General features: G+C 42.2%; 2 protein-coding genes and 1 pseudogene across 4 annotated transcripts; 2 read left to right on the plus strand and 1 right to left on the minus strand.

Moving 5' to 3' along the window:
* Positions 1-27,319: 27,319 nt before the first annotated feature.
* LOC147438671 (ZIP metal ion transporter family) lies at positions 27,320-96,047 on the plus strand. 3 transcript variants are annotated; one of them, XM_086484685.1, is made up of 13 exons: positions 27,320-27,476; positions 27,558-27,616; positions 48,819-48,911; positions 48,986-49,075; positions 49,145-49,235; positions 80,874-80,929; positions 81,003-81,059; positions 81,730-81,770; positions 81,846-81,913; positions 82,020-82,076; positions 82,159-82,276; positions 95,089-95,188; positions 95,509-96,047. In XM_086484685.1, exons 1-13 carry the CDS (start codon positions 27,413-27,415, stop codon positions 95,581-95,583), a joined length of 969 nt encoding a protein of 322 aa, XP_086340811.1. In that variant the 5' UTR covers positions 27,320-27,412; the 3' UTR covers positions 95,584-96,047. The 3 variants fall into 3 exon arrangements, with proteins under 3 accessions (XP_086340811.1, XP_086340812.1, XP_086340813.1); XM_086484687.1 differs by having other exon boundaries at positions 27,381-27,476; positions 48,829-48,911; XM_086484686.1 differs by lacking the exon at positions 95,089-95,188.
* A 673-nt stretch (positions 96,048-96,720) lies between these two features.
* Positions 96,721-97,666, minus strand: LOC147438672 (uncharacterized; annotated as a pseudogene).
* A 353-nt stretch (positions 97,667-98,019) lies between these two features.
* LOC147438673 (LRR receptor-like serine/threonine-protein kinase RPK2) lies at positions 98,020-98,544 on the plus strand. Its single transcript, XM_086483918.1, has one exon. It carries the CDS (start codon positions 98,020-98,022, stop codon positions 98,542-98,544), a length of 525 nt encoding a protein of 174 aa, XP_086340044.1.
* Positions 98,545-144,179: the final 45,635 nt, after the last annotated feature.

Here is a 144,179-nt window from a genome sequence, read left to right on the forward strand (position 1 = left end):
GCAAGGTCTTGGTTTTTTTTTTGGAACAAGGATCTGTTTACTTCTCAAGGTTTTCAAACACACAACACTTGTTTACCCATGTTTTGGTGGTTGCCCTTGTCTGCTTGTAATTTTTGCTATTGTTCACTCAAATGTGGCATCCTTCTCAATTGCATATATCCTCGTCCATGTCTACCTACAAAAACTTGATTCTACATTAAAGCCATCCACATCCACTAAATTTATGGTTATAATGATTATCATTGTCTACTAAAATATAATTTTCATTGTCTACTTAAACATGCCACTGTTAAGTATAGCGGTGTTTTGTCGATCTATGGTTACAGTCAATCTGAGTCATGGTTTTCTCCTCCAACAACCTTTTTGGCATCTTCCCCAGATTTCTTAAACAATAGACTTTCAGGTAGCCTCATGATGGGTATCGTCCAATGCAAGACACTTAAAAATCTTAGCATTTCCTTTTGATTCCTTCTCATTATCTACCTCGAACTTCACAATTGCCATAGTTGTCTACCTACACATGATTTGAGAGTTTATATTAAATTCATCCCCATCCACTAAGTTTAATGTTACAAAGATTTCCATTGTCCACTAAAATTTTATTCTAATCGTCTACTTAAATCTACCATTGTTTATCATAGCAACATTGATTTTGTCATCTATGCAAAAAGCATGTCCACAAGTGGGGGTTGCAAGTAGAGGTTGCAGTGCTTGTTTGTTGTCTTGTTTACACAAAGTTTCTAAGGTCAAAAGGTCAGATGGTATTAGTGCCTTTATGTCCCTTGTTGGTTCAAATCACAAGGGCCGTCTCCACCATGGAAAATTTCTCATTACATTGTCATTATTTTCCAATTTTGTCAATGGTAATATACGTGTTCCTTTCATGAAGATGTTTGTCATGTACTTTGTCAGTGTTTTGTGTAGTTGTCAAGGTTCCATGCACATAGGGCTTTATATGCTCACCATAGGTTGTCTCTACATCATTTTTCATATTTGCATCTGGCCATCGAGATGCATGTTTAGACACTCAAGATCGCACATCGTGGAGCTTGCCATAATGATCCACGCCTAAGCCAACTTGCCATTGGGAAAACTCACTATAATACCAGCATGAGAAAAAGGCACATTAAGGGAAAGGTCACCTTTGCAATCAATGTTAACCAAAGCTTGCCATGATAATTCGCATTCCGAGGTAGCTCATCATTGGGAAAATTGTCACCATAATGCTAGCGGCAAATTGAGGGAAGGGACACCTTTGCGATGAAGAAAGGCTTGTCCCCTACCCCTCCCTCCCACAAGGCTAGCACCAGCAAAAGGAAAGGCTCCTTCGTTCTACTTTCACGAGCAGGCGGCCCTAATGTTGTATTTAGGGCCTAATTCTTGGCTGTCTAGATTTGCAATTGCCACCCCTTTTGATCCTCCCAGAGCAGCTTTGGTAGCTTCAAGTAGACATCAAGAGAGAACATAAACCCTTCAATAAATATAAAACAGAGCAAGTGAGATCAAGATGCATAAAATGCTAACATAAGTATGACCAAATCCAATGCACCAGCGTAACACAACCCTAATTTGTCCAGTGACAATGTTGGTGCACTTTTGATGTTTGAGAATCCAAATACACACAAGTGAAAAAGAATGCCATGAAAAAAGGTGGAACTCATGCCAGTTCACCATGGGGAATCATTACAAGGAGCATATGGCCAAATCCAATGCACCAATATAACACAACCAAAAACTGTCTACTCACAATTATATGGTGCACTTTTGTCGTTTGAGAACCTAGATACAAACAAGAAAAGAAGATTGCCATGCAAAAAATGGAGTTAGTGTGAAGATGCCACAAGAGAAATCATTGCCAAAGAGCTCTTGTGAATGCATCATTTCTATATAATATAACACGTGGAGAAGCTACAAGCACTACATTATGCATATAGTATACTATTGTCCATATTTACAAAGTGCTTATGGTACGCCCAACAAATATATATACACCCAAAATGATAGAGTATGCACATTCATGTCAACATGGGGCTCATGTCAAGATAAACAATGATGCCAATACATTGCCTCATGATGCCCTCTACCTATCACACGTCCTCCAAAGAGCAAAAAAACTACAAGAAATTCATGTACACAAAACCAGGTGCTTTTGTGAGGCAAGGACCATTTTAAGTGTGCCATCCACCAAAAAAAATGTGAAGTTTCTCTCCATTGCCTCAAGTTAGTTGTAAGTGCAATAAAAAATCCTCCCCTCTTTAATGTTGTTAGTGAAGTGGATAACATGCCGATGAAGAAATGGCAACTTCAAACTAGTTGGCACTTCCTTTGTGATAGGGGAACAATGCATGGCATGTGTGGCATGAGTGGCTCGCAATTGGATCCAGCAGAAGATTCTTATTGTAGGAATGAGGACCAAATATCCAGTTTCTCCTCTAGAAGTAGATTTGGATCCTTCCACGTTGATGCTTGTGCCTACACTTGTAGTAGAAACTCTAGTCGGAGGGACGGGACCAATTCACGATTGTTGGCCCACTGTCCGTCATCAACACCAACTACTTAAGGCAACCCATGACCAAGATATGTCAAGGTAACATGAGCTTGGATCTGTCTAAGTGAGCCCTTTGTTGGCAATTCAATCTCATTGGGGACAATCGAACTAGAGATGTTATTTCTTGAGATGAGCAGTTGACTTAGAATGACAGGTTTCAACTTCATGTCACATTTGTGCATGTCCTTCTGAAGGTTTTGTATAAGACCTCTCAAGTCATACATGCAACCACCAATGAGTTCATCAATGCTCAATTTTTCTCCCTCAATCATCATGGTTGTGGTGCCTTTGAAGATGGCGACCCTTATTCCTTGGCTCCATCTAGGCATTGTATATCTACTACCTGGCTAAGAGCATCCAAACTATCAAGGGTTGGGAGAACGGTTCACATGCGAGGGAAGTGCCTTTCAACTATAAGTCAAATCCAATAAAGGTGCTTGCACTCTGATCCCCAAGCTAGACAATCATATCAGTTGTATGGCATGCTCACATGATACTACTACAATGGAGATGACATGCGTAGGATTTTGAAGCGAAAAGTTCTCTCATCTATCACTTCAATCATGGAGGAGCCACTCTCAAATATTTTGAGGATCACTTCATCTGCTTCCAATCTAGATGTGTGTTTTTTACTCGAACAAAATTGGCTATAAAGGCCAAAATATACTGAAATAAGAGCCAGAAGGCATTAAAACCCCCAAGAGTTAGATCCAGTTGGGATGCAAATGCAATAAATGTCAGTGTTGTGTGCTAGCTCTTACAAATTTCCTGCCTTTTCTCAAAGAACTTGAGCAATGTTTTGTCGATGGTTGTTGCATGAAGCGAATTTCCGTCAAGCACATGCAAGAGAACCGAAATTGACATGTTTATCTTTGCATCAAGTAGAGTATACTTGATATACTGCCATAGTTTCTCAACTAGGTTTTTAGTATCAACATTCCCATGTGGAAATGAATGTCCGAACCTCGGCCACCTTCTCCAACACATACATGTTGGACCACACCATCCATTTGAGACATAACGCTATATATTCTCGTCTGCAAAGTATGTATGCAACAACTCCGTGTATCCCCTATCAAACATCTCCTCAAGTGGTGCATGCAACAGGTTTGACAAGCAAGTATACACATCATCCCATTTGTCTTCAGAGACCTGCACACACAAGTTGATACCAACGTAAATGCCTGCTTGTATTTGCATGATATGCCAAAAAACGGGTGTGAATATTGACCAGCTGATGGATCACAAACCTGTGGCAAGAGGTTCTCCACCCATGCCTTTGGAACCAACAAAGCAACACATACCATGCTACTTGTTGCCACTCCGTTCTTCATCTCAAATCCAACTATGAGAGTCTTCATGGACCACCTTGAGAATTTCTTCCAACTCCTGTTGATTCTTGTCAATGACAATGGCAAAAACACCTAGCCTTGCAAACACCGTCTTGACAACTCCAAGGTCCATTTTTCTTGGCTAGTGCCCACATCACTTGTGCACAACAGCAGGTATAATGTCGTATTGGTTGGGCAAGACAATGGCATAGAGAGGCTACCCAAAGTTGTTTGTCTAGAATGTGCTGTCTACGGCCCATGCCTTATGTCGTGAGCATCGAAGAGCCATTTTCAGCATCCACTCATCTTGAATGATGAAGATAAAGGGCTGCCTACTTTCATCAAATCCTTGTGAGTTGTACGGTTGCACAAAAATGACATGATACGCAAGCAAACACGTTCTACAAGCATTGCATCCCAATCATGGTCTACAAAACCTCTTGAAATTACACCAAAATTATAGCTTCGCTAGTGGTCATCCCTAACCAAAACCCGTACAAATTAGACACACACTATACATGTTGATACAAAACTCTGTGGCCTTTGATGTACCTTGTACATGCATTTGATGTAGCAACATTTGCACCTCTGTTGGAATCATAAAAAAATAGTAGATTGTGCGATCTAACTTAGATGCATTCTCTATATGAAAAGTCTCCATTGACCATGAGAGTTTTGCAACATGTCGGCATGTTCCAATGTCGAACAAGTCATCCATGGAACATGCAACAATGGGCGGATGCAATGGAAAGTGCTTTAGGTCAGCACCTGAACCAAGCTTCTGCCCCTCATGTGTGCCATGGACCAATGTAATCACCTTGTCTCCATCATGAAAGTGTTGCACAACCACCTTGAATGGACACCCACATCTCTTAGACTTTTTTGTTGGCCTTTTGTTTTTAAGGCTATTCCTCCTTGCATTCCCACCTTGGTGACACATGTATTCCTATACCAACGTGCCCACTCTATGAGCCTTTGTTGACCAAACTAGCACCAGCCTTGTTTGATACTTGATCATAATGGCCATAAGCTCTTGCAAGTTTAAGGAAGTACTTAAAATAAAACTTAATCAAGCTTTGACCAAACTTGGTGACACATGTATTCCTATACCAACGTGCCCACTCTATGAGCCTTTGTTGACCAAACTAGCACCAGCCTTGTTTGATACTTGATCATAATGGCCATAAGCTCTTGCAAGTTTAAGGAAGTACTTAAAATAAAACTTAATCAAGCTTTGACCAAAGGCCAAAATGATGGGATAGATAGCTTAGACATGCCTATATAAAAATACTTTTTCTTTTTATCTTGAAGGGTATATGTAGATTTTACTAGATCTGGTTTTAGTTACTCTCCCCCCAAAATTACTTTTCCAATATTCAAATGTTTACAATTTTCCTCTCTGTCTTCTCTCTCTTCTTCTTTCTCCCCCTCCCAAAGTGTCCTAAGCTCTCTTTCTCTCCCCTCAACTGTTGAAAAGTGCACATCTATAATCTTTCTCTCTCTCTCTCTCTCTCTCTCTCTCTCTCTCTCTCTCTCTCTCTCTCTCTCTCTCTCTCTCTCTCTCTCTCTCTCTCTCTCTCTCTCTCTCTCTCTCTCTCCCCCCACAGAAACGCTAGGGTTTCCTCCCTCGTTTCTCCCTCTGTCGCCACAGCAACACCACGCCAGGTACAGGGTGGCACCTGGCTAGGCAGTTAGCCCTAGCCCCGTCCTCCCCATGCCAAACCTGCCACCGCATAACCTGCAAAGCCTCGAGCTCCAGCCACTTTACCTCCACTATCCAGCTCGTTTGCGAGTTTGGGTGTGTCATGTAGCTCACTCTCTGCACCATCATCCGCTTCATCACCACCTCATCTTCTTGGCTTGCAGCAATACTAGGCACTGTGTTGTGAACCTCCCAGCTCGAGCATTGTGCGACTTGCAAAGCCTCTCTGCCTTTGCGAAGCCTCGAGCATTGTGCAACTTTCTAACCTACAAAGCCTCTTTGCCTGTGAAGCCTGTATAGAGGCATTGCCTCATCCACCAGCAAGCAATTGACACTCTTTGGAAGCTAGGGGTGGTCCATAAGCCTGGTACCAAACAAATTGGCACTATATTTGCATGGATGTTGATTGGATGATTATTTTCACAAAAAAAATATTTTTCTAAGTTGGTATGGTTAAGTGTGTTGCTAATATAGTGCTTCTTTATTGTGGAATGCCACGAAACAACATCACACATGTCATCACATTCGATATGCATTCTAGAAGCTATTCAAATGCCAATTTCTATCTACATATTATAAACCTAAAGTATGCAAGGAATGGCATCTTGCTAGATATGCAAGAATATGTCATCTAGCAAGAATATGTCGATCCTTTTAGACTTATCTAATTTAATTGCAACAAATCAAACATGTTGGCAAGAAGAAACTTAAAAGGAAGTTGATGTTTCGCTTAGCTCCACAGCTAGGGGTGGATGTGGATTTGTTTAATCCTCTTACTCTTGTGAAAGAAGTTTATTTGGCAGCTAAGATTACAAGAAGAATGGTGAACATCGACCTCCCAATGGTTTTCAAGCTAGTGATCAAGGAAGGAAGCCACATAATTCTTCCAATTTTGAGAGGTCTAAAGGTTTCAAGAAGCCATTTATCCAAAAAAAAATAAAAATACATGCCTACTCAACCAAGCAACCATAATAACTCCCATCAACCAATCCTCAACAAATAACTCCCCATATCAGCCACAACCCCAAACCCAATGGACATGATTTCAAGAATGCTAAATGATATAAATGTCATCGCTTTGGTCATTTTGCAGATAAGTGTCCAAAGTCAAAGGATAAGTGTCCAAAGTCAAAGGAGGACAACAACAACGACAACGATTAGTGTAGTAACAATTTTTAATTTTTTATATAGAGTGGCAACCTAGCACTTTGTTGTGGCTTCTTATCGATGCATTATATCAACAACAATGTTTAAACCTTTATAAACACTTCAAAACATTGCCTCATTGTATTAAGTATGTATGGAAGTCTACTAAACATTGAATTCATCAAACAACACAATATGCACCCCTCATGACCAAGAGGGGTGCTTGAATTTAAGAGAAGCTTTGTGTGGGCTTGAATAAAAGGTTGCAAAATTGAAGGGTTGCCTAAGGCAAAATATTTGCAAGCTTGTTGAGCTATGCAACAATGATCTCTCTCTAGGCCACATCCTAAGGTGTCTCTTTAGGAGTTATCTCCATAGTAGGTGAGAAGCATCACATATTTTTAGCTCTCTCTTGCATTGAGGTGAGAGCCTTTCACATGTCCTCATCTTACTAGTTGAGCATGTTCACCTCTCCAACTACTCACGTCTTCTGCATTATCTTGCCTCCATACTGGTCATATTTACCTTGTCTTAGTTCTCTCTTGCCTCGAGTCTTCATTTCTTGGTTTGAATGAAAAATTCTTGAGACCCATGACATATGTTGCATTGCTTTCTCATCACTGTTGCAGATGGTGATGCCTCTTAAGACTTAGGGTCATGGTTGTGGGAAGGACCAGTGGGAGAGGGGAAGGGCATGGGTAGCATGGAGGAGGCCATGCTTGAAGGAAATAGGTGTAGCTCACGTACTAGGGCTTAATTTAGAAAACCCATGTCATTGGTTTTTTGAATTAACTTTTGAAGACACATAATTATTTGTTCAAATGATGAGCGTGGTATATGTGGTTGCACATGTTTATATGTGGTCTAGGGTAGTTCCATACATAGTGTTCGTTGTTTGATGTGTTGTGTAAAATGTAGTTGGCAGTGTTAAGGGATGGGATTAATGTGTGATTTGCATTGTATTCATGGAGTTTTGCTATACTAAGTATCCACTTTGCTTTGCTGTGCAAATCTATTGATTCCTCTCAACACATGCTCATTAACTTGAAATTTTCCTCTTCCATTTTGTTCGGCAAATACAAGTTTCTTGGGTTCTTAACACAATATAGAGTAGTATGTGTGAATCCAAACACGAGATAGAGTAGTATGTGTGAGTCCATGTGCTTTGTTGTTGTGAGGGCTAAATGCAAGTGTGTGTAGTATAAGTCCTTATGATCTATAAATTGTTTGCATAGCTATAGGTTGAATTGAAAATTGGCTTCCTGGGATAGAGTCGAGAGGGTTTTTTCTTATTTAAAACTCGCTTGAGATCATTGAAATTGGTGTCCATTGTGCCAAGGTTGCTTTGTTGCACAAATTATCGTGTTCGTTGCATTTTTGTTGACCTAATCTATGGTTTGGGAGCTCTATTCACATGATAGGAATTTGAGGTGTGTATGTGTGGTCTTTATGGATATAATCGGCTCCATTCATCAAGCCATCAATGATATCCAAGTTTTCAAAACATAACTCAACTATGATGCTTGGCTTTAGTCATAGGGTTGTGTGAAGCCCTACACTGGTTTTGGCATTGTGTGGGATTATAATTGTTCTATTCTAATATTTGTGTCGTTTGTTGATAGCTTGGAATTTTTTTGCCATCAACTTATATTGTATGTGTTGTTGTATTAAGATAATACTTATACACAAAGGCACATATTGGTCAAAAGAGAACTTGCTTTAGACATTAGGAAGGTGGTTTGCACAAAAACAATTATGTATTCAACTTAATTTTATGCAATATGATCTAAATGAAGTAACATTCTAGGTATCCTATACATCAAGACTACACCAATTTACGAGGATGAAATAAGGAATTATCTCCAAGGTTGGACTATAGTAAAGCTAAACCTCTTTAAGCAAAGATATAATTCTCACATGCATCCATACAGACAAGACATGTGATTTTGTTAGACTTGGCTACGTGTAGCAAGTGTCAAAGAACCTATCAGTTTTGTTATCCATGTCATACTTAAAAAAAATTTAGACAAGCTATCATCCTATGTGTGCAAAATTATTTAAAGTAAACAAGTGATCCCGTTCTTAAGCTTATAAAACCATCCTTTTCTTTGAAGCTTGTTGTAAAGTTTGGAAAACATTGACAGTAAAATTGATGTTCTCCAAAGGAGCTAGGAACCTCTTTATGTAACTTTCTATTTCTAAAAAGTAAAGCAGAGCATTTTAAGCTCTTAAGGGTTCACAACTAGCCAAATTCACTTGTTAGAATTAAGAAACAATAGCCAAATGGGAGAAATATTTAAGTTTAACAAAATAAACTTCCCTAAGTTATTTGATTTGTATCATACTATAAATACCTATCATGCCAAAGCACTGAGGCTAGGAGAAGTCAAGAGCCAGCACTAAAGTTATCGTAGAAGCGGCAATAGTAAGCATTAACTACATTGGAGTGGATAATCATTAGAAGTAAAGAGAAGCTATCAAGACCAAACCAAATACATTATTTAGAACCTTCATCGATCGATAAGACTAGACATAGAGTAACTTAATAGAGTTAAGTTTTTTTCAGTCCACAAGAAAGGCCCAACCCAATCCAAGTGTTTCAAATACTATAAAAAAACAGTACCCAAAACAACTCCATAACAAAAAAATACCCAGGGTAGCCTCCTATTAGTGATGCTCCAAGCCTGCTGGATAAGTCAAGATCAAGTTAAAGAGTCCATAAGAGTCATGATAAGAGGGCTATTCTTATGCCATCAATAGTTCTAAGAATAGCATCAAGTGCTTTTCCAAGCCTCTCAACACCAGATGCAATTTTCTTCAGCAAAAAAATCCAAGTAAGCCAACAGCCTATTGGTGAAACCAAAGCAACCACAGCCTTAAAGTTAAGCTTAGCAATCAATAATGTTCAATTGATAGCTCAATGATCAAGTATAGCCATATAAGGTGTCTTTTTTTCCAAAGACCACCTACTCTAAGAGAGTGAGAATTTCAAAGATTGTGACCAAGAAAGCAACAATTTCTAAGGGAAAGATTTTATACATCAGGACATAAGCCAACCATTCCATTGGGTTAGAAGTAGCCAAATTAATGGAACGAAGTTAAATTTTAATGGTATTAGGAAATCTTTAAAAAACAACATAGATTCGGTCATTGCCACGGTAATCTAGTCAAGCTTCAAGAGTCACAAGGGTTGAAAGAGGTCCCAAAAACCTTATCAACTAGAAAACGGTCAAGTGTCATCCATGTATAGGCGGAAAGAACAACTCCCTTATCCAATATGTAGTTCCATAAGGGTACGATAAAAAAGTAACCACCACAAATAGGTTTTTCCCTCCAACAAAATAGCTATTGTTGTTAGTTGTACAATAAGGCGATCACACCTAAGGAGATCCCTAAAAAATCAACACATCTTCAATTGAGCATAAGTCATCAAGTATAGGTCAATAGCATTTTAGTAGAACATTGCATCCTTTTCAGAGCCAGAATTCAAAATAATATCATTGTGTCATAAGATCAAACCCGAGCAAAAGCCAGAATAGGCATACATCTAAGGCTCAAGACGTCTCTCAAGTTGGACACCCATGTCATAGACCAGTTGTAAAACAAGCCATTGATGATAGTCATACTATCTCTCAATCACACCTAAGGAGACACACAGTATGAGGTAAAGGCAACCCCATCTTCCTTTGAGCATATGTCATCAAGCATGGGCCAATAATCTAGTAGACTAGTACATCTCATCCAAAGCCAAAATTAGATACAAAATCATTGTGTCATAAGATTTAAATCCGGCAAGAAATAGAACATGCCTACATTTAAGCCTCAAGATACCTCTCAAGCTGGACAACCATGTCAAAGGCCAGTAATATAGATGTAATCTCATAAAGCCAAAGTGTGGTAAGCAAAGCAAAATCATTAAACGAGTGGCATCCATGTAGTGAACATTCCAAGGTGGAAAGCACAATTAACCAAGAAGAATAGAAACTTGGTGAGAAGGACATGAGATGAAGATGCATCCTCAATGATCTCCATGTGTTTCAAGATAGATGAACGCCTTAATACTCAGTGACCCACCAAATATCCCTCTCAAAGAGCCCTCTTACACTCACTCTCTCTAGCTTTTGCAAAAACAAAAAAAATCCAAAGACTAAGTGAGGAATAGAAATCCCTCAGTTTAAGTATATCTTAGACTATCAAGCCAAGATCAAATCCAGGATCACGTTTAGTTGCTATGGCATCTAGCTTAAAGCAATTTTTAGGGTGGTACAGGTAGAATACAAAGCATTAAATGCATTGTCAATACATGGTGCAAGGGAGAAGAAGGTACCTACAGAAGTGAGATGCAAGGTGAAGAAATTATGGCAAGGATGGTATGTCACATGAAGATCAAAGAGTGCATTCAGCCACGGTTCATTACCATGACATAGCCATGATGAGGGGTCATCAAGTTCATACGTGAAGGTTATTGAATCGTGCTACAAAAGAAAAATACAGAAACTATGGAGAGAGGGAGGGTGTAACCTTCTAAGTTGAAATGAGGCGAACTTGGACAGAAAACTCTCACCCTCAAGCAGGTAGTCCCATCAAAAGGACATGTGGAAACGATGTCTTACTTTGTCCTATCCAACACCCAAATCGGTCTCATAAGGCATCTGAGCCATACACACTCAATCGTAGCTGTGAAGACTGCCCTCCTGTACTCAGCCTCACACTCGAGTTGGACACAGTAGGTTGCTTCTTGCTCAACCATGATATGCATGAATTGTCAAGCGTGAAACAAAAACCACTTGCGGACACTCGCGTGTCATAACAACCAACCCAATTTGAGTATGAAAAAGCATGCAAATTTGGCGAGAATGATCCCCCCTTGGGATAAAACAATCCAAGATGTAAAGTGTCACTCAAGGAGTGGCAGAAGATCCTCCTAATAGCTTGCCAATGCTTAGACCTTGGGCTATGCATAAATTTGCTAACCTATGAGAGTGCAATTTGAATATCTAGCCTCATATGGCATACATTAATAAGGCGTCTACTAATAAAGATTAGCATCATCCAAGATCTCCAGCATCATGAAGACTCAATTTCCAACCTGTCGGCATTGGAGTTTCAATAGGTTTGCAGTCCTCAAGTACAATCTTACATAATAATGTCTCTATGTATGTTGCTTGACACAAAGCAATACCCCCATCACATTGCTTAAACACTATGCCCAAGTAATGATGCAAAAGCCCTAAGTCTTTCATCTTGAAATTAGCATTCAAATAAGCCTAAATTGAGCAATATGTGTCTCATTCGGGCCAGTTGCAATAGGTTCGTAGTCCTCAAGTCCAAAATTACATAGTAATGTCTCTATATCTTGCAATAGGTTTACAAACCTCAAGTCTAAACTTACATAGTAATGTCTCTATGTATCCTACTTGACACATAGCAGTACCGCCATCACACTGCTTAAAGTGTATGCCTCAAGTGACGATGCAAAAGCCCCAAGTCTTTCATCTTGAAAGTAGCATTCAAATCCGCTTTAAATTCATCAATATGTGTCTCATTCGGGTCAGTAATCAACAAATTATCTACATATATGAGAAATACATCACCCTCACACTTGAGATACAAAGTGATTTCAATTGGATTGTTACAAAAGCCTTGTTTAACCAAATGAGTGTTAACTTTTTCATATCAAGGACGAGGAGACTGCTTCAACCCATACAAAGCTTTCTTACATTTGCGCACTTTATCTTCTTGTCTTTTCTTGACAAAATCACAAGGTTGTGCTACATATACTTCCTCAAATATATCATCATTCAAGGAAGCAATAAAAATGTCTAATTTATGTACATTCCATCCAAAATGAGCTACCAATGCACATAGAAAACAAATAGTAGTCATACGACAAGTGGGAGCAAAAGTCTCTTCATACTCAATACCTTTCTATTGTACATGACCTCTTGCAATAAGTCAAGCCTTGTAGAGATCAATCTCACCATCCCACTTACCTTTCAACTTGTAAACCCACTTCATACCAATGGCCTTTTTGCCAGGAGGCAAATCACATAAAGTTTATGCGTCATTTTCTGTAAGTTTATCATATTTTTATTGCATGGCAACCATCCAATTTTCTAAATTATGTGCTTCATCAAAAGAAAGAGGTTCCTCCTCATCACATAAACTAGAAACAACCAAAGCATAGCAACATCACACATACGATGCATGGTGAGACTCTGAACAAGTATGCCTAGACATAGGTGCGTCCAATTTACTATCATGCAAAGTATGCACCAACCATTTTGGCATACCTCTAGCCTCCTCATTCTCAATTGTTTCGACATCAAGTGCATGATGTACATCTGCATCAGAAATAGGCTGATTCATAACATTTTTAGAAACCCCCATAGGATATATATTTGCCTCATTGGAATTTATGGTCAAGTTTCCACCATTAAAATGAGGCAACAAAGTTTAATAAATGTCATGTGAGCTTACATTATTGTCTCTCGTACGTGATAACAAAGAATAGAATCTTCCACAAACACAACATCTCGTGAAACTAAGATACGTTTTGTTTGTGGATGGTATAACCTCTAACCTTTTTTTTCAGTACCGTAACCAACAAAGGTGCATTTAATAGCCTTATCATCCAAAATTTTCCTTGCGTTTGTGGCACCAAGTATAAGCTAAACAACCAAAAACGTGCATGTGATCAATAGATGGCTTCTTATCATGTCATACTTCATAAGGAGTGATAGATTGCAAGGCTTTGGTAGGACACCTGTTAAGTACAAAAGTAGCACACATGATAGCCTCAATCCAAAACGAATGTGTTAAAGCTTGATGCTTGTGCCATTTTCGTAAGTGAACTGTTTTTTCTTTCATCAACACCATTTTGATGAGGCATATACAGAACTGTTTTAACCCACGATTAACCAAAAATGCATTAAACTCATGAGAAATATACCCCCCCCCCCCCCCCCCCCCCCCCCCCTTGATTTGAATGGAGGGTGCCCATAGTACCTTTATAGATATTTTCAACCATAGCTAGAAATTGCGTGAAGCACATGAGCACTTTGGACTTAGCTTTAAGTGGATACACTTATGCATGCCTGGAGTAATCATCAATGATAGTCACAAAGTATAGGTAATTGCCGAAGGATGGAATTTGCATAGGCCCACAAACATCACTATGCACAAGTTACAACTTACATGTAGCCTTTATTGAGCCATCCTTTGGAAACTTTGAATGCTGCATCTTACCCAAGATACAGACGTCAAAAACATGCTTAGAAGGTGCTTCAAGAGGCAGCAAAGAAGCAACCATATCAGATTTTTGCAAGCCCAGCAAAATGAAAAAAAATCATATGCCCAAAACGTGCATGCCAAAGTTTTGCATTTTGAAACAACCTTTCAATCCACACCGGCATTTGCAAAATTGTGCCATAGTGAGAGTGTATAGCCCACGGCACAAAATGCCAGATGCAACTATTTCATTGCCAAAACTAAGATCATGAATTGTACCTCTGTCATCCACAAATTTGACAACAAGACCAAGTCTTGCAAGTGCATATACAAACAAAGGTTATTTTTTATCTCTGGTACATAGAGTGCATCAGCAGGTGCGAAAGACCTGCCATTCGCAGCAATTAGCACAATCTTTCAACTCCCTTGATCGGATAAAAGGCATTCTTGGCACAAGTGATTGTATTCTCATGAGGGAATGCCTCAAGAGAGGTAAAAAAGTCATGATGTGAAGTAATGTGCTTTGTAACACCACTATCAATGTACCACACATGTGAATCTGTAGCAACTAACATACATGTATCATGGACATAAGGATCATAAGTACACATCAGTAAATCCCCACTCTGCATCTACATCACAATCTATATTCCTCAAAGATTCTACAATAGCTACACTTGTAGTGGAACTAGCCTCTTTCTTCTTAGCCTCTTTTGACTCATAGGGAGACAACTTGAAGTTGTCTCCCTATGAGTCTATCCACAAGTATGTGGACAAGTTCTGGGATTTACATCTCAAAGCCACTGTCTACAGAAAAATAGACTTTGTAGAACAAAAAACAACATTTTTGTGTTGGGCTTTCTGAAGGTATGGCTAAGTATGTCAAGTCTCAATGTCCTAGGACCATCTCTATGGTTATACACTATATAGGGGAACAAGATTTAGGATATAGATATGTGCTTTCATACATATCTCAGCAGGGGGACCAAAAGGAGAGATGGTTGCATCTCAATAGGGGTCCAAAAGGAGATGGTATACCAAACTGCAATGCGCAATAAGTGCTTCTAGACTTATCTCAGCAGGGGACCAAGAGGAGAGATGGTTACATCTCAATAGGGGTCTAAAAGGAGATAGTCTATCAAGAGCAACATGCATCTAATGGAGCTTAAAAAACCTTAGGGTTTTCATTAAAGCCTCCAAAGGTTAGTGTTAAAAGTCCTTAGACCTAGAACCATTAGGTACTTAGACCTTAGGCAAGCTAGGGTTGAGCTCGAGGTGCTTCATGTGACTAAGGTGCTTGTCATGCTTAATGACTAAGGTGCTTGAGGTGCTTGTCATACTTAGTGACTAAGGTGCTTGTCGTGCTTAATGACTAAGGTGCTTGAGGTGCTTGTCGTGCTTGACAACCAACGTGCTTGAGGAATTTAAGTCAAAGATGAGCCCTAAAGGTAGGGGCATGAGAGACAACACCCTACGCACACTCACCAAGAGACACCCAAGCCATAAGGGGCATAAAGGACACATGTCAGGTCCCTAGTAATATTGCCCTCATAATGTGCCTGAATTCTATTGGATGACCTATAGGGAGGTCCAATGAGAATTTAGATTCAATTGAATAATTAAGATCTTTCTCTCAAAGGGGGAAAGGAGGACACTTGTCCAAATGCTACAATTAAATAATTAAGATCTTTCTCTCAAAATGGAAAGGAGGACACTTGTCCCAATGCTACACCCCTTGCTTGTTATGACTAGACTCATTCATTGGCTAGCCAAAGGCTTGAGCCAATAGGCTTGTAGCAAGAGTAAAGTAGCAAAATTAAACCCTCTCTCTCTCTCTCTCTCTCTCTCTCTCTCTCTCTCTCTCTCATATACTCCATAAGCCACACACACACTCCCCCATTGTGTGTTGTGCACACAAGTCATCTCCTTCTCAAAGCTTGAGAAGTGGAGCGCCTACACCAACAATCCTTGGCTATGGAATGCAAATCTAACCAAGAGTTATGCTCAAAGCAATGCTTATCAATCTCTCCATCTTCATTATCACTATACTAAGCTATGCTCTAAGAGTGATTATATATGAAGACTACTTCTTTCTCTCTTCATCTTCCTCACTCACTGCGAGCTCTCTCCACCTTTGAAGGTGTTTGAGGTCTTGGGATTGAGATCAGGGACAAGTTAATGTTTTTGCAAGTTAGTTACGGGCATAATATTGGTGCATGAAGCTTACTGTCTTCATGGTATCAACAAGGTCTCAAGGAACACAAAGCATGTATTATACCAAGCCTCTCTTCAAGGGAGAATCTATAATACAAAAGCCTTTTGGAGGGGGGACGGGCTCCAAGTAAATCCGGTCCTCAATTGTTGTCAATTTCTCTAATTCTCTCTCTCTTTTGCAAGTATTGTTCATGCCAAGCTAGCTAGGTATAATGTTTATTTTTCTACCTTCAATCAAGTACTCTCCTTATGTTCATTAAGAACCCTCTTAAGGAAATTGCACGCTATTGTTACTATAATTTCGCTACAATCTATATTATTAGCCATATTCCGTTCCCCTCCTCGATTGGAACGGAGGGTGCCCATAGTACATTTAAAGACATTTTAGTGACTCACCGAAGCGAAGAGACCTTGAAAGAAGCTTTTTCAAGTGTCAGTAGCGGAATGTTCTGTCAATCGAGGAAAGTTGTTGGTGACAACACCTGGAGGTACCAAAAGTGACTTGAAGCACATAAAGACTTTGAAATGTTTTGGAAATTTTTGTGCATGAGCTGCTAGGGCCTAGGAGATTCTTGACATTTTTCCTCTCTCACTTCATGATTGTAATTCCTTTGAGCATTTAAATGTGCACCCATATCCACCCCTCATATTCCAATTATCTTGTATCCTAGCCTGCAATGGGTCCACTCTTCCCCCCTTACCGTAGGACCACATTTTGGTAACTCTTACTTTTGGCCTTTGTCGATAATGGAGGACACACACATGTATATTTGATTTGCCTCATAGGGACTTTGGCCAGTGATAGACGCAAAGAAATCTCTCTCTCTCTCTCTCTCTCTCTCTCTCTCTCTATGTCTCTCTCTCCTGCCTCCTCATCGCATCATTGTGCGATGTGCTATTGCTTCACATTGGGCGGATTGTTGTTATTTGTATAAGTGGGATTGTGCGTTGTGGGTGTTATCTAGGCATAAAGTGGTAGTCGTTGAGGGAATAGTGCGGTATGCAGTATTAATTATTCAAAGCGAAGGCTTTAAGGATGCTTGGAGATGGTAGAACTTTAAATCTTGCTCCTAAAAAGGCTTCTAGGTAGCAAGTGATGTGGTCCTTACAACAAGGTTGTGTATTAGCACCTATTAAGAACCTAGATACAAGGATGACCACTTGCAATGCACCATGCACATGTCAATGTTGTCATAAAAAGCCATCATTCTAGGGTGGGTTTGTATATAGAGATGCATAGGAAGCCATCATATGTGGGAAACCATAGTCTTAAGTTGATGTCATGTACATGGGGTGGAAATTTGGATGGTAGAGCAATAACTAAGTTTCAAGATGTAGGTAGATAAGGGATGCAATTCACAGGACCTTAGGTAGAGAAGGGATGAGAGACACTCGCCTTTTTCAATCTTGGGAGGAATGAAGTAAAAAATTGCCAAGACATAAACCCTAATTTTCCATCGTGTATATAATACACGTGTTTAAAAGAGATTTTCCTTGATTCTATTATCATAGGAATTGGAAATTCTTCTTTTTTGTTGATTATTAGTTGCCAATGCCTCATCCAAAGTTTCCACTAAAGCTTGTCGTCTCTTGCATTGCAATTTTTCTAGTTCAACATGACATTTGTTGCTTGAATTCTTATAGGGAACAACTTCCACCTATCAAACTCTTTTGCTCACCTAGGCAGGCCTTATGATTTTGTCACTCGTTTTAAATGTTTACTTTTACTTTTGTCGTATATAAGATTTTGAATTTATTTTTTCAACCTTTAAAAAAAAATGTTATTGCTGGTTGAGTAAAAATGCTCTCATAGCTAAGTCTCATTATGGTTTAGTGAAATTAGTGAGATTTAGTTAATTTCACGATAAAAGGGTCATCCATCACTTCAACGATTTTAGCAAGATGAAGGACACAAAGCTGAGTCTCACTATAGTTTAGTGAAATTAGTGAGATTTAGTTAATTTCACAACAAAAGGGCCACCCATCACTTCAACAATTTTAGCAAGATGAAGATCACAACTTTTGTGATTATCTAGAAGCAACTAATACTCATTGTTTACTTTGTATTGAGAGGCTTTCAATCTCACTATAACGAATCAAATTTTTTTTGAGGAACATGCATACTCACCTTTCTTATTAAAATCGATCGATTTTACCTTTCACTTCAGTTTGCACACTTAAGTGGGACTACCAATTGTAAGGACATGGATCCTATAGGCAAGGCCATCGGCAAGGCCGGACAGTGTGTACGCTAGGGGGAGGCTATAAGATAGCACGGTTGGGTGGAGACTAGCACACGCATTAACACCGCCCTTTCACTGGTATCCGAGGTATTTTTGGGAGGAGGCTAAAAGCGGCTTGCACATGCGTGCGATGCCCTGCTTCTCTCCCACGTTCCGCAGACAGCGACGTCTCCGCTGTGTAGTAAAAAGAAGACAGGCACAGTTTTTTGTGCGAGCAGCTCCGCTGTGCAGCAAAAAGAAGACAGACACAGTTTTCTGTGCGAGCAACGCGTGGATAGACAGCAACAGCCGACCGCGACCATCCCATCTACGCTCTCCACTGCGCACGACCAAGGCGGGCAACCAAGGCAAACTCGACGGCACCGAGGCTTCTAAGGCTTCCGTTGGTTGTGCGCGTAAGAAGGCCCGCTTAACCCTTGCATGAAGGAGGGTTGAACCCACCACATGAGGGTAAGAGGCCATCACTTTACCATCAAGCTATTGGCCCTTGTTGTGTATAACAAGTTGTTGTGTATAACAAGGAAAGATAGTCTACTTGTGTTGAAAGGAAAACTAGAAGGAAAGGGAAAGCTTCAAACTTCAAGGAAGTAGCTTTACTCTTCCTTTTCACTTCTTGGAGAAAGGCAAGTTTTCCTCCAAAAATTCTTTTTTCCTCAAGGAAGTAGCTTCAAAGTGAAGAAAAGCCTTCACAAAAATGACGAGTTTTTGTGAAGAATCATCAAAGGTGTTCTTACAAGGAATGACAAGTGAAGCGCTCAAATTCCCGCAAGGCCAGGTTCGCATGCAACGCAAATCGCGGAGCATACAAAACACAAAGACTTCAATTTCTCAAGATACAAGTTGTCGTTTCTTTTTCTCTCTTTGCATTAGTGTGTGTTTACCATGGCCACTGAGGATATCTCACCTACACACACGTTTGATTTTGAGCACGTAGATCAAAATCAGGGTACCACGGGTTCTATTGACACTAATATGCATGATGATGATGATCTAGGAGATCATGGGCTTGTGGATATGGCTTCTTTCAAGACTTTGGAACATCGCCAAAGCGTACTTGAATAAAATCTCTCTGCACTCAATGCAAATGTTACCAACCTTACAGAGTTACTTGTGAAATTTATGAATTCACAGACAACTCAAGGAGCCACAAGTGGCACGGTTCAAGGAAACCAAGCTCGCACGACTCAAGGAGTCCAAGAGACAAGTGCTGCAGAAGATGCAGAAGGTACCAATGCATTACTTAAGAATATCACCATTCCTGAGTTTCACGGGGAAGAGCGTGATCACAACAAGGATGCAGTCAATACGTTCTTACACAAATGGAGTGATATTCATAGATTCAGACACACCCCAGATATAAAGACGGCTGTGGAAACAAGTCTATCTCTTAAAGGCAAGGCCTATAAGTGGTGGATGACATTTTCGATAGATGTTCGTCCTCCGTCTTGGGCTGCGTTTCAAGCTTCTTTCTCCAAAGAGTTTTTGGACTCCAGTGAAGAAGATAAGAATTGGTTAGCATGGGATGCATGCCACATGTCTGGCCTCTCTCTCACACAGTACCTTTCAAAGTATCAGGAAATCATATTAAAACTAGAAGGTCTAGATGAATTCCAAAAGATACGGGGTTTTAATAGGGGTCTTGACAAAGACTATCGTCTTCATGTCAAGACCCAAAATCCAAAAACTTTGGAAGAAGCCATTAGTCATGCAGAAAGATACAATGATGACCAAGAGAGGAAAGAAAATGTTCCCTACTCTAAGAATACTTTTGCTAAGAGCAATGTGGCTAAGAGCCAATGGCGAGGTAGATCTCCCACACGTTCCAAGAGGAATAAGAGACAATCTACCTCTCTGCACCCACAAGAGGCTAAGAAGCCTAAGCAATCACGAGATACTCCGCGTGGGTCTCTCAGCATTGTTGATTTTGAGCGTGCAAAGAAACACAATTTGTGTTTTAGATGTCTTTCAGACCAACATAACAAGAAAGATTGTCCTCTTTTGCAAGGCAAAGAAAAGGCCATGCACACGGTGCAACGCCTCACATTAGATTCATCTCCTAAATATTGTACTGTAGAGGTTCTTCATATGGAAGAAAAGCACAATTGTTGTGTGTCTGCTTCAATGTGGCAGACCACCTTTGGCCCCCATGATTTGATTCACATGCATGGCACTATTAACGGACAACGTGTTCGTATTTTAGTGGATGATGGTGCAACTCATAACTTCTTGAACTATAAGCTAGTCAAGAAATTGAAGCTTACACGGACTCCCTGCTCTCACAAGTATGTGGTGAAGCAGATGTCTGGGAATGATAAAGAAGTATGGGACACGGTAGTGCAAGGGGTTGAGCTTATTGTTCAAGATCATACGATGACCCTTGACTTCCAAGTTATGAACATGGACCGTTCTGATGTAGTTTTAGGACGGGAGTGGCTACATGGTTTAGAAAACACATTGCACACTAGTTATCAACACAACTCCTTATCCTTTATGGCCAATGGTAAACATGTGCTTTTGCTTGGTGAGAAAAATATACCATCTGTACCTCTTATATGTACAACCGAGCTTTCTATTTTGCAGAAAGCAAATTTAATAGATGAAGTCTTTTTGTGTTACTGCTTGTCTCCAAGTCTTGTGAATTCTCAAGAGCAAAGTGCGGTGAATTCTAGTAATGGTATGCAAAGTGCAATGAATTCTACTGATAAACAAAGTGTTAACAAATCTAATGAGCAAAGTACTCTCAATTTTAATTCTATAGAGCAACGTGCAACTGTTGTAAAACAAACATTACAGGAATTACAAGATTCTCCATCCTAGCATAACTCTAGTTTACTTTCTCCTTTTGCACGGCAAAAGCCGACTCACTTACTCACGGAGTATAGTGATGTGTTCTCAAGTGATTTACCACCGGGTTTACCCCCTACACGTGATGTGCAGCATGGCATAGATGTCTTGCCAGGCACTAAACCGGTGAGTAAACCACCTTATCGTATGAGTGCTAAAGAAGCCAAGGAGGTTGGTGGCTGACTACCTCGCTCGTGGTTTCATTAGACCTAGCACTTCGCCTTGGGCATCACCAATTCTATTGGTAAAAAAGAAAGATGGTACTATGCGCATGTGCGTAGATTATCGCGGATTAAATGCGATAACCATCAAGAACAAGTATCCTCTACCTCGAGTGAATGAGTTGTTTGATCAACTCCACGGGGCAAGATACTATACAAAGATAGATCTTGTTCAGGATACCACCAGGTACGCATCCTACTGCAAGATATCTCCAAAACTGCCTTTAGAACACGGTTCGGGCATTTTGAATTTTTGGTTATGCCTTTTGGTCTAACCAATGCTCCAGCTACATTTATGACACTCATGGATAGTGTCTTATGTCCCTATCTTAGAAAATTTGTTGTGGTTTTCCTTGATGATATTCTCATTTACAGTAAGACTGAAGATGAACACATAGACACTTACGGTTAGTGTTTGAACAGCTACAAGCTCACGCGCTGTATGCTAAGCAAAGCAAGTGTGATTTCTTCAAAACAGAGATACATTACCTCGGTCATGTGATCTCTTATTCTGGCATCAAGATGGACACTGGCAAGGTCGCTGCCATTCTTCGATGGCCGCATCCCAACACGGTTGAGGAGCTTCAAATATTTTTAGGCATGGATCGATTTTATCGACAGTATATCCGTGACTATGCCAAAATCATTGTTCTTATGACGGATCAACTTAAAGCAAAAGGTAAGACCTTTTCTTGGGAAGAAGCCCAAAAACACAGTTTCGAACAGCTCAAGGTAGCTATAGCCACTGCTCCCATCCTAGCAATCGTTGACCCACTTAATCCGTTTGTGGTAGAGACTGATGCTAGTGATAAAGCCATTGGTGTGGTACTTCTCCAGGAGGGAAGACCTATAGCCTTTGAAAGTAAGAAATTAGATAGAGCTCAACAGAATTATTCTGTCTATGAGAGAGAGCTCTATGCCATAATTCACGCTTTACGAAAGTGGCGACACTATTTATATGGTGCCGAGTTTGAAGTAGTTTTTGACCATGAGAGTATCAAATGGTTTACTACTCAAACAGACTTGAAGGGCCGTAAAGCTAGATGGCCAAAAATCCTTCAAGATTATGATTGTAAGCTACGATATCAAAAGGGGCGACATAATGTGGTAGCGGATGCACTAAGTCGGATGCCTCATATTAATTCACTTGCTTTCACGGAACTAAAGAGTGGATTTTTGGAGTCATTACGTGGCAAGTGTGCAAAAGATCAATCATATTCTAAAGTGTGGAGTGCAGTTTTAAAAAGGGATCCCTCACACTCACATGTCTTTGAACAGCCAGATCAACATGTCTCTGCACGCGCAGATAGAAACTCCAACACACAGAGCTCCACCCCTACTTAGGAAGAGCTTAAGCGATGGAAGCATTTTTCCATTGATGATGGCTACTTACTCCACAAAGGTAGAGTATGTGTGCCAAAGGACTCAGACACTAGGCGCCAAATCTTATTTGAGTGTCATGATAGTCCAAGTGATGGTCATCCAGGTATCCGTAAGACGTATGCCTTAGTTCAACGGCAATTTTATTGGCTGGGCTTACATCATGATGTTCAAGAGTACGTACTAAATTTCCAACATTGCCAAGTTAATAAGGCAGAGCGCCTCAAGGTAGGTGGCCTTTTACATCCTTTAGAGATTCCACAAGGTAAGTGGGAGAGTATCTCTATGGATTTTGTAGTAGGACTACCTACTACAAATCGTGGCCATGATGCCATTTGGGTAATTGTAGACCGTCTCACAAAGATGGGTCGATTCATTCCCACTAAGACTACGGTTAAGACACCGAAATTAGCATGGCTATTTGTAAAGCATATATATAAACTCTACGGTCTTCCAGCTAGTATCATTAGTGACAGAGATCGAAAGTTTGATAATCACTTCTGGAGAGCTGTGTTCCAAAAGTTGGAAACTAAACTTAATCTAAGTACGGCTGATCATCCAGAAACGGATGGTCAAACAGAAAGAGTTAATCAAGTGCTAGAGGATATGCTACGAGCATACGTTAGCAAGAAGCAAACCAATTGGGAAGAGTACTTACCTATATTGAAATTTACTTATAATAGTTCAAAGCATGTGACTATAGGGTTTAGTCCATTTATGCTTTTGTATGGATTTCAACCTAGATCACCCGTTACGGTGGGGTTGGCTAAGGAGAAGATACAACAAGCGAAGGATATTCTACAAGCCCATTTTGACATGCTTCGAGTTGCTCGACAGAATATCAAGCAAGCTCAAGATCGATATAAGAAGTACACAGATGAGCATCGATGTCTTGCTACTTTCGAAGAAGGAGACAAGGTTTTCCTCAAAGTTCCAGAGCATTCAGAAAGTGTGAAGACGGGAAAAGTTGCTAAACTTTAACCACGCTATTGTGGACAGTTTACCATTCTCAAATGTATAGGTCAAGTGGCCTATAAGTTAGCTCTTCCAGAGCACTTACGAGTTCATCCTATTTTTCATGTTAGCCGTTTACGAAAACAACTAGGACAGACTGATAATGTCATTGACATAGGTGTGTTGGTTGACCTTATCGCACCGCTAAGCATTCCTCATGAGCCCGAAAAGATTTTGGATTCTCATGAGCTTCGCACCAGACATCATGTCAGACGACAGGTGTTGGTAAAATGGCTAGATAGACCTGAAGAAGGTTCTACATGGGAGAATATCTCCGCACTTAAGAAACGTTTTCCTACATTTGTTTTCGAGGACGAAAACAATTCTCCAAGGGGGGGTAATGTAAGGACATGGGTCCTATGGGCAAGGCCACCGGCACGGCCGCACAATGTGTACGCTAGGGGGAGGCTATAAGATAGCACGGTTGGGTGGAGACTAGCAGACGCATTACCACCGCCCTTTCACCAACTTTCCTTTCCTACACCTTAATACTACTTATCAAATAAATCCTTAGGGGGAACACAAGTGTAAAACCCATCTTTTTTTTGTTTTAAAATAGCAAAACTCACAATTGTGAGTGAATTATATTGAACAACCCAAAAAATTACAAGGTCTTGTCATGCTCTTGTTGAGCCATGACATCATCCAGGAACTATAATTACATCGGCTATCAGGGCAGCCAGTGTAAAACCCATCTTAAAACTCTCATGCATAACATTTGCAAAGACAAACATGTAACAAGTTAATGTACAACCCATGCCATATTCACAATATATTGTTATTAGTAAAATAAGCAAATTTGTCATTGTTGAGTGTATATCTTTTCTGATGTTTTTCTTAAAAAGTGATTGTTACTTTTGATCATTTCATGCTCCGCTCTACCTTGCTTTCTAATCATTTCAAAATTTTGGCCCTTATTTAAACTTTTGATTGATCATTTAGCTTTGCACGATTCTTTTCCTAATTAGTCACACACACAACCGGCAAGCTTTGTGATTTTATTATTTGTTTCCCTAAAAGCTACTTATTGATTCTCTCTTTGGGTTGCTCATCGATGAGGTGGAAGACATTCTAGTTGAATGTATGCAATAAGAAGGCATTGAAGAGGTTATGATTGGGAACATCATGCTTTTGATGGATGCATTGCTTTTGGCTCATACTTTAGAAGATGCACAGAATCTTATGATTTTCTTGCATAGTGGGTTGATTGTGAATGGCTCCAAAACAAATATTATGCTTGTAAAAATTCTCAACAAGGAAATGCCATGCATTGTGTACAATAAAGAGCCCCTTGAAGTGATAGAGAGCTTCAAGTACCCTGGCATTCCGATCATAAATGGAATGCTTGCACTATACAATGCTTCTGGAAGCCGGGAAGAGAGCCTATTATGCATTTGAGAACACGTGCAATGCGCGAGACAATACATGTTGGGCTCTCAAGAAATACCTCTTGACACCTTAGTGACACAAAGAATCAATTTAGTGATACAAACTAGAATAGCCCGATCGCATTTCCAAGGAGTCTACACTTGCAAAGAAAATAAACCACATAAGAAAATGATATTACATAGATCACATGCCATTCAAGACTACCAAGTACTATTAACTCCATCCTTTGTACGGTATGAGGTTTAAAGAGACAATCAGATGCAACCTACATGAGAAATATGGAGATATCAAAATATTGAAAAATTGTTGGAATCTTTACTACCTCTTCAAGAGCATGCTACCACTATGAGTCCAAACGTTTTATATTGTTGCATGAGAAATATGGAGATATCAAAATATTGACAAATTGCTCAAATCTTCATTACCTCTCCAAGAACATGCTACCACTATGAGCCAACGTTTTATATTCAATTATGCAAACACGATTCTTCTTGCACAATATTATGCACATAAAGGTATAGTGCTCAATTTGCCAAAAATTAAAAATAAACTTCAAGCATGAAAATGATATCTTAAGTATTGGAACCTCTACTTCTTCCATCTTCACACCCAGAGAGAGACATGCAATAGATAGAAGTTATAATCATCAAAGACTTCCGCACCTGCAAATTAAATCTAATTAAAGCTTGCCCAATCTAACTTGTCAAGATTAAGTATGTCATCTATCCAGATCATCCAAATAACCTACCGAAAATTGGCAACATGATAGGAAGAGATTGAGATAGTTGATAGTGGCTATGATTGTGCCAAAATTGTAAAAAGCACGAAGATTTATCTTTGCAAACAATGCTAAATTAAACTCAATCTTTTGTTTCTTTTCTTCTAGCTTCATGTTATTCAATACTTATAATACCAATGCTGGATGCCTCACATCATATAATTCCACAAACTTATGGTGCCGCCTCTGCGGAGACTCTTGCACTTCTTTGGCACTTCTTGATGATATGGAAACCCATGGCCAATGTTAGATCAACAACAAAAGAAAAAACGTGTATTGATGAAAACATGGATATTGTGAGGTTGACAAAGACTACTGAAAAACAAATGCTAATCAAATCTATCAAAGACTACTTTCACCACATTTGCATGCATGCTAGCGTCCAAGTTAACCACCACAAGCGTCTGTTGATTCAAAGAACAAAGGGCACCTTGATTCAAGAAATCCTCTTGAGTTCGATGGCCAGTCCCAATGGTATTGTATAATGTGTCCACACTGGCTTTCCTGCTACCAACCCTTTCCCTGACATACCTATCTCCATGTCGAGTGAGGTAGGTGAATAAGTTGTGGACATCTGGCTACCATTTGGCAACTCATTGCAAGAGAAGCTTGAACATTTGCCATAGTTTCCTAGCTAGAAGATTGATCTTGTGGTGGGGATTGATTGGGAGGAGACACATTGAGCTATAGAGAACGTTGATCCTGGGATAGCTGATGTCGGACTTACTATGGAAAGCGTGGAATGCACAATTGCGTTCTAAAAAAATAATTTGATTAATGAAAAATTAACTAACGCAAATATAGATAACAACAAGTGCTGATGTAGCTATTCCAAAAGAGGAGAACCAAACATTCTCTATGCATATATGAGGAGTTGGGAGAGGAGTAGCGGAGAGCGAGAGGTGAGTAGAATTTGATGGGGAAGAGGGAGTGATCTAGCAAGTTGAGGATGAGGGAGACATGGCTTAAGGAGCCCGAGCCCAAGCTACCCATGTTCAGCCAACTGAGTTGGCCTTAGGCTTGTGGAGCTCTACGTTGCAACCCATGATCATCATGATGAGTAGCGACTATTGTTGTTAGAGAGGTAGACATGTAATGGCATAATTTTACAACATAGAAAAATGATGCGTCTAGAGGAAAGGACCCCCCATCACTCACTATCTTTCTAATGAATACCCATTAGCTTTTACAACCAATCATTATATTTTTCAATTCAAAAATAAATTTTCCTTTCCTTTATTTATAGCAAAGGAAAGGAAAAAGAGAAGCCATCTCTAAGGCCTCTCTATTTTTACAACCAATCACTAGGCGAGAGAACTGTTGTAGTTTTAGTCAAGACTTCTTCATCCTTACGGGCTGGAGACGAGCTACCATGAAGTCCCAGGTTTCTGTTGCTCTGATGCTCTCCATGATCGGAGGTCTGAGCACTTCTGTAGGTGAGCATGACCTCCGGTCGATGCTTTTTTTTGGTCGCCCAGCTCACTTATTGATTGATCCATGGCTGTTGATTTCTGTAGGTGCCCTTCTCGTTGTTCTGCGGCCCACGCCCAACCTTAACAGGCTGGGTCTGTTACAGGTCATTCACTAGCCTTCTCACGAGAGAGAGAGAGAGAGAGAGAGAGAGAGAGAGAGAGATATTTGATTTTGGCCCAAATGGCCCATAGCTTTTGATTTTGAAGCTTTTGGGGCTTTGCTTTTGGCATCACTTGTAACTCTTTATAAGTGTGGCTTGGGCTCCCACTTCTCAGCTGCGTTCTGAGAGTGAGACTCAACCACTCCCTTGTACTTTGTGCAACATATTTAATACAAAAAGAAATACCGAAAGGGGCGCCAGTCGTTGGGGCCAAAACCTCTTGGCACGGAACTTCACCGGGCCAGTGTCGAATCTAATTGTGAATTGTTTTGAAGTGAATTCCTGTTGTGTCGCGGTAAATTCTTGACTTGGAGTGTCCAAGTCTGTTACAGTGGTATCAGAGCCCGGCCGATTTCTCTTATATCGGGAAATCCGATCCTTTTTCTAGCGATACTTATGGATTTAGACAGAGAACAGTCGACTTTCTCTGCATCCAAAGATGTGGGAAGAGATCACGAAGAAGATTCACGGGAGGAGTACGGCCCGCCTCGGCCTACTCAGGCGGAGCTTGAACAGATGGAACATCGGAGATTGGTCGATGATGCGATAAAGCTGATCATGAATTTTGCGAAGGACCCTAAACTTGCAAAATTTTTTACTCAGACCTCCTTCGATGAGACGCACTCACAGTAGCGGCAAACCACAGAGCCACCCCTCAGACCGGCACTCAAGAAACCTACTCCAAGGATGTTTACAGAGCAAGAATTAAAAGAGGTGGTTGATGCACGGATTAGCCAGCTTTTTGACGTGCATAACAAAGCCAAAAAGCACGACAAAAAGCAGAAGAAAGGCACTGACTTCCCGGGTTATTTGGGTCGTCAATCTACATTTGCCTCGGCAAGAAAGCAGAAGAAGCGTGTGCGATTTGAAGGAGTTTTTCTTCTTCTTCTTCTTCTTTTGACAGTTCTTCTAGCTCTTCCGACTCGAGCGAAGAAGACATAAAAAAAAAAAAAAGCGAAGCAAAAAGCAGCACTTCGAAAAGAGCAAGAAAAAGGCAAAGAAGGCTAAATCTTGCCCAGTTTCGGACAATTTTATAGAGGACTCGTCTTCGGATAGTTCGGACTCCGACGACAGCAGATTTTATGCAAGGAAGAAGAATTTTTATAAAGACCAGTATGACTTTCTGGAAGATAAATGCAAGAAAGTCCGAGAGTTTAAAGAAGGTGGACAGTCAATTAAATTTGACTCGTTTTCTGGATTTTGAGATACTTCGAAGGCTTTGGCCTTCATACAGCAGTTTGACGTAGCTTTCTCTGGATGACATTACTCAGAGCACTCCAAGATGTGGAGGGCTACCTCTTACTTTACGGGAACTGCTTGAACTTGGTGGTCCACTCTTCTATTGAACAAGAAAGCGCCACTTAAATGGCTGAAATTTAAAAGGCTTTTTATTTCTTCATGGCCGACTTGGGAGTACGAGCGCGACATACGAACTGCTTGGAACCACCTTCAGATGACCAAGAAGGATACATTGGACGCATATTGCGAGAGATTTTGGAGCTCTTTTCTTCATTTAATAAGATCTCGTGCAAAGAACAGATTGGGCGGTTTACCTTGGGACTTCCTACAGAGATCCGAGATCACTGCTTAGAGCAAAAGTCAGATTCCATTCAGGAACCGATGAGTCATGCGAAACAGGGTTTTGCCATTCATTCAGGCAATTTGACTTACCCCACAGACGAGATCATGACACAGAAGACCGAACGGACTTCTAACAATGAAAGTAGAAAGAAAAAGAGTAACCCAGAAAAGAAAGAAAAGGATGCAGACCCTAGCTTACTCTTCGAGAGAGGGTCATCTATATCAAAGAGGGGAAGTGCTTTGGATGTGGGGAAAGTGGACACATCTCCCCGAAGTGCCCTAAAAAGGCACCAAATGAACAGGATGAAGAAAGGTTAGAGAGTTCTAAAGCAGCTGAGGAACGTGGCAGAAAAGGCAGATGAAAGCAGAACTGGTACCACATTGTGTGGGGCTCGAACCGAATCAAATGAATGAAAGTACAAAACTTTGCCGCTTTAAGGGCAAAGTAAAAGATCAGGAAGCCCTCTTTTTCTTTGATGAAGGAGCCAAGGCCAACTTCTTTTCACTTGAATTGGCGGTTCGATTTGGAATTACGCCCGACAGGCTGAGGCCACAGACAGAGGTAGTTCTAGCGTCACCCGGACGGGATGTTGCCATTACATCGATCATTGGCAAACTTTGTTTGCAATGTCAAGGTGTTTAGGGCACGAGGACTTCTACGTAATTCTCTTGGGAGGTTGTGACGTCCTGCTCGAAATTCCTTGGTACCACAAGAACAACGCCGTGGTTGACTATCGGGCCGAGAAAGCGACTTTTGACAAATAAAGGGCACAGACATTGTACTTGATGAAATTCAGTTTCTTTATTTTCTGGAGAGAACTGAATGATGATTAAAGGTCGAATATGCTGAATGAAGAACGCCACGATTTTTCTCCACACTCATGTCGATTGCTTTTGAGAAGGCCTGCCAAGCGAGTTGCCACCAGCTCGTCCTGAGAATCATATCATTGATCTGATACTTGGAAATACACCATCGAACCGGCCATCTTACCGTGTGAGCCGAGCCTAGAGATACACTTTTTGGGACACATTGTCTCAATAGAGCAGGAGTGCAGATGGACCCGGCCAAGATAGAGACTCTCCGTGATTGGCCCGATTTGAAGAATGTCCATGAAGTTAGAAGCTTCTTGGACTTGTGTTCGTACTACAGGCGGTTCATCAGAAAGTTTGCAGAGGTTGCTTATCTCTTTGCCTATGTTGACACAGAAAGGAGTCCCTTTCTCGTGGGGACCCACAGAGGTGACTGCCTTTCAAAAATTGAAACAGAATTTGACTACATGATGAGTTTTGACTTTGCCGGATTTGCAGAAGTCGTTTGAAGTATATTGTAATACTTGTGGTCGTAGTCCCAAACCTTGGCACCCCTTTCGGTATTTCTTTATATTGCATCAACCAAGTACAAGCCGGTACCCCAGACTCTGCACCTTCTCCAATAAGCATGCCAGAGAATGAGCCCTTAGCACATATTTAAAGGCCCTTGGCCTATGAAAAGCAGTTTACATGAAAAGCCTCAAACTCAAAAGCTTCTGGTCCAAAAGCAATGCCAAAAAGTTGCCAGCGTAATTACGGAAATCCGTTCAACCTGCCACATCATTAGCCAGCACAAAACGCGGAAATCCGTACAGCCTGCCACGTCATCATGCCAACACAATTTTCGGAAATCTGCTGCAAGTCTCTTTTTGTGTGTGTGTGAGAGTCCTGTTTTATTTTAATCCTTTCTGTCACTTGGGGCCCCATCGGACGAGGTCCCCATAAGTTGGTAGGACTTCTTCTTCTGTTACTTGTTCTCTTAGGGTTTAGGCCCCTTGGCCGGCATATGCAAGTTGACTCCATTCTTCAGAGCTTTGACACGTCAGCAGTTTGTTACATCTCCCCTTCTTGAAAGAGATTAATCGTCTGAGATTACAGCATATCTGCAAAACAACTCAAGTTAGCTCAAAAATTTCCGAGGGACATTCCGAGGGATATCAGTTTGCTCTTTTTGTTAAGGAGTTAGCTTCTCCTTTCGGCTCTTTTGATCAAGGAGTTAGCTTCTCCTTTTGTCCAAATCAGAACTCTTGATATTCTGGCGTAGTAAAATTAGCCATCACACCCAGACCGTACTGATCTTCCATGAGTGTCTTGATGCACTAAAATTACATACCCAGTAGTTGGCACATCACAATGCAACACAAATGCTCACATATGCATGTTACAAGACATAGAAACATAAAGCCGCTGATGAACACTCCTCCCGCATAACCTAACAAGGTCCGGGCCGGGAGATATTCAACGACTCCCTCATCACTCCGCCCGCATAACCTAAAAATATCCAGGCCGGGAGAAATAGAGGCCTTTTACAACCAAACGCCCCCCAGACCGCAACCTGCGTCGTTTGGAGGTGCTGAGAGTAACCACTGCTCAAACTTCTTAATACTCTTCCCGCATAACCATCCTGGTCCGGGCCGAGAGTCACAACAACAATTATTTTACAAGCTTACAACCAAACGTTCCCCAGGCATCGGCCTGCGTTGTTCGAACGAGGTTTTCAGACATACAACGAAATGCTCCCAGGCATCGGCTTGCATCGTTCCGAGGTTCAAACAATACCAAAACAATATTTCTCACTTCTGCATGCGGGAGTAAAATCACCAATCATTGAAACCAGTATCAAACAAGAGTCAAACAATTCAAATCGGCACCAAGACAGGTTCAAAACAGATACCATCCATTTCAAACAAATTCCAAACAGGATCACCAAACAAGTTCTCAAACAGAACTCAAACTTAAAAAGCAATCTCGATATCAGCCGAGCTCGAAAAGTCGACTGACTTTCCATCCTGAAACCTCTAAGGTAATCTGCTCGTGAAGAGACATCTACTGAGAGATGTCGAGAAATTTCAAGTTATTATCTGCTAGGGTTTCCATGGCAAGCATTTCAGGATACCCCACTCTACCAGAAGTTGCACTCCGAAGGAAGATGTCAGAAACCATATAACTTCGGGCAAAATTTTTCTTGAAAGCTTGCCAAGTCCTTGGAATGGGCGGCTTGGTAGCTGTAGACATCAACATCTGCATGGCACTGCTTTTGAGAAAAACAGTGACTTGAAACAAATCTTGGATCCTTCTCTTGCAAGTGATCTTAATGGCTTATGCCCTGTAAGACATGAGCGGTGAAGACGGGAGCGCGCCTGATGCGCGATGAAGTAAGGGTGGAAGTGGCTGTAAGATGCAGCGGAAGTGAATGTTGAACTTTGCTCAAGATGAGTGCTCCGAACTGTGCTCAAGGGTTCCTTTTACTTACAGAAGGGAGAGCCTTCCATTCCTTTAGTGAGAGAGTGTAATGGACACAACCAAAGTGAATAGACATTGTGAATGAAGGTGCTGAGATTGAGAGATAGAGAGAGAAGAATACGACACCAGAATGTTGGCAAACCCACCTCCGAAGGCCCTACTCTCTATGGCGAGAGCGGTCTACTCATGATTGCACAAATCTCTACAATGCTTGGACTTGTCGACGATGTCGACGATGATGAGGAGGACGACGAGACGGGCTGAAATCTGCAAATCTTTATCTGCTAAATTCTGACTCTATGTCGGCGACGATGTCGATGACGACGGTATGACGATGATGACGAAGCTAAGGCTGAAAACTGAATGCTGTGAACCTACAACTGTCGCCCCAAGATGGGGCTGATCTACGGTCGACGCTAAGGCGGTAAATGCATGCAAAAACGTTGGTCTGACTCGTTCTAAAATGCTGCCTTTCAAAAACGCTGGCCTGCTGGTAGCAAAACGCAGGTTTTGCTGGACACAAACGGTCTACGAATAGACTCTGAACTGACTGAACCCTGCTGTGGTGTAGCTTGTCCACGGACACATAGGGTTGGGATGTGTCACGTGACAACTGAATTGGTTTATGGCCTTTGTCTGTCTTGCAGGCATAATGTTGGAGGGGAGCGACTCACACACCCATGAAGTGCATGCAAACACTACCTAGATCAACATAATGTCAATCGAGGACACAGATGACACGATAGGCACACGGAGGAAATCTCTTTAGCTTGTCAGGCTGAGACCATCCTACACATACAACCTCTGGAAGGCCAACTAAACCACAATCAAGAACCTCACTGCTCTCAACTACACCACCTTGCCACATACACACATACGGAAGGTAACTCACCTAATCATGCCAGATTCATACGAAACTTAAGGAACACCATCCCCTCACTAGGATACACCTGTCCCTAAGCTTCTACACTCAAAACCCTCACTCTAATCCTATCTGCGGAAAACGCGTAGGATGACAGAGCAGAATTTTGAAAGTGCCCGAAACTGAAATCTATGAATACCAATGCGTAGCTTATGTCGCCACAATTCTATAGACTACTAGCACGTAGAAAACAGACATCGTTTGATACACTTACGGCCACAAATAGCTCGTAGATGCATCGACGTGTGCGCTTCGTCTCGCGTGGAATGCTTGGCGTTGTCGCGTAGCTCTCCTCGAGCCTACATCAATGGGGCAGTCGGATCTCCAATGTGTTGAGCGAGCCGGGCGTAGCGAGAGGATGAAGCTCACGCTCACTCTCTTTCTCTCTCACACACAGTAGACGGCAGCGCTCAAGTTTAGATTATGATTGAAAAGTCTCCTTACAAAATGACCTAGGTACCTTATATACTAAGGCTACCTTAGGTTTAACCAAAAATGGGGTTGAAAGGGTCAAATGGCTTTGTATTTACAATCTGGAAGTGCCATTGCACCCCGGCTTCTGAAACTAGAATAACTACTCATTACAAATGACGTTTATAGCCATAATCCGCAACATTTCATAACTCGCAAAAGATAAGACTTTGGTACGAAACTTGAGTTATGTTGTGTTGTTGACCCAGCGGTCAACATTCCCCCCTTCCGCGTTCATGTCGTCCCCGACATGACCTGATTGTCGATGGCGATGTGGTCTTTGCTGTCGTTTTGTTGTTGGAAAGAAAGTATAGACTATAGCCTTTGTAGTAGCTTGTCTTGTTCATCCAATCCGATGTACATAGTCTTCACATGATTCAGGAAAATCATAATTGATGACGAACTTTATGTCTTTCACATCCACGCTCCGAGCTGCAGCATCTGTTTCTGTCATTATAGGTCTACTGCCATATCTAAATTCAAAAAGAACCCAATGTCATTTAGCTTGACTCTTATCATCATGGATAGAGAAAGCTCCATCCATCACTTGCTCTAGCAAATCTGTCAATTCGGAGTATTTGTGATTCTCAGAAACAACTTCTACAATCTGTAGAATTGAGTGACTGGCTTGCTGATCTTGTGAGCCAATGATAACTTTGTAAGGATTTTGTAGAAATTGTATGGCTAAACCCTTAACTTCTTTAGGCCAAGTTGCACTCCAATGCAAAGTCTGTCTGTCAGGCCGAATCCAAGACTTAATTATTCTAATTTGATGTTCAAAACCCTGCAGAGCATTCGATGCGCATTATCAAGGACAAGCTTTTGAGATCCTCGGATTACCCTTATGTCTGCTCTTTGTCATTGAGGACTTCTTTGTTCTTGAGTTATGTTATGTTGTTGACCCAACAGTCAACACTTTGCTGTTGTTTTGGCTTCATCTGTTGCACTGCTTGTATCTTTGTCGAACCACAACAAGAACTATGATCCATTAGAGTGGACATCCATCATCATAACCATTCATCTTTTGAGATCCTCTGATTACTTTTACGTCTGCTCTTCTTCATTGGGGACTTCTTTGTTCCTGTGCAATCATGTTGTTAGTGTTGTCTGCAGCTTTGTCATTGTAGTCCATTCTTCGACTCGCCATTGAGAAGAAGTATGCTATGATATGAAATTGGTGCTTTAATTCATTTGTCAATTGATTTGAGTAGCATTTTCTTATTGTTGATGTAGAAGGAATATGTACAAGAGGATGGTGATAGGTGTCTTTAGATTAGGGTCTAAAACCTGGATGACCAAAGGGAAAAAACCCGGTGGGAAAAAAATGCCTTTGATATACGCTCTTATTGGAGTTGAGCAGTTGAATGTGAAGTACATGTTCATGAAAGGTGAGTGCTTGGGTGAAACACGGAAAGAGTGCCTGATGCAAGTGCCAATTATGGGACACTCTATATGCGTATGAGAAATTTGTCAACAAAAGCATGCAATGTGAAAGAAGGAGATGATGGGTGTTTCGAGGAATAAATATAGCACATGTGACATCAAAAGATGTCTCAATAGCTTCCACCTTTCCAAGAAGGGTTGCCGACGTAGAAGTTTCTCCACTCGTATCTCATTGTGCTCTGTACGTGAGTGTCTTTTGGACCTTCTCCTTCACTTCACCAGACTTAAGTACTTAGACTTCGACTCTTTTGCTCACCTATATCAGCATGAGCGACACAACGTAAATATGCTTAACTCTTCCAGCTTGAGCAGTACCTAGAATAGCTAAGACGCTTAGACCACATAGAATATTACTTTAAGCTTTGGGACTAACACTTCACTCATTTTGTGGCTTAGCTACTCGACTCTGACCTGTATGACTTGTCGGTTGCATGTTGACACTGCTTTGTGACAAGTTCTTCGGCTGTTGTAGTGGCTGCTGAGACATACTTCATGAAGTTTCATCGTTTTCCTGTACCTTCTTCTCTTTGTAGTGCTCAGGCCTCTCGTCAGTCTTTTCTTCATGTGGATTATGGATTTTTTTATTTTTTCTTAATAATAAACAAAGAAAATCTTAAAACAACTCAACAAAAGAAAAATCATTCAAATAGAAATCTAAATGCTATGTACACTATACACATGTCTCTAGGGGCTCATATATGGATTTTGTCCCCATACTCCTCTGTAACACTACTATGAGGGTATATACTCTAAATTTCGTCAAAAAATTATCACAATAAAACGCAAAAATTCAATGCATCTCACAAAACATTGCCCTCTAATAGTCAAATGTTAGGTCCGCATTCAGAATGCCTCCCCCCTTCCTATTTGGAGTCCTCCTTTACGACAGGGTATCGCAAAGGGTATGTGTTGTGCTTGGGCAATTAAAAGTTGTGCATATGCAGGGCTTGTAATGTAGCCTTGTTATGCATACGCAGTCAATGCATGGAAAATATTTATGTTGTGCAAGATGTGGGTATAAGCAATTTGCTTATTGGCATTTGTTGGCGAGGCTTCCTATTCTAAGCAATGTAATGGTCTTTGAAGCTCCTGTATCGTTGCTTGATTGAAGCGACTTGCTCTCTTCTAACTGTACTGTAAGCGTAGGAAGAATTGTAAGAATTCAAGCGGTGATGCACTGACAGCAGTTTTGTTGTTCTTCTGTGGGACCCATTTCTTTGCGATTATTGGCTGTTTTGTTGCTTACGCTCGTTTGGGAACCCATACTTGCCCGTGCTCCATTTGTGTTTGAAGCGATTTCTTTGGGATCCACCTTTTGGTTGTGTGAGTCAACAGTGGTCTTTGCTTCAGCCCTTGTACGCTTGGTTGGGGACGGGATTCAGGCTTTGAAAGTTGATACTGTGGTTGTTTTGGAATCCAAATGAATTCCTGACTTTTTCGTGCTTGAATCATCTTTTGTGGAGCCCAAACCTGAGTTGTGAAAGCTTGCGACTTTGTGATATTCTTACCCGTTCGTGCACGCTTTCCTTGTTTTTGTTTTGGTGTTGGATCTTGTGATTTGTCATTAGAGATCTTTGTCTTCTTGATCCATATCTGTTTTTGGCCGATCTGGCTTTTTGGTATCTAGATTTGTCGAGCTTTTTGGCTTTGACTTGTTGTCCTATTCTTTTGACCTGTCATGGTTGTTGCTGAAGGGGTTGGTGATAGTGATGGCCTGAGTTGATGATAAGGAATGTCGTAAGATTCATCACTATCGCTACTATTCTCAACAAGGTTGACTTCTTGTACTTTCCCTTGATTTTTTGGCTGGTAGTGGAAAGTTACTGTCTGTTTGCTCGTGGGTGGTAGTTTCTTGAGGACTTTTCTAGCCCATTGATTAGAGCATTGTTAGCTCGTTGCTCTGGTCGTATTCTTCCTAGCTGAGTCTTTGCATCCTTATTAGGAGCCATGTATGAGGATGCTTGTGGTGGCTGTGTCTTCACCGAGGACTTTGGAATCCACTTTTGATGCACTTTATTCGTGTAGCGATGACATTGATTCCCGGGTCGTTGATCTTCTTGAAGCTCAAAGTGTTCTACAGAGTCATAGAACTCGTCATCTTCTTCATCTTTTGATTCTCCACATTTCTTTGTTTGCTCCTTATTTCGAGAGCTAGTTGATGTCTGGATCTCTTCGTTTTCCTGGATTACACTCACTGCAAAATAAGGAACGACATCATAGCCATTTTCATCACAAAACTTTGTTGTGGAAGCATCCTCCACGGCGCACACGTCCAGAGTAACCAAGATGTGTTCCCATCCAAAAGGCTCTAACTCTTCTTCAGGAAATGGTTCTGGGATATAGTCGCTATCCTCTATAACCCGCTCTAGGATACATTCCTCGCGTTTCAAGCTACCACATTGTGAAGCTCCACACATCCACAGTTCTTTAGGCTTACCTAACCAAGCTGTAAGTTCTGATCCTGCTACTGTGGCGGAATCAAACTCCTCTACCGGTGTTCTCGTCACATCCCTATATCTATGGTCCCTCAAGTTTATCTTTGTTATGGTTTCCATATGTCTTAGGTATATATGGTCATAACCCCAATCTTGGACCATTTTCAATTGTCGCATAAATGATCTTCCCAGAATGATGTCATAGTTGTTCTTCTTGCCAAAGTCAACAACAACAAAAGTGTGTTCATATTCAATGCCACAAGAAGTAACAAGTACTTTTTCTAGCAGTCCTAGGGGCTTTTCCTTGTGTCCGTCTGCAAGCTGCAGGGTCATTCGTGTGGATATCAAGGCAGATTTTTCCCATTTTTTCCAAACCTCTTTGGTTGCAATGGCCACATCAGCTCCACTGTCAAGGATTGCCATGGTTTTTACACCATTGAATTCCATAGGAAGGGTGGTGTTTCCATCTTCTCCCTCGTAATACTCGCCTACCTTGTTTAATGGCACTGGCCTAGTATTTAGTTGAGGCATTTCAAGCTCTTTGATGCCTTCCTCGATTTGAGTCATTGGGGTTTTTACACCAAATTTCTCTAGACATTTACCCACATTAGCCCACATGTTTGGTCTTATTCCGAGCAACTCGGCTAACATTATTGTACAGGTGACTGGGGTAGATAGAATATCTACTAGCCCCTTTGAATCAATGGCCTTGTTGGGAGACAGTCTCTGTGATGGGACTGCAACCACATCTGACTTGGTCTCGTACTCTCCCATGTAGGACGGTAGTGTTCTTAGCGAATGGGGTTGACTATCCATAGATTGTACAGATCCTTTGTCGCCCCAACACGATCGCACGTCTAAATTCATTTGAGATCCAGTCTCAAATTCCTCTATTGGTGGTAGAAACACTCCTCGTTCATCACTAGTCTTGTCTACTCGTCTTCTTAGGTCATCGGCTTCATTGGCCTCTCTGACTTGTTTCCACAATTCGTCAAGACCATCTATCTCTTTACAATCCTCAGGTATAGCTTGGTGAAATCCCTCGGAAGAGTTATCCGTGGTATTTAGTACTATCCTTGGTTCTAAGGCTGGGTCTTTGAGGTTTGGTCTGTGCTCATGACTAGAATCTGGCTCTTTTAGTTTCTGGTTTGGTGGGATTACTTGTGTAGGCATGACACGGATCACATCCTCAGGTTTTGCAACTGGTGGTTCTAGTAAAGCTTGGGCTATTTGAATCATTTTCTGGCACATTTCAAACCTTTGCTTTTCTAGTTCCGCATAGGGATATGTCATCCACCTGTGTTCTTGGGTTTGGTTGTTTTTGAGCCTCACATCATAGGCTTTCAAGAGGAAATCTAATGTCTCATTAACCTTCTCTACCAACACAGATCCTCCTGAACTAGCACTTCGCGGTTTCTCATCCGTGGATGGTTCTTCTAGAGGTTTAACCATCTGTGTAAGAGAAGGTGCCTCCTTTTCCTCATGTTGTTTTATCTTCTCCTCAGCTTCGGTAAGCTTCTCAGCTAGGGATTTTTGCTCTCGTTCCTTGCGTGCTTTCATCCTAGTCTTTCTAGCTTTCCAACTATTTCGTTTGCTCTTGGTTTTCTGATTAGGTGCGTCTGTCTTTGGTCCATCATCTGTCTTTGGACTCGTGTCACTTTCTGTGTTCTTTGTCTTTGGATTCTCATCAGCTTTGTTTTGAGCTTGTGCTCTCGTAACCACTTGAACTGGTACAACATTTTCATTTTCTGAGCTACTAGGTAGCTGAACAATCCCTGATACATTTGTCGTGATCTTCCTGATATTGTTCGGGTTTTTCAGGCAATCGGGGATCAAGTGAGTGATGCCACACTCAAGACAATAGGCATTTACTTCAGTGATCTCCGTATGAGGACATTGTTTGACCAAGTGGTTGTCACGACTTTTGTGACAATCTGTCTGTGGTTGAGGAGATTCTTTTAGCATTTCCTCTTGGCTATAAGCAAGCTTTGACCTAGATAAGCCGTATTTGCAATGAATCGCAATGTCCTTTCGTCCATTTCATACCTTCTTTCTTTCGACTGAAACCCAGGAGGTGGAGGTTGTACCGGCCTCACCAGTCCATGTGTTTCTCTCACATTTTGTTGCTCCGAAGGGTAGTACTCACTTGGTTGCTATACCACATTGTAGCTGGTACTGGCGTTGGTTTATTTGATGCTTCCATCATTGGCATGTATCTCATGTCTACCGGCATTCTAGCACCTGGCAGTGGAGGTTGTTGTCCTAAGACAAGCTGTGGCCTTAAAACTCCTACTGGTCCTGACTCATTCTCCGTAATGTATCTAGGTGGAATAGGTGCTTCTGGAACAAGTTGTACATACCTCTCCCTAGCATTTTCCATGCTATAATAGCACTCTTCCCCCGTATGGTTCGTCCATTTTCTCTCAATTTCACACCACTTCGGCTCTCCCGAATCAGACCTTACAAGAGGAATCAACCTCTTGACCAAGTCGTCGATAAGCTTTTCTTGATCAATAGGTGCCGTTGGCTTGGCAATGTACTCACTTATCTGTGAAACACTGTGCTAAGAGGATGTGTCATCTCCTTGACTCTTTACCTCCTTTTCTTTGTATGCCTCACAGTTATCCACTAGATAAAGAGCTTCTTTGATCAACTCGTTTAGCGTCATGCTCCTTATCATATGCAGATCCTTCTGAAGGCCCGTATGTCTCATTCCCTGGATAAAGATCAGCATCAGTTGTGCTTGCGTAGGTAATTCCGCTCTCGGACAGAGCTTAACATATCTCTTGAGCCGTAATGATGCTTTGCGTACTGATTCATCCTCTTTCTGTTTGAATCTATGGATTTGCGAGACCGTGTTGTGAGCAATGCCTTTTGGCGAGAATTCTTCAATAAAGTCCTCAAACAGCTCATCTAGGGTCTCAAAATCCCATTTTTCCACCGAGTCGAACCATGTAGCTGCATCATCTTCTAGAGTCAATCCGAATCCCGCAAACTGTGTCGCAAAATCTGAAACTTCCTCTGCTCTAATCACTCTTCTAAAAGCCGTTACGTGATCTCTCGGATCTTTATCTCCGGAGTATTTTCTGTTTACCCATTTCTGGACTTGGGATGGTCTAACTCGTCGATTGTCTACAAGTCTAACCAGAGACTCTCCCAATCCTTCTCTCGTTATCGCTCTTGAAGGGAATCCTGGTGGCTCTCTTCTTGGAATTCCTATAGGAATTCTCGTGTTTGGTGGAGGCATTTGTGGTCCTTCATTGACCAAAAATCCACCTCTTTCTAGTACAGTCTGTGGATTTGTGCTTTCTACAACTCTGTATTCTCGTCCATACTTGTCGATAACTATAGATCTCCATTGACAGTCGACTCCGAAGGAGTAGACATATAAGAGCTTGTAATCCGTTATCTCTTCTAGGTATGGATCTGAGCACCTATAAAGATTGACCTCATTGTCGTCAATGTATCTATATAGTCCTTGACTCTCATGACCAATCATCCAAACTCTCTCAACATGATGGATCTTTATCAATTGCAAGTTTGGAAGATCCATTGTGGGAGGATATTCCTCTATCGTCGGGATCTCCAAGCTTGTGTAAGCTGCGTTTGAATCTAGGGTAGACATGATTTCTGGGCTTAAGAGCTTTTGCTTGGTTCAAGTAGACTTAGTCCACTGTGTTCAAGTTCTTTGGTTAGGGGAAAGTCGAAACTATGTCCAAAACGGCAACCGTTTCGTCACAATTCTCGCAAATTGTCGCTTTCAGACACCCCTAACTTGCGGTTGAATTTTGAGGCCTCAAACGATGTTTTTTTTCAAAGTTGACCTAAACGGTTGCCGTAGGCATACATTTAGTTCAAGTTTTGCTCTAAGATCTGTAGAGCCGCTCTCACGCTACGTTTTGATATAAAAACTTTTCCGATCCGATACTGCTTGTGAAAGTTATGGCCAAAACAGTGAAATGCAGTTTAGAAAGATCAAAATGAGTCCAAATTCAATTTTAAAAGAAGATTTGGGATCTCTGTGACACTGTGACCACTTTTGTATGGTCAAAATTTCAGTTGGACCCTAAAACTGGCCTAGAGACATCCTACGCGTAGGATGTCTATATGCTCAGAATTTAACAAAATTTGGTCCAGAGACTCCCCTTAAGTCCAGCAACACAATGGTATGCTCATAATTTCATTTGAACCTAAAATTGGCCTTGAGACATTCTACGCATAGGATGTCTTTTTGCTCAGAATGACTTGAAATTTTCACCCCAGCTTCTCCTTGATGTGCTGATCATAGTGGTGTGCTCATAGGTTGATTTGGAGTCCTAAATCAAGCTCGAGACATCCTACGCGTAGGATGTCTAACTGCTCAGATTTTGTCCAAACTTGCACTGTAGCTTTCCCTTGATGTGCTAAACTCACAACTATTTTTACTTTTTGATTTTGACACCTATAGGTTGCTCAAATGATCAAGAATCTGTTCCAAAAGCTTGATGTCTGTTTTGATGAATTCCCAAGTCAAATCAACTCCAAATTGGACCAAATTTGCTTAGGAGGCTTACCTAAGGCTATACAACACCCTGTTATGTCCACAGTTTGAATTTGGTCTCTATATCATGCCTTAGACATTAACTGCTCAGAATTGCCCCAAATTTGAACCACAGACTCTCCTTAAGGTGCTGATCACTGTGCTATGCTCAGAATTTTGTTTAGAGTCTAAAATCACACAGAAGACATCCTACGCGTAGGATGTATTTTTGGCCTGTTTGACCCCAGACTTGTCCCACAGCTTCCCGTTGATGTCAGTAACCCAGTGGTATGCTCAGATTTGAGTTTGGATCTCAAAAGACCCCAAAACTAGCTATTCTTGCCTTTTTCAGTCAAAAATGGTAAAGTCTATTCAATCTTCCTTTCACTGACCCAAATGAGATGAAATTTATCACATGCACTCAAAACATTATGTATAACATGCACATGAAGTCACCCTATGGTTTGGTCTCAAAAATTATGCTTTGGGCACAATTTGGGTAGGATGTCTGGCAATTCTTGTCTTTTGGCTTTGATCTGTCAAAATTTGGTCAAATTTCCACTTTCCAGGTGAAAATAGGGTAAAACCTACCTTCTAAACACACTGGTAACCTCAAATTTTCAAAAACAATACCCAGATCACCTTGTAGACATCCTACGCGTAGGATGTCTATTGATGAAAATTTTGGCAGAATTCATCCACAGGCATCCCCAAGTCTTGAGCACTACTTTTCAAGCATTCCTACCAGTTTTTATGCAAAATTGTGCTCAGAATCTTAAGTTTCTTGTTTTCGCGTTTTTGACACTCCGTCTTTGGTCTTTTGGGTGTCAAGAGTTGGTCAAAACTCTAGTTTCAATGTAAACTTAGGGTAAACCCCCCCTTCTGAACACACTGGTGCAGTCAGAATTTTCAAATTTTGTCTCCAGAACCCCCTTGAGACATCCTACGCGTAGGATGTCTATGTTTACAGAATTGCAGGTTTTCTTCACAGAACCCTTGCAAATGCTCTTTTATATGCACAGCATTGGTCAGTCATACAAAAATATCCACAAAAGCTTGTTTAATGCATTTTTACCCTCAAAAGCACACTTTTCCATGATTTCAAATGCAATCAAACACTTTAGCAAATAATTCAGTGCTGAATAGCTCTAGATCAGAATCGGATCACTTACCTAAAGCTACTCCTACAAATCATATGGGGTTTTGCATCTGAGTAGAAAAACGGTTCACTGCCACACACGGACTAGTAAACGCTTTTATCACCTCACAAATCACTTGACCACCAACAACTACTCTAATCCACAGATCCTAACTAAACCTATCTAGTCGCAGACCCTCGGCAAGACACACGCTTCCTGGCTATCCACTTGATCGCGGAATATCCTCTTCCGGATCCACTTAACAAAAACGCTTTCTTTAGCCGAAACTAAATCAAGCAACCATCACATGAGTGTTAGTAGGAAACCTACTTAGGTCCTTGTGTCCCCGGCAACGGCGCCAATGTTGGAGGGGAGCGACTCACACACCCATGAAGTGCATGCAAACACTACCTAGATCAACATAATGTCAATCGAGGACACAGATGACACGATAGGCACACGGAGGAAATCTCTTTAGCTTGTCAGGCTGAGACCATCCTACACATACAACACTCTGGAAGGCCAACTAAAACACAATCAAGAACCTCACTGCTCTCAACTACACCACCTTGCCACATACACACATACGGAAGGTAACTCACCTAATCATGCCAGATTCATACGAAACTTAAGGAACACCATCCCCTCACTAGGATACACCTGTCCTTGAGCTTCTACACTCAAAACCCTCACTCTAAACCCATTTGCGGAAAACGCGTAGGATGACAGAGCATAATTTTGAAAGTGCCCGAAACTGAAATTTATGAATACCAATGCGTAGCTTATGTCGCCACGATTCTATAGACTACTAGCACGCAGAAAACAGACATCGTTTGATACACTTACGGCCACAAATAGCTTGTAGATGCGTCGGCGTGTGCGCTTCGTCTCGTGTGGAATGCTTGGCGTTGTCGCGTAGCTCTCCTCGAGCCTACATCAATGGGACAGTCGGATCTCCAATGTGTTGAGCGAGCCGGGCGTAGCGAGAGGATGAAGCTCACGCTCACTCTCTTTCTCTCTCACACACAGTAGACGGCAGCGCTCAAGTTTAGATTATGATTAAAAAGTCTCCTTACAAAATGACCTAGGTACCTTATATACTAAGGCTACCTTAGGTTTAACCAAAAATGGGGTTGAAAGGGTCAAATGGCTTTGTATTTACAATCTGGAAGTGCCATTGCACCCCGGCTTCTGAAACTAGAATAACTACTCATTACAAATGACGTTTATAGCCATAATCCGCAGCATTTCATAACTCGCAAAAGATAAGACTTTGGTACGAAACTTGAGTTATGTTGTGTTGTTGACCCAGCGGTCAACACATAATCGAGGGCGATTACAATTCTTTCAAGAGGGGGGTATGTCACAAAATGATGACGTGGCTGCTCTGCTGACGTGGCTGACTGAACTGGTGGAGATGTTGACGTGGCAGTTTTTTCACAATTTGTGCTGACTGTACGGACATTGCTAGCATGGCAGAATGTACGGAATTCCGTGTTTCACGCTAGATGTTGATATGGCATGGCAGTATAGAATTTCGCAAAAAGCGCTGTTGCTTTTTGGGGCCAACTTTTGAGACTCACTGCTTTTGAGTTTAAATGCTTTTTGGGGCTCACGAAGACGACTTCGTGATGCAGAGCTTCATGCTTCCATCTATGAGAAGGAACTCATGGCAGTCATCCATGCTCTCTCAGTTTGGAAACACTACCTTCTGGGAGCAGATTTTACGATTAAGACAAATCATTAAAGTCTTCGATACTTTCTCTCTCAACGAAAGTTGTCTGAGAAACAGATGCAGTGGGCTAACTTTCTTTCAATGTTTCACTTCCAAATTTTGCGCACTTCTGGAAGTAAGAATGTGGTTGCAGATGCTCTTTTTCGACGGCCCCAAGTCATAGCCATGATAAGTATACATCAACAAGAATTGGAATCTCTATCTGAGTTGTATCATGACGACCCCAATTTCGGTGAAAGCTGGCAACAGCTACAAAGTGGTACTGAAGGTTTTCCCTATTCTATTAAAGATGGTTATCTTTATTTCCATCAGGCTCTTTGTGTGGCACGTCAACTTAGAACAGAGGTAATGGATGAAGCACATGCTTCTCCCTACACAGGGCACAAAGGCATAATGTCCACGACGCAGGCATTAGAAATATATTTTTATTGGCCAACACTACGAGCTGACATAGATAAATATGTCAGAGAATGTGTGCCATGCCAAAAAGCTAAGTATAATCACTATAAGACTCCTGGCTTGCTTCAACCCTTAATGATGCATAAGCAAGCTCATTTCATTCCCGTAAGAAAGACCATTAAAGCTGACCACATGGCCAAAATCTTTTTGGCCCACATTTTTAAGCATCATGGCATGCCCAAAACATGTATAAGTGATCGCGATCCACAAATGACCATTAGATTCTGGCGAGCACTTTTTACGAACTTAGGAATTAAGCTGAATTTTTCTTCGGTTTATCATCCTCAGACAGATGGACAAAGCGAAATTGCTAACTCCACAGTTCTAGACATTTTAAAGTGATATGTCTCAGATAACCAACGAGAATGGGAGAAATATCTACCTCTCGCAGAATTTGCCTATAATAACACTGTACAAGCTCCTTTCGAGACACGAACCTTCTACGACCTTTCGTTGGCGAGCCTCCTGTAAAACCAGTTACAAAAAATCCCCCTGAGGTAGATGAAACTGAAGAAATACTTCTTCCAGAATACATCATCAGGAGCGCCAACTAAAGTTTAGAAGAACTCATCATAAGTACTTAGAAAAGTTTAAGAATTACTTCCCTCTAGATGCTCAGTGGATGACAAAATCAGAATTGCAAGATTTCTTAGACATCCTGAATAAGTATCATGAAGCCTTACGATTGAGGACAACTGTTTAGAAGCCAGAGGGATGTAATATTTTTAGCTACGGCTACAGATAAATGAAAATGATTTTTGTGCACACAAAATGAATTTATCAACTTATGAATTTATTGGTACCAGTTAACTATTTTAATAGAACGGGTAAAATTTTCCAATGTAATCTGGGAATTTATCTGTGTCCGGGTAGCTCGATAAGTAGAGCAGAAGCCGGACGCAGTGCAGGATTGTTCAGAACAAGCACATGAATAAGATGATGTCCCCAGTTCTCTAAAAAAAGCTAAAATAAAATAGTTTTTGTGGAGGCCGCCCACGAAGTGGCCGGTCGGACCTAGTGGAAATACGACCCGACGGGAGTCAGTAGACTTAGACAAGAGAGACGTGAATTCGCCTGACTTTTTACCACTCCAGATTGGCCAGAAAAGTGACATTCAATGCCCATTTTTAATGCGAAGGTTAAAAAACCGTATAAACCTAGTGGCCGGTCAGTTTGAACGTGGCTACGTTTAATTAACTTAAAAAAAAACCCATCTTAGCGTGAAAAAACTCCAACACCGGCATTTTCTATTTTTGGAACTCTCTCTCTCTCTCTCTCTCTCTCTCTCTCTCTCTCTCTCTCATGAAGCGCTAGATGGCTAGAGCAATCACCCGCAAGGCATAAAAGCAGTAGCGCTATCATTGGGAGAGGCTCTGTAGCAGTTTACACTCACACCCGGAGCCTCCTCTTTCCACTCTCAGTTCAGCCCGCTCTCTCTCTCTCTCTCTCTCTCTCTCTCTCTCTCTCTCTCGATTTCCTTACTCTGGAGTTCGTGTAGGCCGTGCAGAGGTTGTGAAGTCTACAGTGGAGGCAGTGCAGTCGTAGGAACTTGTGTGCAGCCCTGTGGGGAAAAGTTGCACTTAGACAAGCACAACACCGGTTGCCCATGAATATTTCAGCACTCTTGACGTGTTCAAGAAGTAAAATTCAGCCAAGGGAAACTCGTGTGGGTATCCCCATACGCGGGCAGATACCAGAAGCAGCAGCTTCCACGCAGAAAATTCTTAGTACAAAGCAGACTTAGCCGTTCACGGCTATAGGTATACAAAATTCCATCCAATAGGCTCATGAATTTTGTGCATTTCTATGCAACAGAATAATTTTTTTGAATGCGAGCAGCATATGTTATTTCAAATTAATGTGCTTCTAATTATTCGGAAATCTATACTAAGGATAAAGGGGGAGGGAATTCCGGTTCCCCCTCCCTGCCACGCGTCAGAACGTCCTTCAAGCGGCGGGTGTGGCCTGCAGCTCTAGGAGCACAGTGACGCGCACAGAGAGAGAGAGAGAGAGAGAGAGAGAGAGAGGCGGGCGAAGCCCGCCGGCTGTACTAGTAATAAAAAAAACTCCTTCAAGAGGGGGGGGGGGGACCAGCCCATCTTCTGGTCCCTAGTGTTGTGTCCGTCTTCTGCGTCATATTTTCTTTTTGTGTGGAATCTCATAAGAAAAGTAGATTAAACTCTAAAGTTATAAGTTCACACTTTCGTTTCTGTGACACCGTGTCTGGTGTTTACTTGTTTTGAGTGCTAAAAGTTTGTTCAGTTTGTTCTTTTCCTTTGGCACGTGGTGCCCACCCGTTACATTTCTTCTCTTTAAATTTGTGTGTAGACTTGTGTATGATAGTGTTGAAGCTTCTTCTCGTGCATGTGTGTCGATGAAGAAGTGCAGAAGAGGCTAGGGTTTTCTGCATGACAAATTTGAGCTACGATTGTCTCTTTGTAGGCAAGGCTACAAGAAAAGGTGAGAGAGATTGGATTATTGGGTTGTTCTTGGAGATGTTTGGGAGTTGCATTTTGTTGGATGAGAAAATGGTGTTTTTGTATCTATTGGTTGGCGTGTGCTCATAACTCCATGCCCAAGATCTACAATTCGTCTCGTAAGGTGTTTTGGGTTGGCGGGTGCTTGTAATTCCCAAAAGGTGAGGCTTGAATTGCGAGAAAGGAGACCATCTTGTGTGTTTGCTGAGGTTTTGAGTTTAGGGAGTGTGTTTTGCAAACGGCACGGAGGCTTAGATATGGAGGTACCCCACATTTCGCTTCCCTTGTCAATGGCAAGCTAAAATGTTGTAGATATGGAAACTCCAATGTCTTTTGCATTCTCAGCCATCTTCCTCGTCCTAGAGAGCCTTCTGAAACAAATTCTTACTCCTCCTTGATACTCCCTTACTTGGCTTTGGGACCCTGCAAAGATGGTGCACGCAGAAATCTTACTTCTTATTGTCTCTTTTTTGCTTGAGCACCTCTATGTTGACCTACTACAGAGAGTTGAGGTCTGCCTTGCACATGGCTATTTCCACCCAACATCCAACCCTCCCTTTGGTTAGAAATATATGTCTTGCATTATGTTTCTGACAAATTGAAGTTTCTCTTTATGCATATTGGATGCTAGTAAGCCGCAATTATGATAAGAATATGGTGACTGGTTCAGCTGATAATTTTCCTGATTTAGGGTTTTGCAGGTGGCCTTATGCTTTGCATCTCTTTTATGGATCTTGCTCATAATGCGATAAATGCGATTGGCTTCTCAAAAGCGAACCTTTGGGTAAGGTCAATAATCCAATCTTTATCTGAGCTTATTAACATGAATCCAACAAGAAAATGGGTGGCTCTGTGTAGTTTTTTGGTGGAGTGTTGACCTTTGCTATAATAGTGACTTTCATTCCAGAGCCAAATGTTGGACCTATTGTAACTTCAAAGAAAGCCATGGTAATCAAGTTCCAAAGCGTTTTAAACTTTGAGGGTTTTGTAAACCTATAATGATTTTATCTTCTTTAGGAGAAGAAAGATGACGATTTCTCTTCCAACAAGGATTCCATGAAAAGGAGAAAGAAACAAGTTCTTTTCAGTGGCATTATTACAGCTATTGGTGAGTCCCTCTCTGTGTTTTGCTATTGTTTTTACTACTTTAGCTATCCATATGTTAAGATTGTTGTCTTGTCTTCAAATTCTCACTTGAAGCTTCATGGACATGAGAGGCTGTAAGGGAGCCGTGTGCATCCCAGGCGGTTGCTGCCATGTTTACCACACTTGGATGAGGTGTGCATGCAAGTAAGTCTGCCCCACTGGCAGCAAGAGGTTGCCACATGAGGCTAGTGACAGCATTTGGTAAGTTGATCTAATTTACTCTTGGCTCAAAAGCATGGACCTTGCTTTAGAGCCAAGACAAGGGGATATTGATGGATAGCTCATACTTGGTCTCTATGCCTGCCCGGAACTCTACCCATTCCTACCTGCATGCCAACACGCCATTGCGTGCTCAACACCATCTTTCCTGCTCTCTCTTGCCGGCAGCTGCCATCCTCGCAGCCCATGCTGGGGTTAGAAGGGAGCACAGCGAGGGGTCATCTCATGGCTGAACCTTGGATTGGGTATGTGTGTACGAGCCTAGAGGCCCTTGATAATTGTGGGCTGGCCACCAGAGTAGGTGGGTACCCTTTCTTAGTTGGGGGTAACTGTTAACTACTAGGGTCAAACTATACTTATTTTACAATAGGCTGGATAATTACTGTTGTGGATCTTGCTGGGTCATGGGCTGGCTTGGGTTGCATATGTATTGCCGCCGCCCCCACCCCCCCCACTGGCAGCAAGAGGTTGCCACATGAGGCTAGTTGACAGCATTTGGTAAGTTGATCTAATTTACTCTTGGCTCAAAAGCATGGACCTTGCTTTAGAGCCAAGACAAGGGGATATTGATGGATAGCTCATACGTGGTCTCTATGCCTGCCTGGAACTCTACCCATTCCTACCTGCATGCCAACAACCCAATGCGTGCTCAACACCATCTTTCCTGCTCTCTCTTGCCGGCAGCTGCCATCCTCGCAGCCCATGCTGGAGTTAGAAGGGAGCACAGCGAAGGGTCATCTCATGGCTGAACCTTGGATTGGGTATGTGTGTACGAGCCTAGAGGCCTTTGATAATTGTGGGCTGGCCACCAGAGTAGGTGGGTACCCTTTCTTAGTTGGGGGTAACTGTTAACTACTAGGGTCAAACTATACTTATTTTACAATAGGCTGGATAATTACTGTTGTGGATCTTGCTGGGTCATGGGCTGGCTTGTGTTGCATATGTATTGCCCCCCCCCCCCCCCCCCCCCCCCCCCGTTTATTAAAAATGATGTTCCTCAAAGACACAGAAGGAAAACGAGCTCGAACAAGCCCTGCTATATGATCCAAAAATTTGCGAGAGACAGTACAAGTCCATACTAGGTGAGGAACCGTATCAACCAGTGCACCGCAAACGTAACAAAGAGCAGATGTCACATGGCCAGAATGAGGAACGGGGGCCTAGGACCGGGGAACGGCTATTCTTGGAATGGGATGGTCCGGAACGAAAGGGGATGAATGACCAAATGCTTGACTAGCGGGGTCGCATGGGACGTTGTTCCGAATGGCGTTCAGAATGGACGACTGTCCGAAACGGGACATGGAACGGCCAACATATATATATGTTTTTTGAAAAAACGGACAGATTTTTTGGGAATATCCTAGCACCTTTCTAGGGCCATTTTCATGATAGCTTTGGGGCTCCTTTAAGGCTACTTTTTGAGGTCCCCATAGCTTACAGAAGAGGGCCTCAAGCTTGGCCTCCTCAACCTTCAGGCTTCAAGCTCCCTCTCTACTCTCATAATTCATTGCCTTGAGGCTTGGTTGTTAGCTCTATGGGACATATGTGTAGCTCAAAAAAATTGGAAAAAATTATTTTTATTTTCGCCGTTCTGGACACCAACCCCGTTTCCAAAATTTTGCCGTCCTGACCCTGACCCCGTTCTACGTTTTTGTTGTAACAGACTTGGACACTCCAAGTCAAGAATCTACCGCGACAACAGCAAATAACCACTTCAAAACAGTTCACAGTTCACAATTTTATTCGACACTGGCCCGGCGGAGTTCCGTGCCTAGAGATATTGGCCCCAAAGACTGGCGCCCCTTTCGGTATTTCTTTTTGTATTAATCTGAGCTCAAAGTACAAGAGTGTGGGCAAGTGCTCACACTCAGACTCTGCGTCCAGATGCTTTGAGTTGTGAGAGGCCAGCCCTTTTATTTAAAGGTTACATGGGATGCCAAAAGCAGAGCACCAAAAGCTGAAAATCAAAAGCTTTCTAAAAAAATAAAGCAGAAGATTTTTTTCTCTCTCTCTCTCTCTCTCTCTCTCTCTCTCTCTCTCTCTCTCGCTTAATAAAATAAAGCAAAGAGGCTTTTTCCTCTCTCCCATCCTTTGCGTAAATTAAAGCAAAGGTCTCTCTTTATCTCTTGCCTAGCCAAAGGCTGCCGTAAAAGCTTAACGCAAAAGCACTACCAAAAAGCATCGCCCAAAAATCTGCCAGCGTTGCCACGTCAGCTCCGCAATATGCGCCGCGATTCGCGGGCTGCCACGTCAGCAATGCCAATCAGCCTCTGCGCGGAATTTCCGGGACTGTGTGTGTACTGCTGTGCATAGCCAAGCCATGCCACGTCACTGATTTGTGACATACCCCCCTCTTGAAAGCATTGTAATCGCCCTCGATTATGCCTGCAAAATAGACAAAGGCCATAAACTGTCTTAGCAGACACTGACTGTTAGTACCTACGTACTAGGAACACACATCTAGCACATGTACCAATCGACACACACATCACACGACATCACAAGACATTCAACATTCATTCGGATCTTAGACCATGATCTATCGGCAATGTAGCTAGCAATCGCATCTAGATCCAGTCCGGGCCTTATAGATGCCCGATTGACTAACCCCTATTGCAACCATGTCTACTCGAGATCAATTAGCCAAAATGCTGTAGTCATTTCGTCTATCAGTTCCTGCACTTAAAAACAAGTGAAGAACAAATCAGTTTCATATTCAGGAATTCCATTTCATAAAGTCATACAACAAAATACTGTCAGCTCTCAGTATCCCTAAAGCTCAAAGAGACATCGGTGACTCTAGTATTCTAAAATTCAAGGCATTTGTTGACAAAGGAGCGGAGTAACTCCCCTCTTGTGCATCCCACTGCACCAGATCTGCGGCCAAGCTGAATTCTGGGTTCCATTTGGAATAGATTATGCTAAACCAAAAGCTTGAAGGTAAAGTTTCACAATCTGAGGAGTATCTGCTAGGTCCTCCTCCTCCATCCACTTCGCATCCAATGCAGGATAGTTCTTGAATTTAACCAAGAACCGCCTTCTTACTTTACCCTTATTCTTTGTGTCCTTATGTGCCAAAATTTGTTGAGGAACAAGGATCTCCTCGTTTTCTTTCACTTCGGGTTGCTCATCGGGCTCCCCTTCTCTGGGCACATCTCCTTTGAAAGGTTTCAAGAGACTCACATGAAATGCATTGTGAATCCTCCAAGTGTTTGGCAGTTTCAGTCGCAAGGAGACATCATTGATCTTTTTGGAGTTTTGGAAAGGTCCGTAGTATCTCATACTAAGCTTTGGAAAAAGCCTCTCCTTTCCCTTCTTCTTTCTCAGGCATGCCTTCTCAAAACGTAAGAGCACCCAATCATCCTCCTTCAATTTCAAATCGCGATGATGGCGATCCGTTGCCTTTTTCTGTCGTTCTTGAGATTTCTGCAAAGCCTCGCGGACTTTGGCAAAGGCCGTATCTAAGTCGCGCGTGTATTCATCCGCTTCAAAAATCTTATCTTTCGTGCTTAGGAAGGGTGGAACCTTCGCAGCACCTTCAACAATCTCAAATGGCGCCTTCCCCGTCGAAGAGTGTATCGTGTTATTGTAGGCAAATTCTACCAAAGGTAGATACTTTTTCCATTGAGTCGTCTGATCTGAGATGTAAGACTTCAATAAATCTAAAATCACTGAATTGGCAATCTCAGATTGCCCGTTAGTCTGCGGGTGGAAAGATGATGAGAACTGCAACTGCGTGCCAATGTTCTCCGAAATTGCCTACAAACTCGTAAATCTGGGGTCCGTGTTGAAGACAATCATCTCAGGCATGCCATGTAATCTGATAATTTGGGCCACAAACAATCTCCTAAGTGATCCGGCTTGACTGTTTTCTTCATTGGAATGAAATGAGCCTGCTTGCTAAATCTGTCAATAACAATCCAAATACCATCTTGACCACTCTGTGTTCTTTGGAGATCAAAAATGAAATCCATCGCAATACTTTCCCAGGGACGGATGGGTATGGGCAAATGCTGTAACAATCCCTGTGCTTTATGCCTGTCAAACTTGACCTTCTGGCATACCAAGCACCTGTGCACAAACTCTTCCACATCCTTCTTGAGTCTCAGCCAAAAGAATTATCTCTCTATCCCTTTCATGGTGGTAGCAATGCCACGGTGACCCGTAAAAGGTGGACAGTGGCATTCAGTCATAACCTTGTCCCTCAACGGCTGTGTAACGCACAACATGGTTTTCCTCATCAAGTAACCCAGACTACGACCACAAGCATCACAATATACTTCAAATGACTTTTGCAAGTCTGGCAACGTCAAAACTGGTCCCGTAGTCAATTTCTCTTTCAATGTCTGAAAGGCAGTCACCTCTGTGGGTCCCCACGAGAAAGGGACTCCTTTCTGTGTCAAGATATGCAAAGGGGAAGCAACCTCTGCAAACTTTCTAATGAACCGCCTGTAGTACGAACACAATCCCAAGAAGCTTCTAACTTCATGGACATTCTTCAAATTGGGCCAATCACGGATAGTCTCTATCTTGGCCGGATCCATCTGCACTCCTGCTGCTGAGACAATGTGTCCCAAAAAGTGTGTCTCTGGTAGGAAAAATTCACTTTTCTTTGCATTAATCACTAACTTGTGATCTCGTAATGCCTGAAAGACCTGAAGCAGATGATCTCTATGTTCTGCCTCATTCTTGGAGAAAACAATGATATCGTCAAAGAAAGTGCCAACAAATAGCATGTACTCTCGAAAAATCCTGTCCATCATCCGGTTAAATATCGCAGGAGCATTGGTTAAGCCAAAAGGCATCACCAAAAACTCAAATAACCTAAAAGTCGTCCAAAAGGTTGTCTTAGACGTCTCCCAACGCGATTCAGATATGATGATATCCACTCTTCAAATCAATCCTACTAAAGCACGAGGATCCCTGTAATCTGTCGAGTATATCATCGATCCTAGGAATCGGAAGTCTGTTCTTGATAGTGATTTTGTTGAGAGCTCTATAATCGATGCACATTCTCCAAGATCCATCTTTCTTCAAAACCAACAACACTGGAGAGCAATACGGTGAAGTACTAGGTTGGACAAGACCCTTTTCCAAGAGGTCTTTCACTTGGTTCATAATCTCTTTGTTCTGGGCTCGGCTCACACGGTAAGGTGGCCGTTTTGGTGGTGTGCTTCCAAGAATCAGATCAATGGTATGATCTTTAGGACGAGCAGGTGGTAACTTGCCTGGCAGGCCCTCTGAGAAGCAATCGGCATGAGAGTGGAGAAAATCTTGGCGCTCTATCAAGTTCAGACATATTTGTCCTATCCTCATCACTCAACTCTTTCAAAAAGATCGAGTAAACAAACAAACTGGATTTCATTAATTTAGAAATGACCGAAGCCGATACAATAGGGGCAGACTCGCCCTTCAGTTTTATCGAGTATAATGGTTCTGCCCTTCTCTGTAGTCAATGTCGCTTTCCTCGCCCGATAGTCGACCACGGCGTTGTTCTTGTGGTACCAAGGAATTCCCAAGAGAACATCACAACCTTCCAAAGGCATTATGTAAAAGTCCTTATGCCCCAAATACCTCTGACAATGCAACCGAAGTTTGCCAATGACAGGTGTAATAGCTACGTCTCTGTCGGGTGCCGCTAGAACTGCCTTCGAAAGTGGTCCCATCCGATCAGGAGTGATCTCGAGCCGCGCCGCCAATTCCGGTGAAATGAAGTTGGCCTTGGCTCCTCCATCAAAGAAAATCGGGGCTTCTTGGTCTTTCACTTTGCCCCAAGCTCGGCGAAGTTCTGTACTCTCGTCCACCGTGTTGGGATCAGTACCCACGCAATCTGGAACCAGTCCCTGTTTTCATCTTGCCTTTTCTTCCACGTTCCTCAGCTGCTCTCGAACTCTCAGGCCTTTTGTCGTCCTTGTCGTTCTGTTCTTTATGTGCCTTTATAGGGCACTTCGCGGAGATATGTCCAGTTTCCCCGCATCCTAAGCACTTCCGTTCCTTGATGAAGCGAGCTCTCTCGTGAGGAGTAAGCTTGGGTCGTGCATCTTTCTTTTTTGAGCTAGAAGAACTATCAGAAGAAGAAGAAGAAGAAGAACTGGGTACTCCTTCAAATCGAACACGCTTCTTCTGCTTTCTTGCTTTTTCAAAGGTAGATTGACGACCCAAATAACCCGGGAAGTCAGCGCCTTTCTTCTGCTTTTTGCCGTGCTTTTCAGCTTTGTTCTGCGCGTCAAAAAGCTGAGCAATTCGTGCATCAACCACCTCTTCTAATTCCTTCTCTGTATACTTCTTGGGAGCAGGAGGTTTCTTGAGAGCGGGTTTTGGGGGTGGTGGTGTGGTTTTCTGCCACTGCACGTACACTTCCTCCAAAGAGGTCTTGCTCATATATTTTGCCATTTTCGGGTCCTTGGCAAAATTAAGCATCATCTTTGTTGTGTCGCCGATCAATCGTTGACGCTCCATCTCTCGACGCTCCGCTTGAGTAGGCCGAGGCGGGCCATACTCCTTGCTGGAATCTTCGTTGTGATCCCTTCCCGCATCTCCAGATGCAGAGGGAGTCGAGACTCGACTGATCTTTGCCTGAAGCCATAGGTGTCGTGGAAAAAAATATTTGGGATCGGATTTCCTGTAGAAGAGAAATCGGCCGTGCTCTGATACCACTATAACAGACTTGGACACTCCAAGTCTAGAATTTACCGCGACAGCACCAAATAACCACTTCAAAACAGTTCACAATTTTATTCGACACTGGCCCGGCAGAGTTCCGTGCCTAGAGATATTGGCCCCAAAGACTGGCGCCCCTTTCGGTAATTCTTTTTGTATTAATCCGAGTTCAAAGTACAAGAGTGCGGGCGTGCGCTCACACTAGACTGTGCGTCCAGATGCTCTGAGTTGTGAGAGGCCAGCCCGTTTATTTAAAGGTTACATGGGATGCCAAAAGCAGATCCCCAAAAGCTGAAAATCAAAAGCTTTCTAAAAAATTGACGCAGAAGATTTTTCTCTCTCTCTCTCTCTCTCTCTCTCTCTCTCTCTCTCTCTCTCTCTCTCTCTCTCTCGCTTAATAAAATAAAGCAAAGAGGCTTTTTCTCTCTCTCTCTCTCTCTCTCTCTCTCTCTCTCTCTCTCTCTCTCTCTCTCTCTCTCTCTCTCTCTCTCTCTCTCTCTCTCTCTCTCTCTCTCTCCCATCCTTTGCGTAAAATAAAGCAAAGGTCTCTCTTTATCTCTTGCGTAGCCAAACGCTGCCGCAAAAGCTTCACGTCAAAGCACTGCCAAAAAGCATCGCCCAAAAATCTGCCAGCGCTGCCACGTCAGCTCCGCAATATGTGCCGCGATTCGCGGGCTTCCATGTCAGCAATGCCACGTCAGCCTCTGCGTGGAATTTCCGGGACTGTGTGTACTGCTGTCCATAGCCAAGCCATGCCATGTCACTGATTTGTGACATTCGTTCCCCATACTATGTTTCTATGCACACGGCACCTTGCCAGAAAAAAACCCAACTAGAAGAACTGCAAGCAAGCAACAGCATAGGAAAAACCGACATCTTCAAGGCATCTTACTGCTCCATATCATCCTGAGTTGTTTTCTCAACCAAGACAAAGGCTTATGCTTCCTCCAAATAGCACTATTTGCATAATCATTTACCCATAGTTCAGGAAGGAGGAAAGTGCATAGAGAGCCGAGGCAAAGACGAAGGACCACAAGCAAGGGTGGCTTGATTATGCTCCAATCCGCTGTTACCCGCACTTTCAAAAGAACACCTTTTGTATATATTGTACATTTGTGCGCATAGGTGGATGATATTTTGACATGTTGGCTTTTCTTTTGTGGCCCTTCGAACTCTTTTTAGAATACATGTGTACATGCAAAGGAAGTTGCTTAGACTATGCCAGCTAGCGGGTTACCTTTAGCACTAGCTAGTTAGAGTTTTATGTGTTGTAACTTGGATATAAGTGTCGTTTCGAAACAAGCAAGTAGGGAGTGTGCTTATAATAAGAAAATCTCAGAAATTCTTAGCTTGGGTTGGGTTGGGTTGGGTTGAGTGGGGCTGGGTTGTTGTCAGCACCAGCACTCGGCTATGAGACAGACCAAGGCAGCCTAACCATCAAGCTCTTTTGGGCGACCTCAACAATGCCCCTTGCCTAATTTTTCGGTAGCATCATGAATCAGGAGAGAGACCCCAGATGGGAGCTGATCAACAGCCTTGGCATGTGCCATGTGGATCGTATGGCCGGCAGTTTTTGAGGGCCGGTAATGACGGCATGAATCTTCTAGTTGGAGCTGATTCACACGCTCAGAGGACCTGTGGAAACTGAGATGTTTCAATTCAGATTCTTGCTCATTGTACCAAGACCTTGCAAGCTGGAGGAGGCCATAGCGCCTGCAAGGCCAATTAGAGGGGCATTTTCCTTTTCCAGGCAGGCTGCAGGGAGGTTATACCTACCACACCGCAGCTCAATCTGACGTCCAGCAAAGGGCCCTTCCCGAGTAGAAGACGAGGAATATAATTAAGCAAAGGAGTCGTGGAGCTTTGATGGGTTTTTGTCTTCAACGCTTTTGCTCTGACCTTGTGTCTACTTGTCTAGCCTAAGTGGGACAGCCCTCTTTTGTTGCAGATTTTGTATATACCCTCATACGGAGTCAATGTGCATAGGTCTTTTTGTTCATGTTTTGAGCTTTCTTTCAAGCATTCAAGTCGTAAGAGTGAGTTATGGACAATTTTCAGCAAGGTTGTTTCTATGGCAAACAAGCATGGTGTTCTTATCTATGGAAATTGGAGGATGTGTACTTAATATTGTGGTTTTAGTGACTCGGATAGTGGAAGGGACATCCTTTTTTGTCAGTTGCATTGGTCGGCGTGTGGCTGTAATTCCGTGCTAGGACAAGTGCCTTTTAGCTTTCATTGTGGGGTGGGCGTGAGCCAGTAAATACTTGGAAGACCTTTCAGGTTTTGTGGTGAGGGTATTGGAGGGTTTTTACATTTTTGTGGAGCTGATTTTGAGTTGTGAGCACTGTTGGGGAGCATACCTATAGAGGTGTCTCATAGTTTGTTCTCCCAATAGTGTTTTGGTGCGGGGGGCACCGCGGAGCTGTATAAAGTGACATTCAGTTTACAGGTATAGATTGCGGTGATGGAAGAGTTTCCAAAGTTTTATGGTCATGTAGGTAAAGATGTTGATGAAGTTATTGAGAAATTTGAGTTCTCTTGTTTTATTGCCAATAAAGAAGATCCAGTACTTATGCTCCTTCAAAACAAAAAAAAAGAAATAGAAAAAAGAAAATAGATGATACCACGAAGAATGGCTATTATCACAAAGAATCCTGAGTCAAATTTGTTGTGCGTGCCGGGCAATACCATAAGCAATGTCCCCAAGTCTGGCTGGGGCAAACCGAGGGGTATCCAATATATGCTAGCCAGACATCCTCCATTGTCCCCTTCTTTCAAAACAGTAATCTTGCGAGACGGGTTGCTACCCCCCAAGTTGATCTAAAAGTCCGAGAGGAAGTCAACTAATGAGCTTCTGTTGCTGCTCGACTTGTGTAGTGTACTGGGAAAAAGGAACCCATGTAACAGACTTGGACACTCCCAAGTCAAGAATCTACTACGACAGCACCAAATAACCACTTCAAAACAGTTCACAATGGCCCGGCGGAGTTCCGTGCCTAGAGATATTGGCCCCAAAGTAAAGCAAGGGTTTTTCTCTCTCTTTTTCTCTTGCTTAATAAATTAAAGCAAGAGGCTTTTCTCTAGCAAATAAAGCAAAGGCTTTCTCTCAATTGCGTAGAAATCAGCTCATCCACCAACGTAGAAAATAAAGCACCAAAATCAATGCCAAAAATCTCCCGTTGTTCTGCCCTTCTGTCGGAAATCTCACCACAATTCGCGGGGGTCCGTACAATTGCCACATGTCAGTTCGCCACGTCAGCAAATTTCAGATTTCTGCAGTTAGGGTTAGGGTTAGGGTTTGGGTTAGCGTTTCCAGCAGAGGGTGTGAGTGTATAGCGGGCAGCCACGTCATTACTTTGTGACATACCCCCCTCTTGAAAGCGTAATAATCCTCGATTACGCCTGCAAAACAGACAGAGGCCATAAACCGTCTTAGCAGACACTGACTGTTAGTACCTACGTACTAGGAATACACATCTAGCACATGTACCAATCGACAGTCACATCAAACGACATCACAGGACATCACTAGACATCACAGGACATCACATGACATTCAACATTCATTCGGATCTTAGACCATGATTTATCGGCAATGTAGCTAGCAATCGCATCTAGATCTAGTCGGGACCTCATCGATGGCCGATTGACTAACCCCTATTGCAACCATGTCTATTCGAGATCAATTAGCCAAAATGCTGCAGTCATTTCGTCTATCATTTCCTGCACTTAAAAAGAAGTGAAGAACAAATCAGTTTCATATTCAAGAATTCCATTTCATAAAGTCATACAGTAGAATACTGTCAGCTCTCAATATCCCTGAAGCTCAAAGAGACATCAGTGACTCTAGTATACAAAAATCAAGGCATCTGTTGACAAAGGAGCGGAGTAACTCCCCTCTTGTGTATCCCACTGCACCAGATCTACGGCCGGGCTAAATTCTGGGTTCCATTTGGAATAGACTATGCTAAACCAAAAGCTTCGAGGTTAAGTTTCACAATCTGAGGAGTATCTGCTAGGTCCTCCTCCTCCATCCACTTCGCATCCAATGCAGGATAGTTCTTGAATTTAACCAAGAATCGCCTTCTTACTTTACCCTTATTCTTTGTGTCCTTATGTGCCAAAATCTGTTCAGGAACAAGGATCTCCTCTTTGTCCTCATCGGCCTCCCCTTCTTCGGGCACATCTCTTTTGAAAGGTTTCAAGAGACTCACATGAAATGCATTGTGAATCCTCAAGTGTCAGGCAGTTTCAGTTGCAAGGGGACATCATTGATCTTTTTGGAGATCTGGAAAGGTCCGTAGTATCTCATACTAAGCTTTGGAAAAAGCCTCTCCTTTCCCTTCTTCTTTCCCAGGCGTGCCTTCTCAAAACGTAAGAGCACCCAATCATCCTCCTTCAATTTCAAATTGCGACGATGGCGATCCGTTGCCTTTTTCTGTCGTTCTTGAGATTTCTGCAAAGCCTCGCGGACCTTGGCAAAAGCCATGTCCAAGTCGCGAGTATACTCAACCACTTCAAAAATCTTATCTTTCGTGCTTAGGAAGTGTGGAACCTTTGCAGCACCTTCAACAATCTCAAATGGCGCCTTCCCCTTCGAAGAGTGTATCGTGTTGTTGTAGGCAAATTCCACCAAAGGTAGATACTTTTTCCATTGAGTCTTTTGATTCGAGATATAAGACTTATACAGTTACCGATCTTATACTCATGTGTGTGTCGATGTGATTTTATGTGTGTATTACTTTTATTCCTTGTTTTAAATAAACTTTTTTTTATAAGTAATGGGTCTTTTTGTAATTTTGGTTGTATCGTGATTTATTGTGTAGAGCTTCTTTTCGTCTTGATTTTGGTTTGTTTAAGTGTTATGTCTTTTATTTTTTTATTTATCTTGATTTATCTATTTGTTGTTTTTTGCTTTTGATTGTGTGTGTGTGTGTGTTTGGTTGTTGTAGTGAGAATGTTATAAATCTAACTTTGTAGATTGCATGTTTCTAATAATTAATGTTTTTCTCTTAAAACTCTTAAAAAATAAAAATAACATCTTAATTTGGGTCCCTTGGATCAATGGTTTCTTGTGTGGTTTCATGAAATATCTCTTGTGAGAGGAGAGGTTGAGTAGTGATTCTAGCAAGGGATCACGGGCACTCGATTGCACGCTATTGTCGATGATCTTTTGAGTGTAGCAAGCAGCCTTATTTAAGGACCTCACTGCTTGGCAGCAGCCCTGCTATACAAATGAGGGGTGTGGCTAGCACCAATCTAGCCTTAGGATCTTTAGCCTTGAGGCAGGCGTTGATCTGAAACACTGACCTTACTACAAAAATGAAAAACACTTTTACTTCTTCTTCAGCTTCAACCAACAATGTTGATGACTCTCAGGTACGTCTTTTCGACCCTTCTTTCTTTTCAGTAGCTAGAAGTAGTCATAATCTGTATCAAGAAAGATTTAAGTTTTTAGCTAAGTCTAATTTGAAGAATTTGCATGTTTTTGGTGATGGTCCTATTCGTTGGGCTTCTTTTCTTAGTTAGTACTCATTACACAAGTTCTTGCATAAAAGCCCTCAATCGTTTGAGGCGTTTAAGGAAAAAACATCTTGCGGTAGATCGTCCTCTAAGTCCGGTTCATACCTCTCAAGTTATTTATGTTATTTATAATATTCACGATAGTTCTATGATGTATGTTGGCCAATCCTTTCGAACAGCTTTTGTCCATTTTCAAGCACATGTAAGAGAAGCGAGAAAAGTTCAAAGTAAGAGCACCGTAAGTGAAAGTGTGAAACCCTTGTATGCGGCAATAGCAAAACATGGGTTTGAGTCTTTCCGTTGTTTTCCCATTGAGCACATAGAAGGTAATTTTAGAAACTCTAAAGAGTTCTATAAATCAACATGGCCTCGAGAGTTGTTTTGGATGAGAACTTTGCATACTGTTTTCCCTAAAGGTTTCAACTTGGAAGGAAAGTCTTCTTTACGTAAAAATAAGACAATTTACCATAAGAAACCTATGCTTTGGCGAAGGCATCCCAAACCCGAGTTAGTTCTCCCTTCAAGTCAGTTTAAAAGAACTTGGATTCCTAAAGGTTCTCGTTCAGATGCCTTCTATCCCTGAAATCAATCCAATTGTCTTGCACAACACTATTTCTAGTAGAGTACAAGGTCTCCCTAGGGCTTCAATCTCTAGAATTGAGAGTGATGACCCTTCTAACCATAGAATTTTTGCTTATAGATTTCAAACGGAGATTGATTTACCTATCTAGAGCCATGGAATTGGGTTCTTTTTCTTATAAATTATTTGAAAGGTATAATATAAGGATCCTATTTAAGCTCTTGTATACCCTTGAGAACTACTCTTATGAAGATTTGGAGCTAAGAGAGTCTCATAGTACTCAACTTCGAGTACTGTTAGGCAAATTTCTGAAGTCCAAATGTCCTAGTCTGAAAAATCCCTTGGTTGGAAAGAAAGATTTGTTGATAACTATCTTTACCTCCCCTGACTTAGACAAGATTGGATTAAGCTCTATTTTGAGATCTCAAGAAGCTTTGGATGCTCTCCCTCCTTGTGTGAGAAAGGTATGGAACCATCCTGTCGTAGCTTTCAAATATGTGAAAACTTTAGGACAAAAAGCTTTCAACTATAGTGACATAGGACGTAATCTTAAAAAGCAAGAGAGGCTAGCAATCTCAAGTATTGATTTCCCTTGTAGTAAAATTGCCTTTTCTTCTTACGTAAATGGAGCTTTGGGTCTTGTAGTTACTGCCGATTGTTCTATCCTTCCTTCGGATTCCTTGAAAGACCTTTTCTCAAGAGGTACTAAATATAGGCTCCCTTCCTCAAACGACTCTTGTCTTCTCAAAGCCATAGAAAAAGGAATTTCTAGTTTCGTAGTAAAGTTTGAGGAGTCTTTAGGAGTTCAAGGTATTTTTACCCATTGGAAGTCTGTAATCCTCAAGAAAGCTTCTTTGAAATTAGCATCTTGCTCTCGGAACGTTTCTTCAGGAAGGAATAGCTTATCTTCTTCTGATCGTGATGCTCTTAGGAAATTTCATCGTGATTTTGTAATCTCTTATATAGATAAGTGCTCTAATAACTTTGTTATTACGTGCAAAAAGTTCTATTTAGAATGCTTGTTAGGTGAAGTAAACTCTCAGACTTACAATGATTGTGATCTTTCAATGCAAGAGGTTATCTTGAAACATCAAGACTTTTGTAAGTCTTTTGGTTTCAAGTGCCAGCGTAAATTACCTTTTTTATATACCGTTTGGAAGTTCCATAAGAACCCTATAAAGCCTAGATTTATAGCTGCTTCTTGTAACACCTCTTTGACCAAGGTTTCCAAATGGCTTAGTTATTGTTTCAAAGCCATTTTACCTAGCGTAAATGAATTGTGGAAAAATATGCTAAAGGAAGCAGACGTACCTACCGATTCAAGTTGGATTTTAAATGATTCAGTAGGTGTGATTCGTGTTTTAAAGTTTTTGAACTCTTCAAGAAGCCTTAAGGAGAAATCTTCTCCTTTATGTCTCCAAACTTTTGACTTTACAACGCTATACACGAAGCTAAATTTGGAGGACCTTAAATTTAGAGTCAAGTCTCTTATTTCAAAAGGTTTTGCGTACAAGCTTGAGAAGGATAGGTACAAGGCATTGCTAGTAGAAAAGTCAGCCTTGAACTTTGACTTCTTATGGCTGAAAAATAAGAATGTAGATGTAGACAAAGGAAGAAAGAGATTCACCAGGATTGTAGATGACATTGACATCATATCTTGGTTAGATTTTCTTTTGGACAATTTATATATAACCATCGGCGACTCTCTTTTCAAGCAAACAATTGGTATCCCTATGGGTACCAATTGTGTTGTTTTTCTTGCTAATTTCTATCTTTTTACTTATGAGTTTGATTTTATGGAGCGTCTTTGTCCTTGCTAACACTTGCCCAATATTTTTGCACACGTTATGCAATGTAAGACGCTTTGTAGATGATCTTTTTGTCCCTGACGTTCCTTCTTTTCAAGATTTTATGTACTTGAATTCGAGTTCTTTAGGCGGAGGAATTTATCCCAAGGAGTTTTGTGAACTTAATTGTACCACAAATAGTGATTGTTGTGCCTTTTTAGACCTTAAGATTTTTCAGACTCCCTTGGGATTAGTAGTAGATATCTATGATAAGCGCCTTGAACCAGAATATGCCAATCTAAAAATCATCCGTATGCCTCACATTTCTTCGAACATTTCTCTTTTAGCTAAGTACGGTGTCATTTGCTCTCAACTATTTAGATTTTCTCGTCTTTGTTCTAGTGAATCTACTTTTGTTGCTCAATCTTGCCATCTTATTTCTTTACTAGTTGAAAAAGGATACTCATTCAAACGAATGATGAAAAACGTTCGTTCATTTTTGCATCGTAGTAAGTTTATTTTTAATGTTTCTTCCTTTGGAATGTTCAAGATAATCAGTACTAAATTCAATAGAAGTGGGGAGCTAAAAAGCCCACTTATTGTTTGACTTAATAACACCTTATGTTGTTGTTTTGATCTTTAGCGCTTCTAGTATTTTTAATATAGCTTGACAAATGCTAGCCTTTATCATGGCTGAGTATGCCCATCACCTCTGGAGGGTGATAGAAACTCAGTTCGTTGGTTTTGTAGAGTACGTTCAAAGTATGAATGACCTCTATATAAACCTGCACCTACTCTTGGGCACTGACGACGTGAGTAGGGATGTCATAGCTGTTGTCCAAGCTATGCATGATAAAGGTGATAATCTTATTCTTCTTGTTTGGACAAGCAGCGAAGTTGAGATCACATATTGTCAAGTTTGGTTCTTAGCTCTTCGTAGGTTTGTAGTAGTATTCATTTTTCGATTTCGTATTTAGCTTACCTGAGGACTTAAGAATGTGTTTCGTTAGAAGTTGTTGTGTGAAGTTTGATTTCTAGGATTAAGTTTTTAAGATGTCTTATCCTTTTTTTGCTTAAAGTTGAGTACTTGTTTTAAGCCAAATACGTTGCGTCAACTTATTTTACACATGCCTTTTCTAAAAACATTTTTAAGTTAATAATGTTTTGTTTTATCTAGTTTTGTTTCGTAGCAAACAAAGTGATTTAGTTTGTTTGTTTGTTTTTGTTTTTGTTTTTCTTTTCTTGTGTCCCTTGCTTTTATAGTTTTATGAGTGCTTTATTCACTCTTATAATTCGTGAGTTCAGACTATTCTGAACTTTTGAAGGTATATATAAGACTTCAATAAATCTAAAACCACTGAATTGGCAATCTCAGATTGCCCGTCAGTCTGCGGGTGGAAAGATGACAAGAACTGCAACCGTGTGCCAATGTTCTCCCAAATTGCCTTTCAAAACAAACTCGTAAATCTGGGGTCCCTGTCGAAGACAATCTGTAACTATGTCAGACTTTGTAAATAATTAATATATTTACGAGAAAAGAATTATCTAATTAGTTATGTGCACATCAGAATAGATCTAGCAGTTTCTGGGGCCTCAAGTGCGCCCAAGTTTGGGCCAGAGCACCTCAGGGAGACCCTAGCAGCAAATACCCTGAAGCCCTAGTGATTGGGAAATCGGGTCTTCAATGAAGGGGTAGATAGTAGCCTCAGATTTGAGGCTCAGAAATTACGCACGCTAGTGCAAGCACAGGAATGAGATGGGGTCCTTAGAACAACATTAATCCTAAGGGCTGAATTTTACGGCCTTACGATAAGTCAATTAAATTATTTTAAATTGTCTACGCTGGACCAAATGGCCGGATAAGTGCGAACAGGTAATGCCAGAGCAGTGTTGGTACGGCATTGCACAGGGGAGCAGCTAACATTTTCATCGGTTGCATCTATGTGTGCAGTTGTGCACTTAATTACACATTTCATTAAGTAGCATAGGACTTTTAAAGTCAAAAGTTGGATGGTTTTTTATTAAGTAAGTGTGCCACTTGGCACACTTACCCATGCAATCTCTCTCTCTCTCTCTCTCTTCATGCTAGCGTCCCCTCTTCTGGCTGGCTATATGAGAGCATCCCCTCCCCCTCTTGCCAGGTTGGCAGTGCATTACCCCCCCAAGTTGATCATCCTCTACGCAGTGAAGCTCTCCATTGAAGCTTGAGAGCAGCACCTTGTGGTGTATGTGGAGCCTCTGAGCACCCATCACCTAGAACAAGGCCTCTCACGGTTGTAGGCAGCTGTGGGAGAAGTTTCATCGCGTAAAGTAGTAGAAAACTCTCTTTCTCCCTCGTCTAGCTGCTGCAAATTCTATGTTTTCAGTCCCTAATCACCTGTATTAGGGTGAATTTCAGCAAAGTGTTAATAGAGTCTTATTCCTCACTACCTACTCTACACATACACAAAGTTTGGAGCATTTCCATCGCGAAAAGGACCTCCATTTCGGCATTGGAACGTGCTCATGTAACAATTTTTGGTTATGTGCAGAAAATTACAGCAAGTGTGTGGGCGTGTGTTTTGCATGTTTCTTTCGTGGGTTGACTGCAGGAATGATTATGTCCAAAGAGACACAGATAGCGGAAGATAGACTCTGCGTCCCGATGCTCTGAGTTGTGAGAGGCTTGCTCACATAGTTAAAGGTACAAGGGATGCCAAAAGCAGAGCCCAAAAGCTGAAAATTAAAAGCCTAAAAGCTTTCTCAAAATAAAGCAAGGGTTTTTCTCTCTCTTTCTCTCTTGCTTAATAAATTAAAGCAAGAGGCTTTTCTATAGCAAATAAAGCAAAGGCTCTCTCTCAATTGCGTAGAAATCAACTCATCCACCAGCGTAGAAAATAAAGCACCAAAATCAATGTAAAAAATCCCCCGCTGTTCTACCCTTCTGCCGGACATCTCGCCGCCATTCGCGGGGGTCCGTACAATTGCCCCGTGTCAGTTCGCCACGTTAGCAAATTTCAGATTTCTGCAGTTAGGGTTAGGGTTAGGGTTTCCAGCTGAGGGTGTGAGTGTATAGCGGACAGCCACGTCATTACTTTGTGACATACCCCCCTCTTGCAAGCATTGTAAGAATCCTCGATTACGCCTGCAAAACAGACAGAGGCCATAAACCGTCTTAGCAGACATTGACTGTTAGTACCTACGTACTAGGAATACACATCTAGCACATGTACCAATCGACAGTCACATCAAACGACATCACAGGACATCACTAGACATCACAGGACATCACATGACATTCAACATTCATTCGGATCTTAGACCATGATTTATCGGCAATGTAGCTAGCAATCGCATCTAGATCCAGTCGGGACCTCATCGATGGCCGATTGACTAACCCCTATTGCAACCATGTCTATTCGAGATCAATTAGCCAAAATGCTGGAGTCATTTCGTCTATCAGTTCCTGCACTTAAAAAGAAGTGAAGAACAAATTAGTTTCATATTCAAGAATTCCATTTCATAAAGTCATACAGCAGAATACTGTTAGCTCTCAATATCCCTGAAGCTCAAAGAGACATCAGTGACTCTAGTATACAAAAATCAAGGCATCTGTTGACAAAGGAGCATTGTAACTCCCCTCTTGTGCATCCCACTGCACCATATCTACGGCCAGGCTGAATTCTGGGTTCCATTTTGAATAGACTATGCTAAACCAAAAGCTTCAAGGTAAAGTTTCACAATCTGAGGAGTATCTGCTAGGTCCTCCTCCTCCATCCACTTCACATCCAATGCAGGATAGTTCTTGAATTTAACCAAGAACCGCCTTCTTACTTTACCCTTATTCTTTGTGTCCTTATGTGCCAAAATCTGTTCAGGAACAAGGATCTCCTCTTTGTCCTCATCGGGCTCCCCTTCTTCGAGCACATCTCCTTTGAAAGGTTTCAAGAGACTCACATGAAATGCATTGTGAATCCTCAAGTGTCAGGCAGTTTCAGTCGCAAGGAGGCATCATTGATCGTTTTGGAGATCTTAAAAAGTCCCGTAGTATCTCATACTAAGCTTTGGAAAAAGCCTCTCCTTTCCCTTCTTCTTTCCCAGGCATGCCTTCTCAAAACGTAAGAGCACCCAATCATCCTCCTTCAATTTCAAATCGCGACGATGGCGATCCGCTGCCTTTTTCTGTCGTTCTTGAGATTTCTGCAAAGCCTCGCGGACCTTGGCAAAAGCCGTGTCCAAGTCGCGAGTATCCTTATCTGCTTCAAATATCTTATCTTTTGTACTTAGGAAGGGTGGAACCTTCGCAGCACCTTCAACAATCTCAAATGGCGCCTTCCCCGTCGAAGAGTGTATCGTGTTGTTGTAGGCAAATTCTACCAAAGGTAGATACTTTTCCCATTGAGTCTTTTGATCCGAGATATAAGACTTCAATAAATCTAAAACCACTGAATTGGCAATCTCAGATTGCCCGTCAGTCTGTGGGTGGAAGGATGACAAGAACTGCAACTGCGTGCCAATGTTCTCCCAAATTGCCTACCAAAACAAACTCGTAAATTTGGGGTCCCTGTCGGAGACAATCTGTAACTATGTCAGACTTTGTAAATAGTCAATGTATTTACGAGAAAAGAATTATCTAATTAGTTGTGTGCACATCAGAATAGATCTAGCAGTTTCTGGGGCCTCAGGTGCGCCGAAGTTTGGGCCAGAGCACCTCAGGGAGACCCTAGCAGAAAATATCCTGAAGCCGTAGTGATTGGGAAATCGGGTCTTCAATGAAGGGGTAGATAGTAGCCTTAGATTTGAGGCTGAGAAATTACGCGTGCTAGTGCAAGCACAGGAATAAGATGGGGTCCTTAGAACAACAGTAATCCTAAGCCTGAATTTTTTTTACAGCCTTAGGATAAGTCAATTAAATTATTTTAAATTGTCGACGCTGGACCAAATGGCTGGACAAGTGCGAATAGGTAATGCCAGAGCAGTGCTGGTACAGCATTGCGCAGGGGAGCAACTAACATTTTCATTGGTTGCATCTATGTGTGCAGTTGTGCACTTAATTGCGCATTTCATTAATTAGCATAGGACTTTTAAAGTCAAAAGTTGAATGGTTTTTAAATTATTAAGTAAGTGTGCCACTTGGCACACTTACCCATGCAATCTCTCTCTCTCTCTCTCTCTCTCTCTCTCTCTCTCTCTCTCTCTCTCTCTCTCTCAGCTGCCCACCCCCAGCTGTAGCAGTTCGCGGCACAGCCGCCCCTTGCTGCCCTGCGTGTCCGCGCGCTGCCCACCCCCAGCTGTAGCAGTTCGCGGCACAGCCGCTGCTGCAGCCCCACCTGCCACTGCCGCCCCTGCCGCCGCTGCCATTCGCTGCCGACTCCCCCTGTTGCGTCGCTCCTGCCATTGCCCCCGCCTGCTGTTGCCGCCCGCTGTTGAACTGCCCCCAGCCTCCCCCTCACACAGCCATCTCTCTCTCTCTCTCTCTCTCTCTCTCTCTCTCTCTCTCACACACACACACACACACACACACACGGATACATACCCACACACACACTACACACATACACGCATACATACACGTACTCCCCTTCTCCCCTCTTCTTCACAATATGAAGAGAGGGTAGCTCCGAATACAACTATGTCTTCCCCCATCATCAAGACGCCGAAATCGACAATGAAGACAACCTTCATGCTCACGAACAAGAGGCTTGCACAATTGGAGAAGGACATGAAAGAATGGTGGATGGAGAGAGAGATATGGAGGGAGGAGAAAGCCACCTTCATCAAGCTATGGAACGAAGAAAAAGAGGACATGAGAGCGGAAATCCAAAACCTCAAAGAGGAGAAGGAGAGAAGGGCACGGGAGAACGAGAAGGAGAGGGAGAGATGGAGGAAAGAGCAAGAAGAGATGAAGGCACAAATCGACCTCCTTCATGCTTCCATCACATCCCTCACCCCCGAGGAAGGAGAGATTAAAGAGGAGGCTAAGGAAGCCCTCAAGGAGGAGATCACCAAAGCCCTCACCGCAAGCATTGAGGACAAATTAGAAGCCACCAAAGAAGGATGGGTCGAAGTGGTCAAAAAGAATATCAAGAAGGTAGCAAGAGAGGAAGCCCAAAAAGATGAGGTACTCATCGTACACACAACCATCGAGGAGGAGAAAATGCGACAAGCTCGCCGTCTCAATGTGCGAGTGACCGGCATCAAAGAAGAAGAAGGGTCCACACCCGAGAGCGATGGGAAAGCCTTATGCAAGAAAGTGGGATACAAGGAAGAAGAGATCCCTTTCTCCAAAGTTTGGAGAGCCGGCAAAGATCCAAAGAAGAGAGCTCTCATCCTCCAATTCGCCTCCGAGGAGTCTCGAACTTCTTTCCTCCGAAAGAGGGTCATCTTGAGAGGGCTAGAAGGCCCCCCGATTTATCTTGATGATGACCTCACAAAGATGCAACAAGATCACCGCCGCACGTGCATGCCTAGAGTCCACCAGGCCCGCAAAGAAGGGAAGAAGGCAGTATATCGAGATGGTAGGGTTATCATTGATGGCAAGACCATCGCATAGGGACTCGCGGCCTGTGGGACACACGAGGAGATTCATGTCACGGTTTGGAATTGCAATGGAGACCTATGGACACACCCAGAGAGACTTGAGGAGGTGATGAGAGGTAGAGACATCATTCTACTTACAGAGACACACGAGAGCCCAGAGAGAGGGTTACCACGGATACATGGTTTCCAATGGGAGTCTCTACATCGGGGATGTATGCGCCAGCACACCACTCGCGGTTCAGGAGCAGTGGCTATACTTTTTAGACAGGGGCTTCACAGCAGACTACAGATTGTTGCCCGGGACCCACAGGCCCGATACATGTGGATTCGCCTCGAGCTCTCACGAGACAGGATCGTCTACATTGCCCTTTGCTACTTTGCTCCCACAGGCTCCAGATTCGCCCCTATTGAGCAGGAGTCACCGTACGCATGCCTCACGGAGGAGATTATGGAGTACTCCACACTGGGTGAAGTCTTCCTTATGGGAGACTTCAATGCTCGTACGCGCAGTGAGCAGTGTGAGACATATGACCACGAGGACCCAGAGGCACTACACACTCTAGATGAGGAGGCTACTATGAGAGATACAGCAGACAGAGCTCCAGTCTCAGCCTACGGACGACACCTACTTCGACTTGGCTCCCAGCACCGTCTCGTTATTTATAACGGGATGGCCCAGTGGCCCACCTCAGGGGGCCTGACTTGTATGCCACATGGAGTTACAGAGGGAGGGGGGAGTACAGCCGACTATATTATGGGACCCAGGGAGGCTACACACCTTATCACATCCTTCACCATTCCACCCATACCCATCGGAGCCGACCACACATACCTCTCTTTCTCCATCACCGGAGATACCATCCCACATAGCTCCACAGCACACACTCCACACACCACCATCCATTTCACACATGAGCTAGCCTCTCTTTACTCAGCCGAGGTCGAGCATGGCCTATGCCTCCTCCACCCATCCACACCACTCTCAATTCTCACATCACATATCTCTTCCGTTCTCCACACTTCAGCTATTAGCTCTTTTCCACACACCACTCACACAGGACGCACTCCCCCCCCCGGGACTATGCCTCAGAACCGCTGGTATGATGATGAGTGCAGAGAGTTATACCGACGCCTCCGTGCATGGCGAGCCTTAGGAGAGATCACAGAGAGAGAGGCCAGACGAGATATGAAGACGCTGACACGCCAAAAGCGGCGAGCATTCGAAGAGGCACAGGAGGTTGAGCTATACCGCCTATTCATGAGCATAGATAGCGCGACGGCATGGCGCACCCTGCGCGAGCCACGTCCGACCACAGCTATTGAGGATCCACAGATATGGCATGATTATGCAGAGCGCCTCTATGAGGTGCCAGGGCAGCCTCCTATCCCACAGCCACATGAGCCACGCCCCACGTGCTCCTCCTTCTTTACAGCAGAGATGGTAGAGAGGGCCATACGCCGCATGCAGCACAGACGATCAGCTGACCATACTGGATTACAGAGTGAGCACATCATTTATGCGGCCTCCACTATAGCCCCGTTGATTGCACATGTCTTCAACCGGGCTATAGGGGAGGGCTTCCCAGAGGAGTGGACACAGCACACCATAGTGCCTATCCACAAATCTGGCGACACCCTGGACCCAGGGAACTACAGGACTATCATGATTGGCCACACGATGGCCAAACTATATGGAGCAGTACTTGAGGCACAGCTTAGCTGCTACGCAGAGACCGAGGGTTTACGAGCTCCAGGCCAGGCAGGTTTCAGACGAGCTTTCTCCACCACTGACCACATCTTCGTTCTGCGCTGCCTCATTGATGGGGCAAAGGCGCGGAAGAAGAGGCTTTACTGCTGCTTTGTGGATTTCCGCAAGGCCTTTGACACAGTCCCACGCGAGAGACTCTTCCAGCGCCTTCACAGCATTGGGGTACCGACAGAGATGATTTGGGCCATATATACTCTCTACGAGAGGGTGACGGGTCGGGTTCGTTGCCCAGGCGGCTTTTCAGAGACCATTGCTAGCACCATTGGTGTTAAGCAAGGATGCCCACTCTCCCCGACACTCTTTGGGCTCTACATCGACGAGATCTCCGACTACATACTACGAGCAGGGGGAGAGGGGAGCGACTTGGCAGGTACTCCGGTCCACATCATGTTATATGCTGATGATATTGTGTTGATTTCAGAGTCACCCGAGGGCTTGCAACGCCATCTTGAGGCCTTGGACGAATTCAGCACACACAAGGGGTTGACTGTGAACCTTGGCAAAACCAAGGTCATGATCTTTCACACATCCAGTGCAGTGAGGAGCGCTGCCACCTTCACAGCAGTAGGAGGACAGGTTGATGTAGTCACCTCCTATGTCTATCTTGGCATCACATTCACCAGCCTACCAGGACCCTTCACTATGAGGCAGGCTGCTGCTGACAGGCTCACCCGAGGATATGCAGCTCTGACCATGCTAGAGCGGAGATGCCACCAGGCACACTTTCAGGAGCCCCGCACGAAGGGCTGGCTTTTTGACACCTTAGTCACCCCGGCCCTGATGTACTCGGCGGCAGTATGGGCACCAGGATTGACGGATGACCAGTGGACACAGCTTGAGAGGCCACAGGTATGTATGATCTCACGCTTGCTCCGCAGCAAGAAGACAGTGCCACATGACATTATTAGAGCCGAGCTCGCCACACCACCTATGGTTGTAGAGGCATTATTCCAGACAGTCTGCTTCATCCAGAGGATGAGAGAGCTACCTCCTGACAGACTTACTCGTAGAGCATTTGAGGCAGCTATACAGCTATCAGAGAGTGGGCATGCGAGAGCTTGGTACTCACAGGTCAGAGCATGGTTTGAGGGACACGGTCTTGACATGGAGAGCCTACCACCATTCCAGTACGACCCCCACTCACCATCTGTTCACCTCTCTCGCAGTGAGAGAAACTTGGTATTGAGACAGGATCTGTGGCAGCTATACACTAGGAGAGTCTGGGAGTCACCTGGCTTGGGGACGAGGATGTCAGATTACAGAGACCAGTTTCTCACCATATTGTCTGGGGGGTTCATACAGAGACCACGCTATATGGACACATATATGCCACATAGCTCACGGGTGGCGATTGGTCAGCTGAGAGTGGCTTCACACAGGTTAGAGATTGAGATCGGGAGACATACTGGTGTTCCCAAGGAGGAGCGAGTCTGCAGAGCCTGCACAGAGGAGGTGGAGAGTGAGGAGCACTTTGTATGTAGATGCAGAGCATACACTGAGATCAGAGGCAGATATGAGGCCTTATTCAGAGGACAGCCCACTCTCCGAGAGATCATGGACTCTCGAGATCAGAGACAGCTCGGACGTTTCTTACTAGAGATACAGAGCCATCGGGACACACTACTACAGCCACGCACAGCTACACAGACAGAGGGGAGACAGTCGCAGCTCACAGACTTCTTTCAGAGGATTGCCACCCCTACCTCACCAGATACTCAGAGAGGAGTGACACTCCCACAGGCGGAGGTGAACCGAGCTAGACGACGATCACGAGTCACAGGCTACAGGGGCGTGAGCTCCCACCACCGACAGATCGAGGAGATCCGAGCCCGGGAGCGCCGTGCCACTGAGGAGCGAGTAGCTCAGATGAGGGCCGACCCGACAGCTTTCATCCGGGTAGCCTTGGCACCAGCCCCGCCCATGTACCACATCTTACATCCCCCCATTTGTACAGGATGGAGCTAGAGAGCTTGATGCATTCTCATGATTGTACTACCTTGAGCATATAGACATGCATATACCCCTAGAGATAGAACCCCATCCCACCTCAGATACTCCATTACCTACTTTCAGTTCAGTTTTGTATCAGTTTTGTTTCATTTGTCTTTCCGATAGACGGATGACATACACGCCATGTACATTTGATTTGTCTCATAGGCCGATTTCGGCCTGACATAGACGTTAAAAATCTTTCTTTCTTTCTTTCTTTCTTTCTCTCTCTCTCTCTCTCTCTCTCCCCATGCTAGCACCCCTCTTCTGGCTGGCTATATAAGAGCAGCCTCTCCCCCTCTTGCCAGGTTGGCAGTGCACTACCCCTTGAAGTTGACCATCCTCTACGCAGTGAAGCTCTCCATTGAAGCTTGAGAGCAGCACCTTGTAGTGTATGTCGAGCCTTTGAGCACCCATCACCTAGAACAAGGCCTCTCACGGTTGTAGGCAGCTGTGGGAGAAGTTTGATCGCGTAAAGTAGTAGAAAACTCTCTTTCTCCCTCGTCTAGCTATTGCAAATTCTATGTTTTCAGCCCCTAATCACCTGTATTAGGGTGAATTTCAGCAAAGTCTTAATAGAGTCTTATTTCTCGCTACCTACTCTACACATGCACAAAGTTTGGAGCATTTCCATCGCGAACAGGACCTCCATTTCGGCATTGGAACGCGCTCAGGTAACAATTTCTGGTTATGTGCAGAAAATTACAGCAAGCGTGTGTGCGTGTGTTTTGCATGTTTCTTTCGTGGGTTGACTGTAACAATGATTATCTCCAAAGAGACATAGTTAGCGGAAGATAGACTCTCATTTGTGAGAGCTTCTGATGAGTTTTGTGGAAGGTAGACTTGCCTGTGAGAGCTTCCCAAAATCTCACTGAAGAGTAAACACAGTAGTCAGAGAGTAGTTCTTCTACTCTCTCAGTCAGGAGCAGAAAAAGGACAAGAAAGAATAGAGGACGGGCTTTTGCCCTATTCCTGTGCTTGTAAAGATTCTCCCTTAGTAATAAAGGTATTCTCTTTATGGGGGGGGAGGGGGGGGGGGGACCAGCCCATCTTCCGGTTCCCAATGTTGTGTCAAGCTTTCTCTCTCTCTCTCCAAAGTCTCTTGAGTATATAAATTGCATTTAACAGACAGCTTTCGCTTTCGTATTTTTGTGACACAATCGTCTCAGGCATGCCATGTAATCTGAAAATCTGGGACCACAAATAGTCTCGCTAAGTGATCCGGCTTGACTGTTTTCTTTACTCGAATGAAATGAGCCTGCTTGCTAAATCTGTCAATAACAGTCCAGATACCATCGTGACCACTCTGTGTTCTCAGGAGATCAAAAATGAAATCCATTGCAATACTTTCCCAGGGGCGGGTGGGTATGGGCAAAGGCTGTAACAATCCCTGTGCTTTATGCCTGTACCTTCTGGCATACGAAGCAACTGCGCACAACTCTTCGACATCCTTCTTGAGTCTCGGCCAAAAGAAGTATCTCTCTACCCCTGTCATGGTGGTAGCAATGCCGCTGTGACCAGTAAAAGGTGGATAGTGGCATTCAGTCATAACCTTTTCCCTCAATGGCTATGTAACGCAAAACATGGTTTTCCTCATCAAGTATCCATTCTGAATGGAATATCCCGCTACTGTCTCCCCATCCCAAATCCGTGTGAAAACGTCTGCAAAATCTGGATCTGTGGCATACTGGTCGACCATATCCTCGAAGCTCCTATGATGTACCTCAGAAATAGCAAGAACCAACGTTTTCCGAGACAAAGCATCTGCCACCACATTCTTCTGTCCCTCGACATGGACAATCTGGAAGTGAAACTGTGACAAGATGTTTGCCCACCGCATCTGCTTTTCCGATAGCTGCTTTTGTGACAAGAAGTAGCGCAAACTCTGATGGTCTGTAAAGACAGTAAAATCCCGCTCCGAGTAGGTAATGCCGCCACTGAGTAAGAGCATGGATAACCGCCAAAAGCTCTTTCTCATAAATCTGTGTTGTCATTTCCGGCCTTGAGAACAATCGGCTCTCGTAAGCAATGACATGGCCTTCTTGCATTAAGACCGCACCCAGACTACGACCACAAGCATCACAATATACTTCAAATGACTTCTGCAAGTCCGGCAAAGTCCAAACTGGTCCCGTAGTCAATTTCTCTTCCAAAGTCTGAAATGCAATCACCTCTGTGGGTCCCCACGAGAAAGGGACTCCTTTCTGAGTCAAGATATGCAAAGGGGAAGCAACCTCTGCAAACTTTCGAATGAACCGCCTATAGTACGAACACAATCCCAAGAAGCTTCTAACTTCATGGACATTCTTCAAATCGGGCCAATCACGGATAGTCTCTATCTTGGCCGGATCCATCTACACTCCTGCTGCTGAGACAATGTGTCCTAAAAAGTGCATCTCTGGTAGGAAAAATTCACTTTTCTTTGCATTAATCACTAACTTGTGATCTCGTAATGCCTGAAAGACCTGAAGCAGATGATCTCTATGTTCTACCTCATTCTTGGAGAAAACAATGATATCATCAAAGAAAGTGCCAACAAATAGCTTGTACTCTCTGTCCATCATCCGGTTAATGTTGTAGGAGCATTGGTTAAGCCAAAAGGCATCACCAAAAACTCAAATAACCCAAAAGTCGTCCGAAAGGCCGTCTTGTAGAGGTCTCCCAGCGCAATTCTGATCTGATGATATGCACTCTTCAAATCAATCTTGCTAAAACACGAGGATCCCTGTAATCTGCGAGTATATCATCGATCCTTGGAATCGGAAATCTGTTCTTGATGGTGATTTGATTGAGAGCTCTATAATCGATGCACATTCTCCAAGATCCGTCTTTCTTCAAAACCAACAACACTGGAGAGCAATACGGTGAAGTACTAAGCTGGACAAGACCCTTTTCCAAGAGGTCTTTCACTTGGTTCATAATCTCTTCATTCTGTGCTCGGCTCACACGGTAAGGTGGTCGATTTGGTGGTGTGCTTCCATGTATCAGATCAATAGTATGATCTTTAGGACGAGCAGGTGGTAACTCGCTTGGCAAGCCCTTTGAGAAGCAATCGGCATGAGAGTGGAGAAAATCTTGGCGTTCTTTATCAAGTTTAGACATATTTGTCCTATCCTCATCACTCAACTCTTTCATAAAGATCAAGTAAACAAACAGACTGGATTTCATTAATTTAGAAATGGCCGAAGCCGATACAATAGGGATAGACTCGCCCTTAAGTTTTATATCGAGTACAATGGTTCTGCCCTTCTCTATAGTCAATGTCGCTTTCCTCGCCCGATAGTCCACCACGGCGTTGTTCTTGTGGTACTAGGGAATTCCCAAGAGAACATCACAACCTTCCAAAGGCATTATGTAAAAGTCCTCATGCCCCAAATACCCCTGACAATGCAACGGAAGTTTGCCAATGACAGGTGTAATGGCTATGTCCCTGCCGGGTGCCGCTAGAACTGCCTCCGCACGTGGTCCCATCCGATCGGGAGTGATCCCGAGCCGCGCCGCCAATTCTGGTGAAATGAAGTTGGCCTTGGCTCCTCCATCAAAGAAGATCAAGGCCTCTTGGTCTTTCACTTTGCCCCAAACTCGGCAAAGTTCTGTACTCTCGTCCAATGTGCTGGGATCGGTACCCACGCAATCTGGAACCAATCCTGTTTTCATCTTGCCTTTTCTTCCACGTTACTCAGATGCTCTCGAACTCTTAGGCCTTTCGTCGTCCTTGTCGTTCTATTCTTTCTGTGCCTTTTTAGGGCACTTTGCGTAGATTTGTCGAGGTTCTTCGCATCCAAAGCACTTCCCCTCCCTGATGAAGCGAGCTCTCTCCTGAGGAGTAAGCTTGGGTCGTGCATCTTTCTTTTCTAAGTTGCTCTTTCTCTTGCTACTTTCATTTGTCGAAGTCTGTTCAGCTCTTTGTGTCATGATCTCATCGGTGGGGTAAGTCAGACTGCCAGAGTGGATGGCAAAACCCCGTTTCACATGACTCATCAACTCCTGAATAGGACCTGACTTCTGTTCCAAGCAGTGATGTTGAATCTCTGTAGGTAGACCCAAGGTAAACCGCTCAATTTGTTCCTTGAACGAGATCTTCTTGAATAAAGAGGCGTGTAGAAAAGAGCTCCAGAATCTCTCGCAATAAGCCTCCACTGTATCTTTCTTGGTCATCCGAAGATGGTTCCAAGCAGTTCGTATATCACGTTCATACTCTCGAGTCAACCAAGAAGAAATAAAAAGCCTCTTGAATTTCAGCCATTTAACTGGCGCAGTCTTGCTTAATAGAAGTGTGGACCACCAAGTTCGAGCATTCTCCTTAAAATAAGAGGCAGCTCTCCGAATCTTAGAGTGCTCTGAGTAACGTCCTCCCGTGAAAGCGATGTCAAAGTGCTGTACAAAAGACAAAGCCTTCGAAGCATCTCTATATCCCGAAAACATGTCAAATTTAATTGACTGTCCACCTTCCTTAAACTCTTGGACTTTCTTGCTTTGGTCTTCGAGAAAGTCATATTGGTTGGCTTTGTAAAAATTCTTCTTCTTTGCATAAAAGTTGCTCTCACCAGAGTATGTAGACGAGTCCTCTGTAGAACTGTCACTCACTAGGCGAGATTTAGACTTCTTTGCCTTTTTCTTGCCCTTTCCGAAGTGTTGTTTCTTGCTTCGCTTTTTGCCTTTTCGGTTTTCTTCGCTCGAGTCAGATGAGCTAGATGAACTGTCAGAAGAAGAAGGAGAAGAAGAACTGGGTACTTCTTCAAATCGAACACGCTTCTTCTGTTTCTTTGCCTTTTCAAATGTCGACTAACGACCCAAATAGCCCAGGAAGTCAGTGCCTTTCTTTTGCTTTTTACTGTGCTTTTTAGCTTTGTTTCGCGCGTCAAAAAGCTGAGCAATTCGTGCATCAACCACCTCTTCTAATTCCTTCTCTATATATTTCTTGTGAGCAGAAGGTTTCTTGAGAGCGGGTTTTGGGGGTGGTGGTGTGGTTTTCTGCCACTACTAATGCACTTCCTCGAAAGAAGTCTCGCTCATATATTTTACAAATTTTGGGTCCTTCGCAAAATTGAGCATCATCTTTGTTGCATCGTTGATCAATTGACGACGCTCCATCTCTCGACGCTCCGCCTGAGTAGGCCGAGGCGGGCCATACTCCTTGCCGGAATCTTCGTTGTGATCCCTTCCCGCATCTCCGGATGCAGAGGGAGTCGACTGATCTTTGCCTGAAGCCATAGGTGCCATGGAGAAAAAGTTTGGGATCGGATTTTCCGTAGAAGAGAAATCGGCCGTGCTCTGATACCACTGTAACAGACTTGGACACTCCAAGTCAAGAATCTACCGCGACAACACCACTTCAAAACAGTTCACAGTTCACAATTGATTCAACACTCGCCCGGCGGAGTTCCGTGCCTAGAGATATTGGCCCCAAAGACTGGCGCCCCCCTTTCGGTATTTCTTTTCGTATTAGTATGAGTTCAAAGTACAAGAGTGCGGGCAGACGCTCACACTCAGACTCTGCGTCCAGATGCTCTGAGTTGTCAGTGGCCTGCTCACATATTTAAAGGTACAAGGGATGCCAAAAGCAGAGCCCAAAAGCTGAAAATCAAAAGCCTAAAAGCTTTCTAAAAATAAAGCAAGGGTTTTTCTCTCTCTTTCTCTCTTGCTTAATAAATTAAAGCAAGAGGCTTTTCTCTAGCAAATAAAGCAAAGGCTTTCTCTCAATTGCGTAGAAATCAGCTCATCCACCAGCGTAGAAAATAAAGCACCAAAAGCAAGGTCAAAAATCTCCCGCTGTTCTGCCCTTATGTTGGAAATCTCGCCGCAATTCGCGGGGGTCCGTACAGCTTCCACGTCTCAGTTCGCCACGTCAGCAAATTTCAGATTTCTGCAGTTAGAGTTAGGGTTAGGGTTTCCAGCAGAGGGTGTGAGTGTATAGCGGGCAGCCACGTCATCACTTTGTGACACCCCAGGGTGGTGATCCCTTTACCTTCACAGAATTGTCTCTTAATCAGGAATGACTTCAATCTTTTGTTACGAGGAACATGAGTCTTCTTGTAAACTTAAAATGTTGTCATCTCCAATACATGTAGCATTCATTGATGGAGAAAGGGATAACCATGTGAATAAACATCTGCATCTTGGATATGCATGAGTTTGTGCAAGGTGTGTGGATGCATCGAACTCTTCATTCATGAGTACAGTATGGAATTTGTGGTGTGAGATGTACAAGGATATAAGGCCCCACATTAGTTGGCATGTAAGGTTTTACTCAGCTGAGTAGGTGGACATAAGGCAACTTCATGAAGGAAAAATAAATATTGTCAACTGTTCAGGCAAGAGAATGCTGTGCCATGGTTTGCAGTGCATTCCTGCTTTTTTCCTCATCCTTACTAGCTATAAGGGGGTTTACCAACCGTGGTTTGTTAACGGGTTTACCTTGTGAAGTGTATGAAAAGTAATCTCGTGTTGGAATTGCTGTTCAGGTTTTTAAAACTAAACTACTTTGTCTGCAAAAACACTGCAAAAGGAATTTTTGCTTTCAGACACAGATGAGATTCAATTCTTTTGCACCAGGTATCAGTTTACATAATTTTCCTGAGGGCATGGCTGTTTTTCTTGGTTCTTTGAAGGTAACATACAACGTAAGATAGTTCTCTGCTCAGCAATCCAGGTGTCTCTCTTATCCTAATGGCCTTGTTGCAGGGTTTACGAGTGGGCATCAGTTTGGCATTGGCAATTGCTCTGCATAATATTCCAGAGGTATGTTTTTGAGCACCTTTGACTTCTATTGTGCATGTGCTTACTGTCTGTAAATCTGAGGTTTGTCAAAGCTCTTATCCATAGTATATACCTGTATATATCCGATGGCTATTTTTTTTCCCGATAGCATTACTGCCCCCCAGTGTTTAAATCATTGGGCTTTGCTCAATGTTGTTGCTTTACTGGTGTCGCTCCTCAGATCTGGTGCTCATGGTACTTCCTGAGGTGTTGGAAAACTGCTGTGCCTCTAAATGGAATGCCCAGACTCTCTTTGGTTTTACAACAGATGACAACACTTAAGCTGGGATTTTGCTAGCTTAGGTTCAGTTGTTTTTGTTTAAAGTGGGCTTTTCTTTTGAGTTTGTTGAAGTGGAGACACATGAACCATCATTGCTAAATCCACTTTTGATATGATCGGTACTTCTGATTCAAGTGTCCCTTGTTACTTGTCTGTTCGCTGTAGTTCTGGTTCTCTTTCTGAACTTAATTCTAGTATACATCCTGTTATTGATTCATTTAAGTCGACCTGATTGCTACCTGTTTATTTGTTTTCTTTAGTATCTGTATGCATGGCCCGACTTGCTGGTTGTTTTGGGGTGTTTCCTATAAGCTGCAGCGATCCTCTAGCTGCTATTCTCTGGGCAGCTCTGAATAATTTGTCACTACGCAGGGAATTGCTGTAGCTTTACCGGTCTATTATGCAACAGAAAGGTACGTGAATTTAGCTGCAATGATGTGCCAGTGAAGGTGTCAAATGTGGTTTTCAAAGCTTGGGTTTATCAGCAGTAAGTGGCAAGCTTTCAAATATGCTACCCTTTCGGGTTTTGCGGAACCTCTTGGGGTGATTCTTGTTGGTGAGATTTTTTGTGTGACTCTGTCAAAGCTAGAGAACACGCTTTTAAGGAGCACTCACTATATGTATACTGTTAAATTATGTTCTTTTGTATCTCTTTCTGTTAGCATACCTTTTTCCGAGCAGCTTGTCAGCAGAGACACTGGAAGGACTTCTAGGTGCTGGTAAGTATCCTTTCACAGGCCTAGCCAAAGTGTCTTTTTCTTTATTCAGTTTTTTTGAAACTATTTTTCCACTTCATGTCAGTTGGAGGAGTCATGGCTTTCTTAACCCTTCATGAAATGCTTCCATTAGCATTTGAATATGCCGGTCATCGGAAAGCTGTTGCAGCAGTATTTGTTGGCATGGCTGTGATGTCTACCAGGTTGTCTTTTTTTTTTTCTCTGCAATTTTTGTAAGGCTGTTAAATGCTGATAATGGTATGCAGAGGGTTGCTTTTGGCTCGGCAGATTGTGTTTCTTCCCTGCAATCTTTGACATTGATTCGCATAGTCTATGTGGGGGAAGACCTCCCCCAATTGGATCCATAATCGACTAATGTCTTCCTCAGCTGGTGCAAGGAATTATGCATGAACGTAATGGCACTTACTGCATCCATGTCTCTGGGTATTAGCCACTCTTGCACCCAAGGGCAGCAGTAGACTGGACTGTGCATATAAGTTCACAGTGCCCAACATGGTCACCTTCAAACGACTGAGGTGCAAAAAATAGCAATGAAGATGGCAATAGAAAAGAGGGATTCAATTAATCCTCATGCGATATGAGCATACAGATGTCGTTAGTCTTTTGTCTACTGCAAGCTACCGAGATAAGGTAAGTAAGGGTATTTGTCATGTAGTCTGTAAAGGCTTATATAGTGCCACCTGTAGCGGTGGTAAAGCTCGACCGGGCATCAAGAGCAGGCCACTGGAGAGTGGATGCTGAGAGTGCCCGGGGCTCAAGGGAGAGGGCGACAAGGGTCGGAGTGTCTGTGGGGGCTAGTGTGGAAAGATAGGCAACCACTATATGGCTGGGCCGTACTCGAGGCTAGAGAAGTAGGGTTTATGGGCGTCGTACAAGTGGTCGGGTAAGGTGAGGTTTGTAGATGGTATGTGTTCACGGTCATGGATTTCTGCCCTTACTTCCGTGAGGTGGTCAGAGAGGTATGGGGATTGATCATTGATAATCCCATCGGTCCCCGATGCAGACCTCCCAAAAATCAGAGGACATCCACGGTTCATGGTAATTGTCGACATTGTGAAATAAGCAAGGGGGAACTGAATGAAAAGAACAATATACATTGTTTTTAACGGTCCTATCCCAGATTCTGAACGTAACAATGGGAAAGCAGCCCCATTGTTGGTTTAGATTGAGTACCTTACGGGCTCGGGTGGTTTCAATAGTCGGTGAATGCAGCAAATCGAAGGCGTTTACGCAGAGGATTTTGTTTGTAACACGGATTTCTCCAGTGCAAAGTTTTTCTTTAATTCATTCGATGTTGCTTGGGCGGGGGATACCAAAGTCGGGAACACTACAAAACTCGGGCTGACCTTCCGGGTATTCGTGCGAGGCGTGTAGGGTATTGGGAACCAAGTAGTCCGTAGTTGTCCGGCCATTGGGAAAATGACGGAGGACCTCGACGCCTCGGCAGACGTCGCTGCCAACTGCATAGTCTTGCAGGATGGAGGTTTGGATGCGTGGCAAAGCGTACAGAATTCCACGATTTGCGCTGCAGCTTTTGGGCAGCGCCAACTTTTGGGATAAGATGCTTTTGAGTTTTAGCTTTTGATGTATTGCTTTTGAGAGGCCATGGGCCTTTAAATTTGTACCCAGGGCCACTCTCCCTCTCAGTTTTTGCTAACGAGCACTGAGCAGAGAGAGCCTGCGGAAATTGTAACTTCTTCTTTTTATTAATTCTAATTTCCCCAGGGTCTTGTCGGCAGGTACCCCCCTCTTGAAAGAATTGTAATCGCCCTCGATTACGCTTGCAAAAGCAGACAGAGGCCATAAACCAGTTCAATAGACACTGAATCTAAGTACCGACGCACTAGACAACACAAATCTAGCACTTGTACAAAGACGACTCAGCTAGTGCACATTCAGATCATATCCGAATCAATCACATATAAAGTCATTCCAAATCTAAGACCATGATTCCTGGCAACGTATTTAGCAATTGCATCTAGATCCACACCGGACCTCACTGATGTCGGATTGGCTAATTCTTATTGCGATCATGTCTATAGATTCTCAAGACCAAAATGCTGCAATCATTTTGTCTTTCAATCCTGCACTAAAAAGAAATCATATGAGAGAGGACACATCCATCAGAATCAAGTTCGGGAATTCCCATTTCCAATTTCCTTATTCATAAAGTCATACAACAGAACACTGTCAGCACAAGAGTATCCCTGAAATCCAAAGGAAAATCGGTGACAGAAGCGGAGTGACTCCCCTCGTGCAGTCCCGTGTGCACCAGATTCAAACCTGTTGATCTGCGGGATCTTTCGGAATAGACACAGCTAAGCCGAAATATCCGAGGAGTATTTGCGAGGTCCTTCTCCTCCATCCACTTCGCATCCAATGCCGGATAGTTCTTGGATTTCACTAAGAACTGCCGAATCACTTTACCTTTCACTTTCCTTTCTTTACGGGCTAGTATTTGTTTTGGAACGAGTATCTCCTCACTCTCTTCCACTTCAGGTTGCTCGTCAGGCTCCCTATGAATTGGCACCTTGTAACAGACTTGGACACTCCAAGTCAAGAATCAATCGCGACAGCACCAAATAACCACTTCAAAACAATTCACAGATCACAATAGATTTGCACTGGCCCCGCGGAGTTCCGTGCCTAGAGATATTGGCCCCAAAGATTGGCGCCCCTTTCGGTATTTCTTTATGTATTCAATCAATGTCAAAGTACAAAGAGCGGTTAGGGTTTCACTCTCAGACTCTGTGTCCAGATGCTCTGAGAAGTGAGCCCTAAACCGTGAATATAAAGATTACAAGGGATGCCCAAAAGCAGAGCCCCAAAAAGCTTTCAGTTCAAAAAGCAATCTCTCTCTCTCTCTCTCTCAAGAGAGCAAGTAAAATAAAGCAAATCAACACTCTCTCTCTCCAATTTCTTGCGTAGCCAAAAAGCAGCCAGAAAGCGTTGCTAGGAGCTTTTTTTCAGCTTCCGTGATTTCCGCAATCCGTACACTGCTACCACGTGGCACTGGCGCCAGATTTTAGGGTTTCCAGCCACTTAGGGTTTCAGCCAGCAGTTAGGGTTAGGGTTTCCAGAAATTAGGGTTTGCAGGATTTTTAGGGTTTTTGTTGTCGGTAGCCACGTCATCACTTTGTGACATACCCCCCTCCTGAAAGCATTGTAATCGACCGCGATTACGCCTGCAAAAGCGACAAAAGCCATAAACCGTCTTAGCAGACACTGATTGTTAGTACCTACGTAGTAGGAACACACATCTAGCACATGTACCAAATCGACAGTGACATCACAAGACATCACATGACATTCAACATTCATTCGGATCTTAGAGCATGATTTATCGGCAATGTAGCTAGCAATCGCATCTAGGTCCAATCGGGACCTCGTCGATGTCCAATTGACTAACCCCTATTGCAACCATGTCTATTCCAGATCAATCATATCAAAATGCTGCAGTCATTTCATCTATCAGTTCCTACACTTAAGAGAAGTCAAGAACAAATCAGTATCATAATCAGAAATTCCATTTCATTAAAGTCATACAGCAGAATACTGTCAGCTTTCAGTATCCCTAAAGCTCAAAGAGACATCAGTGACTCTAGTATCTAAATCAAGGCATCTGTTGACAAAGGAGTGGAGTGACTCCCCTCTTGTGCATCCCAAGCTGAATTCTGGGTTCCGTTTGGAATAGACTATGCTAAACCAAAAGCATCAAGGTAAAGTTTCACAATCTAAGGAGTATATGCTAGGTCCTCCTCCTCCATCCACTACGCATCCAATGCAAGATAGTTCTTGAACTTAACCAAGAACCGCCTTCGGACTTTACCTTTATTCTTCGTATCCTTATGTGCCAAAATCTGTTCAAGAACAAGGATCTCCTCGTTTTCTTCCACTTCGGGTTGCTCATCAGGCTCCCCATCATCAGGCACATCACCCTTAAAAGGTTTCAAGAGACTCACATGGAGTGCATTGTGAATCCTCCAAGTATCTGGCAGTTTCAATCGGAAGGAGACATCATTTATCTTTTCAGTGATCTGGAAAGGTCCGTAGTATCGCACACTAAGCTTTGGAAAAAGCCTCTCCTTTCCCTTTTTCTTTCTTAGGCATGCCTTCTCAAAACGTAAGAGCACCCAATCATCCTACTTCAATTTCAAATCGCGACGATGGCGATCCGTTGCCTTTTTCTGTCGTTCTTGAGACTTCTACAAAGTCTCGCGAACCTTGGCAAAAGCCGTATCCAAATCTCGCGTATATTCATCCGCTTCAAAGATCTTATCTTTTGTGCCTAGGAAGGGTGGAACCTTCGCAGCACCTTCAACAATCTCAAATGGCGCCTTCCCTGTCGAAGAGTGTATCGTGTTATTGTAGGCGAATATTCCACCAAAGGTAAGTACTTTTCCCATTGAGTCTTCTGATCAGAGATATAAGAATTCAATAAATCTAGAACCACTGAATTTGCAATCTCAGATTGCCCATCAGTTTGCGGGTGGAACGATGACGAGAACTGCAACCGCGTGCCAATGTTCTCCCAAATTGCCTTCCAAAACAAACTCGTAAATCTGGGGTCTCTGTCGGAGACAATGGTCTCAGGCATGCCATGTAGTCTGAAGATCTGGGCCACAAACAGCCTCGCTAAGTGATCCGGCTTGACCGTTTTCTTTACGGGAATGAAATGAGCCTGTTTGCTAAATCTGTCAATAACAGTCCTGATACCATCGTGACCACTCTGTGTTCTTGGGAGATCAAAAATGAAATCCATCACAATACTTTCCCAGAGCGGGTGGGTATGGGTAAAGGCTGTAACAATCCCTGTGCCTTATGCCTATCAAACTTGACCTTCTGGCATACTAAGCAACTGCGCACAAACTCTTCCACATCCTTTTTGAGTCTCGGCCAAAAGAAGTATCTCTCTACCCCCTTCATGGTGGTAGCAATGCCGCGGTGATCCGTAAAAGGTGGACAGTGGCATTCAGTCATAACCTTTTCCCTCAACGGTTGTGTAACGCACAACATAGTCTTTCTCATCAAGTAGCCTTCCCGAAGGGAGTATCCAGCTACTGTCTCCCCATCCCGTATCCGTGTGAAAATATCTGCAAAATCTGTATCTGTGGCATACTGATAGACCATATCCTCGACTCTCCTATGATGTATCGCAGAAATAGCCAGAACAAACGGCTTCCGAGACAAAGCATCTGCCACCACATTCTTCTGTCCCTACACATGGACAATCTGGAAGTGAAACTGTGACAAGATGTTCGCCCACCGCATCTGCTTTTCCGAAAGCTGCTTTTGTGACAAGAAGTAGCGCAAACTCTGATGGTCTGTACAGACAGTAAAATCCGCCATGAGTAGGTAATGCCGCCACTGAGTAAGAGCGTGGATAACCGCCAAAAGCTCTTTCTTATATATTTGTGCTGTCATCTCTGGCCTAGAGAACAATCGGCTCTCGTAAGCAATGACATGGCCTTCTTGCATCAAGACTGCACCCAGACTACGACCACAAGCATCACAATATACTTCAAATGACTTCTGCAAATCCGGCAAAGTCAAAACTGGTCCCGTAGTCAATTCTCTTTCAATGTCCGAAAGGCAGTCACCTCTGTGGATCCCCACGAGAAAGGGACTCCTTTCTGTGTCAAGACATGCAAAGGGGAAGCAACCTCTGCAAACTTTTGTATGAACCGCCTGTAGTACGAACACAGTCCCAAGAAGCTTCTCACTTCATGGACATTCTTCAAATCGGGTCAATCACGTATAGTCTCTATCTTGGCCTGGTCCATTTGCACTCCAGCTGTTGAGACAATGTGTCCCAAAAAGTGCATCTCTGGTAGGAAAAAATCACTTTTCTTTGCATTAATCACTAATTTGTGATCTCCTAATACCTGAAACACCTGAAGCAGATGATCTCTGTGTTCTGCCTCATTCTTGGAGAAAACAATGATGTCGTCAAAGAAAGTGCCAACAAATAGCCTGTACTCTCGAAAAATCTTGTCCATCATCCGGTTAAATGTCGCAGGAGCATTGGTTAAGCCAAAAGGCATCACCAAAAACTCAAATAACCCAAAAGTAGTCCGAAAGGCTGTCTTGTAGACGTCTCCCGGCGCGATTCGAATCTGATGATATCCACTCTTCAAGTCAATCCTGCTAAAGCACGAGGATCTGTGTAACCTGTCAAGTATATCGTCGATCCTAGGAATCGGAAATCTGTTCTTGATGGTGATTTTGTTGAGAGCTCTATAATCGATGCACATTCTCCAAGATCCGTCTTTCTTCAAAACCAACAACACTGGAGAGCAATACGGTGAAGTACTAGGCTGGACAAGACCCTTTTCCAAGAGTTCTTTCACCTAGTTCATAATCTCTTCATTCTGTGCTCGGCTCACACGGTAAGGTGGCCGGTTCGGTGGTGTGCTTCCAGGTATCAGATCAATGGTATGATCTTCAGGACGAGCAGGTGGTAACTCTCCTGGTAGGCCCTCTGAGAAGCAATCGGCATGAGAGTGGAGAAAATCTTGGCGTTCTTTATCAAGTTTAGACATATTTGTCCTATCCTTATCGCTCAATTCTTTTATAAAGTTCGAGTATGTGCCAACGATTTAAAAAAAATCGTTAATAGCACGAATCTGGGGCGATGCCCTCTCAGGAGCAATCAAAACGGCAGCAGCAGCTCTTGCGATTCTGTGTGTGCATTGTCTGACGACTCTCTCTCTCTCACACACACACACACACACATAACGTGGGTGGTTGCAGATGATTTCTCTCTCTCAACGTGGGTGGTTGCATGGCAACTGGGCGCGATGCCAGGGGCTGCTTCATAGTAACTTTTTCAGTGCAGGTGGAACGCGCAAGCCCTTCGCCCGCTTGGCTTATAGCAGTGATTGCTGATGCTGCCCACCCTCGTTCGAACGCTGCAATCATTTCCCTTTTGAAAAGGGACTTCAGACGAGATGGAGGTAAATACGGAGATGAGAATATTCCTGGCTATTGAATAAGATTAAGAACCTACCAGTATGTATCAGTACGGAGTAAACAAACAGACTGGATTTTATTAATTTTGAAATGGCCGAAGCCAATACAATAGGGAGAGACTCGCCCTTCAGTTTAATATCAAGTACAATTGTTCTGCCCTTTTCTGTAGTCAAAGTCGCTTTTCTCGCCCGATAATCTACCACGGCATTGTTCTTGTGGTACCAGGGAATCCCTAAGAGAACATCACAACCCTCCAAAGGCATTATGAAGAAGTCCTCATGCCCCAAATACCCCTGACAATGCAACCGAAGTTTGCCTATGACAGGTGTAATGGCTACCTCCCTGCTTGGTGCCGCTAGAATTGCCTCCGCAAGTGGTCCCATCCGATCGGGGGAGTAATCTCGAGCCGCGCCGGCAATTCCGGTGAAATGAAGTTGGCCTTGGCTCCTCCATCAAAGAAAATCAGGGCCTCTTGATCTTTCACTTTGCCCCAAGCTCGGCAAAGTTCTATACTCTCATCCATGGTGTCGGGATCGGTATCCACACAATCTGGAACCAGTCCTGTTTTCATCTTGCCTTTTCGTCCACGTTCCTCAGCTGCTCTCGAACTCTCAGGCCTGTTGTCGTCCTTATCATTTTGTTCTTTCTGTGCCTTTTTAGGGCACTTCACTTCACGGAGATGTGTCCATGTTCCCCGCATCCAAAGCACTTCCCCTCCTGAGGAGTAAGCTTGGGTCGTGCATCCTTTTTCTCTGTGTTGCTCTTTTTCTTTCTACTTTCATTCCCAGAAGTCTGTTCGGCTCGTTGTGTCGTGGCCTCATCTATGGGGTAGGTCAGACTGCCAGAGTGAATGGCAAAGCCCTGCTTCGCATGACTCATCAGCTCTTGAATAGAAGCTGACTTCTGCTCCAAGCAGTGATCTCGGATCTCTGTAGGTAGACCCAAGGTGAACCGCTCAATCTATTCTCTGAACGAGATTTTCTTGAATGAAGAGGCGGGTAGAAAAGAGCTCCAGAATCTTTCGTAGTAAGCATTGATTGTATCTTTCTTGGTCATCCGAAGATGGTTCCAAGCAGCTCGTATATCTCGTTCATATTCTTGCGTCAACCAAGAAGAAATAAAAAGCTTTTTAAATTTCAGCCATTTAACTGGCACAGTCTTGTTTAAAAGAAGCGTGGACCACCAAGTACGAGATTTCCCATAAAGTAAGAGGCAGCTCTCTGAATCTTGGAGTGCTCTGAATAGCGTCCTTCCGCGAAAGCGATGTCAAACTGCTGTATAAAAGACAAAGCCTTCGAAGCATCTGAGTATCATGAAAAAGCATCAAACTTGATTGAGTGGCCACCTTTCTTAAACTCTCGGACTTTCTTGCTTTTATCTTCGAGAAATTCATACTGGTTGGCTTTGTAAAAATTCTTCTTGTTCGCATAAAAGTTTCCGTCATCGGAATCTGAGCTGTCTGTAGACGACGAGTCCTCAGTAGAACTGTCAGTCTCTGGGCGAGATTTAGCCTTCTTTGCCTTTTTCTTGCCCTTTCCGAAGCTTTGTTTCTTGCTTCGCTTTTTACCTTTTCTGTCTTCTTTGCTCGAATATGAAGAGCTAGAACAACTGTCAGAAGAAGAAGAAGAAGAATCTTCGAAGAACTGGGGACTCCTTTCAATCGAACATGCTTCTTCTGTTTCTTTGCCTTGTCAAATGTCGATTGACGACCCAAATATCCCGGGAAGTCGGTGCTTTTCTTTTGCTTTTTGCCGTGCTTTTTGGCTTTCTTTTGCGCGTCAAAAAGCTGAGCAATCCGTGCATCAACCACCTCTTGTAATTCCTTCTCTGCATACTGTTTGTGATCAGAAGGTTTGTTGAGAGCGGGTTTCAAGGATGGTGTAGTGGTTTTCTGCCACTGTGCATGCACTTCCTGAAAAGAAGTCTCGCTCATATATTTTGCCATTTTCGGATCCTTCACAAAACTGAGCATCATCTGTGTTGCATCGCCGATCAATTGACGACGCTTCAGCTCTCTTTGCTCTGCCTGAGTAGGCCTAGGCGGTCCGTACTCTCTGCCGGAATCTTCGTTGCGATCCCTGCCCGCATCTCCAGATGCAGAGGGAGTCGACTGATCCTTGCGTGAAGCCATAGGTGCCGCAGAAAAAAATATTGGGGATCGGATTTCCCGTAGAAGAGAAATCGGCCGTGCTCTGATACCACTGTAACAGACTTGGACACTCCAAGTCAAGAATCAATCGCGACAGCACCAAATAACCACTTCAAAACAATTCACAGATCACAATAGATTTGCATTGGCCCGTCGGAGTTCCGTGCCTAGAGATATTGGCCCCAAAGACTGATGCCCCTTTCGGTATTTCTTTATGTATTAAATCAATGTCAAAGTACAAAGAGCGGTTAGGGTTTCACTCTCAGACTCTGCGTCCAGATGCCTTGAGAAGTGAGCCCTAAACCGTTAATTTTATATAAAGATTACAAGGGATGCCCAAAAGCAGAGCCCCAAAAAGCTTTCAGTTCAAAAAGCAATCTCTCTCTCTCTCTCTCTCAAGAGAGCAAGTAAAATAAAGCAAATCAACCCTTTCTCTCTCTCCAATTGCTTGCATAGCCAAAAAGCAGCCAGAATGCGTCGCTAGGAGCTTTTTTTCAGCTTCCGTGATTTCCGGAATCCGTACACTGCTGCCACGTGGCACTGGCGCCAGATTTTAGGGTTTCCAGTGACTTAGGGTTTCAGCCAGCAGTTAGGGTTAGGGTTTCCAGAAATTAGGGTTTCTGCAAAATTAGGGTTTCTGGCAGAAATTAGGGTTTGCAGGATTTTTAGGGTTTCTGGCAGAAATTAGGGTTTCTGCTGTCGGTAGCCACGTTATCACTTTGTGACACACCTCACCCTTGAAAGGTTTCAAGGGACTCACATGAAAAGCATTGTGAATCTTCCAAGTGATTGGCAACTTGAGTCCGAAGGATACTTCATTTATCTTTTCTTGGATCAAGAAAGGGCCAAATAATAGTATAATACCTCATGCTGTGCTTTGGGAAAAGCCGCTCCTTTCCCTTTCGTTTCCTTAGGCGTGCCTTCTCAAAATGTAGTAGCACCCAGTCATCCTCCTTCAACTTCAAGTCGCGTTGATGTTTATCTGTTGCCTAATTATGCTCTGCTTGAGACTTTTCGAGAGCCTCGAGAACCTTGGCAAAACCAGTGTCCAAATCCCTCGTGTAATGATCTGCTTCAAAAATCTTGTCCTTGGTGCTTAGAAATGGAGGGACCTTCTTAGCACCTTCAATTACCTCAAATGGCGCCTTCCTTGTCGAAGATTGAACCGTGTTATTGTAGGCAAATTCCACCAAAGGCAAATACTTTTCCCATTGAGTTTTCTGATCGAAAATGTAAGACTTCAATAAATCCAAAACCATTGAATTAGAAGTCCTGGTGCCTTATGCCTGTCAAACTTGACCTTTTGGCATACTAAACAACTGCAAACAAAGTCATCCACATCCTTTTTGAGCCTCGGCCAATAGAAGTAACGCTCAACACTCTTCAGGGTGGTATCTATGCAGTGGTGGCCCGTAAAAGGTGGACAATGGCACTCTATCAAAACCTTTTCCCTCAAAGGTTGTGTAACACACAACATCGTTTTCCGCATCAAATAGCCGTCCCGTATGGAATAGCTTGAAACTGTGTCCCCATGCTGTATCCGGGTAAACATGTCAGTAAAGTCCGGATCTGTGGTGTACTGGTCATCTAGAAGTGAAACTGTGACAGGATGTTAGCCCATCGCATCGGCTTTTCCAAAAGTTGCATCTGTGACAAGAAGTAGCGTAAACTCTGATGATCTGTAAAGACTGTGAAATCAACTCCGAGTAAATAGTGTCGCCACTGTGTAAGAGCATGGATAACTGCCAATAGCTCTTTTTCATAAACCTGTGCTACCAACTCTGGACGTGAAAACATCCTGCTCTCGTAAGCAATGACATGGCCTTCTTGCATCAAAATTGCTACAACTCTGGACGTGAAAACATCGTGCTCTTGTAAGCAATGGCATGGCCATCTTGCATCAAAACTGCTTCGAATAAATAGTGTCGCCACTGTGTAAGAGCATGGATAACTGGCAATAGCTCTTTTTCATAAATCTATGCCACGAGCTCTGGACGTGAAAACATCTTGCTCTCGTAAGCAATGACATGGCCTTCTTGCATCAAAACTGCTCCCAAACTACGATCACAAACATCACAATAAACTTTGATTAGTCTGGCAAAGCCAACACTGGTCCAGTAGTCAATTTCTCTTTGAGGGTTTGAAAAGCAGTAACCTCTGTGAGTCCCCACGTGAAAGGGACTCCTTTTTGAGTCAATAAATGCAAAGGAGAAGCTATCTCCGCAAACTTTTGAATGAACCGCCGATAATAAGACCACAAGTCCAAAAAGCTTCGAACTTCATGAACATTCTTCAATTGAGGCCAATCATGAATAGTCTCAAGTTTGGCCGGGTCCATCTGTACTCCTTCTGCTCAGACGATCTGCCCCAAAAAATGTATCTCGGGCAAGAAAAATTCACTCTTTTTTGCGTTGATAACCAATCTATACTTCCGCAATGCTTGAAAGACCTGTAGCAGATGATGTCTGTGCTCTGCTTCATTCTTGGAGAAAACTATAATGTCGTCAATGAAAGTGCCCACAAAAATCGATACTCTCTGAAAATCCTATCCATGATTCGATTAAATGTTGCTGGAGCAATTACTTTAATGCAGTCCTTTTGACCCTCCATCGGAGTCACCTGATCATAAAGATGAGGTCTCAAAAGCTTGCTACCCTCTCTGCCAAAGGTTTTGCCAAAAGTAAGTGGCATACCTCCTCCATACATTTCAATTGATCCCCCTTGGATGGAATGTAGTCCTTTTGACCCTCCATCAGAGTCACCTGATCATAAAGATGAGGTCTCAAAAGCTTGCTACCCTCTCTGTCAAAGGTTTTACCAAAAGTAAGTGGCATACCTCCTCCATACATTTCAATTGATCCCCCTTGGATGGAATCCGCAAGGTAGTCCCTGCATGCCTAGCTCCATGACAAACAAGGCTCATGTATAACCAGGAATACCGGCTCCATAGTGTCCATGTCCACCTGCAGATATCCAAGACTGATACTTGGCTGCCTTGTCGGATTCATGACAACTAGCTTGGATAGGGTGGCATATATCCCTACATCTGATGCATCATCTGCTTACTGTTGCTGCTGCCAATCTGCAAAGGATTGGATCCCTTGTTGCTGATAGAAGACTTAGTTTCCTTCACCTTTATCAATTCTGACACCATTCATCAGCTTGATCTGCATGTACTTCTGCACAACGAGGGTCCTTGGAATAGATGAGAGAGTGCTTCATAAGCATGTTGACCTCGGCTTCTCTAGTCTGCTCCATATGAGGTGGTGTTGAGTGCTGAGCCTCAGAATGATCCTCTGCAGCATCCTCGTCAGCATCAGCCTGCTGCCTCTTCTCAACCTCCTCATCACCTTCCTCTTCCACTTCCTCTTATTCTCATCTCCTTTTCCTGATGGTTGGAAGGGGTTGCTTTTATATCAGATTGCTGCAGTTCTGGATCAGGTGAGTGAGAGAAAAACAATCGATTGGTGTCTTGAACAGGTGGTGAATCACTACAAGAACACAAAATTGAACTGAAAACAGCATGAGGTAACTTTACTCACACTTTACTTGAGACATAGAGGGGCAGATTTCCTCTCTTAGAAGCATTGGTCCTGAAATTGGGCGCCCAAGCAATATTTCTTTATTATTGATCAAAACTGTGTTACAATCGTCTTTGAGACCAATCTGGGGTACAACTGAGTGAACTGACGCCCCAGCTACATATTTATAGCTCCAAGTGGCCCAAAGGCCGCCCAAAAGCAGGGTGAACCTCCAAAAGAATTTCGAGGGTGGCTGTATTGGAGTGCATTGTGCAAGTGGAAAGTTGCAGAATTCTTATTAAACAATCTTGGTACACCACTCTCCTTTTAATGCATTGCATTTTGGCCACAGGCTACTTTCGAGGCTGTTGAATAAGCTGATTCTGCTTCTCTGGCTCGGAGTTTCGACATATTTTAAGATAGCTAAGCATTGCTGTGCTGCATTATGGAAAGTATGGAGCCTTTCTCCACCATGGATATGCTGATGACAATTGGGAGGGTGGGAGCAGCAGCCACCTGAGGGTTCTTTTTTGCACTCCACTCTAGCCGCCTTGATGGCTGGTATCTTTGTATATTAAGATTGTTAACTACTTTAGAGCATGTGAAGAGAAGAAAGCAAATCAAAAGGTTTTCTTAGATATGGAGAGAGACACATGAGTCACTTGTGGACAACGACAGTTTGTTTTTGGGGTTGTGGTGGTTGGGGGTCGTTAGTATCGTGGTCTTCATGAACCTTGCCACCTAATTGTCAGTTTCCCTTTTTGCTTTGCAGTCTTCAGCTTTTGCAAATGGCTATTCCAGAGGATATGGTCCTCTAGCTTGTGCGACAAAATTTTATATGCAGTGATCAAAGGCCCACTTGGATTGGCTTAATCGACTCATACAGATTCAAATACAGTGAAAGATTAAAAAAAACGTACTTCCGGATTTGTGGCTTTTCAGAACATTCTGCAGGCAGCTGATTGCTTTGTAATGGAGAGAGCTAGCAGAATGATTGTTGAACAGGTGGCTGGGTACATTGGTAGGTCCCACAGAAAGTGGGTACCTAATCAGGAATCATGCTGTTAAAACATAATGGTTCCTTAAAGATTGATTATCGAGCTCTAGTGCTTATGCTTGGTGCTACAAGTTACCAAGCTGTTGAATATGTCTACAACATGGTGTGGATTTTGAGTGCAAATAACTCTATGAACACTCAAATTATGTGAATTTTCTGACAGCAGTTCATTGGTTTAGCTCAAAGTGGTTCCAATTCAGCTGTATTTGAGAGCCTTTCGCAAATGCAATTGCCAGCTCAGAGTTACCAGTCAATCTTTTTGTGCCTGCAAAAGCCATGATTATGGCTTGGGGGGTGAGTTGCACGAGAGCTCTCTTCTCAAGCGACAAGGGTTATCATTCCATGTGCATTCGCGTGATAGGTTAGAATCTGTGTATGTTACGTTTTGTGGTACAAGCAGATCTGTCTCTTGCGCGCACGTATGTATGTGTGTGTGTGAGAAAAATTGCTTCCTACTTTCCATTGGTATGAAGATTAATAACACATGACTTAGTATGAAAACCTTCACGGATTGTGCTTAATCTTGGTACTCTTAATGTGATGTAACTTCTACTATGCATAATTATGACTGTGATATGTAGATGCGTACATGTCATTTCCAAATTGATGTTTTCAAGATATAATAGAAATATTGCTGGTAAACTGCTTAAGAATTTCTACTTTGAGCATCAAAAAACCTTGTTAAACATTTCGTACAATAATAATTATAATATTTACCAATATATCAGCTAGTGCATGGTCTATTTGACTGCCAGAGTTGACACCGAGTCTTTTGAAAATTTATTAGAAATGTCTAAGCAGGTAGCATGTTGATTGCTTTCTATCTTGCTGATTACTGCTTGATTATTTTCCTGTATTGATGTCCCAACAATGTTGTGAAAATTTGTTCTGTGCTATGTTATGATTGGAATACAAATATCTGCATCGTCATGCTTGTTCTGATCGGGCATTCATTGCTGTCCACCTGTGCTGGCTTGAATGAGACTGCGTATTCTGAGGTCCATCCATCCCTGTGGCTTCTACCATATCCATGCCAATTGGAGCTTTGCTTTTGATACGGTAAAATCCATTGAGTAGACCGTTGATAGGCAACTACAAATCAGAAGGTGGCCTGGCTCTTGGCAGTGAGTCCAGAGACCCTGACAGGATTGGAATGTGTCTAGGTTCTTGTTCAGGCTTAGTCTTTTCTTCGGTGTGATAACCTGTCTGTGAGAAAGGGGTGCTGCTTTGCTTCCAGTTAACTGCATGTGAAGTTTCTTGCATATCAACAAACCACCTCTTGAAACCCCCCCTCTTTCGCTAGTCTTTTCTTGGAGGTGAAGAGGTCTCTTCACAGCAGCCGGAAACTTCAAATCTTCATGGCTACCCAAATCTATGGCCTGTATGTAGAGGCCGGGGCTTGGAAGAGAAACAAAGTATCTCCACCTTCTCGAGCAGAGTATCTCCATTCTTTTGAGCGCTCTTCGCTCAATTTCTTGGTGGTTGCAAAGGCTCCGAACGTACTATGTTTTTGAACTCTTCATAATGATTGTTCCCATCATTATGCAGCTAATCCCGAGTGCCATCACCCCACCCAGATGACTCTCCACCACCATTACCTTCCCATTCCCCTGTAAGGGGCTTGGTACCCTTTCGTACTGCGTAATCACATTATAGGTAGGCATTGCATGAGCCCGTAGACGCACAGAATAGAACGGATGCTTTGGCAAGCTCTTGCAGATGCAACAATGTAAGCAGCCTTGCAACCTTTGGACCTCTCCGATTCTGCCACCGATAATGAGGTGGAAGGTCTGGGATTTAAGCGTCAATTAGGATTTGACATGGTGCAGCCTGCTGACTTCAGCTCAGCAGAAAGAGCCTTCTTACCTTGCATACGCACTACCTCTTACTGCCAGTGCCCCACCCTTGTCTAGAGAGCACTTCTTGTGTATTAGGCACTCTGCATGTACTGTGAACCATGAACACTGGCTAAAAGTTTTCCTTTCTCGTCACTATGTTAGTGGCTTCGCTGGTGACTCGTGCTCACGGCCCCACAATTGGCTTGCTGATGGGGGCTCCTCTGGCAGTCTAACTCAAGATTGCGTGATGGAGGCCTGCGAAAAAAAAAGGCTCCAGCGTGGTAAATAATGTTCTGTAATAGAACTGCAAAGTAGTTTTCAATGGCACTGTAAAGCTCGCACAACCCGCGCGGTCATTCCAGTGACAACATACACGACAACAGTTGAAATGAATTATGAAGATGCTGTTGTAGCAACAAGAAAATTCAATTTGAACCACCTCATTGGGATTAGTAGCTTTAGGATTACCTACAAGCCTGAGCTATTATCAGGTTTGCTTGTACCTATGAAAAGGCCCTCCTTAGAGGGACTCGAAGGTGCACAGATGTTTGAAGCTGAGCTATGCATACTAGGAAGGGTACAACATCCAGATCTGGTTACCCTCTTCAGTTACCATGCCAATGCTTTTTCCATAGTGAAAAGTTCCTTAATTAGAGCTTTTTCTCGGGAAGGAAACTCCAAGAATTTGATACACGATCCAAGGAGAGGCAGAGTCAGCAAGACGGTAAGGCTTAGAATTGCACTTAAGATCAAGCCTAGCAACGTTCTACTTGATACTAGCTTGAATGCAGCTCTCTCAAATTTTGCACCGTTGGCTAGACTTATGAATGCATCAAAAACACATGCAACTATAGACATGGTAGAAGCGTTTCGATATGTTGCACCAGAGTACCCAATGTCATGCTGGCTTTGAGAAAAGACAAATGTCCACAGCCATTGTCGACAGTCGCCTTCGGAGCTTTTGTGCGGAATGAAGGCATTCGATTTTTACTTCTCTTTATATAGAAAAGGAAAGCCTTCAGATATTTTGGCTCCAAGATTGCTGGTGCAATGCCTGCAATTTGTACTGACAGATGATGTTTAACATGCTATTAGATGCACCATGACCTCCCTCCCGGCCAGACCAACAATGAGTGCAGGTTATCGACACCCTCAAAGCGATGGGCAAATAGCCAGAATTGATTGAGCCTTAAAAGCATTGATGTTTGCTGAGGCATTGTACATGATCAAGAATGCCCTTAGGCTTGCTAATGTCGACGTTACTCCATGACGTTGCAAAATGCTGTTGATTGCAATTCCTCTGTTGATGGTCAAACTGGTCCAAGAGGGGCTCCAATTAGTGTTGCTTGAATGGATTCCAATCACTGGTTTCCTTCAATGAGTTCCATGTGTTCTGTGATCGCAACGGCTCCAAGAGTTACAGATGCTAAGAATGAAGAAAGTGCAACAATTGATTTAATTCCTCCAATCTTGTTGAGAACAAATTTGAATCCTGGGAGGTCGCTGGCTTCTCGGCTCAGTGAAGTCTGTTTCTACGATGGCAAATAGAGCCTTTCTAGAGAATCCACTTCTTTGATGCTCATACTAGACACGATGGAAACAAGGCCATTGATGGACAATGAAACCACCATTCGAATGGGCCACTTTCTACACTCTTTTGAGGCATACAACACCCTACGGACTTCCAGCTCTATTGATCATGAGGTTTGGAAAATCCTCTCTAAAACAACCCATCCTCAAGCTGATACATCAAGGGCACTTTTCATAGATGTTCTTCCTGCAATGTTGGCAACATGTCTCCTTGCAGCAAAAAACAAGTGCTTCAATTGTAATAGAAACGTGACAAGAGGTGTATGCCATCCACTTGACAATGTTCTCATCCATAATGCAGATAGGATTTTCTCACAGATCACAAGAATTGATATGGCCCTTCGTCCTTCTAAACAACCATCTTGCTGGCAATCAACCTCATTGTGATGGAGATTCAACAGGCTAGGGCTATGGGCTCGCCTCTTTGACGCCTGCTCCTTCCCCGTTGCAAAAGATTTTCGTCGGCCTCTACTTCTCCGGAGGCTCCCTCAAAAGCTCAAACGAGGTAGTTTTCACTATTAGCGTGCACCTTCTGAGCTGACTTGATTGTGGCCATGCCTCCACGTAATAGCTGATGCATCTCATTCTCCGCAGCTGCCACACACACACACACACACACACAGAGAGAGAGAGAGAGAGAGAGAGAGAGAGAGAGAGTTGTGTAGCTCGACGCTACAGCTTGGAACTTTGTTCATCTGCGGAAAGCTGCGTTCGATGGTCTGAGTATCTATCGATCGTAATCTTTTTGACTGCATTCTGACAAAGAGAGGACTCCCTCCCTTCTAAGTCTCCCAAGGGAGGAATTCTCTGCACGAATTTCCGAGGAGAAATCTCCATCTCTTTCTTCTGAAGTCCATGAAAAGAGCATGGCTCGTAGTTGATATTGCTCAAGCTCCTGCGAGGCTGGTGTTTGAGAATTGGGGTTTCTAAAAGCAATTCAACTAAAACCCTCTATAAGCATGCTGGTAAATTAGTTCAATACTTTGAACCTGACGTGTGCATTTATTGTTTCCTCTAGAAGCATTGAGAAAGTAATTGCACAAATAATTTGTTGAGAATTGAACAAGCTATATTACAGCATATGAATGTTTCTCATTTTTCGCTTTCCTGAACCAAAGTTTCGTAGGAACAATGATCCAACAATATTATGTTGCTCTTATATTCGATCAAACCAAAAGGGGAAGCATGTAAACTTACGATAACAGCCTACCGACAAATGTCACTCATTTCCTCAATGAAAAATAGATGGCGCCAGGGTACATGACAAAGTGGTGGTCCTTTATTGCCTCAAATTAAAAAAAAACGTATTATCTTGGTTTTAATTAAAGCAATGCTTCTTTTCTCGTGGCTACGAGCTACTTCAGTGACTCCGTGCTTGAAAATAGCCTTGACTCTATACACGAACCGCACTTAAAACGATCACTCCTTTGTAGAAGCTTTGACAGACAACAAATCGCAAGAAGTCCAATGCTATACAAACAATCAACTCTACATTGTTACTATACTATATTTAGCCGCCACGTCAAAAAATTTATTCCTCGCTACCTCTAAATCATGTTAAAGTCATATTCTTTTATTCTTGTGAACGCGCATTTGAGCTTCTCCTTGCTAAAGTAATGATCTTACCTTTGAATACAACCTTAACTATGGTTTTTCTCTAATGCAAAATCTCAACCCCCCTGTCATCATTCAAAATGCAAGCACTCTTGTTCTAGCTTAAGTAGCCACCTGTAACACTGCACTCGTCTTTGAAACTTGCTTTCGCGTAGATACTCTAGCACAACTTTGTCTACTTATGAGACAACGTGCATGTCCTTGTTATTCGCAATGCACCAGAGGACTATTGATACACATACTTAGCCATCATGGTAGAGCTTACTATAATGAAGAAAAACATAACTAAAAACCATAGGCTTATTTATCCAAGGACCTACAAAAGCACTGGCCAACTGGCCAACGATTCCGAGGCATGCAATTTAGTACAAACTGGTCAAGAATAGTGTAAGACCTAGCTTGCATTGTTTTCATGGTGCGAATGTGTATGAGGGAGCATGACTAGTCATGTATCAATGAGCATGAGCTCTTCTCTTGAAGAAATACATGATTTTATAATTAAGGACAATGTAGAAGGTGCACCACATGAAGCACAAATATTTGTACCTTCTATGTACCGCGACGTATTAGTACTGTGACAACATTTCGTGCATTGCAACATTTTGTTCTTCATCCTATCTACTTTTTTTGTCAGCGCACCAAAGGACCCATAGAAGAAGGTGCTTATCCCTTCCGAATATTAGCCATGTTATATGGTTGAGCAAGGGCCACATACCATCGGCAAAGAGCCACACGTAGGCACCACCATGTCCACCTAATTGATGCACTACGTACTGGGAACGACGGAGAAAAGTCGTAGCAACCATCTAGGGACCTCCTCCTCAGGTGGCCCACCCTAGGAGGAGGAAGCACTCGAGTGTACAACATTAGGAAAAATATGAACCCCGAAGGGGCCTTGTAAGAGCAACCAATAAGATTTCAGTCAACAAGGACATAAAAGGGGGGGCATGGTACCTCAAAACTATATCATGTAATATATCTATGGAAAGATCTCAACAATGCGATGTAGATGCACTATTGTCCAACAAATTTGAAGTTAAATTTCTCGAGTTATGGCCATTTGAAAATATGAAAAAATTGCTGGGACCGTGGCCACAAGCCCATTCTCATTAGTGTAAAGAGTATATTCCAAAAGCATCTTTGACCTTAAAGGGGCCTTTTGAAGTACATATTTTCCCTAATGAGGGCAAGAGGCCTAGCAACATGAACACCAGGTGAGCATAAGATGCCCCTACTCAACGGAGGATTTGAACCCACAACCCATAGGTTGAGAGGCCGAAGCCTTACCATTAGACCAACTCTTTGGGGACTTATTGAACCATTTACTCGTGTTTTCCATCTATTGGCTCATATATGTTGCTAAATGGGCCTTTTGAACTTTTCACCTTGCCTCCTATGCAATTTCAAAAATTAAAATTTTGTTGAGCCTTTACTATGTATCTCGTAATTCCTCTACGTCTGTAATGCCGATGGAAAAATTAACAAAGGAGCAACATACAAGGTTTTTATATCTTCGCTTGGAGAAAATTCTAAAGAAAGTATACTATGGGGAAGCTCTTGATGTTGACATCATGGGAAAAAAACATAGGGCTCAAATTGCGATTGGAGATCACATGCACAACTGCAACAGAAGCTTACGGTTGCTTTGAATGATGCCGTCAATTAGTGATCTCACGACGAAAACTTTGTTGGAATTAGGGTTGCAGGAAAACACACACAGCTTGGAGAAGATGAAGGAAGCTCAAGGCACACAACAGAGAGTGTATTACTTAGTGTGCAATGGAAAGATAGATAACCCTAAAGTGATGGACGTATATACTATGAACGGGAAAAAGACCTCCTAAAAAGGGAAAAAATGCCTCGGAGGTCCTAGTGTGTTCACACACATCACTACCATATGTATATGGTAACAAATTCCCCCTGGAGGGATACATGAACAAGAGCTGGCACATGTAAAGGGAAGTGCCATGCCTTGAGGACATGATCAATCCACAAAGGGGAGAAAGCCCAAAGCTTTGCGGAAAGCTTCGAGCTTCTCACGAGACAATGTATTTGTGAAAAGATCTGCAAGGTTGTCCTATGTTGGCACATAAGCCAAGCTGATCTCTCTTGCTGAGAGCCTCTCCTTGACATAGTGGTAATGCACCTCAATGTGCTTTGTGTGAGCATGAAAAACTGGGTTCCTCGCGACTACCAATGCGCTCTGACTGTCAGTGTAGATAGTGTTGGCAGTGTCATGTCCAACACCCAAATCAGCCATAAGGCGTCTAAGCCATACACACTCAATCGTAGCTGTGAAGACTGCACTGTACTCAGCCTCACAACTAGAAGTGGCCATAGTAGGTTGCTTCTTGCTCAACCATGATATACATGAACTGCCAAGCATGAAACAAAAACCACTAGTAGACACTCTCGTGTCAAAAAAACCAGTCCAATATCTGAGTCTGAAAAAGCATGTAAGTCTGGCGGCAATGATCCCCCCTTGGGATAAAACAAGCCAAGATGTAAAGTGCCACTAAGGTAGCGGAAAATCCTCTTGACAGCCTGCCAATGCTTAGACCCTGGACTATGCATAAATCTGCTGACCTGTGAGACTGCAAACTGAATATCCAGCCTCGTGCTACATACATAAATGAGGCATCCAACAGCAGTTTGGTAAAGAGTGACATCTGCAGGATCGACAAAACCGCGAGACTGTGTTACATAAACTTCCTTAAATGTGTCACCATTCAAGAAAGCAGTAACAACGTCTAATTGATGTACATCCCAACCAGCATGAGCTTCCAATGCACATAGAAAAATGCACATTAGTCATACAACAAGTGGGAGCAAAAGTCTCTTCATAATCTATACCTTTTTGTTGTGCATAACCCTTTGCAACAAGTCGAGCCTTATGGCGATTGATCTCACCATCCGGCTTGTGTTTCAACTTGTAAACCCACTTCGTACCAATGGCCTTTTTGCCATGAGGCAAATCACATAAAGTTTATGTGTCATTTTCTATAGGTGCATCATATTCTTATTGCATGGCAACCATCCAATTTTTTGAATTTTGTGCTTCATCAAAAGACAGAGGTTTCTCAACATCATGTAAGTTAGACACAGCCAAAGCATAACAATCTGATGCATAAGATGCATGGCGAGAACATGAACGCGTACGACTAGACAAAGGTGTATCCAATTTACTGTCACGCAATGTATGCACCAGCCATTTTGGCAGACCTTTGGCCTGCTCATTTTCAGCCCTTTCCTCATCAAGTGCATCATGTACATCTGCATCAATAATAGGTTGATCTATAACATATTCGAAAACCCCCATAGGCTGTACATTTGCCTCATTGGAATTTACATTTGTACTTCCACCACTGAAAAGAGGAAACAAAGTGTCATAAATGTCCTATGAGCTTACATTACTGTCTCTAGTACATGACAGCCAAGGGCTGAACAGAATCTTCCACAAACACTACATCTCGTGAAACCAGAATACGCTTTGTTGCGGATGATACAACCTGTAACCTTTGCTTTCAGCACTATAACCAACAAAAATACATTTGACAGCTAAGAAGAATGAGGGAAAGCTTGACTTTTGACCATACATCATGCCATTTTCATAAGTGACCTGTTTTTTCCTCTTAGCAACACCATTTTCCTGAGGCGTATAAGGCACGGTACATTGGTGTTTTATCCCACGACTAGCTAGAAATGCATTAAATTCATGAGACATATACTCCCTCCCTCGATCGGAACGGAGGGTGTCCATAGTACATTTTGAGACATTTTCAACCATAGCCAGAAATTGTTTGAAGCACATAAAAACTTCGGACTTCTCTTTAAGTGGAAATACCCATACATGCCTGGAGTAATCATCAATGAAAGTCACGAAGTAAAGATAATTGCCCAAGGACGGAGTTTGCATGGGCCCACAAAGATCACTATGCACAAGCTGCAACCTGCATGTGGCCCTAACTGAACCATCCTTTGGAAACTTCAAACACTGCATCTTACCCGAAATACAGCCTTCACAAACATGTTTGGCAGGTGCTTCAAGAGGTGGCAAAGAAGCAACCTGATCAGATTTCTGCAAAGCAGAAATGCAAAGCAGCAAACTAACAAAATTCAGATGATCAAAACATGCATGCCAAAGTTTTGCATTTGAAATAGCCCTTAAATCTGCAACTGCATTTGCAAAATTTTGTCCACATTTGTCATACAAAGTGAGCTTATATAGGCCACGGCACAAAAGGCCAGATGCAACAATTTCATCACCAAAACTGAGATCATGAACTGTACATCTGTCATCCACAAATTTGACTACAAGTCCAAGTCTAGCAAGTGCACATACAAACAAAAGATTCTTCTTGATCCTAGGTACATAAAGTGCATCAACAAGTATGAAAATACTGCCATTTGCAGCAATAAGCACAATCTTTCCAACTCCCAAAACCCGGTAAGAGGCATTGTTGGCACAAGTGACTGAATTCCCATGAGGGACAGACTCGAGAGAGGTGAACAATTCACGATGAGAGGTAATGTGCTTTGTAGCACCACTATCAAAATACCACACATATGAATTTGTAGCAACTGACATGCATGCATCATGGACAACAGGATTGTAAGCGCACTCTACACTAAAAGCCCATTCTGCATCAACATCAACATCACAGTCTCCTTTCACAAAAGACTCAACAGTGGCTGCATTTGTAGTGGAACCAGCATTTACAGTGGAATCACACTCTTTCTTCTTAGCCTCTTTGGCCTTCAACTTAGGACACTGCTTGATCAAGTGATTATTAGCTTTACAATAATGGCAATGCATATTCTTTTTGCCTTATCACCAGAATTTCCAGACGAATTGCTGCTAGCAGAAGCATTAGGAACATGTGATTTTCCACTCGCAGAAGAACCATAAGAAGTGGTTGCTTTGCTGTTACCACCTTTTCTTTGAGAAGCAACAAAAGCCTGTTCAACTGCACGCTGTCTAGTCCTGTTTTTTTTGGAAAGCGACTATTGCAACAGCAATGTGCACAATGCATCAAACTTGACAACTTCAAGATTTCCTTGGGTCATGAGTCTCCAAGTACTAGCAAAAGTCTGATAAGAATTTGGTAAGGCATCAAGAACAGTCTGCACAAGGGAACTGTCTGAAATGACTTCACCTGCAGAAATAAGTTGCTCATCGATATACTTAACACCAGCAAGGAAAGTGTCCATATCATCTTCCTCATGCATAATCTTCGACTCTAGCTCTTTATGCAGCAATGCAATTTTTGCCTCGTTGCGGCTTGCATAAAGACCAGCCAGAATATCCCAAGCCTGTTTTGCAGATTTTGTTGAACGAATGTGAGGAGTAATGGTGTGCTTCACAAACAATGCAATCAATGCATGAGCCTACGCATCCTTTACATCCCAACGAGCTTGTTCTGCTATAGGCAAAACAACTTTAATAGCAGCAATCCTTGCAGCAAGACCTGCCACATCCTCAACATCGCCTACATCCTCAGAACCAGGACGTACATCAATGCCATGCACAATATTCCAGACGCCCTTTGACATAAGAACATGTTGCATCACGTAAGCCCACATAGGGTAATTGTCCCCATCCAACCTGTCCTCAGCAAAAAACATATCTGTGTTGTTGTCAGCCATGGAAAATGTATGGACCTGATGTGAAAACTGCCCGACATGAGGACAAATTGAGTGAGACTAGTACGTGCTATACAACACAACCCGCTGACAAAAATTCTGCACTAAATGATCAAATTTCCTGTGTAGACTTGCCTGTAGTGGAAATGGAGGCCGAAATGAGCCCGAATCAGAAATCCGAGCAAACTAAGCTCTACGAGCTTGCTCGAAATTTTTGTCGACCTGCGATCGCTCGCCAAAGCTCACTAGAATCAAAGAAAATGAGTAGGCGTATGCTGGAGCTGCTTGCGACTAAGCTCGGGAGGACGCAACCTGCTCTGATACCAATTGTTGGAATTAGGGTTGCACGAAAACACACACGGCTTGGAGAAGACGAAGAGAATGATGGGCGTATATACTATGCACGGGGGAAAAAACCTCCTAAAGAGGGAAAAAAATGCCTCGGCGGTCCTAGTGTGTTCACACACATCACTACCACGTGTATATGGTAACAAACTTGACTTAGAGCCACAAAGCCGGTGCTTCATGGCATTCCACACATAGCTTTACAAGCTTCCGTGCAAGTACTATTCTAGCTTAGCTTTTACGCAAGCCATCCACATAGAATATCCCATTTGCAATGTTCCATGTGAATTTTCCCCATGACTGCTCCTCCTCATATCCACCTTCTTTGCCAAACGATCTGTTTACCTTTTCTACCGCCTCCCATGTCTATTACATTGGTGCAATGTCATTCATTGTATCGATCATGCCTACTACTGCAGCTTGCATCATCACCTTTCCTCTACGATTTTCACATTGGTCGAGGTAGCCCAAAGGCTTGCCGACTTGCATGCATTGTCTCATTATGATATTTCGTCCTTGAGCGATATGAAAATGCCTCTTTGCCTTATAATAATATTGAAATTCTTAATGCTCCAAACCTATTGCAACTAACAAAAGAAGAGATGTGCCAATTGTTCGATCCACGCCCAAAAGACCTCAAACTAGCTACCGACCGGGTTGTGCCCCTAGTTTGGGACATTCTCCAAAATTCATACCCATGTTTGCAGTTTGAGGTTCACCTATATGGAATGAGTGCGTGAAGGCCTTAGGAGAAATTAGATGTTCGATGAAGCTATGAAAAAGCCTTTTACAGAAAGAGAAGACATTTCCCAGAAAATATTGCTGATTGAGGAGCTATATGACACTCAACAACACAGGTGGAGTAAAAGACATAGACAGAGTAAAATTACAGATGCAACGACAAGCAGACAATTCCATGGACTGCTTCTGACCAATCAATTTAGAGCTGGTGCACCTCCTCTCTTCTAGTTGGAGCTTGCGCAAGTAGTATTCTTTTCAAAATCCCGCCTTGGAGAATACTAACATGAGATTTAAAGGCTCTCCATGATGAGCAACCGCTCCTTAGTCTTGCGGAGAGATAATGAAGAGAAACAGCTTGCAATACCAAATCTAAGATCTACACCTATGAAACTCTTGGCCCAAAGTAAACAGCTTGGTATGTAGCTTCCTTTGAAGACTTTCTTTTCTTACCCCTCTACCTCGAGTCCACTTGCGGCATGCTGCTTGACAAGTGACAAGGACTATTCTCCCTGCGTGGAATGACTAACCCTAGATATGTGAGGACTCAAAAAAGAAAGAGAGAGAGAGAGAGAGAGAGAGAGAGAGAGAGAGAGAGAGAGAGAGAGCTTTGCACTCCTCAACATAGACATACTTTGACTACCTCTTGTTATACCAATTGCAATCATAACTTGCACAAGATATAATGAGAACTAGCAAGGAGGCTCTAACAATAATAGATGTAAATGCAAGAAGATTCTTATGTATATATCCATGCCATCTTGCTTCCATACCAAAGTGACCACATTCCTTGCGCGTGCACTCGCATTGGAAAGAACAATATGCCCAACATAGAGCATTCCAGTAAAAAAAAGAAAGATAAAGATCATGTAGATAGCCATAAATACTTCCTGATCGTGTAAATATGGATGCTCCCAAACGAAATAACTCATTGAGATTATTCCTCTTTTGTAACCATCAAATACCATTGAATATAAAGGAAAACTAAATACCAAAAACGTTGATTTGCGCATCTTGTTAGAACAATTGTGAACTATTTCCTCGACTATTTTGTGACCATCAAATATCATTGGATTTTAAGGACAAATAAATACCAAGACATTGCTTCGCATATTGTTAGAACAATTGCAAAGTATTCTCCCGTATCGTAAATCCTCATAATACTATCTTAATTTTTTGATTTAAATTTTAGCAGACTCGTGCTTTTTGAAGGCTACTTACCATACAAGTCAACCGAAGCTTTGCAAAAAAAGTGCCACGCAGATAACCCACTAGAGACAGGCCTCCCTTTGCATTTACAAGAAATGTCCTTAAGTTTTGTGGCCTCTTTGTGCCGTGCGTATAAAATATAAGATTATTCCATTATGTCTGCACCACAATGGAAATTTGAAAATCAAAGATTTTTTGTGGGATTCCTCCTCTCTTTGTCGATCGGAGTTGGGGACGTATTGGCCGTATCTCTTTCTCTCTTTCTACGGTGGGCAGGAGAGCTGGCACGACAACAGGGCTCCTCTCTCTCTTTCTCTCTCTACCTAGGACAATTGGTCTATCTCTAGCTCTCTTTCGGGCTCGCACAATGCACTCCTCTCTCTCTCTCTCTCTCTCTCTCTCTCTCTCTTTGTGTGTGTGTGTGTGTGTGTGTGTGTGTGTGTGTGGATGCCATTGCAAACAAGGCACTGTACTTATTGCCCAAAGTTTTGCCAAGCACATTGTACTTTCCCCTACCACTAGCATAGCAATCCCATCGTGCGCAAAAAAAGGGAAAGTTACCTGCATCCATATCTTTCCTCCTACAGATAGTTACTCCCACAATACCAAGCTTCCAAGCTCACTACTCATTCAATTTGTAGCCCAACAAAGACAAACTAAAGAGAGCCATGTGGACCTAACCACCTTGGAGGGTGTTAAAAGGAGTAGATTTGGAAGGGAAATAGCTCTTATTAAGGTAAAAAGAAAAAAAAATGGATCTTTGAATGTGCGTGAGCAATCATTCCTAAGGTGGGAGGTTTGGAGGCTTAGAGAACTAGGATCCACAAATTCAAAAGCCTTCGGTGCTTGTGGGATGGCACTCCTAAACCTCGCGAAGTGGGGCTTGAAGGTAGAGAACTGATGTGTGTAAAATAGACTACTTATGGGCTTGAAAAGTGCCCAAAATTCAATTTCCAAAGTGTGCACATTCGGCCGTAGACTATGAGGTCTTTTCAAGCATGCGTGGACCATCTCTCATAGACCCAAAAGTTTCCTCTAGTGGATTTGAGTCTACTTGAGTGCAAATTGGAAGTCCATCCATGTTGCCTCATCCAAAATTAGCCTTTTGAGCTCACGACTTCACATGCCAAGTGTGCCTTTGCCATATTGGGCCAACCAAGAGGGCCCACAAGCTTGCTTGTAAAAGAGCTCCCAAAAAAGTCAACAAAACCCCGTCTTGGCAGCAAGGTCATAGACACACACACACACATACCACATGCCTTATTTTAGTGAAAAATGGGTGATGGAGTCAAGGAAGTTCTCAACCTCAGAATACAAAAATTGGAAGCTCATCAAAGAGAGCCCAAGAAGCCCTGCCTCCACCCATGGTCGATGGAATGATTTAGAAAACATATATAAGAAATTCCAAAGAAACTCAACAAAACCCCATCTTAGCAGTAAACTCTCTCTCTCTCTCTCTCTCTCTCTCTCTCTCTCATACACACACACACACACATTCACAAAGGATGTTTTTTGGTACGGGTGACCTCATACCTACTTGACTATGTACGATTTTAGATGATATTGCCTTATCTAGAGCTCTGAACTAGGATTGCACTTAGTATACTGACCAAGCATGTATAAAAACAGGGCACGATAAGGATCTAAGGTGCCAACCTGAATATTACTCATACATGCTTACATAATGTTTCAAAAAATAAGGCAATTTATAAGGAGTCATTACTTAGCTCTCTCGGATAGATACTTGAGGTCTCTTGGGATAGCTTCCTACAACGTTAAAATTCTCTCTCTCTCTCTCTCTCTCTCTCTCTCTAACACTATCCCTTGTGCAGTATCGTGGCACATTATTAGTTCATTTTTTTATTCTTTTCATAAACCTTGAGATGTAATATGCTCATAGGATCTGCGGTGGTATTTAATGATACTTATGTAACATATTGGAATTTTTCTCTTTAAATGCCTCCCTCAGGGGAACGTGCCTATCCTTATTAACCATCTCGTCCAATCACTCTGCATATCGTGTTTCTCTGACCACTCATCCACCGCATGAAGGATCGTGCTCTGCAATCTCACGTGAGCTCCAACACTGTTATCCCTTGTAGGATCTGGTACACACACACACACACATGCAGGAGATGGTTTGTGCTACTCAATTTATTCGATTTGCTCATGAATGCTTTGAAGCCCTCTATGCTGGTCCTTAACTTGCTTGCGAACGTGGCTATGGACAAACCCTTACGTATTCTTCGTTGCAAGCCTTGCTGATGGTTGTCCATAACCGGTAGTCCTTCTCGTTTGTGTTCTTCTCACCATCTCTATGCATCTCTCATGATTTGGTAGGCAATACCCACCCACCCCCCCAACCCCCCCCCCCCCCCCCCCCCCCTACACACACACACTCACACAACAGCCATGCCTTGCTGTGAGCTTGCGCAGGCAGAGCCACAGTGCGTGCGTGCACACACACACACACACACACACACACACACACACACACACACACACACACACACACACACACACACACACACACACAGATTGTAGAGTGCTTTTAGAACACACACTTACACATTGTTGATTATTAGTACGATTGCTCGTATTTCTTGACGTAAACATACACCGCTTGACTCAGACAAAGCAATTTACAAAATGGTTATGCAATTAGAGAAGTTTTGTCGGCTCAATAAACAAAGTAGCAATGCATCTGGATGCAGATGGAAGCACACACTGAACTTGATCTCATCAAAACTTGGTTTTGAAGATATCTACTATAACGCAGTTTGATTTTCAAAATAGAGAATCCATCAGGTAGGTGCTCTCGTGCTGATCCTTCTGTGTTAAAAATATATATATGTTCGATTAGTGTTTATTTGGTTAATCTATATATGTATGGTTGAATATTGAAATGAATAGTGGTAATGAAGGACATGATCTTAATTCATAACATTTGTTGTTGCATATAGGGTATCATATGGCTGGGAAGCCTTAAACCTCCCACTGAGGGTCTCGTGAGAGATGCCACATTTTGACAGGAATTCGTGGGTTCAATTTTGAGCAAGGGAATATAGATATTGAGCTTTATGATTTTTAAAGCATTTTGGTAAGGTGATTTTGAACATGGAATGCAGATGTTGAGTCAGAGATATATAGTTTGACCTTAATCCTCCTGTGAGGGTCTCTCTAAGTGAGATGGCATAAACTTTTGGAGATTTTTTTAAAAATTTTATTCAAAATATAGGGGAGGTGCTGTCAAAATTTTGCAAAATGAACTTTAAGTATGTCAACTACTAGGACATATGCCTAGCTATCATATGAGTAGATGATTATCGGCAAAATATATTTTAGGGGACTTCTCATTTTAATATACCTAACATGCTGATACCTTTTAAAATTCATTTGTCACATTATTATTTTTTGACATGTTTCTACTTCATGAGTAATTTAGATGATGATCTATTCATCAAAGAAAGACTTGAGAATGCTCTTATCTTTATATCTTAAAGGATAAGTTACTATCCAAGGTAAGGGATAGTAAGTACTTCTACGGTATAGACATTGCAGTCATATTCTTGCATGATGATTGACATTATATAAGCTGAAAAATTATTGGTATTGGTGGGTTTGTGAAGACTATTGATTCTTATTCATGATTGAACATATATGATATGAAGGAGTGTCAAAAAGGAATTGCTTACAAGGTATATTAGTCTCTAATCTATTTTGAGGATGCTGATATACTGCTAGTTTTTGATACATTAGATCTATTTTAGTTACTGAAGTCGTAAACCTCTTGTGGAGGATATCATTGGGAGATGGCATAAACTGAGCTTTTTGAAATACTACTCAAATTACAAAGGAGGTGTTGTCCGATTCTCGCCACGTGGTCTACATTGATCTTTAACCCAAACATATATAGGTATTTGCATCATATATGATAATAGACACTAGTAGTTTTTCGAGGTAACTTAGTGAATATAGGGATACACATGACTTTACATTTACAGGTTATCTTACTTAAAATCTTAACTTACTAGTCAATCCTAAGGGTAAGTTGTAAACTAGGTCTACAAGTGCAACATGGATGACAACTGGATCCAGTCTTGACACCTGCAAAACACACAAACATAACCAGTTCTAACTGAATGTTTTTGTATGGATGCAGGTAGCAGCTAGATCCTTTTCCTTGTAGGTGTAGTGGAGGCTCATTCTAAGGGGTGGGCACACATAAAATCAACAACAAGTTGCAAATTTGTATTGGTCAAATATCCTAGATGATTGTATTGACTATCAGATGCTCAGTGATGGATGATAAAACAATATTCTAGACACAAAATATTTATTCACTATTATGATATTTTGTATATTGACTTATATCTTGTTTTAAAGCATTGTTATTTAACGTATTCTTTAATGCAATTGTCTAAGTATGGTTCATTTATGAGGGGATTTTCATACACACACACACACACACACACACACACACACACACACACACACACACACACACACACACACACACACACACATATACACACACATACACACATCTTATGTTAGTAAAAAATGGATAATGGAGGTGGGAGAGTTCCCAATCTTGAAATGAAAAAAATTGGAGGCTCATAAAAGAGAGCTCGAGAAGCCTTGTCTCCACACATGATCAATGGAATGATTTAAGGGTCCATGTACAAAAATTTGGAATTTCAAAATATGTTAGAAACAACGCCAAATTGTGCACTAAATGGAAATGCAAACTGATGCATGCATTGATTGCTAATAATCGTGCATTTCTCTTATAGGTGGGAGTACTAACTCACGATAAACATGGCCAAAAACTATAGAATGTATAACACAATTGCAAATTACTGCTATTAACGCTCAATAGAAAGAGAGATCAAGTTGGTAATTAAGAAGACAAATTGAATAAATAGGAGAGGCTAATTACGTGGCACAAATCCAATATCCGTTAAAAGAATCAAGGAAGATTAGCAAGTGTAGTATCCATGCTACCATGCTTAATCAATACATTGATTACGCAATACAAGGGGAAAGGAGAGCGTAGACTCAAATGAGGATTTCCTTACTGCTAGAATTGACGACATGCTTGAAGGGCACAAAAAAAGGTCTGCTTTATGTAGTAGTAGCAAGTGCCTAGAGCCACCTCTCAAGGGTCACACAGCATCGCTATGAAAGGTCAAGGAATCAATCAAGTGGCCACATGTGTCTTTTAAAATTAGAAGAGATTGTCCTCGACTCTTGTGCAGTTGTAGAAAACCCAGTTCACACACTATTTGTCAATATTTTTACCAATGCAGGAAGTTGTTGGCTGATGCTTATCTTTAGCGCCATGGTTTGAAGGAGGAGAAAAATAGCCAAAGCCTTGTAAACATCTCCATTGCACAAAAATACTTGTAGATAATGTCCAACTATAGTATATAATCTCTACCTGATCTATTTTTTTGCTTGAAAAGACATAGAAAAAGCATCTTCTTAAAATAAATGCCTTACTACTTAACTTCATTGCATAGTGAATAAATCCTAGCTTTTTAAAAGCAGCTTGTGTCTTGTTTGTAATGCTAGAAACTTGCAGCTCTCTTACAACTAGACTTACAGTTGGCAATGTTATATTACAAATTCCATAAGACTATGTGTTTGTCCCCAAAGATTGTCTATTTGACACATTTAGCTATTTGTTAAAACACTCTTGATCGTCAACTGCTTTGAGACGTGCTAGTGTTTCAAACTTCATTCTTGCTATGAATAGAAAAGACCACAATGCACTTCACTGCGTGCATACTTTTCTATGTATTGATTTCCTAGTAAGTTTGCATGAGTGCATTCATTAGAAGAATACACACATCGAATGCAACTACAACCCACTAATGGTGGATTATCGGTGACCACTTCTATATCTTTTGGTTTTTGCCCTTATTTGAAAAGAGTGTTACATTATGGTGAAAAACAACCTCGAAGCCGTACATTACATATACTCAAAATTAACAGACAAGTTACATATATTATATGATGATCGATCAATGCACGTTGGATATTTTGAGCTTCTTGTGCCTTTGAACAACGATTTAACTCCTAACATGCCGCAACAAAACTTAAGCACTGTAAAATTTAAACATCTTGATTCTCTAAAAGCATTTGACTATTGATAGCATAGTATATCTATTAGATAATTAGACTTTTAGTCATAACTTAAGGCAACTAGGCGTCTTTGAGCTACTTAAAAATTTAAGCGTTAATGATGCAGCAACAAAAGAAACAGCAGAGATTCACTTGAGTGCATCTTGCTTGCGCGAAACCCATAATGTTAATAGATTCAAGGAGTATATCCAATTGATGCAATACCAGCAAGAGCGGGAAGGTTGTGAAAAAATGCGATTATTTTATATTGGTTGACACGAGCCTTGCGATTAAATGTCAACGTTTGGAGTTTAACTTCTAAACTAATTATCTTCAAAGCAAATTTGCAAGCAACACAAAAGAATTGAATTTACTTTTTCATGAATGTGGAAAAGATGGACACTATGAACCTCTTATTTGTAAATCTAAAACAAATGGGCCAAGTCAAGAAGAGTTAAAGAAAGCACAACAACTATAAAAGTGAAGGAAAAGAGGAGAAAGAAGAGGCCGAAGAAAAGGACATATACTCAATGGACCACAGATCTAGAAAACAAGCTTGTAGCTCTATTTTGTGCGCACAAAAAGCTCTAAAAAAAAAACCCAGAACTATTCTTACAGCAAAATCCAAATATCAAGTCTTCAGTGCTAACTATTGTAAATAGGCTCTCAAACATTCTCAAACAGTACAATATTAACAGAGCAATGGAGCATGAATTTCCAATTTGCAAAGGAAAATCACAGAACTAATCTCTTTCTTAGAACACACAGATGGATAACTCCTTGCTGGATTTACTTAGAGAAAACATATATAACACGCATGAACAAGTTTGTATTTATTTAATGAAGCTCTTTAACCTCCTCCAAAATTATTCCAAACAAATAAACCGTCATTTGCTTTATTTAATGAAGAAAGACAATCAAACACAATATTTGTAATCCAGTAGCTGAAGGTAGTGATATTGAGGCAACACAAATAGCTCTACAAATGCTTCCACCAACAGGCACCTTCAAAAATTTGTGGTTGATGGGACGCCTGTTTTTCAAAGAACAACTTATTGCTAGATGTTCACAAGAGATAAACTTTATTGAACATGAAATTTCCACTACAATTAGTGCAAGTGATTTTAAAAAACGGATAAAAATATGTAAAAGTTGTATGAGCTTTTGTAAAACCGATAAAAATATGCAAAAATATGCTTTAGTACTTCAAACAAGAAGTAGGTTACAAAGGGATTATACCCTTAATAGAGCTCCCCCCTTGCTTCACTCTCATCACCTCACACCCACCTTGTTGCATCAACTTCATACTATGAAATGTGTGTAGAAATGGCCTCCTTTTATAGGCCAAAAGGGTTGCTCTCTCTCATGAAAAGTAGCCATGTGTAGCCGTCCTTGTGTAGATAAGTCCAAATCGGACCCTCCAATCCGCCCATGTATGACCACCATTGAGAAGACAAGTTTGCTTCTAAATTTGGCCACCGGCCATTGACTTCCGCCACCGACCAACTGACCGGTCGTTTTTTGACCACTTTCCAACCACCATCCGGTCATAATATTCCGGCGAAAAAGAATATTTCGGCTTGAGATTGGGTGTGAAAATTTTGGTTTCCGGCGAGTGATTTTATTTTCAAGCAAGTTATTTTTCTTAACACACGATGGCTTCTCCTCATAATGGGGGCCTTACAAATGTTCGTTTTTAACACAAAAAATTACAAGGGTTAAATCAGGCTCCATACTTAACAATCTCCCACTTGGAGACTGATCTCCAAGCCAAACCTGTGACTGCTTTCCATCCTAGCTTCTTATCCTCGAATGCCGATTGAAGATGAGAAAAATATCAACTTCTCCTTGTTGACCACCTTTGTAAACATGTCTGCAGGATTTTCACTTGTATGCACCTTTCCTAGCTTTAGTTGTCCCTCTTCCAAAAGAGTGCGTATGAAGTGATATCTCACCTCAATGTGCTTTGTCCTTGAATGAAAGGCTAAGTTCTTTGCAAGATGGATAGCGCTTTGGCTATCACTGTACAAGAAACAATTGTCTTGTTTGAATCCAAGCTCTTCTAAGAATCTATGAAGCCACATAATTTCTTTGCTTGCCTCCATCATTGCTACATACTCTGCTTCCGTGGTAGAAAGTGAGACCACTTTCTGCAGCTTTAAAGCCCAGCTTATTTTTGTACCTCCAATCATGAGAAGACATAGCCAGTAGTGCTTCTTTGAGTATCTTTGTCACCTGCCATATCTGCATTAGCATACCCTTCTAGAAAAATATCAATTCCTCCAAAATACAAAGCATTTGTTGTTGTCGATACCTAAGTATCCACTTCACAGCTTGCCAATGCTCTTTAACTGGGTTGTCCATGAACCTACTTACAACTCCCACTGCATGTGCAATATCTGGCCTTGTCCAGACCATAGCATACATAAGAGAACCTATCGCTGCAACATATGGAACTTTAGACATATAGGCTATCTCGTCTTGTGTCTTTGGACACATATCCTTGGTTAGTTTAAAGTGACCAGCCAAAGGTGTAGAAACCGTTTTTGCATTTTGCATCGCAAACCTTTCTAGTACCTTCTTGATGTAATCCTCTTGATATAGATTTATTGTCTTCTTCGTCCTGTCCCTTGATATCTTCATACCAAGTACCCTCTTTGCAACACCTAAATCTTTCATTGAAAAAGATTTAGATAGCTCCTCTTTTAAGTCTTTGATGTCTTGCATGTTAGCACTTGCAATCAGCATGTCATCAACATACAACATTAGGATGATGAACTTCCCATCTCCCAAATTCTTTGTGTAGACGCAGTGATCCGAGTTGCATCTTGTGAATCCATGATCCAACATCCATTGATTGAACTTCAAGTACCATTGGATTTATGCTTGCTTTAAACCATACAAGCTCTTGTTTAATCTGCAAACCATTTTCTCCTTACCTTTTACTTCATACCCCTTTGGTTGAAGTATGTAAATTTCCTCCTCTAAGTCACCGTGAGGGAATGTCGTATTTACATCCATTTGCTTAAGATTTAGATTATGAGAAGCCACAAGGCTCAAGACAAGCTTAATTGAGTTCATTTTTACAACAAGAGAAAATATTTCATTGAATTCAATACCTTTCTTTCGAGAAAACCCTTTTACCACAAGCCTCGACTTGTACCTTTTCTTCCCACCTTCTTCTTCCTTCATCTTGTACACCCATTTGTTTTGAAGTGCCCACTTACCTTTAGGCAACTCAACCAACTCCCATGTTTGGTTGCGATGTAGTGAGTCCATCTCCACATGCATGCTCTTCATCCATTCTTCTTTGCATTCGTGATGCATAGCTTCTTCGTATGATTCTGGCTCTCTAGAATCTGAGATCAAGAGATGGTTGAAGGATGGAACGAACCTTTCTAGAGGTCTACTTGCTCTTGTAGATCTTCGGGGAATAGGTTGAGGCTCCTCATTTGGTTGACGTTGTTGCACATTGTCACCGTTTGTTGTCCTTGAGTCTTCACCGTCCTCAAGCTCCATGTACTCATCACGTGTTTCTTTTGTTTGTTTTCATTCCAAGTAATCTTTGTACATTTTTTGTTTGTTAAATATTACATCCCTACTCCTAAAGATTTTACCCTCTTCAGGATTCCATAGGCGATACCGAAAGTCACCTTCTCCATAGCCAATGAAGAAACACTTTTTGGACTTTGCATCTAGCTTTGATCTTAGGCTTCTATCTATGTGCATGAAAGCCTCACACCCAAACACTTTGAGAAATACATAATTCACCGGTTTACCTGTCCATGCCTCTTCTAGCACTCCCCCATCCAAGGTCGTTGAGGGTGACCAGTTGATTAAGTACACAAACATACTTACAACTTCCGCCCAAAGCTCAAGCGGTAGGCCTGCATGTAGCTGCATGCTTTGTACTTGCTCCATGATTGTTTTGTTCATCCTTTCGGAAATTCCATTTTGTTGAGGTGTCCTTGGGGTTTTTTTTTGCCTCCGAATTCCATTGCTAGCACAAAAGCTTTCAAAAGCTTGGCTGCAATATTCGCCTCCATTGTCAGATCTGAGGCATTTAACCTTAGTACATGTTTCATTCTCCACAAAGGCTTTCCACCTTTGAAATATGGAAAACACATCGGATTTATTCTTCATAACATAAACCCATGTTTTCCTAGTCGCATCATCTATGAATGTTACATAGTACAATGAGCCACCAAGTGATGGTGTACTTGCAGGACCCCAAACGTCAGAATTGAACCAACTCAAGTTTTTTCTTTTTTCTTTCATTTCCTCATTTTTGAAATTTTATCCTCTTTTGTTTACCATAAACACAATCTTCACAGAACTCTAAGTCCACTTCTTTCAAACCTGGTGAAAGCTTCTTTGTTTGAAGGATTTGCATTCCTTTGGCACTCATATGCCCAAACCGATAGTGCCACACCGCACTATCGACTTCCGTAGCTATTGCACAAGTTGAAGATTGCGTGCTAACAATACACAAGTAAAGTGTACAAACCTTTTCTCCCTTGGCAACCACCAAAGATCCCTTTGAGATCTTCCACCGTTTGCTTGCAAATGCAATGTTGTGACCTTCATCGTCCAATTGTCCTGTAGAGATCAAATTTTTCCGAAGAGAAGGAACATGCCTAACATCTTTACGCTTCCATTCATTTCTGTTAGCAGTTTTGACACAAATTGTACCTTTGCTGACAATTTCACAAGCTTCATCATCTCCCAAGTATACATACCCAAAATTACCTTTGGTGTAACCTTGGAAATGTTGCTTGTGTGGTGTCGCATGGAATGAAGCCCCGGAATCTACTATCTAGGAATTAGACACATTGTCTAATGAGAGAATTAGAGAATCTTGCTCCACTTTACCTGCCAATTGGCCTCTGATGTTGGCTTGTTATCTTGAGACTCCGACTCCTTCCTCTTCTTGGACCAGCAATCCTTCTTGACGTAGCCCTTCTTGCCGTAGTTCCAACATTCAAGAACTGACTTTGTGCGTGACTTGCTCTGCCTTGAGCGATCACAACCCTTTTGGTTTTTGAACCTCTCCTTAGGCCTTCCTCTTGTTTCCACTGACAGTGCAGCACTTGATGATTCTCCTATGCTTCTCCTTCACATTTCCTCGCTTAGGAGAACACCCACAACATCATCAAACTTAAGAGTATTTGTGCCAAAAATAGAATTACTTACAGCCATCACAAGGCTGTCCCAACTATCCGGTAGAGACGATAGTATAAGGAGAGCTCGCACTTCATCATCGAAATTTATTTTCATCGATTGAAGCTGACTTATGTTTGTGTTAAAGTCATTTAGGTGTTCTGCAATTGAACCATTCTTTGTCATCTTTAGATTGAATAAGCGCTTCATGAGAAATACCTTATTGGATATCGATAGTTTCTCGTAGAAGTCATCAAGTGACTTCATCAAGTCCTCCGTGGTCTTCATCTCCGAAACGTTGAAGGCCACCATTGACACCAGGCTTAACCGGATTGTTCCCAGTGCCTTTTGATCAAGGACAATCCATGCTTCATCTGCCATCGTTGTGGTCTTCTTTGCAAGATCGCCTAGTGGCAAATAGAGGTCCTTCTGGTAGAGATAGTTTTCAATCTGCATCTTCCAATGTTCGTAGTTTTTGCCGTTGAACTTCTCAATCTTGAGCTTCCCTTCCTCCCCCATTACTCCCACTCAATTCAAGCTTGCTCTTATACCAGTTGTTAGAAAATATGACGTAGCTAAGTAGATAATTGAGTAGATTACTTAATGGAGAGAGATAATTTACACACACAAGAGATTATAGAGTAGAGAGAGAGAGAGAGAGAGAGAGAGTACACATTATGTACGCGGTTCACACAATGTAGGCTACATCCACGGGAAAGCAGCCACTTAATGGCTTTAGTACTTCAAACAAGAAGTAGGTTACAAAGGGATTATACCCTTAATAGAGCTCCCACCTTGCTTCACTCTCACCACCTCACACCCGCCTTGTTGCATCAACTTCACACAATGAAATGTGTGTAGAAATGGCCTCCTTTTATAGGCCAAAAGGGCTCCTCTCTCTCATGAGAGGTAGCCATGTGTAGCCGCCCTTGTGTAGATAAGTCCAAATCGGACCCTCCAATCCGCCCATGTGTGATCGCCCTTGAGAAGACAAGTCCGCTTTTGAATTTGGCCACCGGACATTGACTATCGGCCACCGACCAACGGGCCAACCGACCAGTTGTTTTCCGACCAGTTTCTGGCCGCCGTCTAACCATAGTATTTTGGCGAAAAAGAATATTCTGGCTCGAGATTGGGCGTGAAAATTTTGGTTTCCGGTGAGTGATTTTATTTTTCGGCGAGTTATTTTTCTTCACGCACAATGGCTTCTCCTCATAATGGGAGCCTTACAAATGTGCGTTTTTAACACAAAAAATTACAAGGGGTAAATCAGGCTCCATACTTAACAACTATGATATGATTGAAATTTATATGGTACATCAACAACTGTAGGCCTCTACATTTCATTGCATTATATTGGTTTCCAACAAGTGACAATATTCAACCATTCTTAAATGACCTAGAAAAAGTTATAGAAATGCAAAATAGTCAAAACATGCTTGTTATTATTGGTGACTTCAACATCAACATGCTCACACAATCTCGACCACAGCTACACTTACAAAAAATGATGGAAAAAATAGTCTACACATCGCAAATACACTTTTCACAACAACAAATAAACTTTACTTGATCACATTTGGACCAATGAATCCCTAGTTGTAAACAATATTCCAATCTATTGGTCTGATTATGATGTTGTGCTATTTTCTATAACAAATAACACTCAGCTAAAAAAGACGGCAATAAAGCTTATATAGAATCCAATAAATTCTAGTGATTCCTTGGTTATCCAAAACTCCCTCTTTCAAAGCAATAAATACTCAGTGATGGTCATGTCCTTATGGAGCTTACCATCACTAGAAGAGGTTATGTGCACTTGTGACGCTTTTAGCGACAGAAATACATTGGGTTTTTATACTCCTCGGCGTCGCTAAGACCGTCGCTAACAGCATCGCTACGGGAACTTCGCTATAACCGTCACTATATATATTGCTATACGCGTCGCTATATAGCGATACTTACAGTCCTTCTGTGGCGACGCTTATAGCGACGTATCAGAACCTCATATAGAGATGCTTATAGCAACACCCAAGAGTTAAAAAATTTGGGTGGTAGGGCATTGAATGCCCTGCCACCCATCAACCATATTGAATGTTTCCAAAATAGAGTAAACCTAAATGAATCCTAGATTCACCTTTGAAGGAAAGTGCAAGGTATAGACCCAAAGTAGTCACCCACAAGACATTATAACCATTAACTCCATCATGCATAGTATTGTTTGCAGAATAAAGATACAAAACTGACAAAAGTAATTGGACAAAAGTAAATCAATGACAATTATACACATCATAGGCAAAAGCACTTGATTGTTAAGCTTTGCAAATGTAATAGTTACAACACAATTGTCATTATTGAGAAAATACATGGTTTTCCAATAGTTCCAAAAAGACGTATACACGTCATCTCATTATACATGCTATGACAAAAGAAAACTAATGCTATCTCGCTATGGCTAGACTGATGTCGTCTAATCAGACGTCTCATCGCGTCCAAGCGGCGTATCTGTTGGATTCTACAGAAAAAACAATAAGACTTTTTGTAAGTGTAAACACATAATTACAAAACAATCTTATTTCTTAACTTATCATTAAAATACAACAAATGTAAAAGATTAAAGTGAAATACTAACCATGCTGCCGCGAGAACTCAAAATGTCCATCAAGGCGTTTAAGCCCTTTCTGCCCGCGTACTTGCGCTCGTACAGTGTGGGGTCAGGTCCTATCATCGACCACTGTTTAAAACATACAAAGAATCCATTATGTTAGAATTAAAAGTACAAACGGACGTAACTACCAAACCTAAAGACCAATGCAAAAACACTTACAAAATCGGCCTCAAATGATGCCCACCCGCCGCTCCCCAAGTAGCGCGAGCTCCCTGCCTCTATTCGCGCTTTGGCTGCCTCCTTTTGTTGCTTCCACAGGATTCTTGTGTGCTACTCGCTTCGCATTCTTCCAATCTTCTTTGGCCAGCCCATCTAGTCTGTTCCACCCATGCTTTATTGCTTTTTGTACTTCAGAACGCTTGTGCTTGCATTATTCATTAGGGCCAAAAACGACTCAAAAGGGTTGTTTGTTAATCTAAGGATTAGGGAATAGTCCAATAGTCATTTGACACGTATAAAAAAGTATGACACTCTTGTCTCCTCTATTTTGGGTTTTGGTGGTCCTATTTTGACGGAGAACGGCTAAATGTCTTGATCATAAGGCTGAAACTGCTATATTTAGGTGCTCTTAGCGAGTGAGCTCGTTAAATTTGTGGCCCAAAGTAATGAAGTCTCATCTTTTATTCTATTTTATCTTTCACAAAAGCGTTGTCAAAAGATACAAAATCTATGTCAAAAGGCTCTCAAAACAAGGCCATTAATGACAAATCACCTACTTTTTTCAAACGTATACCTTTTTCGCGCTCTCTCTATTTTGTGAGAGGTTTAAGTCTTTCTGTCTCTATATTTTCTTTCTTCTTCTCTAATCTTTGAGTTTCCATGGCGTCTTCTGCATGTCGCCTTCACATAACATAACTTCTTGTGACCATCATAACGTTAGAGAGGATGGTCTTTGGAAGCCCATATCTTTTCGTGTGAATGACTGGGTAACAATGCTTCCTTCATGCAAAGGTGTACACAGAGTGAAGAGAACTAAACGTGATAAAGTAAAAAAACATTAGAAAGGTCGTGTTCTTGCTTTCAAAGTGACCGACAATGGCTGGCTAGCTAAGGTTCAACATGTGTACATGGCCAAGGATATGGTGTTAGACTGGGACGAACATCCCACACTGCATTCTTACTATAAGTAAAAAGAAAAACTTCTATTTGATACAATGGATTTTTCATTCTCCCATTGTTTTTTCTCATTTTTGATTCCATTCCAGATATATTTCCTTTAACGGTTGTGGAATGGCAGCCTGTGGAGAGTGTAAGTGGGACGTTCAAAGCAATGCATAAAGGGATTGCAGATGCTATGTATGCTTACAAGCCACCTTCCTTTTACAAAACAATGGATTTGTTTGTCTATTTTGCAAAATACAAGGTTCCATCACAAGAAGGTGCATATGGAGAACTACATCAGTTACCCGTTCCTACCATAAATTCACTTGACTGGGAAGCTCCTAATGCATGTACTATATCACATATCAAGCTTCAAATCCAAGATCAAAGAAGACATCCTCATAGCAATGTCTCCGGGAAGGATATCAAGAAGGGTTAAAGTTCAATGGTTCTTGCCTATACATGTCTTTGTGGCATGTTTCAAAACAATGGACTTGCAGAGAACAAATATGATGTGGCTTAATAGAAGACTTTCTATGACTGAACTGGATAATGTACTTGGAGACGGATGGAGTACCAAAGAAACTATCCATATTGGTGATAATATTAGTTGTAGAGTAAGCCCAAATTCTATGTCTGTCTCATATCAACTATGTCGTCAATCATTAGTTCTGGGCTACGACTATAGGAGATGGAGAAACAAATTAGGTAGTTGGGTTCCTCTCGACTCTGAGGAAAATTGTCTAGAGTTTGAACTAAAGATCACAGTCCCATCCACACACCGAGTATAGAAGCCTTATTGTAACAACAAATTGGAGACTACATGATGTTAGAGAATCTCTTGAGTTTCTTTGAAACATCTCGTGAGTATAGATTCAAAGTGGATGGAATTGTGGTGAGCACAAGGATGGAGAATTCAACCTCTTGCATTACATGCCTTCCCCCAAAAAGAGTTGTATTTGAGCGCCTTGCAAGGACTTGAACAAACAAGTTCAATATTGTAATCATTGCATTTTGCAAATATATTTATCTTTTCTCTACCTTATTGTGATCATTATTTATGTTGTTTTAAACTTTCATGACACCATGATACACATTTAAGAAATGATAGTTGGTATTAAGTATTTAAAGTACAAAATTATGAATCACCAAAGGGTATATGTTCATATGGACAAAATGAACAAAAGTGTACATAACTTTTGTGGAGTGATCAATCATGAAACTCCACTTTTCTTTTTTCCTGAGAGGATTCTGCATCCTCAGAGACCCTTTTTCTTTTGTGTTTAGGAGGGGGTGAAAGTTCAGGAGTGGGTGGTGGTGACTTGGGATCCTTAGGGCTTGGCATAGGGAACTTGGCAGGGGTTGGTGCTTTGGGCTCCTAAGGAGTGATTGGCGTGGGTGACTTGGCAACCTTCTTTGGCAACATGAATGGTAGCTTGAAAGGTGAACTAGGTGCCTCCCCCTTACTATTCTTAGCTGTACAACACTTTTGAACCTTGAATTTCAATGGTGAGTGGAATGGATGGCCCTTTGTATATGCCCTTTCTTTTGCAACGCTCTTCTTCTTGGTGGGACTCTTCCCCTTGGCAGGACTCTTCTTGGCATGGCTCTTCTTTGTAGGACTCTCCTTCTTCTTATCCCTTTTCTTTGAAGGGCTTTTCTTTGTATGGATCTTCTTTGCAGGACTCTTCTTCTTGTGATCCATTTTCTTTGCATCCAAACCCTTGGTGGCTCTCCCTTTCTTTGGTGTCAAAGGAGATTCTGGATCATTTGGGTTTATTGATCTTTCCAAAACCATAGAAATAGCCTTCTCTCTCACCCACGTGACCCAAGACTCTGGATAGTCATGCAACTGAAACAAATAGAAAAAGAAATTAAAGGACATGAGTACTTACATACATAGTTAAGAAATCAAAATAAATCAATGGCACATGAGATACACAGTGACTTACAGTGAGTGTAGTCATCTTGCACCTTGACTCAAGATATCTCCATGCATTGGAAAGGACCCTCCATCCCACAAGATATTGAGTATGTTTGTAAAGGCACTTTTTGATTGTAGTAATTGAAACCTTCTATATTGTAATCCTTATTTGTGGTACTCACGTGACCAACGATAAGTTTGGTAGCATTGCAAGAAGACATCAATCAAAAAGCTACTAATAAAAAACAATGGGCCATCAAGCATAGATCATACTTCATACTTACAGTTTACTTCTCCCATGGATACTTGACAATGAATTCATGAATATAATATCTTTCTCCAAAAGATTGAAGATAATAAGACTCCAATGTCCTCTACAAAAAAAAACAATTAGCTAGGAATACTACAAAATGTTATAAATAACATGTAAGGAGTTAAGATTTACCCTTCAACATAGGGGTATATTATGTAATTGTAGGTCAGCATGTTAAAATCTTCAAAAAAACTTGAAAGGCTTCCTTGCTTGTTAAAAAGGCATTGTGTCACTAAAGGATCAAGTATGGAAATTTGCATAGCTATAGCCTCTGGAAGATCCCTCATAAGACACCTGAAAAAGAAAACACATCCCCCAATGAGGCCCTTGTGCTTAAAGGGGAAACACATAAAGAGCACAGTATCACCAAGCTCAATGTTGGGGTTTACAAGCATACTTGTGTCTTGAGGGAATATGTTAGAGTACACCTCATCATCCCCACACAAGGAGACATCGACCACCATTTGGCCTATAACTTTTTCATAAAGGAGAGAGTTGGATGCTCTTAAAATTTCTACTTGCTCTGTAAGGATAGCATCCTCTGACATCATGTATTGCTCCCTATCAACCTCCTTGCCTGCTTTGATATCCTGGGCCTTTCTTGTCTCATACTGATGTGTAACATCTTCAATGACAACCCCTGAATTTTTTTGCTGCATGGAAGGGGGGATATTTAAAATTTGGAAGGCCTTAAGATCCTCACTAGGAATAAGCTCAAGAGCCTTATCAAACTTGTACCTCAGCCTTGACACAAGCACAAAATCTTTTCTCATAAGTGTGACCCTGTGAGCAAATACAGCTGCATTGTAGCTATCATTCATAAATTCTATAAGAAAATCCTCAGCAGCCTCCTGAAGGCACATCAAGGCTTGAGATTGCCACCTTACTGAAACAAAGGTTTTGATATTCATCATGCTCATAAGTCTATCTGATATCTCTTTTGACAACTCTCATGAAAGGTAGCTTTGGAATGAGAAGACAAGTAGACTTTTGTGCTTTCCTTATTTCCCTTAGAGATTTGACTTGATAATTCAATCTTTTTCTAGAAGTAGGCCACTGACGAGGTTGTGTAGGTGGTTTCCCTTCTTTCTTTACAACCTCTCGATCGACAGATTATTTTTGGTTGTCATCATCTTTCTCTGAATCTTTTGGGGATTGGTAAACTTTTCTTGCAGTTTGTTTTGTCCTCGCCATTTGATAGTCAAAAACTTTTGTCTTTTGTCACAAAATTCTTCAAAACAAGAACAACAAAGAGGTCCAAGCGACTTTTAAAGTATCCAGAACAATGCAAAAAGAGATCCTCCCACAATTCGGAAGAGCTTGGTATCGCGTGGCTCGAGAATATGAAAAGATACCACAAGACATGATAGGAGGTCCTCCCAAAATCTGGAAGAGCTCGCTATCGCGTCGTATTGGAAGATGATGAGCTCAGTATCGTGTGGCCCAAAAATATGAAAAGACACCACAGGACACAATAGGAGGGACACCCACAGTCTAGAAGAGCTCACTATCACGTCGTACGGGAAGACGATGAACTCACATTCACGTCGTATGGGAATATGAAAAGATACTACAAGACGTGATAAGATGCACTCCGGAAGTGTGGAAGTACTCGCTATCGCGTTGTGCGGTAAATCAAGCAGAAAGGGGGTGTGCGGGTGGATGAAATAACGCAAAAGAGGGTGTGCGGGTCAATGAAAAAAGAGATGTCGGACGATGCTTGAGGTACGAAACGACGCAAACATGTTGTTTGGGGGAAGGTAAAAAATGAGCACGTGACTCGAGCTTTTTATACAACCGACCGTCCGTACAATGACCGTTGGAAGCATGCCACGCGGCACGTGTGCATGAATGACACGTGTCCATAACGATCATTTTTGACCTCCTTATCTAAAGCTTGATCTCGTCTTTTTGTGGTGTTGTACTTTTTTTGGTGCCGCATGACGCGAGAATCTTTTAGTTTTAACATCAAGCTCTGTTTCACTTCTCTTTCAACTCTATCACGGCATCTGTCTCAACTCCATCACGTTGGTCCCACACGACGCGAGGGTGAGTCTTTGCAAACTTTGGAACGTGCCTCTATCGCTTCGTTAGGGCTTCTTTGGGCGCGTTCTTATCGACAGGCACGACGCGATAGACGAAGGCCGCAGATTGTTGCACGTGCTTCTATTACGCCGTTTGGGTTTTGCTGCCTAAACCTCTATACGATGCGATAGCGGTAGTCCGCAGATTGTGCCTGGGGATTCTATCGCGCCGTTTGGGTTCTTCTTCGGACTTAGCCTCTCCGTTTTGGTCTAGCTTCTTCGATTTGAACTTTTTTCCAACCAAACCATGAACAAAGGTCGTGAAGAGATTTTAGAGGAGAGTCCAAGTGAGAAGATCTTGGTTGCTTCCATGGATGGTGGTGGCATGGAAGTGTACACCAAGGAATATGAAATATTCAACCCTTTGTTTGATCTTGCAGTTATGCTAGACTATTCCAACCAAACCATGAACAAAGGTCGTGAAGAGATTTTAGAGGAGAGTCCAAGTGAGAAGCTCTTGGTTGCTGTCATGGATGGTGGTGATATGGAAGTGTACACCAAGGCATATGAAATATTCAACCCTTTGTTTGATCTTGCAGTTATGCTAGACTATTTGAAGAGTCAGAAGAATTCAAAGAGTTTGAAGAGGCAGTTGAAGGCAAGTGTTTGGTTTTAGATGGTAAGACTTATTGCCATCTAACTGAATTTACTACCAACTCAATTGAGAAAGGCAAAGTAACAAGGAGGTTTGGAAGATTTTCTAAGAAGACTTCATTTATTCGTCCACCTACCAATTCTTGTCAATTACATTCAAAGCCTTGCAACCTTGTTCCAAAAGAAGTTGCCTTTCTTTTCTTTTTGTTCCTTAAAGTTGATATGCAAGGAAAAGGTGATGAAGTGAAAGATACAGACAAAGAGAGAACAAATACAAATGTTTCCACAGTTTTGCAGCTTGAGAAAAGTGAAATTATAGAAGAGGAGGAATTGATGTTGCAGCTGAGGAGCAGGAGAGTACAAATTTTGATGTGGCTCAAATTAGAGCTAGTACTGTCATTGATGAGCCAACAGAGGAGGTAGAGGTGTCTGAGGCTTCCCTTACTGTTCCAAACCTTCCCTACTTCTATATCAATGGAAAAGAGTATATCCCTCTCCATCATATCCAATGTCTGCTTAATATGAGGGAGGACTACTGTATTGCAACCATTTCTGAAGCTTCTGAGGCGGCCAAAGATTTTATTGACACAGAAGAAGAGTCAAAAGAGGAGTTTTTGGCACTTGATCTTTAGACATCCAATGAAGATTTTCCTCCTGCTCTTGATGCATTTTCTCTATGCATGAAAAGAGTGGAAGAGGAGAAACCTTCCCTCAAAGATGAGGATTTTGAGAAGAGACTTGTTGAGCTTGGCATCCAATCTTTTGGCAGAGACTTTAAGTTGGAAAAAAATGGAAAGGATGTTAACATAAGAGAGATGATTGGATCATGCAATCTCCTTCAAGAAAAAGTCATTGCCGAGGATAAGTTGCAAAAGGTATATTTAGTTTCACCTTGATCTCCCTTCTAAAATCTTCCTTTTTTTTCAAGTTTGTTTTAATTACTCATTATGTCTTGTTTTGCAGATTGAACTCCTTGACAAAGACAATTTTCTTGGGAGGGCTAAAGGCTCGAGAGGGAAAGCAATAGAGGGCACTTCAAGAAGGGATGCCTCCTCTCTCATGCACTACATGCCTACATTGGATAGTGCCACCTTCTCTTCTTTTCACATGCAGTATTCTGAAGATCCTGAGTTGCCAATATTTTCCTTGAAGATATTGTCACAGTTTTTGGGGTACACTCCCCTTCAAATCAATGCAAAAAAGATTATGCTACTTGAGAGAGCTGCAGCACTTAGAATATTTGAGTATGCTGCAGGATTCAATGCCTCAAGAGCAGGATACTTTCTTTTCTACTCTAGCTATGTAGCAACAACTAAGGAGACAAATTTCAACCTTCTTTGGGGGCTATAAAAGAAGAAATTTTTTGAGATATAGGGGTGACATGCCTAGAGATATCAAAAAATTCAAAAACTGATGTAAATTTGACGATTTTTTGTACCAAAATATCTTTTTTGAATTTGGATCTCTTTAGACAGATTCGGTACAAAGTTTCAAAGTGAAGCATTAATCTCCATCTATGGTTGAGCAGCATGGTTGTTTGATCTCATCCGTTGTAATTGCCTCTTATAGAACCAATTGAATAATTCCTTTAGTGCATTGCTCCTTCTTTGTCCCCCTCGCTTTCTCCTACATTTCAAAAAAGAAGTCCTCGCTTGATAGTGAGATTTTTCCATTCCCTGAGTATTCCATGTTGCAAGGGGTCCTTGTTTTGCAAAATATGATCCATGCAAATACAAAATATGCTAAAAATTTCAAAAAAAAAGGTTAGTTGAACTCATAGGATGCAATGTAAAATACTATCCAGACTTTAAAAAGTAATTGAATGCTCACCAAGTAATATGTGATGTCTTTTGCTCCCCAAGCATTTGTAATAGCAGTTATTAAAAGCTTTATTGTCTTTTTAAAGTCATGTGCATAAGTAACAGAGCTAACTTGTTGTTTCAAAACTTTCAAAAATTATCGAGCTTCTTCCACACTTCCATGCGTTTATTGGCTACATCTGGTCTACTTTTGACATTGGTTGTTATTACACAAAGATCCTTCTAGTAGTTCCACATAGCATCAACTTGTTTGTTGTCATGGTTACTCAAAAATCTTCTGGTTGTTGCTCCACCCATTGAAACATCTTGTAAAACATCACCCGTTCCTTTTGAAAGAGTAGGATCTTTTTTTAGATGCACTTGACCACCATGAAAACCCATTTGAGAGAGCAAAGCCTCGCATTTTTCTATGCACTCGTCTGCAAGTTTACTTGGCTTAATAGAGTATGCATAATCAAGATGGAGTCGAAGCAATTTTTCCAAGATTCTAATCTCTACATGCATTGTACATATATGTACATTTTTTAAATCTATTGTTAGAATTGGATCCCAAATCATAGAAGACGATGGGTAGTCGATGACTTTCACACTATTTCTAGATGGTGGTTTTCCAACCTCGTGTTCTGCAAGCCATCCTTTTGTTCTAGTGCTTGCCATGCAATATAGACATGGATAGGTATTGGCACCTCCACATACACCAAACATGCACTTCAATGCATTTAGGTCGGCACTCAAGTGCTATATTACAATAAAGTCACCCATGCCATCTACACAGATTTTTTCACCTGCATTTTGGTCATGTATAACAAAAGGGATATCAGTCTACAAAAAGAGTCATTTCAATGTATCATGATTTTCTAATGGTATTTGATTTGCTCCGATCCACCAAAGCTCCATTTTTTATTGAGTTTTGTGGTATGGGGAATCAAGCTTAGCCTGGCTATAGCCCAATTCTCTATTCATTAGGGATATGGATACTCTTTTCATTTTTTGACATTTTTGAATTTGAGCTTCATCCAATTTCATAACACATATAAGTTTTCCTTCACAATCTACTTCTCTCATGTTATAGTATCTCACCATAGTAGATTGAACTTTTTCTATACTCATCAAAATGTTATTAAAAACATTATACTCAAAAGAAGATTTTTTTTTTTGTTTTTCATATGGCATCGTTCCTTCTATATGATAGTACTCTCCAAAATGTTCGGGTATTTCTTCGTTTAACAGAGTCCTTACTTTCCCATCATTGTGAGGCCTAGGCAACTGTTACCATATACATGTGGTAGTGATGTGTGTGAACACACTAGGACCGCCGGGGCATTTTTTCCCTCTTTAGGAGGTTTTTCCCCCCGTGCATTGTATATACGCCCATCACTCTAGGGCTGTCTATCTTACCATTGCACACTAAGTAACACACTCTCTATTATGTTCCTTGAGCTTCCTTCGTCTTCTCCAAGCTGTGTGTGTTTCTCTGCAATCCTAATTCCAATAATTGGTATCAGAGCAGGTCACGTCCTCCCGGGCTTAGTCGCCAGCTGCTCCAGCACACGCCTGCAGCTGCTCTAGGGCTGTCTATCTTACCATTGCACACTAAGTAACACACTCTCTATTGTGTGCCTTGAGCTTCCTTCATCTTCTCCAAGCTGTGTGTGTTTCTCTGCAATCCTAATTCCAATAATTGGTATCAGAGCAGGTCACGTCCTCCCGGGCTTAGTCGCCAGCTGCTTCATCACACGCCTGCAGCTGCTCCAGCACACGCCTTCACTTTCTCCGATTTCAGTGATGTTTTGTTGCGTAAAGAGCTGGAGTCGAAGATTATGCATGAGGAAGATGATATGGATACTTTCCTTGCTAGTGTCAAGGATATCAATGAGCAACTTATTTCTGCAGGTGAAGTCATTTCAGACAGTTCACTTGTGCAGACTGTTCTTGATGCCTTACCAGATTCCTACCAGACTTTTGCTAGTACTTGGAGACTTATGACCCAAGGAAATCCACAAGTTGTCAAGTTTGATGCATTATGCACATTGCTGTTGCAAGAGTCACTGTCCAAAAAAAACAGGACTAGACAGCGTGCAGTTGAATAGGCTTTTATTGCTTCTCAAAGAAAGGGTGGTAACAGCAATGCAGCCACTTCTTATGGTTCTGGTGCGAGTGGCAAAAATTATGTTCCTAATGCTTCTGCTGACAGCAGTTCGTCTGGAAATTCTGGTGATAAGGGCAAAAAGAAGATGCGTTACCATTATTGTAAAGCCAATGATCACTTGATCAAGTCGTGTCCTAAGTTGAAGGCCAAAGAGGCTAAGAAGAAAGAGGGTGGTTCTACTGCAAATGCTGGTTCCACTACAAATGCAGCCATTGTTGAGTCTTATGTGAAAGGAGACTGTGTTGCTGATGTTGATGCAGAATGGGCTTTTAGCGCAGAGTGCACTTACAAACCTGTTGTCCATGATGCATGCTTGTCAGTTGCTACAGATTCACATGTGTGGTATTTCCACAGTGGTGCTACAAAGCACATTACCTCACATCGTGAATTGTTTACCTCTCTTGAGTCTGTCCCTCATGGGAATTCAGTCACTTGTGCCAACAACGCCTCTTATCCAGTTCAGGGAGTTGGAAAGATTGTGCTCACTGTTGCTAATGGTGTTTCCTTCACACTTGTTGATGCACTTTATGTACCTGGGATCAAGAAGAATCTCTTGTCTGTATCGGCACTTGCTAGACTTGGACTTGTAGTCAAATTTGTGGATGACAGATGTACAGTTCATGATCTCAGTTTTCGTGATGAAATTGTTGCATCTGGGCTTTTGTGCCATGGGCTGTATAAGCTCACTTTGTATGACAAGTGTGGACAAAATTTTGCAAATGCTGTTGCAGATTCAAGGGCTATTTCAGATGCAAAACTTTGTCATGCACGTTTTGGTCATTTGAATTTTGCCAGTTTGCTGCGTTTGCAGAAATCTGATATGGTTGCTTCTTTGCCGCCTCTTGAAGCACCTGTCAAACATGTTTGTGAAGGCTGTATTTTGGGTAAGATGCAGCGTTCTAAATTTCCAAACGATGGTTCACTTCGGGCCACATGCAGGTTGCAGCTTGTCCATAGTGATGTTTGTGGGCCCATGCAAACCCTGTCCTTGGGCAATTACCTGTACTTCGTGACTTTCATTGATGATTACTCCAGGCATGCATGGGTATTTCCACTTAAAGCAAAGTCCGAAGTTTTTATGTGCTTCAAACAATTTCTGGCTATGGATGAAAATGTCTCGAAATGTACTATGGGCACCCTCTGTTCCGATCGAGGGGGGGAGTATATGTCTCATGAATTTAATGCATTTCTGGGTAGTCGTGGGATAAAACACCAATGTACAGTGCCTTATACGCCTCAGCAAAATAGTGTTGCCTAGAGGAAAAACAGGTCACTGACGGAAATGGCACGATGTATGGTCAAAAGTCAAGCTTTACCACATTCTTTTTGGCTTGAGGCCATCATGTGTGCCACTTATGTACTTAACAGGGGTCCTACGAAAGCTTTGCGGTCTATTACTCCATATGAAGCATGGCATGATAGAAAGCCTTCTATTGAGCACATGCGTGTTTTTGGTTGTTTGGCATATGCTTTGGTGCCACAAGTGTAGCGCAAAAAATTGGATGATAAGGTTGTCAAATGTATTTTTGTTGGTTAAAGTGCTGAAAGCAAAGGTTACAGGTTGTATCATCCGCAAACAAAACGTATTCTGGTTTCTCGGGATGTAGTGTTTGTGGAAGATTCTGTTGAGCCCTTGCTGTCATGTACTAGAGACAGTAATGTAAACTCACAAGACATTTATGACACTTTGTTGCCTCTTTTCAGTAGTGGAAATACGAATGTAAGTTCCAATGAGGAAAATGTACAGCCTATGGGGGTTTCTGAAAATGTTTTAGATCAGCCTATTACTGATGCAGATGTACTTGATGTACTTGATGAGGAAAGGGCTGAAAATGAACAAGCTAGAGGTATGCCAAAATGGCTGGTGCACACTTTGCGTGACAGTAAATTGGATGCACCTTTGTCTAGTCGTACTCGTTTAGGCTCTCGCCATGCATCTTATGCATCGGATTGTTATGCTTTGGCTGTGTCTAACTTACATGATGTTGAGGAGCCTCTGACTTTTGATGAAGCACAAAATTCAAAAAATTGGATGGCTACCATGCAATCAGAATATGATGCACTTATAGAAAATGACACATGGACTTTATGTGATTTGCCTCCTAGCAAAAAGGCCATTGGTACGAAGTGGGTTTACAAGTTGAGACGCAAGCCGGATGGTGAGATTGATCGCCATAAGGCTCGACTTGTTGCAAAGGGCTATGTACAGGAAAAAGGCATAGATTATGAAGAGACTTTTGCTCCCACTTGTCGTATAACTACTGTGCGTTTTCTATGTGCATTGGCAGCTCATTTTGGTTGGGATGTACATCAATCAGACATTGTTACTGCTTTCTTGAATGGTGACATATTTGAGGAAGTTTATGTAACGCAGCCTCGCGGTTTTGTCATATAAGGACAAGAGGACAAAGTGTGAAGATGTAAGAAGGCTTTGTATGGGTTGAAGCAATCTCCTCGTGCTTGGTATGAGAAAGCTGACACTCATTTGGTTAAACGAGGCTTTCGTAACAATCCAACAGAAAGCACATTGTATGTAAAGCGTGAGGATGATGTATTTCTCATTGTGGTTCTTTATGTTGATGATTTGCTGATCATTGATCCAAATGAGAGACATATTGCTGAATTTAAGGTTGATTTGAATGCTACTTTCAAGATGAAAGATTTGGAGTTGTTGCATCATTACTTGGGTATACAATTTAAGCAGTGTGATGGTGGTATTGCCTTGTGTCAGAAAAGTTACATAGAGACATTGCTATGTAAGTTTGGACTTGAGGATTGCAAACCTATTACCACTCCGATGGAAACAGGTTTGAAGTTGAGTCTACATGATGCTGGCGATCCTGCTGATGTCACTCTTTACCAAACTGTTGTTGGCTGCCTCATTTATGTATGCAACACGAGGCCGGATATTCAGTTTGCAGTCTCACAGGTCAGCAGATTTATGCATAGGCCAGGGTCTAAGCATTGGCAGGCTGTCAAGAGGATTTCCCGCTACCTTAGTGGCACCTTACATCTTGGCTTGTTTTATCCCAAGGGGGGATCATTGCCGCCAGACTTACATGCTTTTTCGGACTCAGATTGGGCTAGTTGTTTTGACACGCGAGTGTCCACAAGTGGTTTTTGTTTCATGCTTGGCAATTCATGTATATCATGGTTGAGCAAGAAGCAACCTACTGTGGCCACTTCGAGTTGTGAGGCTGAGTACAGGGCAGTCTTCACAGCTACGGTTGAGTGTGTATGGCTCAGACACCTTATGGCTGATTTGGGTGTTGGACGGGACACTCCCAACACTATCTACAATGACAGTTAGAACGCATTGGCAGTTGAGAGGAACACAATTGTTCATGCTCGCACAAAGCACATTGAGGTGCATTACCACTATGTCAGGGAGAGGCTCTCAGCAGGAGAGATTAGCTTGGCTTATGTGCTAACACAGGGCAACCTTGCATATCTTTTCACAAAGGCATTGTCTCGTGAGAAGCTTGAAGCTTTCCGCAAAGCTTTGGGCTTACTCCCCTTTGTGGACTGATCCTGTCCTCATGGCATGACACTTCCCTTTACTCATGTGCCAGCTCTCGTTCACCGCATCACTCCAGGGGGGATTTGTTACCATATACATGTGGTAGTGATGTGTGTGAACACACTAGGACCGTCGGGGCATTTTTTCCTCTTTAGGAGGTTTTTTCCCCCGTGCATTGTATATACGCCCATCACTCTAGGGCTATCTATCTTTTCATTGCACACTAAGTAACACACTCTCTATTGTGTGCCTTGAGCTTCCTTCGTCTTCTCCAAGCTGTGTGTGTTTCTCTGCAACCCTAATTCCAACAGCAACCCAGAAGCTTTAATCTTGTAATACTTTAAAACCTCAAACCAGGTTTTAGAGATGGCCCTGTAACCCCTTCTACTCACCCCCATTGTGTCACAAACTTCTTGCATTTGAGAAGGTTGGACCAGTAAACCCATATCTTTCAGTAAATTTTGAAATACCAATTTCTTCTGAGTTCGATTTTCAGAAAGTTTCAAAAGTTTCAAAATATCACTTTTGCTCATTACCTCATTCAAAAATCTCACCCTTTCTTGAACATTGGACATATATATCAAATCCTAAAAGACTAGTCACGTGTTCTCTAGTAATCTTTAATCTTTTTTTCTTTGTCAAGAACCTTCTGTTAAGTTTACTACATCTCTCATTTGTTTTATTCGTGCTCTTAAATCTATTGGAGTTTCTTTTAAAGTCGAAAGCTGATGATTTTCTTGTTTTACAGATGCTATTTGGATTTCATATTCTAAAATTCTTGTTGCATTTGAAGACAAAGCAGTTTTGAGATATTGAATGTAATGTGCATGATCAATGTGTAAATGAGATAGCCTAGAACTATATCCTCGTAAGCCATCAACCCCATCACCAACAAATCTCATCAAATCATGACGTGTGTGAAAAGATGGATACCTTCCAGTGCTAGGATCCGGCGGATACAAGCTCCCATCTGTCCATATATCAATGTCTTTCTTTCCCTCGTTGCGAAGTTGTTGTGCTTCATTTGCAGTTGTAACTGGTCTTTGATAGACATTCCGCGTAGTAGCTTATTCTTGGCTTAGCTTAATGTTCAAGTGAAATTTGCGGTTATCACTAATTGAAGATGTATTGCTCATTGTAAGTAATGAACACACATAAAGTATAATGGAAATAATGTAGTAACAGAACAAGGTGCATCAGAGAAGAAGAGAGAAAGCTCGCGAAAGGTGAGAGAAAAAAGAGAGATTGAGTGATTCAAAAGTGGAAACAACTATTTGCCGTCAAGTGAAGTAATTGAGAACCAAATTTGAGGTGAGCCGCAAAGGAATGTGAAGAAAACGATATCTTTTTGAATATTTAGAGATATGTACCTAGATACATTTTAGATTGCGTAGATATGCTTTAAATGACCAAAATGAAAAAATTTGGAGCCGTTTTGACCGTAAACAGCTCTGCTGATTAGTAAGTTAACCAATTCCTTACACAACCCTTTTTGAGTCGTTTTTGGCCCTAATGTCGCGCATTCAAACCTTCATCAGGTCTTCATTGAAGCGCTCATCCTGACTTGACATGGGAAACTTGTCATGCAGCATGCTGATGACTTTGCCTTTTAATTTATTTGGCACTTCACTCCAGGTGTTTAGTATGTAGTGTCTAAACACCTGAGGGCAAAGACCGCGCATACACGAGATCACCTTCTTGCCTTCGTCATCCAAGATGATGCCGCCGCTGATGTCGATCGAGTACGGCAAACCCTCTCGCCTGTGACGCGTGAACCTGGGTGTCTTGGCAGGGGTCTCTAGCGGCGTCTCGATGGGGGTACGGACGTCAAGTGTCTCCACTGGAGTTTGGGCCCCAAAGCGAGGAGTGTCGATTTGGGTGACTCTCGAAGGAGTAGCTAGTGGTGTGTAGCCAGGAACGGCCGATAGCCGCACAAAATCTGGCATAGATGGCGATGTCGTGGCTGTTGTGGGGGCGCACAAAGAAGGGGAAGGTAAGAAGCCTCGTCAAACACGAGGCGATGAGAACATACCTGGAGCATATATACCTGGAGTGGATGCAATGACGATTAAACACAATTTAAATTTCTCAAGTATAGCATATAGATAGGAATGGACAAAAAGCCACGGGAATACAATATATATAATAAAACGGAGTAAAATTGTTCAAATACAATGTTTATGGCTTTAAGAGGTCTCTCGTTCATCCTTGCATAGCTCAACATAACTCCCTATATCTATATAGAGCTCTCTGTTTAGGCAAATGTCCTCCGTTTTATTTTGTAGATCCTCTGCATGCATCCCATAGAGAGTAGCAGCTTGATGCTCGTCTGGCACCACCTCAGCAGCTTCTGACTAAGCATCTTCTCCGATCTCCTCCATTCACGCCACTCTGATTGGCCCATGATAGCCCTCATACGTTCGTGCACTACGAGGGGCTACCTCTATGATGTACCACCAGTTTGATGCAGACTTTGTAGGATGAAATATCACCTGCCAGAGCCACATAACTTACATGAGAGATTCCAAGCACATAACTTCTAAAATTGGATGTTAACTATTTACAGACTTACTTGCTCACAATGCTCGGGTAGTACGAAAGTGTCTCTTAAGTCAGTCCATTTTTTAGTTGAATCCACCTCAAGGAAACCAGACTCTCCTCTGCGCACAGTAGTGTTGCGACCCTCCATGTTTATCTTGAACCATTGCACGTCGAACAAGTCGACAAAAAATCCTCTATAATCGATCCTCAATATCTCTTGTAGTGTACCGAAGTAAGTGAGTTCCGCCACCACAGGATCTGCATCAACGGACAGTCGTCGACTAGACTGTTCAAATTTTGCCATGATTCCACAATCTTGAGTAAAATGCTTTTTGTCGATCCCTTCCACCCTAAAATATCGACCTTTCCACCATGCTGTTGTGTATGACTTATACTACAACCAACAAAGATTATGAGTGGCCGTTCAAACATCTAGAAAGTCGCTAGTCGTACATTGCAAACTTACCTTGATCGCGCAACTCCAACAGTACTCCCACTCCTCCTCCTCAATCACTTATTCACCGCACTGTTGTGTGCTTTTCAATTGATTGTGCAACCATCGTAAGCTCATGAATGTTGGTAGGCTCTCCAGACCTGCCGGATAATGCATCGACAGTTGTCTTCCCTATCTCCACTCGATTCGTGCCCTTGTCGCTCTTGCTTTGCATCCTCGTATTGTGAAATCCACTTTTGCATCACTGGATTGTGAAGAATGCAAAATCGATTGATTTTAGCCTCTAGATCTTCCTTCATCTTCTTCTCAACACCGAGATTGCACATGACAATCTCAAATATGCGCTCATCATCTATGGTTCACCATAGCGTGTCACGGGATTTATCAAATATGTCTAGCCACTCTCCAATGTAAACTAGGGACTCTGATACCAGCCAACCTTCTACCATGCTACCCTCCGGACGTGCGTTCTGATGCACATATCCCTTGAGCGTTTCCATGAAACGTTCTAAAAAGTACATCCATCTGGAATGTATTGTGCCAGCTATTTCCACCTCAACAACTATGTGAACAAGAAGATGCACTTGAATGGTTAGCATGGTAGTAGGAAAGTGTTTCTCAAACATGCACACAACCTCTGCAGCGTTTAGTTTGGCAAATGGTATGGAGTTTACATTGATCTCCTTTTGTGAGATCCATTGCACCAATTTCGCAAGTTTGTAGATTGTGTTACGGATGTCAGGAGACAAACATCCCTCAATGGCCACCGGTATAATAAACTGCAAACACGTCCAACAATGATATTAAAGTCCACACACAAATTTGTTACCCAACCTCCACTATGATATATTCCACTTCAAACATACCTGACACATTTTATGTCAGTCGTGTGACTTCAAACCGGTAAGCTTCTCTTCTTTAGTGAAACATGTTTGGAGCGAGTGCATTACGCTATTGGGGGTCCACACAGATCGAATGCTCTCTTTTACTTTGCGTTCTTGGGCTCTTGTCAAAATCCATGGCACTTTAGGGAGTTTTATCGATCCATCGAGTGTTGTCTACAGCCAATATTGATCCATACGATCCACATTTCCAAGGTCAACCCTGGCTCCCAAAGTATCTTTCTTGCCGGTTAGATGGTCCCATAGCACATTACCCACATTCTTGAATATGTGCATTGGATCAAGCAAGTGATTGATCATGAGTCTGGGCCAATATGGTAACTCGTACCATAGAGAGAGTCTCTTCATCCCTGGGGGCAAACCGTCATCACACATCTCCTTTTGCTCTAACCATGCTTGTGCAGACATCCTCGATGGCTCTCTTCCCAAAAAGCCATCGCGTAACTCATGATTCTCTAGAAGATACGCTTGATGACCTTCGTAGATTTGCTTCTTCAATGAGGGCGCTCGACGTGCGTTAAGTCTAGGTCCACATGTGACACATGCTCTGTATCCGCTTGTTTGAAGCCCTACATGTATACACATGACAATAGATAAGCTTGAGAAAAACCAAAATTTATAGTGTTTGAGTTTGAGTGTAAATCACCTGAGCATTCTGTTAGTCCGAGATAGTCATGCATGGTCCACATTAGAATGCCTCTGATCAAAGCATTCTGTCAACCTGTGTGTCAGCTCATATCCATCACTTCTATGCCAATCCACAATTGTTGTAGCTCTTCCAATAGTGGACGAAGATACACATCCATATTCTTCACTTTATACCGCCCCGGCACAATCAAGCTTAGAACCAGGTGCCCCTTCTTGGTAGTCAACCACGAGGGAATGTTGTAGTTGATGATGACAACAGGCCATACACTGTAAGATGTTGATCTTTGACCAAATGTATTTACACCATCCATAGCCAGGCCTATGCACAGAATTTGAGCTTCCCTGGCAAAATCCGGCCATGTATCATCTATATGTTTCCAGGATGCGCAATCTGCAAGAATCCGTAGCACACGATCCAAAGATCTATTCTCCTTGTGCCATGATGCTAGGGCAGCCATGGACTTACATTTGAAGAAATGCTTGATGCGAGGAAGTAGAGGAAAATATCGCAAAACCTTTTGTGGAATTTTTTGTCCGTGGAGATCTACTCGATATCTCTCGGAATCCCATTTTGGACACTTCTCCATGTCTATGTATTCCCCTCTGAAAAGAATGCAGTTGTTAGGATAAATGTGAATCAAATTGTAATCCATCGCCAAGTTTTGCAACATCTTTCTTGCTTCCTCTCTGGAATCTGGCATCACATTCTCAGCCGGCAGTATATGCTCTTTGAGCAATCTACACAACAAAAAAAATGTGGTACACCTGTCTAAATAATCTATCATATCATTATACATATATAGTTTTTCATTGAAGTAATAGATCACCTGAAAAGCGTTGTGATGCTAGTGTCACTCCATCCAAACTTTTCCTACATGTTGAGAAGAACCAGGAGCGCCTTCAATCTAGACACACGTACTCCATCATACAATGTGTATCGGCTTTACTTTTCATATCATCATAGATAAGCCTTTCTGAATCCATGATCGTCTCGATCATTTCATCAATCTCGGGCTCAAACATTGCCTCATTGGGAATGTGGTCTGCATGATCATCCTCCGAGCTGTCAGAGGCTACATCTTGTGGCCTCACATATGCTGCTTGACCAAAACACCTGCGAACACATCTATTGGGTTGCAAGATTGCTGCCTCTTGGCCAGCGTCAGAGTCCGACGAGTTATAATTCGCAACAACTCGATCTCTAATAGATAGATCAAAGTCGCCAAATTTGCGAACGTGCTGCAAAGAAACGCGTCTTGTCCGTCGCATAGCATGCTTGCATTGATTACAAAAACATAAGATCTTTGTTGAGAGATAGGTGTTTCGGTTGGACGGCCCCACAATGAATGTAAAAACCTTATAACGTGGACATAAATTTAATCTTCTATTAGCATCCTCCATCTTTTATCTCTCTCTCTCTCTCTCTCTCTCTCTCTCTCTCTCTCTCTCTCTTTGTTCACACTGTAAACTACCTCACATTCTCTAGTCATGTCCAATCCCCGCACACCACGGTCTAGAGGTGCACGAAGATCAGAACCACCGGGCTATAATCTCGTCTTTATTGGTCAATGCCTATATTTGTGGGTATAAGAAATCTACGCACCCACGTCTACATGATAGTGCATGTAGTGAACAAAACCCCTTTGCCTCTTCTTTAGCTGTAGCAATTCACATCATCTTAACATCTCTCATAGTAGATCTTTGTTCGAGGGATTACTTAGCACATTACATGTTGGCGTCCAATTTGAGTATCATGCCGTTGAAAGCTTTCCAACATAAAGTCGTATCCGTAGAGAGAAAGAGAGGGATCATCGTTCGCCTAACTCTAATTTTTTCCCGTAATCCCGAAGGTAGACTTTAATATAAAAACTAAATCCAAAATCTAATCTTAAATCTAATCTAATTGAACATATGGTGATTCTGAGCTAATTGAACATGATTAGTGGGTGAGTTAATAGGTGTCAGATTTTGATGGGAATATACATATTGTTGTGTACCTAGTGTTTGCTCTTTGGGCAAAGCCTTCATTGACATGCCCTAAAATCTAACATAAATCTAATCTAATCTAATATAACCTTAAATCTAACATAAATCTAGATCTAACCCTAATCTTAAACTCAACATAAACCTAAATCTAATCTAATCTTAAATCTAACCTAAACCTAAACGTAGTTTAACTCAAGTGTAAATCGAATCTAATCTTAAATCTTGTCTTAATCTTAAAAATAAATCTAATCTAATTTTAAACTCAACATAAACCTAAATCTAATCCAATCTTAAATCCTAAACCTAAATGTAATCTAACTTAAATCTAACCTAGCTAACCTTCAATGTTGCCCTAGTTTTAAATCTAACATAATCTTAAACTCAACATAAACCTAAATCTAACCTAAACCTAAATGTAATCTAGCGTAAATTTAAATCTAATTTAAATCTTAACCTAATCTTAAGTCTAACTTAGTTCTAAATCTAGCGTAAATTTTAAATATAAGTTAAATGTAATTTAACTTAATCTTAGATCTTAATCTAACTTAATTTTAAATATAATTTTAAATATAACCTAACTCTAAATCTTAATATAACATTTCATTTCATATTTTCTCTACTTTTTCTTATCTCTCTCTCTCTCTCTCTCTCTCTCTTTGTTTTCTTCCCTTACCTCTCTCTTTTCGTCTTCTCCCCCTCTCTCACTCTTTGGTTTTTTTTCTCTCTCTCTCTCTCTCTCTCTCTCTCTCCCTCTTTCTCTATCTCTTTGTTTACTCCTCTCTCTCTCTCTCTCTCTCTCTCTCTCTCTCTCTCTCTCTCAATGTGTGTGTATGCATTCTTTGTTTATGCATGTGTGTGTGTGTGTGTGTGTGTATGTGTTTTTTGTTTATGCACGTGTGTACTCTCTCTCTCTTTCTCTCTCTCTCTCTCTTTCAAAGACACAATGTGTGTGTGTGTGTGTGTGTGTGTGTGTGTGTGTGTGTGTGTGTGTGTGAGAGAGAGAGAGAGAGAGAGAGAGAGAGAGAGAAAGAGGGAAAGGGAATATGAGAGAGAGGAGAGGGAAGGAGCATATATGGCTCTCCTTCCTCTCCTCGTTTGTGTGTGTGTGTGTGTGGGTGGGGGGGGGGGGGGGGGGGGGGGGGGGGAAGAGAGAGGGAGGGAGAGCGCGGGTTTACCTCTTTCGTTTGAGCGTCAAAACTCAGATCTGAGATCTGAGTTATGGACGCTCTCGGTTTATTTTTTACCATTGTCGGTGTCGTTATATGCGTCGCTATGCAACAAAGAAAATGGAGACACCCATAGCGATGCCCATAGTGACGGCGTGGATTTTCACTTTTGAGCATCGCACTGCGAGTGTCGCTAATGTAAAGTACCTCTTGTAGTGCATTGAAACTACGATGGACACTCAAAAGCCTA

Source organism: Adiantum capillus-veneris, chromosome 16 (assembly GCF_014529385.1).
Source record: "Adiantum capillus-veneris isolate H3 chromosome 16, ASM1452938v2, whole genome shotgun sequence".
In the NCBI taxonomy this organism is placed as follows: domain Eukaryota; kingdom Viridiplantae; phylum Streptophyta; class Polypodiopsida; order Polypodiales; family Pteridaceae; genus Adiantum; species Adiantum capillus-veneris.

What these genes read in the sequence shown, in the direction of transcription:
- LOC147438671 (XM_086484685.1), top strand. Translation starts at nt 27,413, where the DNA reads ATGAAGTCCCAGGTTTCTGTTGCTCTGATGCTCTCCATGATCGGAGGT. An exon ending in CTCTGCATAATATTCCAGAG is followed by an intron (nt 81,060 to 81,729) that starts GTATGTTTTTGA and finishes GTCACTACGCAG; the next exon opens with GGAATTGCTGTAGCTTTACC. An exon ending in TCTTGGGGTGATTCTTGTTG is followed by an intron (nt 81,914 to 82,019) that starts GTGAGATTTTTT and finishes TCTTTCTGTTAG; the next exon opens with CATACCTTTTTCCGAGCAGC.
- LOC147438673 (XM_086483918.1), top strand. Translation starts at nt 98,020, where the DNA reads ATGAATTATGAAGATGCTGTTGTAGCAACAAGAAAATTCAATTTGAAC.